Here is a 127,942-nt window from a genome sequence, read left to right on the forward strand (position 1 = left end):
CCATGTATCTACAAAGTCTCCTCATTTCAGGGGCTCAAAGGTAATTGGACAAATTAACATTGCCATACATAAGATTTTTTTTAATACTTTGTTGATAATCCTTTGCAGGCAATGACTGCCTGAATTCTGGAACCTATGGGCATCAAATATTGGGTTGCCTCCTTCGTGATGCTTCAGCAGGCCTTCACTGCACCTGTCTTCAATTGCTGCTTGTTTGTGCGTCTTTCTGCCTTAAGAAAGTGAAACAAATGCTCTATCAGGGTTGAGATCTGGTGATAGACTCTGCCACTTCAGAATATTTCACTTTTCCTTAAAAACCTCCTGGGCTGCTTTCATAATATGTTTTGGGTCATTGTCCATCTGTACTGTGAAGTGCCATCCAATCAACTTTGGTGCATTTGGCTGAATCTAAGCAGAAGGTGTAACCCTGCACACTCCAGAATTCAACCAGCTGCTTGCGTCACATCAATAAACTGTAGTGACCCAGTGCCACTGGCAGCCATGCAATGCCCATGCCATCACACTGCCTCCTCCATGTTTTACAGAAGATGTGTGCTTTGGATCATGAGCAGTTCCACACCTTCATCATTCTGGTACAGGCTGATCTTCGTTTCATGTGTCTTATAGTTATAGCTTATAGTTAGGGCTGGATCAGGTGACCCTGAACCATCCCTTAGTTATGCTGCTATAGACGTAGACTGCTGTGGGGTTCCCATGATGCACTGTTTCTTTCTCTTTTTGCTCTGTATGCACCACTCTGCATTTAATCATTAGTGATCGATCTCTGCTCCCCTCCACAGCATGTCTTTTTCCTGGTTTTCTCCCTCAGCCCCAACCAGTCCCAGCAGAAGACTGCCCCTCCCTGAGCCTGGTTCTGCTGGAGGTTTCTTCCTGTTAAAAGGGAGTTTTTCCTTCCCACTGTAGCCAAGTGCTTGCTCACAGGGGGTCGTTTTGACCATTGGGGTTTTACATAATTATTGTATGGCCTTGCCTTACAATATAAAGCGCCTTGGGGCAACTGTTTGTTGTGATTTGGCGCTATATAAAAATTGATTGATTGATGTGTCTAAATAATGCTGTTCCAGAACTGGGCTGGCATCTTCAGCTGATTTTGGCAAAGTCTAATCTGGCCTTTCTATTTCCAAGACTGACTGACGGCTTGCACCTTGTGGTGAACCCTCTGGGGTTAGTGTTAGGGTTGTGAAAGGGTTTTTTTTTTCTTCACCAAGGAAAGGATCCTGCAATCATCCAACACTCTTGTCTTTCGTGGATGTCCAGGCCTTTTTGAGTTCCTGAGCTCACTATTGCGCTGTTTTTTTTTCTCAGAATGTTCTAAACTGTGGCTCCTAACATTTCCTCTATCTCTCTGATGGATTTCTTCTGGTCTGTTTCACTTCCACTGCATGCTCCTTTGACCGCATGTTGTGGGTTCACAGCAACAGCTTCCAAACATGAATGCCACACCTGGAATCAACATCAGAGCTTTTACCTGCTTAACTGATGATGGATTAATGAGGAAACAGCCCATGCAACTCCTGAAAGAGCTTTCGAGTTAATTGTCCAATTAGATTTGGTCCTTTGAAAAATAGGTGGCGACACATTAAACAGCCGTCATTACTAAACACTTCCTCCAATTTGGGCATCCTCAAATTAAAGCTGAGAGCACCCATATTGATTATAAAACTGTATCTTCAATATATTTTGGTAAACAGCTAAAACAAAACTTGTGTCAGTGTTCAAATACATATGGATCTAACTAAGTTTAACATTTAATCTTAAATCATCTTAATACAGTTTAACCCGATCAAACAGTTATTCTGTGCGTTTACCTTCCCACGTGAATTGGGAAATAAATATATGCTGTATTTTCATTCAGAAGTTGGTGGGTTTGTTTATTGTGAAAACATAACTGCAGCTTTGACATTTTCAAAGTAATGCAACAGAAAATTAAAAAAATAAATAAGTAAATCCACTAAGGGTTTTACAGCCAACCAGTGTCCAACAGAAAAAAAACATTCAACTTTAACAAAACAAAATGATGCTGTAATAAATAATGAACATGTACTTAATTTATAAATGTTCATTTACTGCTACATTCTTATGCTAATTCCTCATGTTTCTGGTCTGTATCCCACTAAGTGGGATTGGAGTTGGGCTGCTAACATGTAGACCTGGGTTTGATTCCCAGTCACTGTACCCATTTGTGCCCTTGAACAAAACTGGGTACTGGCCTTTGCTGGAGAAGTAAATTGTGGTGGCTGGCTCCCCTCCAGGGGGCATGTATAGGATTCACTAGAGTGCCATGATTAGAGAGAGCAGTGTCAACTCAGAACATGGTGCCACTTTGGGTTCAACTGCGCTGAACTACTGAATGGACCTTTAATTTTTTCAACATTTTTTGAAATTTTTTAACAACATACAGCAACACGTCCAGATACAGGTGCTATCAAAATAAATATAAAAATAGTTAAGCTATTAAATTTAAATAAATTAAAAATTTATGATTTATTAATTTAAAGCCTGATTTATACAGCTGTAACTCCGAGTCATGCAATGACGTGCGTGACAGTTCTAAAGTTCTCCGTCTCTGGATTATGCTTTATTCTGGACTAATTTGACCCTCAACAAGCTTTTTTTCTTTTACATTCATCACCTCCAAATCAAAGGTAAGCTGTATATTTTCCTCTTTTAACAACTTCGTTGTAAATGTGCAGACGTTTCTGATCCATTTATAATCAGCGCTCGCACTGTAAAAACTATTATAATATGATGGCAAACAAAGGCTTGAAAGCAGAAAATCTGTGTCTGATTTAACAGGTGCACGTCAGGCTTCAGTTTCCCAGTCTGAACACGGTTTGAAAACAATAAACGGTCTGATTTTTAATCACAGAAATGACTCCTCTCCCACTTTCCACAAATTGGCGAGTGTCAGAGCTGAACTTTAATTTGTACCTCTGCACATCCAGACTGCTCATGGTTTTTAATGGAAATACATTGTGATCGGACGGGACATTTTATCTGATGTGAGCGAAAAATCCGTTGAACAAAATCCGTTACATGTATAAAACAGACAAAATTAGTTATATGTATATAACAGATTAGTTACCGTTAGGAGGCGCCGAACATCTACAGGGAATCCTGAATTGGGACCTGCACCTCATTTAATGACCAGGTCAAAATTTCCTCTAAAATTTTTTTTTCTGCCAAATGTATTTGATCCATTATCAAAATGTAATCAGCGTGCACACTGTAAAAAACTATTAAAATATGATGAGAGATGAAGGACTGAAAGCAGTGAAGTGTGAAATCACAGCCTTTTGCTGTGTCCGATTTAACAGGTGCACGTCAGGCTGCAGGTCCGAGTCTGAGCACAGTGTGAAAAATAATTAACAGTCGGACTTTTAATCATGGAAATGACTCTAGTCCCACATGCGAGGGGTTTAATGGCAATACATTGCAATCGGACGGGACATTTTATCCGATGTGAGCAAAAAATCCAATGTACAAAATCAGTTATATAGTGTTTATTACATGGAAAACAATACAAAAACTTTGGGACTTTTTTGTGCGGTGACTGTGAATATCTGGTTTATACGATGACGGTTTAGGTGAGTTTTACTGCACATGGGACTGAACAATACATTTACCTGTCAAAGCTTTGATGATGAAATCGCTTCTCCCAAATTTGTCTTGTGTTCAGATCTGAAGGGAATCTGTACATCTTGAAGCCCTTGTTGTGTCTATTTGTGCCTCCAAATGCACAACAACCTGGCATTTTCAGTGAATAAATAAAAATATAGCTGCACTTACATGCAGACTCATTAACAGCAAACACTATTTTGAACCCAAGATGGCACATGACCAATTTTTTCGACTCATGTTGCCACTCTCTTTCTCTCAAGGCACACTGGGATTTACTCTGCAGTGCTGCCACCTAGTGGTAGACAACATAAATTTCTACCCAGTACTTAAAGGAAATCCTGCCAGTTCTTCAACATGATAGGACACAATCTCTGCCTGAAGTTGTGTGAATTTTAGATTGTGTTACATTCTGAGCTGGCTGCTACATCAGTGTGTAGCTTCTTATTTAAAAATACTAAATGTTCTTCCAAAAATACTGAGCTTCAGTAGCAGATTCAACCAAAGCTGCTTAAAAATAGCAATTCATAAAGTGCAGTGTGACTGTTTTCAAGAGCATAATTGTGTTAGTGGTGACTTAAGTACCTGGAGTGGTCCCAACAGCATCCCAGTTCATCAACGGACACTTAAACAAGTGAAGGTTTCAAACCCATCGATTGGTGGTCTTCACAAATCAGTGAGCAGAAAGTTGGGATTGTATGTAGATCAGAACTCAGGGGGACCCAATCTGAGGAGCATCATCTGGTTCACAGTCTGTTTGACCTCAGAGGACCTGGGTTTACCCTAATCCTCAGATGTAGACTGAGCTACAGCTTCTGAGGACATGAGGGAGGTTGCTCACAAACTCCCCTCTTATAACACAAAAGCAGTGACGCTAACAGAGTCATCTCAAAGCTCAAACTGCAGGTAAACCACTGAGCGGCCGTGTGCCGTCGTCTTGCTGACAGCCGGTGGCTGCCTCAGCTCGTACGTGGACGTTGGATCCACAGTTCGTCTGTAAGGACTGTAGCTTCTCAGGCAGCAGCACCTCCACAGTGAAGCTGATTCGTTTGGCCTGAAAGACGCTGTAAGTGTTGTCGAATCGCAGCACGTCTGCAGAACACAAAACACAAGACCTTAAAGAACTCCTTTCACCACATTACCGTCCGAAATTATTTGTGATTAATTACATTTCCTACAAGAGGACAAACAGATTTTGTGGTTATATTACCGCATCTTTGTGTGTCCTTCGTGTGGTTGTTGTGTTGGACTGATATGGTGCACGTATACACAAAGCTTCATATGCAGTATGTCAGCTGTACATTTGTTTATTCTGTGCACACTGTTAAAACCAACCCAGTAAAACAAACAGCCTGACTGTGACCATTTTTAATGTTTTTTTTGTGCACTGCAAAAATAAAAAATATAAAACACACACACAAAAAAAAAATCACCAAGTATATTTGCCAAATTTCTATTCAAAATATCTACTCAATACTTAGTAAGACACAGTCACTTTACAAGTAAAATTTCAAGATATAGTCATATCTGTACGGTGGCTAAGAAGTGCAAATTAAAATTACAAAATGCATAACATTTTTACAAACAGCAGAACGCTTTTACAAGACATCCCGAAACAAATTTACAAATGACAAACTCTGACGGAAGGGGAATGTACCAAATGACAGACATTCCCCTTCCGTCACACTCGGCGTGCGGTACATTCCCCCTTCCGTCACGCTCGCCGTTCGGTACACTCCCCTTCCGTCACGCTCGCCGTTCAGTACACTCCCCTTCCGTCACGCTCGCCGTTCAGTTCCCACCTACCGTATACATCTGTATTCTCATACTAGGAGAATAACTCACAAAATTACGGTGGTTGCTGCAAAATAAATTATGAAAATACACCCACATGCATCATCAATTAAACAGGTAGTTCTATCAACAACAACAACAAAAATCCTACAAATTGAGAAAAATAAATACAAAAACAACACATATGCTGCAAATACCATGCACCTACACAAACAGTAGAAACACTTTGCAAAGCTTCACAACACAATGAAAGTATGAACACACAGAGGATTCTGCCCAGAGCACTTTAACTGATGGAGAATTCTGCACATCACTCCGCTGTTCATCTCCGCCTGGCAGGCAGAGCGGAGTAAATTTAGTTTGTTTTAAACATTATTGATGATGTTAAGCTTATGCCACCTACATTTTTTACATTTCATTATTTAATTTGAAGAGCAGAAGTCAGTTAAAGTCTGTTAAGTCTTAAAGTCAGTTAAAATTTGAAAAGTTTGTTTGAATTTGCAGCACAGAATATGATTATTAATTACCAAATTAAACTGTTACATGTGCTGTAGATTATGTTAGTATTCTCAAGTGTTTTTTTCCAGTTTGCAAGATTTATTTCATGTTTTCATTTATAGTGTTTTCTGCATTTGTTCATGTTTTCTTAATTTGTAAATGTTTGGCCCCTATCAGTCAGATGATTCAGACGGCTTTCGGTGGCTTTTCAGTCGAGTGAGTATCCGAGAAATTGTGTAACAGCTAGACATGCCACATGTCCTGTGAGACTTCCAACATGGAGGTGTTTTGTTTTTTTGTTTTTTTTTGCGCGCCATGAGCGGCACTGTGCCGACGCGCGAAATCCTCCGCACGTCTTTCATTACAAAATCTCCTGTAACAGTGGAATGTACCGCAAAAGTGCTATGTCCAGCTCTCTTGCCATTTCTGTGGTAGTCACACGATGTCCCGGATCAACACAGCGTTCAGTTTAGAAATGATCTGGTCGTTCCAGCCTGTCGATGGCCGCTCGGTGCGCCGCGCGCCCTCCACCGCTGTGGGCCATGTTTAAAAAGGTTTTAACTCTCCTTAATCCGTGTGACGCTGACAGAATCTTCACCGAAATCCATCTGAATCTTTCGAATGGTTTCCAACTGGCTGTCTCTAACAGTTTTTGAAAAAAATTTCATGGAGCAAAGCGGCAGTCTCTCAGCCATTTCAGTGACAATAAAAATCCGACGAGGGGGGTGGACCAGTGCTCACTCAAAGCCTGCCCAAAAAACTCACGCATGCGCACGAAGGTTCAAGCTTGGCTGATGCAATCACACGTGATTCAAATCCATATAGTTTTTGAAAAAAATAAAAAGGTCCGTTACTTTTTGGACAGACCTCGTACACACACACACACACACACACACACATACAGATAGATAGATAGAGGTGGGCACACTTCCGCTAATCCGCTAACCGCTAATTATCTAAGATAATGTTTTCATTATCAGATTAGCTTTTCAGATAACTTCGAAAACCATCATCGTACCAATTATCTTCCGATAAATTGTGGTCCGATAATTTTTAGATCGCGAACAGGTTTTTGCAGGTGAAGTGAATAAAGCTTTAACAGTTAAAAACCATTGTTACCTGTTAAATGTTTTGTAGCAGATAAACAGCTCTATTCTCTGCAGTCAGAGGAGAACTGGTCACAAGATAATCGCTCTTGACACCATATTAACTTACCAGCAATATCACCTAAGTCATCCAGAGGCATACAGTTTTAACTTATGGTTAAAATTTAACCAAACTAATTTCGGACAAGTTATTTAAATTAATGTCACTTCTGAAGTTTTATAAAGTGAAAATATCAGCTATATGTTTTAGTTTTTTTATATGTTTTAGTTTTAAAGTATTGCACTAATTTTGAAGGTTTTAGTGTGGAAATGCCTCGGCAGTGCTAGTGCATTATGGGTAAAAATTCACGACAGGAGAAATGAATTTGAGATGCTCTGATCACACAGACAACAGCATTAAATCCTTTGTATGAATATATTCTCTGGGTTTATAGACATTGTTATTGTGTTTGTTTTATGTAAAAATGCCAGAAGAAGCTCAGGTTGCTTCTCCATTATTTTCAATTGGAATCACTGTGAGTTGCAATCGCTTCCTGTTTGCTCTATAATGTCCTGGTTATTGTCCTTTACAACACTGTTTGTCATCTTTGTTCCAGCATAATATATATATATAAGATGTCTGCATTTGCATTTATTAAATTCCACGCAGATTAAACGTAGCAGACACAGATTATTTGGAATATTTGTTTTGGCAAGTTTTCATGGTCTCTACGGCCATCTACTGGCCAGTAATGTTCGTGGCAGTATTCGCACCTGAGAGTTGTTGCAGCAACAGGCTGCAACAAAAGAAATAAAAATGTACATTTTGGTTGTATAATGTTCATTTTCAATTGTCGTTGTGGATTCTGTTGTTTAAACCGCAGCAAGTCTCTGGCGTGCAAAAAACAAAAAACTGGTACACAAAGGATTATGGGTAAGGGTCTGAGCATCTGGGCGCCAGTAGATGGCAGTGTTCTATGCATTATGACCCCGGTTATATCAGATGGTGGTCTAATAAACTTGACTTTTGGCTTTTGCAAATGGCTTTTTTTAAACATATGAATAAAATGGCATATTTTACAAAAGCACATTTATATGTAAATACCAACACACATCTCTCATCTCACCATCTCATCTTCAACCGCTTTTCTGGGTTTGGGTTGCGGGGGCAACAGCTCCAGCAGGGGACCCCAGACTTCCCTTTCCCGTGCCACATTGACCACCTCTGACTGGGGGATTCCGAGGCATTCCCAGGCCAGTGTGGAGATATAATCTCTCCACCTAGTCCTGGGTCTTCCCCGGGGTCTCCTCCCAGATGGATGTGCCTGGAACACCTCCCTTGGGAGGCGCCCAGGAGGCATCCTTACCAGATGCCTGAACCACCTCAGCTGGCTCCTTTCAACGCAAAGGAGCAGTGACTCCACTGCGAGCTCCCCACGGATGACCGACCTCTCACACTATCTCTAAGGGAGACACCAGCCACCCTCCTGAGGAAGCCCATTTCAGCCGCCTGTACCCGCGATCTAGTTCTTTCTTTCATGACCCACACACATGACCATAGGTGAGAGTAGGAACGAAGACTGACCAGTAGATCGAGAGCATTGCCTATTGGGTCAGCTCCCTTGTCACAACAGTACAGTAGAGCGAATGCAATACCGCCCCTGCTGCGCTACGCTCCATCGTCCCCCACTCGTGAACAAGACCCGGAGGTACTTGAACTCCTTCACTTGGGGCAAGGCCGTATTCCCTACCCGTAGGTAATCCATTGGTTTCCTGCTGAGAACCATGGCCTCAGATTTAGAGGTGCTGATCCTCATCCCAGCTGCTTCACACTCGGCTGCCAACCAATCCAGTGAGTGTTGGAGGTCACCGGCCGATGAAGCCAACAAGACCACATCATCTACAAAAAGCAGTGATGAGACCCTGAGCCCACCAAACTGGAAACCCTCCTCCCCTCAACTACACCTCGATATCCTGTCCATGAATATCACAAACAGGATTGGCGACAAGGCGCAGCCCTGGCGAAGGCCAACCTCCACCGGAAACAAGTCCGACCTACTGCCGAGCACCCGAACACAGCTCTTGCTTTGCGAGTACAGAGATTGCATGGCCCTGAAAAAGGACCCCCTCACTCCATACTCCCGCAGCACCTCCCACAGTATCTCCCAGGTTACCCAATCATATGCCTTCTCCAAGTCCACAAAACACATGTAGACTAGGTGGGCATACTCCCAGGCACCCTTCAGGATCCTTGTGAGAGTAAAGAGCTGGTAGGTTGTTCCACGACCAGGACGGAACCCCCATTGTTCCTCTTCAATCCGAGGTTCGGCTATCGGCCGAATCCTTTTTTCCAGCACCCTGGAGTAGACTTTACCAAGAAGGCTGAGTAGTGTGATGCCCCTGTAGTTGGCACACACTCTCTGGTCCCCCTTTTTAAATATGGGGACCACCACCCCAGTTTGCCACTCCTTAGGCACTGTCCCAGACCTCAACGCAATGTTGAAGCGACGTCTCATCCAAGATAATCCCTCCACACCCAGGGCCTTCAGCATTTCTGGACGGATCTCATCAACCCCTGGGCCCTTGCCACTGCGGAGCTGTTTGACTACCTCAGTGACTTCCACCAGGGAAATTGATGAAAATCCTCCATCAAATTCCAGCTCTGCCCCTACAATAGAGGGCAGAGCTGGAAGTTGGAAGTCCAGTCTGATGCAGGAGTTCCTCAAAGTGTTGCTTCCAGCGCCTGAATAAATCCTTAGTTGAGGTCAACAGAGTCCCAACCTTACTGTAGACAGCTTGGATGGCTCCCTGTTTTCCCCTCCTGAGGTGTCTCACGGTCCGCCAGAAGCACCTTGGTGCTGACCGAAAGTCCTTCTCCATGGTTACTCCGAACTCCTCCCACACCTACTGCTTTGCCTCCCCCCACAGCAGAGGCTGCTGCCCTTCGGGCCTGTCGGTACCTTGCGACTACCTCTGGAGTCCTCTGAGATAACATATCCCAGAAGATACAACACGTCACGTCACATTAACGTGTTGGTTTTTACATAGAATGAATGAGTCAACCACTCAGTGTGAGCAAAGGCTCATTTACCCATAATCCCTTTGGCATCTGTCTGTGTTTGTTACAAAACTTCAGAATTAGTGCATTATTTAAAATTAAAAGATATGTTATATTTTAACTTTGTACAAATGACAGAACTGACATTAACAGAGTTATTCTATCTGGATTCATTTGATTTTAAATCAAACCATAAGTCAAAACTGCTTTATTTTCCAAGACCCCTGCCTCACTGCAGCACTGCTGTATTCTGTTAAGGAATAATGGCTTGTTTGGTGTGTGTAGAGTTGAGCTTTGCCCCTCTCAATTGCTTCACTGCTGCAAAATATGTAGTAAACAGGAGCTTCCTGCAGTGGGCAGGGTGCACAAATACAGAAATGCTGACTCATTGTTTGGGTCTGTGGTTGCCTTCGATGTTCCCAGAAACGATCGTGGTGTTAAAACTCAAAATCAGCTTGTTAGTAGTTACAAGTGTACCGGAGGCAATCCTGAAAGTTATCGGTTATTGGTTAGCTGTAGCTTCTGATAAATTTTTGGGAGGTTTATTGGTTTAGCTTTACAAAAGATAACTTTTCAGTTAGCTGATTAGCTGTTATCGAAGCTAACGTTTTGGTTAGCTGTGCCCACCACTGTGTATGTGTGTGTGTGTGTATACGGTGAGGAAAATAAGTATTTGAACACCCTGTGATTTTGCAAGTTCTCCCACTTAGAAACTGTGAGAGACATAATCTAAAAAAAGAAATCCGGAAATCACAATGTATGATTTTTTAATAATTTATTTCTATGTTACTGCTGCAAATAAGTATTTGAACACCTGTGAAAATCAATGTTAATATTTGGTACAGTAGCCTTTGTTTGCAATTACAGAGGTCAAACGTTTCCTGTAGTTCTTCACCAGGTTTGCACACACTGGAGCAGAGATTTTGGTCCACTCCTCCATACAGATCTTCTCTAGATCTTTCAGGTTTGGAGTTTAAGCTCCCTCCAAAGATTTTCTGTTGAGTTCAGGTCTGGAGACTGGCCAGGCTACTCCAGGACCTTGAAATGCTTCTTACGGAGCCCCTCCTTAGTTGCCCTGGCTGTGTGTTTGGGGTCATTGTCATGCTGGAAGACCCAGCCATGACCCATCTTCAATGCTCTTACTGAGGGAAGGAGGTTGTTTGCCAAAATCTCACAATACATGACCCCATCCATCCTCCCTTCAATACGGTTCAGTCGTCCTGTCCCCTTTGCAGAAGAGCACCCCCAGAGCATGATGTTTCCACCCCCATGCTTCACGGTTGGGATGGTTTTCTTAGGGTTGTTCTCATCCTCTAAACATGGTAAGTGGAGTTGATTCCAAAAAGCTCTATTCTGGTCTCATCTGACCACATGACCTTCTCCCATGCCTCTTCTGGATCATCCAGATGGTCACTGGTGAACTTCAAACGGACCTGGACTTGTGCTGGCTTGAGCAGGGGGAGCTTGCTGCCCTGCAGGATTTTAAACTATGACAGCATCATGTGTTACTAATGTAATCTTTGTGACTGTGGTCCCAGCTCTCTTCAGGTCATTGACCAGGTCCTCCTGTGTAGTTCTGAGCTTTCTCAGAATCATCTTTACCCCACAAAGTGAGATCTTGCATGGAATCCCAGACCGAGGGAGATTGACAGTCATCTTGTGTTTCTTCCTCTTTCTAATAAATAATCATAACAGTTGTTGTCTTCTACCAAGCTGCTTGCCTGTAGTCCTGTAGTCCATCCCAGCCTTGTGCAGGTCTACAGTTTTGTCCCTGGTGTCCTTAGACAGCTCTTTGGTCTTGGCTATGGTGGACAGGTTGGAGTGTGATTGATTGAGTGTGTGAACAGGTGTCTTTTATACAGGTAACAAGTTCAAACAAGTGCAATTAATACAGGTAAAGAGTGCAGAATAAGAGGGCTTCTTAAAGAAAAATTAACAGGTCTGTGTGAGCCAGAATTCTTGCTGGTTGGTAGGTGTTTCATTTCATTTCATTTATTTGTGCAAGGACAGCATACAATTACATTATGAGCAGAGATGTTTGTACCAGATTATAGCTGCAACAGCTAATTTCCATCTGTAGTCCTTGAGGGTCAGGGTAAAAAAAAAAAAAAAAAAAAAAAAAAATCATACATTGTGATTTCCGGATTTGTTTTTTTTTTTTTTTTTTGATTATGTCTCTCACAGTGGACATGCACCTAAGATGAAAATTTCAGACCCCTCCATGATTTCTAAGTGGGAGAACTTGCAAAATCGCAGGGTGTTCAAATACTTATTTGTATATATATATATATATATATATATATATATACACTCAACAAAAATATAAACGCAACACTTTTGGTTTTGCTCCCATTTTGTACGAGATGAACTCAAAGATCTAAATCTTTTTCCACATACACAATATCACCATTTCCCTCAAATATTGTTCACAAACCAGTCTAAATCTGTGATAGTGAGCACTTCTCCTTTGCTGAGATAATCCATCCAACCTCACAGGTGTGCCATATCAAGATGCTGATTAGACACCATGATTAGTGCACAGGTGTGCCTTAGACTGCCCACAATAAAAAGCCACTCTGAAAGGTGCAGTTTTATCACACAGCACAATGCCACAGATCTTGCAAGATTTGAGAGTGCGTGCATTTCCCATGCTGACAGCAGGAATGTCAACCAGAGCTGTTGCTTGTGTATTGAATGTTCATTTCTCTACCATAAGCCGTCTCCAAAGCCATTTCAGAGAATTTGGCAGTACATCCAACCAGCCTCACAACCGCAGACCACGTGTAATCACACCAGCCCAGGACCTCCACATCCAGCATGTTCACCTCCAAGATCGTCTGAGACCAGCCACTCGGACAGCTGCTGAAACAATCGGTTTGCATAACCAAAGAATTTCTGCAAAAACTGTCAGAAACCGTCTCAGGGAAGCTCATCTGCATGCTCGTCGTCCTCATCGGGGTCTCGACCTGACTCCAGTTCGTCGTCGTAACCGACTTGAGTGGGCAAATGCTCACATTCGCTGGAATTTGGCACGTTGGAGAGGTGTTCTCTTCACGGCTGAATCCCGGTTCACACTGTCCAGGGCAGATGGCAGACAGCGTGTGTGGTGTCGTGTGGGTGTTCTGATGTCAATCTTGTGGATCGAGTGGCCCATGGTGGCGGTGGGGTTATGGTATGGGCAGGCGTCTGTTATGGACGAAGAACACAGGTGCATTTTATTGATGGCATTTTGAATGCACAGATACCGTGACGAGATCCTGAGGCCCATTGTTGTGCCATACATCCAAGAACATCACCTCATGTTGCAGCAGGATAATGCACGGCCCCATGTTGCAAGGATCTGTACACAATTCTTGGAAGCTGAAAATGTCCCAGTTCTTGCATGGCCGGCATACTCACCGGACATGTCACCCATTGAGCATGTTTGGGATGCTCTGGACCGGCGTATACGACAGCGTGTACCAGTTCCTGCCAATATCCAGCAACTTCGCACAACCATTGAAGAGGAGTGGACCAACATTCCACAGGCCACAATTGACAACCTGATCAACTCTATGCGATGGAGATGTGTTGCACTGCATGAGGCAAATGGTGGTCACACCAAATACTGACTGGTATCCCCCCCCCCAGTAAAACAAAACTGCACCTTTCAGAGTGGCCTTTTATTGTGGGCAGTCTAAGGCACACCTGTGCACTAATCATGGTGTCTAATCAGCATCTTGATATGGCACACCTGTGAGGTGGGATGGATTATCTCAGCAAAGGAGAAGTGCTCACTATCACAGATTTAGACTGGTTTGTGAACAATATTTGAGGGAAATGGTGATATTGTGTATGTGGAAAAAGTTTTAGATCTTTGAGTTAATCTCATACAAAATTGGAGCAAAACCAAAAGTGTTGCGTTTATATTTTTGTTGAGTGTACATACATACATACATACATATACACACACACACTAGATATCAGACAGATATATTTGGTAACATTCTGCACAGAAAATGCACTTTCCTGTATTTCTAGTATCACAGAAGGGTGTACTCACAGACTCCCGGCCGTTCACAAGTGAGTGAGCCGTCTTCGGGCACTAAGTGAGCGTTGTAGCGCTGACTGTGCACAACTTCCTGCATTTGACCCGCTTTCATCCATTCGCCTTTTTTCGCCTTCAGATAAACCCCGAAGCCGATATCTGCACCCTCGCTGGCAAACTGCCACCTAAAGGTGAAGAGTCATTTAAAGCTGTAAAATCTCATCCAGCTTTAACTTTTAAAACATTTACAAATTTGACTGAGTTCAAAATACATGATATTTAGCGCCTTGCACATCAGCTGAAAGAACAAGATCATCAAGCAAAATATTCATAAAAATGGTCAATTTTCTGCACAACCTAACTAAATTAAGTCAGCTAAGCATGTAGGTACATGACTGTTATTAATCCGTTAACCTTTATTTAACTGGGGTTGTCTCAGAAATGTACACTTATTTAAGATTTCAAAACTCAGACACACCAAAATTCTTTAATATTGTGATTAGGGACAAATGCCAATTGAATAAGTTAATTTAAGGTTTCACACATATTTTTACCACATATTTTAAAAGGTCAAAGTCCTGTTAGAAGTGGCTTTCTTAAGCTAAAATATAATACAAAATATCAAAAGGGCTTTTCAATGTTAAAATCAAATATCTGTTAAATCTGCAATACGGATCAGATGTGGATCTAATTTAGTGTATTCATTCACAGTGCCAGTTTGCACCTCAAAGCCATAAATGAGAGTGATTGAGGTACTTTTTTGACTGAGATATAATGCAAAATGTACACCAAATGGGCTTTAATATTCAATATTAAACTCAAATGTCCACAAAATCCACAATCCACATCAGATCCGGATCAAACTTCGTCGGGCGATAGTGATAGCCAGTCTGCACCTCACTTTCAAATATGAGTCATTTCAGCATGTTTGTTTAAGATATAATGTAACATATACAGTAAATGGGATTTTCAATGTTAAATTTAAATGGCCACAAAATGTGTAATCTGAATCAGATCAAACTTTGTCAGTCGATAAAGGATACCATCCTACATAATCTATGTATGTATGTAAGTATGAAAGAAATTTAATCTCTTTTTGACAGTTATGATTTTTTAAAATTCATTCAATGTTAAAGATAGGGATTTTTCCAATTTTCCAAGATTTTTTCCTGATTTTGCCCTTTGATCTATGAACCAGTTCTTGCCTATCAGGATATGAATCTCGGGTAAAAGTTCATAATGATATATGCAAAATTGTGGGCTGTTCACAAACAAACAGGGGTGAAAACATAACCTCCTCTAACTTCGATGGCGGAGGTAAAGATGGGCTAAATTAATGATCAGGCAGGCTAACCTTGGCTTCTTATTCAAATATGCTGTGCCACCTCAAGAGTGGAAGGGCACCTGTCAGTCATTTTAACACCCAATTACAGGAAACTGTTGGTCTAATGGGAAGCTTATGGATATGAAAACCAGTGCTGGGCACAGTTCAGCTAATCCGATAACTGATAATTATTGAAGCTAATGTTTTTGCTAGCGGATTAGCTTTTCAGATAACTTTTAAAACCATCAGCGGACCAATCATCTTCTGATAAATTTAGTTCCGATAACTTTAAGTCAGCTAACATTTTTTTTTGTTGGTAAAGTGAGCAAAGTTTAACGGTCCAAAATGTTTGTAAACCCTAAAATCAAACATTTTAGTCCGTCTGTTGTATGTTTGTGGCACCCTGCTCAGAGTGCTGTTCTCATTGGACCGACATATCTGCTATTTTGCCATTGTGGGATAGCTCGCCTACAGATTAAGCTCACCGGGCTACTTTCATCACCCTGCTCAGCGTGCCGCTCTCGTTGGAGCAACAACACACAGAATGTGTCTCTTCTCAGATAGATCTCTTCAGTGCAGCTTCTTGTTCTGACTTTAACATGACGTTAACACCCAACTCTTTCACTGCCAACTGTAAATGGTAATCAAACCATTCCAATTGTATCTTTCTGAACTCTTCCGCATCAAACTCCATCGTGTCAATGTTTGCAATGCTCATAAACTTTAAGTTTCTTAAATATTTATTATGGTCACTCTTAAAACTTCAGTTCTCTTTATAATTTTATTACTGGTAAATTTTAGAATTGATTTAGATGAGATATACTCATTATCTCACAGGAATATATCACAATTATCTGGGAACTACTTTTGTGCAGGAATTCATCAAGCACATCGGCCGCAGGCGCGTACTAACACAGAATCATCAGAAACTGGAAAGTTGTTCGGCCATAATGAGAGCGTCCACTTTTAGCTTGCCATAAGCTAAGCTCGTGGCACTCGTGAGAGTGTGTGTTTGTGGCTGTCGCTTGCTGATGACCTCATCATTAAGCACAAAACGTGATAGGCCGGTCGACGCAGGGAGCATTGTGGATCGTGTAGTTCAGGTTCACTTTGGACATTACAGTGAGTGTTACCATCTGCTCGACACAGAAACAAAACCGACTAATTTTAACATTATTTCATTTTATTTCTTTGTGGCTGACGGCATAATTTAATCGCCAAGACTTGGTGGGAAACATGAGATCTACGGCGCAGCTGTGTTACAGAGAGACTTTTCTTAGACACCGTTTTGGATAATCAGGATGCTTTATGTGGATTATTTCTTCAGAATTTAATGAACCTCACTGAAACTAACAGGTAAGCACTTATATTTACTACGTGTATTTTACTCTGCCAATCAATGCTTTAACGGACATATTTCAGGTGTTTAAGCCTCAGGGTTAAAATCGTGTGAAAAAAGCAGCAGCTTTTAGTTCGTAAATGACGGTGTATATACTGTAATACAGAGAAAAACTGTGACTCTAATACTGTGTTTTACTGCTTTTGAAAGATGATGACAGTGTTTGGCGTTTTATTTTTTAGTCATTCATTTTTTGTGCATTCTTTTTGTGTTTAGATCCTTGAATTTATCCAGCAGCCCCTGTGGCGCATAAAGTGAAACTGGTTTATCAGAAGCCAACAGCGTAATGTGATGTGGCCATGTCCAAATCAATACTGAAAGTTAGATACATAGATACATTTTTTTAGCAGTCTATCGGTTTAGCGTCATAAAAGATAACTTTTCAGTTATCAGATTAATGGTTATGGAAGTGAACTTTTTGGTTAGCTGTGTCCACCACTGGTGAAAACCAACATTTCTGGTTTATTGGACTGTTTGGCTGAACCGCCGAGGCAGACCAAGGCCAAATTTTCAATGTCCTCTCGAAGCTCTTCCAACACTTGAGTTTTTGTGTCAGCAACCAGTGATAAATGGTTTGATTTTGTACATTTTGCCAGTTTTGGCACCTTATCTGTCACAAATACAGAACTTCTGAGAAAAAAGTTTACTAAATGTTGTAACTTCGATATGAAGCTGTAACAGTGCTGCTACTGCTGACCTGAGAACACAGCCAGGGAACAGGATCTCATAGTCCAACTGCTGGGAAGAACCTCGACTGACTGTCAGACACTGCTCATAGTCCACCTTCACATGGTCACGCACGTAGTAAGAGGTGGGAACTGGACCAACATGATTTATCTGCAACACAGTCACATAAAAACAAGAGTTAAAACATGGGTGTCAAAGTCTTAAATATATAAATGTTGAAATAGTTTAAAACAAGAGAGAAAGCTCCACTTACTGTGACCTTGAGCCATTGTTTATTAAAGAATACTTGTATTTGTATTTTTACCTGTTTTAGACATTCAAACGCATCTCATAAAAACAGCCAGGGTTAATATATTTCATTTTTTTCTTTATTTAGATATAATTAATTTAAAAAAGTGTTCAGGTTGTGTGGTTTCCAAATACAGTACAAGAACTAACCACAAGGAGGCAGTGACATCCTTAATGTCATCTCAGAATACTAATTTCTAAAATAAATATCCCACAGATCAGTGGCTTCAATTTCAACTACCTGAGGGCTATTGGGCACGATAAGTCTATATCAATAAAACACTAATGTGTGCAAACAAACAAACAAAACAGATTTTGATCCCCACCACAAGTGTCTCCACATTCCATTCTTTGAGAACAAACTTTCCACAAAAATCACCCTGACCTTTTTTATTTTTGTAATGTTTAGCATATGTAAACAAACAGGGCTGACCACATAGCCTTCAGAATCCACTGTACATTTCAGAAAATCATAGCTGTTCAATGGTATCCCCGTACACGCCCACCATAATGTGCATGAGGATCTTACAACAAAAATGACAGCTTATCAAGCAAGTCATATTAAATTATACACGTTAGTGCACATCACAGGCCATAAAATGCTGTTCACAGGCCTTCTACAGCCCCCGGGCTACTAGTTTGAGACCCCCACACACTGCATTTTCTCCAACTTTTGGAATTTTGTGGTTTAAACAAAGTTAAGTCCTGGGCATGTTCAGAAAGTTTTCAGACCTGTATTCTGTTTGTGAATATCTGGGGACAAAATTACAAAACAGCCTCACAGAACAAGAGAAAATGTAGAAACAAAGGCATTAGTACACACAGAAAAAAACATATAATCAAACCATCTACTGTATTAGAGTGAAACATTAATAAGGTAATTTCTGATAAAAGGTCACATTGGAAGGAAAGTTTAAAAACTTTACATCATGCCTTACAGATGTACAGAAAATTGTGCAGAAAATTAAAAGTAACTGAAACTTAAGGAGCAAATGCGAGAGCGCTGCCTCAAATACAGAAGAAATAAGGTTCTCTATCTTCAGTTTGCAAGCATATTTATGAGTGGTTCTGAAAAAGAAGTAGATTAAGAAGAGTTGCTGTGGTTAAAAAGGCACACCACTGCAGGTCACAGTAAATATGCTCTTAAACTGCAGTGCTAGCACTCAAAAATTTATGTTTTTAAGTTTGAAATTAGCTATTTCAGAGTGATGTATCGGTTAAGTGCAGGGGGTTTTAACATGCACTGGCAGAGTTATGGGACTTTTGGAGATAATCAGCTGGAAACTTTTAAAGGGTGGATTAAGAGATTTTCACAACAGGACTCATTTAGAACCAGTTTAAATCCAGTTGAGTATAGCACGCGTTTTAACCAGCCTGACAACAGTTTGACTTGAATAAAAATGGCAAAATATCTCATCTTAGGAAAATCATGTCAAAGCTGAGCCTTTTACCAGCTTCTAATAAGTGGCAGTTAATCCATGTTTCTGTCAATTATTCATCCAGTTGTTTCACTCCACAACATTGGGGGGGGGGGGGATTCTACAATTTCATACAACAATGAGGACACACAGCTAGTCAACTATAAAAGTGCTAAGAAAACAACAGAACAAAGACAAAAACACTTCAGGCTTGTATCTTGAATTTCTCTCCTCGAGTTCCTCATGGGTCCTGGGCCCAATTATTGATCTACAAGAACAGTGACAAATGAGGAGTCAGTCTTCTCTTCCATAAAATCATTATTAGGGTGCGACTATTCAAGCTGCACATATCTAACACTAAGCCTTCTAGCTGTTCACCTAAAAGCAATGCGGTAGGAAAAATAAGTAAAGCCCTGGTCCCACCGAATAATGAAGGATGAATAATGAGCCACATAGCATGTTTTTTTGGTACGAGTCCAGTTATTCAACAATCGTGGGAGAATAGTGGCTCTGAGAGGCAGAATGTTCAGCTAACGAGGCTCATCTCTGAGCGTGCCGCTAATTTCAAGAAGTTCAAAATTTAGCAACAACAGCGTGGGGCAGTTTGTGTACGAGTTACTACAAGGACAAACAAGGATTTTAGAGGCATGTTTGTAGTGAAGAAAAGGCTGTTAAAAGCCCTTTATACAAGCACTTGGCAGCTACGAGGACAGGACAGGCTATTTTGGCTCAGCCCTCCTGCGCACTACAATTCTGCTTTGTGTGCCGGACGCTGTCTTCTTCTTTGTCTTTCGGCTGTTCCCGTTAGGGGTCACCACAGCAGATCAATCATTTCCATCTCACCCTGTCCTCTGTATCTTCCTCTGTCATACCAACCACCTGCATGTCCTCCTTCAACACATCCATAAACCTCCTCTTTGGCCTCCCTCTTATCCTCCTGCCTGGTGGCTCCATTCTCAGCATCCTTCTCCCTATATATCCTGGGTCCCTCCTCTGCACATGTCCAAACCATCTCAATCTCACTTCTCTGACTTTGTCTTCAAACCGTCCCACCTGAGCTGTCCCTCTGATATGTTCATTCCTAATCTTGTCCATTCTTGTCACTCCCAAAGAGAATCTCAACATCTTCAGCTCTGCCACCTCCAGCTCTGCCTCCTGTCTTTTTGTTAGTGCCACCGTCTCTAAGCCGTACAACATAGCTGGTCTCACTACTGTTTTGTAAACTTTCCCCTTCACTCTTGCTGATATTCTTTGGTCACAAATCACTCCTGCCACCTTTCTCCACCCACTCCACCCTGCCTGCACTCTCTTCTTCACCTCTCTACCACACTCTCCATTACTTTGAACAGCTGGCCCCAAATATTTAAACTCATCTACTTTCACCACTTCTATTCCTTGTAACTGCACTATTCCACTGGGCTCCCTCCCATTCACACACATGTACTCAGTCTTGCTTCTACTGACTTTCATTCCCCTTCTCTCCAAAGCATATCTCCACCTCTCCAGACTAGACTCAACTTGCTCTCTACTCTCACTACAGATCACAATGTCATCTGCAAACATCATAGTCCATGGGGACTCCTGTCTGATCTCATCCGTCAATCTGTCCATCACCACTGCAAACAAGAAAGGACTCAGAGCTGATCCTTGGTGTAATCCCACCTCCACCTTGAATAAGTCTGTCATTCCGCATCTCACCTTTGTCACACTATTCTTGTACATGTCCTGCATCACCCTAACATACTTCTCTGCCACTCCAGACTTCCTCATACGATACCACAGCTCTTCTTTTGGCACCCTATCATAAGCTTTTTCTAAGTCCACAAACACACAATGTAACTCTTTCTGGCCTTCTCTGTACTTCTCCAATAGTATTCTCAGAGCAAACATTGCATCTGTAGTGCTCTTTCTCGGCATGAAACCATATTGCTGCTCACAGATCTTCACCTGTTTTCTAAGCCTAGCTTCTACTACTCTTTCCCATAACTTCATGCTGTGGCTGATCAGCTTTATGCCTCTGTAGTTACTGCAGCTCTGCACATCACCCTTGTTCATGAAAACAGGAACCAGCACGCTTCATCTCCACTCCTCAGGCATCCTCTCACTTTCCAAGATTTTATTAAACAAACTCTACTGCACTGATGATATTCATCATCACCCCTTCAATTTCCAACTTCACACTCATCACCCTGTCAGACACTCGCTTAACCTCCAACACACTTTTAACATACTCTTCCTTTAAAATGACCCCAACACCATTTCTCTTCCTGTCCTCACCATGGTACAACAACTTGTACCCACCGCAGATGCTCCTGCCCTTACTTCCCTTCCACTTGGTCTCTTGCACACACAATATGTCTACCTTTCTCATCTCCATCATATCAGCCAGCTCTCTCCCTTTACCAGTCATACTACCAACATTCAAAATCCCCACTCTCATTTCCACCCTTCTAGTTTTCTTCTTCTTCCTCCTCTTCTTTGTTGTCTTCGCCTAGCAGTAGCCCAATTTCCACCGGCACCCTATTGGGCAACAGCACCGGTGGCAGACGTTGTTAACCCGGGCCGCAACCGTTCCGATATGGAAATTTGATTTTTAGTCTGCATAGTTGGGTTGGCTTGTTTTACCCTCCTCATTTATCCGGGCTTGGGACCGGCACTCAGAATGTACTGGCTGCACACCCCATGTGTGCCGGACGCTGTATATAAAATAATTATTTTGGAGCGGATTAATCATTTTCTGTCAGAGCTTGGAGGTTGAAAATGATGTCATTGTTGTTTGCCGTGCGGCTGGTCCCGTTGTATTCAGTGTTGCCACAACGGATCCAGCACTAGGATTTGGATCTGCATTGGGATTTGGCACAAGTTTTACGCTGGAAGCCCTTCCTGATTCAAGTCAAGTCCCCCCCCAATTTGGTCTTCCGAAGAGGTCACCCATCCAAATACTAACCAGGACCTACTGAACATAGCTCCTGAGAGCTAACAGGATCAGGGTTACACAAAACAAACTGGATACTATGAGTTTGAGATCATTAAAAATCAGTAAGAAGAAGAAGAAAAAAAGGCTGCTGCTAAACATTACATCATCTTCTCCATTTTTCCTCCAAGATCATAATGTGAAGTACAATGTGCAAAAAAAAAAAAAAAAAATCCCACATTATGTTGGAAACCTAGGAAATATATAGTGTCCACAGGTAAATAAGATTGATGATTTTGGTTGGACATCACCTTCTTCTCCATTTTTCAAAAAGATTATAATGTGTGTTCAATGTGCAGATTAACGCACAAAGCTTTTGGTTTATCACTCATTTAATTTGAGAAATATTAAATCATTCTATCGGGTACGGGGGCATGACTGCTTGTTGGATTCTAAAGGATCACATAAAAAAGTCTGAGAATACAGTTGTGCTCAAAGGTTTACATACCCTGGCAGAATTTTTGCTTTTTTGGCCATTTTTAAGAGAATATGAATAACAACACAAAAACGTTTTTTTCCACTCATGGTTAGTGGTTGGGTGAATCCATTTATTGTCAAACAACTGTTTCCTCTTTTTAAATCAAAATGACAAGAGAACTACCCAAATGACCCTGATCCAAAGTTTACATAAAATCTGCATGGAGTAGACAGTTCTCAAAAACTGAGTGACTGTGCAAGAAGAAGAGTGAGGAAAGCCACCAAGACACCCAGACAACCCAGAAGAAGTTATAGGCTTACGTGGCTGTGATTGGAGAAATTATGCACAGTGCAAACTTTGCATTTTGTATCACCAGTTATCCATCTTCATGATGAAGTGGTATAGAGGAGGATTTTCTTAAAAAGAAGACCTGAAAGTTTAGCTACAAATTGCCAGGAGGTACATCTGAGATGCAAGCCTAGATCTGATCTGTTTTGATGAAAGAAAATCCTTCTCTGCTCTACTCCACTATGAAGCTAAGAGTAGTGATGCAAAATGCAAAGCTTGCACTGTGCACAATTTCTCCAATCACAGCCACGTAAGCCTATAACTTCTTCTGGGTTGTCTGGGTGTCTTGATGGCTTTCCTCACTTTTCTGCTTCTTGTACATTCACTCAGTTTTTGAGAACTGTCTACTCCATGCAGATTTACCATAACGTGCCATACTGTTTGTATTTCTTTGTAATTGATGTAAATAAAGTCCAAGACACATTCAGTGGCAGCTTTACCATCAGAGAGCCTCGTCCACAACCACCACAAAAGACTCCAAGCTGTCACTGATGTTAAAGTGGGCAACACACAGTATTAAGAACAGGGGTATGTAAACTTTTGATCAGGGTCATTTGGGTAGTTCTCTTGTCATTTTGTTTTAAAAAGAGGAAACACAGTTGTTTGACAATAAATGGCTTCACCCAACCACTAACCATGAGTGAAAAAAACATTTTTGTGTTTTGTGCAGTCGGGAAAGCAGGCTGACTGGGTGACTGTGAGGAGGAAGCGTAGCCCTAAACAGAAGCCCCGTGTACACCGCCAACCCGTTCACATCTCTAACCGTTTTTCCCCACTCGACGATACACTCGCCGAGGATCAAACTCTGGTTATTGGCGACTCTGTTTTGAGAAATGTGAAGTTAGCGACACCAGCAACCATAGTCAATTGTCTTCCGGGGGCCAGAGCAGGCGACATCGAAGGACATTTGAAATTGCTGGCTAAGGCTAAGCGTAAATTTGGTAAGATTGTAGTTCACGTCGGCAGTAATGACACTCGGTTACGCCAATCGGAGGTCACTAAAATTAACATTAAATCGGTGTGTAATTTTGCAAAAACAATGTCGGACTCTGTTGTTTTCTCTGGGCCCCTCCCCAATCAGACCGGGAGTGACATGTTTAGCCGCATGTTCTCCTTGAATTGCTGGCTGTCTGAGTGGTGTCCAAAAAATGAGGTGGGCTTCATTGATAATTGGCAAAGCTTCTGGGGAAAACCTGGTCTTGTTAGGAGAGACGGCATCCATCCCACTTTAGAGGGAGCAGCTCTCATTTCTAGAAATCTGGCCAATTTTTTTGGATCCTCCAAACTGTGACTGTCTAGCGTTGGGACCAGGAGGCAGAGCTGTGGTCTTATACACCTCTCTGCAGCTTCTCTCCCCCTGCCATCCCCTCATTACCCCATCCCCGTGGAGACGGTGCCTGCTCCCAGACCACCAATAACCAGCAAAAATCTATTTAAGCATAAAAATTCAAAAAGAAAAAATAATATAGCACCTTCAATTGCACCACAGACTAAAACAGTTAAATGTGGTCTATTAAACATTAGGTCTCTCTCTTCTAAGTCCCTGTTGGTAAATGATATAATAATTGATCAACATATTGATTTATTCTGCCTAACAGAAACCTGGTTACAGCAGGATGAATATGTTAGTTTAAATGAGTCAACACCCCCGAGTCACACTAACTGTCAGAATGCTCGTAGCACGGGCCGGGGCGGAGGATTAGCAGCAATCTTCCATTCCAGCTTATTAATTAATCAAAAATCTAGACAGAGCTTTAATTCATTTGAAAGCTTGTCTCTTAGTCTTGTCCATCCAAATTGGAAGTCCCAAAAACCAGTTTTATTTGTTATTATCTATCGTCCACCTGGTCGTTACTGTGAGTTTCTCTGTGAATTTTCAGACCTTTTGTCTGACTTAGTGCTTAGCTCAGATAAGATAATTATAGTGGGCGATTTTAACATCCACACAGATGCTGAGAATGACAGCCTCAACACTGCATTTAATCTATTATTAGACTCTATCGGCTTTGCTCAAAAAGTAAATGAGTCCACCCACCACTCTAATCATATTTTAGATCTTGTTCTGACTTATGGTATGGAAATAGAAGACTTAACAGTATTCCCTGAAAACTCCCTTCTGTCTGATCATTTTTTAATAACATTTACATTTACCCTGATGGACTACCCTGCAGTGGGGAATAAGTTTCATTACACTAGAAGTCTTTCAGAAAGCGCTGTAACTAGGTTTAAGGATATGATTCCTTCTTTATGTTCTCTAATGTCATATACCAACACAGAGCAGAGTAGCTACCTAAACTCTGTAAGGGAGTTAGAGAATCTCATCAATAGTTTTACATCCTCATTGAAGACAACTTTGGATGCTGTAGCTCCTCTGAAAAAGAGAGCTTTAAATCAGAAGTGTCTGACTCCGTGGTATAACTCACAAACTCGTAGCTTAAAGCAGATAACCTGTAAGTTGGAGAGGAAATGGCGTCTCACTAATTTAGAAGATCTTCACTTAGCCTGGAAAAAGAGTTTGTTGCTCTATAAAAAAGCCCTCCGTAAAGCTAGGACATCTTTCTACTCATCACTAATTGAAGAAAATAAGAACAACCCCAGGTTTCTTTTCAGCACTGTAGCCAGGCTGACAAAGAGTCAGAGCTCTATTGAGCTGAGTATTCCATTAACTTTAACTAGTAATGACTTCATGACTTTCTTTGCTAACAAAATTTTGACTATTAGAGAAAAAATTACTCATAACCATCCCAAAGATGTATCATTATCTTTGGCTGCTTTCAGTGATGCCGGTATTTGGTTAGACTCTTTCTCTCCGATTGTTCTGTCTGAGTTATTTTCATTAGTTACTTCATCTAAACCATCAACATGTTTATTAGACCCCATTCCTGCCAGGCTGCTCAAGGAAGTCCTACCATTATTTAATGCTTCAATCTTAAATATGATCAATCTATCTTTGTTAGTTGGTTATGTACCACAGGCCTTTAAGGTGGCAGTAATTAAACCATTACTTAAAAAGCCATCACTTGACCCAGCTATCTTAGCTAATTATAGGCCAATCTCCAACCTTCCTTTTCTCTCAAAGATTCTTGAGAGGGTAGTTGTAAAACAGCTAACTGATCACCTGCAGAGGAATGGTCTATTTGAAGAGTTTCAGTCAGGTTTTAGAATTCATCATAGTACAGAAACAGCATTAGTGAAGGTTACAAATGATCTTCTTATGGCTTCGGACAGTGGACTTATCTCTGTGCTTGTTCTGTTGGACCTCAGTGCTGCTTTTGATACTGTTGACCATAAAATTTTATTACAGAGATTAGAGCATGTCATAGGTATTAAAGGCACTGCGCTGCGGTGGTTTGAATCATATTTGTCTAATAGATTACAGTTTGTTCATGTAAATGGGGAATCTTCTTCACAGACTAAAGTTAATTATGGAGTTCCACAAGGTTCTGTGCTAGGACCAATTTTATTCACTTTATACATGCTTCCCTTAGGCAGTATTATTAGACGGCATTGCTTAAATTTTCATTGTTACGCAGATGATACCCAGCTTTATTTATTCATGAAGCCAGAGGATACACACCAATTAGCTAAACTGCAGGATTGTCTTACAGACATAAAGACATGGATGACCTCTAATTTCCTGCTTTTAAACTCAGATAAAACTGAAGTTATTGTACTTGGCCCCACAAATCTTAGAAGCATGGTGTCTAACCAGATCGTTACTCTGGATGGCATTTCCCTGATCTCTAGTAATACTGTGAGAAATCTTGGAGTCATTTTTGATCAGGATATGTCATTCAAAGCGCATATTAAACAAATATGTAGGACTGCCTTTTTGCATTTACGCAATATCTCTAAAATCAGAAAGGTCTTGTCTCAGAGTGATGCTGAAAAACTAATTCATGCATTTATTTCCTCTAGGCTGGACTATTGTAATTCATTATTATCAGGTTGTCCTAAAAGTTCCCTAAAAAGCCTTCAGTTGGTTCAGAATGCTGCAGCTAGAGTACTGACGGGGACTAGCAGGAGAGAGCATATCTCACCCGTGTTGGCCTCTCTTCATTGGCTTCCTGTTAATTCTAGAATAGAATTTAAAATTCTTCTTCTTACTTATAAGGTTTTGAATAATCAGGTCCCATCTTATCTTAGGGACCTCGTAGTACCATATTACCCCATTAGAGCGCTTCGCTCTCAGACTGCAGGCTTACTTGTAGTTCCTAGGGTTTGTAAGAGTAGAATGGGAGGCAGAGCCTTCAGCTTTCAGGCTCCTCTCCTGTGGAACCAGCTCCCAATTCAGATCAGGGAGACAGATACCCTCTCTACTTTTAAGATTAGGCTTAAAATTTTCCTTTTCGCTAAGGCTTATAGTTAGGGCTGGATCGGGTGACCCTGGACCATCCCTTGGTTATGTTGCTTTAGACGTAGACTGTGGGGGGGTTCCCATGATGCACTGTTTCTTTTTGCTCCGTATGCATCACTCTGCATTTAATCATTAGTGATCGATCTCTGCCCCCCTTCTCGGCATGTCTTTTTTCTGGTTCTTTCCCTCAGCCCCAACCAGTCTCAGCAGAAGACTGCCCCTCCCTGAGCCTGGTTCTGCTGGAGGTTTCTTCCTGTTAAAAGGGAGTTTTTCCTTCCCACTGTGGCCAAGTGCTTGCTCATAGGGGGTCGTTTTGACCGTTGGGGTTTTTCATAATTATTGTATGGCCTTGCCTTACAATATGGAGCGCCTTGGGGCAACTGTTTGTTGTGATTTGGCGCTATATAAGAAAAAAGTTGATTGATTGATTGATCATTCATATTCTCTTAAAAATGGCCAAAAAAAGCAAAAATTCTGCCAGGGTACGTAAACGTTTGAGCACAACTGCAACTGCTTCAGATTCAACAAAACCCAACGGGTTTTTGTTGTTGTTTGTTTTTTTTACACTGATTTATACTCACTGTGCGCTTATTGATATTTAAATAATATTTTTAAATCCACTTCCGTGCATGATTTTAGCACAAACTCAGCCACCCTGTCTGGCTGCAGTACTAACTGCTTGCTGAAAGAAAAATGTACTTACAGGTACAAATAAAGTCACCTGAACCTAATGACACAGTAATTAACAGGTGTGGTGATAAGTATTTAACGCGGCTACTCTATCCTATTTGTACTCTTGTCTTTGTTAGTATTGTTAAAAAGACAGGCACAGAGAAAGTTGCCAGATTTGTAGCTTAACTGCAACTCTAAATTGCCATGATAGCAGCTTTATTGATTACTGATGTGCCTCAGTCATCCAGTTCAGAATCATTTATTTCTATTGTCACCGAGTGACTCCAGTCAAATATATAACAGGTGCAGGATCCACAACACCGCCAGTATAAAGGTCATTAATAACAAGTTGTAATCCAGTGTTTAAGCAGGAAAAACTGGTTTAACAGTAACAAAGTTTAGCAGTCAAAAATACGTGTGGGTTATGCATATTAGCCAAGCACAATCTCTGCAAAGCAAAGCCGCAGCTCTCCAGCTACTCAAACACGATGCAAACCAGCAAAAGAAAACTACTGTTCACTGCTACTTATTTTGAACAGACTTACAGGAGGACTGTAGCTGGAATCAGACGTTTATCCACAGCAGGATGTTCAGAGTGTGACTGCAGATAGTTAGAAAGCTCCAACTTTACACAGCTGACACATTAATAGTTACACATGTACACACCTTACTTAGCTCAAAGACAATCGCTGTTGACAAATCGTATTGCAAGAATGATAAAGCAGCATCTGCAGTGGATACTCGTCTGTTCCAACTCATCCTCAACACACCTGAGCATCAGAAAATGGCACCCATAGGTGCACGTAATGCTGATTCACTGACTCACCCTGGTCCGACAGCGGGGATCTCCATCAGGATCTGTCAGCTTTCCCCCATATATCACAGGCAGCTGCTCAGCATCGATATACTTCAGTAATATCTCCTGCCAGTTGGCTGTCCAACCAGAGAAAAAAAAAAAAAAGTTACATGCTGGTCAAAATGAAATATTTTGAGTTTTTGCATGGGCCTTGCATAGGGAGGTCAAAGGTCAGGCAAAGTAAACAAATTTTTCTATCATCATTTTGACTCCCTCCAGAGTTTGTGTGACATCCAACAGTTCCCACACATACTGTGAATACCAAAAGATACTGTTTAAAACCATCATCCAAAAAACACAAATAAGTAGTAAGTGTTTTCTGATTTGGAGCTCCTTGAGGAAACAAACTGTGCATTTTCTACAAGAAAATTATTTTATCTTCCACTTGAAGCAAAGCAGCACAAGTGTTACTTTCATGCCCAGTGCCCATGTTCTTTAATGAGCAGGAACATTTGCACTCATCTGTGTTTCTGTGGGTGCGTTGGTCTTAAAAATCATGTGTAGTCAGGTGCAGTGCTGCAAGTGTGTTGCAGTGTTAAAGATGCAATAATCAGATACACCTTACATAAACAGGTATGTGACATCTGTACATTCTGCATGCACACAAAATGGAAAACTGAATTGAAAACAGCAATTAAAGTAAATATAAGTAAACTCAAATGAAAAACTACAAAAATGTCACCTCACTGCTTCAGCTCAGGGAGCTCTGGTGGTTGCTCACCCCCCGAGTGCAGCTCCATTAACTCGGCAGAACCGCCCACTTGAGTCCACCATTTAAGTAACCAAGCAACAGGTTCCAGTGCACCCGAACTCTTAAAGTAGTCCATGGGCCAAGCAGGTTTTGGGTACCACTTAAGATAATGAAACAGCAATTAGAACCCAGCCTCAGTGTACCATGGCCTACACAAAAATGTATGATAACCCAAATTATTGGTTGGGTTAATAAGGTTCTAAGAAGGAATAGTTTACACCATGTGTGATGCTTAGTTATCATGTTACAGGGTAACATATGTCACATGTCATAGAATCCAATGTACATCGACCGTGTTTGACCTTTACTTTGGAGACAAAGCATTCAACACAGTCAAAACTATTTCATTTTTTTTAATCTTTATTTCAACCAATAATTTTTAATAAAATTGGAGCAACTTTAACTTTAGACACCTGTACAAACTGACCTTTCTCACCATTTTGCTGTTTTTACCCTGTAACTCCAGAACAGTCAGTCATAGATAGTCCAAACTATACCTTTTTGGAATTGTTATGATCAGACAAATGTGTTATAGTTTTCAACATGATTGGAGCATTTTTACATTTTGACCTCTGTGCAATTCTTCACTGACCCCAACCTGGCTATAACTACCACCCTAGTTATCATACATTTTTTGTGGGCCATGGTACACTGAGGCTGGATTCTAAGTATTGTTTTGTCACCTTACGTGAAACCGATTAGGTCAAAATTGATGACTGGCTCATAGACTAAAGGGTTTAATTTATGTAATGCCAAAAACATACAATCTCTTTACATCCTGCTCCTTACGATGTGTTCAGTTTACATCCAGTGCAAACAGCAAAGTGGATTTTGGACACAACCTAAATACACTTGCACTATGTGCTATACCCTGTGCGCTGTACATCAAGGCCCTAAAGCTTACCATGTTGAATCTTAGAAGCTTTGTAGTTCCTATTTGCTCTTTGTTCCAATATGAAATAGATTACATGAACTCATCTCAACTTCACATCTTTCTCTCCCCCAGCATGTGTGCCTCTTCTGTAACAGCTCTTTGCATCCCTAGAAAGGCATAACCTGTAGTTTGGGAACCGCGATGGAAACACAGGAAATATACTGTGTCGATGGGTAACTACAGTGCATCCAGAAAGTATTTATGGTGCTTCACTTTTTCCACATTTTGTTATGTTACAGCCTTATTCCAATTTCAATTTATTTTCATTTATATAGCTCCAAATCACAACAAGGTAGCCTCAAGGCGCTTCACACAAGTAAGGTCTAACTTTACTAACCCCCAGAGCAGCAGTGGTAAGGAAAAACTCCCTCTGAGGAAGAAACCTCAAGCAGACCAGACTCACTAGCCCTAAGCTTCACTAAAAGACCCAGACTTTAGATAAAGTTGAGGCCGCGGCCCACTCCGTTTACTAATAAAATGAATTAAAAGAGTAAAAATCATAGAAACATACTATGCCAGTATGCTAACCATACGAAAGGGAAAATAAGTGCACCTTAAGTCTGGACTTGAAAGTCTGTACAGAATCTGACTGTTTTATTGATGCAGGGCGATCATTCCACAGAACAGGAGCACGATAAGAGAAAGCTCTGTGACCCGCAGACTTTTTATTTACTCTAGGGACACTAAGTAGTCCTGCATCCTGAGAACGCAAAACCCGGGTCGGTATGTAGGGTTTAATTAGGTCAGCTAGGTAGGGAAGTGCCAGTCTGAACAATTTTATAGATTAGTAGCAGAACCTTAAAACCTGATCTCACTGGCACAGTCGGCCCAAGAGTGGGCCACAGATCCTTAAACAGTTTTGTTGGTATAGGATCAAATAAACAGGTTGTGCTTTTTGTTGACGTTACGAGTTTTATCAGCTTGTCTAGTGAGATACTATCAAATGTCGGTAATGCCTCAGTAATGGCGCCCACCTCAATAGTAGGGTGTAGTGGCTGGGTTAAGGCATGCTGGGATATGCTCAACCTAATGTCTTCTATTTTCTTCTCAAAATAATCCACAAAATCTTGTGCTGTAAAAGGAGAGTGAACTACAGGTGGTTGCCCATGTATAAGTGTTGCCACCATATCGAACAAGAACTTTGAGTTATGCTTGTTTTTGCTGATCAAATCAGAGTAATAGGTCCACTTTGTAGCCAGTAGTGCATGCTTATAGTCTAAGATAGCATCACACCACGCAAGGTGGAATACTTCTAATTTTGAACTACGTCATTTCTGTTGGTGGTTGGCGTGGTTTTAACAAAGGTGGTGCAATCATGTCGAGTGTAGTTTTGAGCACTGAGTTTAAAGTTTAAACTATCCACAAGACTGTCAACTGATTGGGCATTTTCCAAACGTGAATCTAAGATATCAGGCAGTCTAGCTTCGAGTTCAGTTGTAGTTGAGGAGCTGATGGATTGCTGCAGTGATAAATAAGATTGTTGTTCCACTAAACACGGCAGCGAAACTTTAAACCTAATGAGTGAGTGATCAGAGACCACCGAAGCAAGAGGCATGATGTCAATATTGGTGACATCAACATCATGTTTGAGAACCAAATCCAGGGTATTGACACTAATGTGCGTCGAATCCCAAATGCATTGCCAAAATCCTAATGCATCCACAATTTCCATAAATGATTTGCAGAGGGGATCAGAAGGCTTATTTATATGAATGTTAAAGTCACCAATAATCAGAATTCCAAAATGGAGTTAAGTCATTTTCCCTCAGAATTCTACTCACAACACCCCATAATGTCAACATGAAAAAGATTTTTTTTTAATTTTGCAAATGTATTAAAAATAAAAACTAAGAAATCATGGGTACATAAGTATTCACACCCTTTGTTCAACACTTTGTTGATGCACCTTTGGCAGCAATTACAGCTTCAAGTCTTCTTGAATATGATGCCACAAGCTTGGTGCACCTATCTTTGGGCAGTTAGGTCCATTCCTCTATGCAGCACCTCTCAAGCTCCATCAGGTTGGATGGGTAATGTCAGTGCACACACATTTTCAGATCTCTCCAGAGATGTTCGATAGGATTCAGGTCTGGGCTCCGACTGGGTCACTCAAGGACATTCACAGAGTTGTCCTGGAGCACCTCCTTTGATATCTTGGCTGTGTGCTTAGGGTCATTGTCCTGCTGAAAGATGAACTGTCACCCCAGTCTGAGGTCAAGAGCGCTCTGGAGCAGGTTTTCATCCAGGATGTCTCTGTACATGTCTGGATGCTCTGACATGAACTGTCAGTTGTAGGACCTTATATGTAGACAGGTGTGTGACTTTCCAAATCTTGTGCAGTAAAATGAATTTACCCCTCCAATTAAGATGCAGAAACATCTCAAGGATTATCAGTGAAAACAGGATGCACCTGAGCTCAATTTTGAGCTTCATGGAAAAGACTGTGAATACTTATGTACATAAGTTTTTTAATTTTTAATAAATTTGCAAAAATCTATTTAAAAAAAATCACATTGTCATTATAGAGTATTGTGTGTAGAATTTTGAGGAAAAAAAATGAATTTCATCCGTTTTAGAATAAGGCTGCAACATAAAGACTATGTGGAAAGAGTGCAGTGCTGTGAATACTTTCTGGGTGCACAGTAACATTGGTGATTTTGGTTGGACTCCACAGAAAAAAAAAACTGCAGTGTTTGGTGAAGTCGTACATGTTGTGGGATGTCACTCAACTGTGAAAAAGGTCAGTCGTTCTTTGATTCACTTGCCTGTTAATAAAACATTTATTGTATTATTGATATAACAGATTAGTGTTGCTATGATTATTCTGGTAAATGATACGAAGTGGAGGAACACATCGCAAAATGCAGTTTACGCTGACATCTGTTACTTATCTTCTTGCCCTTTTTTTTTTCAATAACAACTCAAACTTTTTGCTTTTTAAAGATGTTGCACCTAAATGTGAAAACAAGAGAAGAAATGAGTCATTAATATAGCCATTAAAATGCAACGTAATCATGTACGTAGCTTCTCACCTCCCAGAACAAAGATCTTTTGTCGTGTGTTCTCACTCAGAAAGTGCTTTACAAGGTTGTAGGCTACAGGGAAAAGTGTCGGAGCTGCAAGAAGAAACAACTGTATCAGCCAAATTAATTTGCTCATCTTTAACAAGGACCAACATAGATTATGTGCTCACAGCCTGAGGAGGCATAATTACCTTTAATGACAAACAGCCGTTTCAGGCCCTCTGGGTAATTGTCTTCAAACATCTGGAGAATCTGGAGATACAGAAAATGATATCAGAGGGTTTCTGACCAGTCTGTGAGGGGGCAGTCTGAAATTTTGCATGTTAGGTTGGTGAACATTATGTGGGTGATTTAACAGAAAGTGCTATTAATGGAACATTTAGAGTCAAAAATGAATGTGCCTTGAAAACAGTTTGTCTGCTATTTCACGGGCGGTACTGCGCTTCGTGTGGCACAAGTCCATATTCTGCACCGCTGCTGTTGCTGTGGAAATCCCCCCCCCAATACACAGCTTCAGGACTCCCTACCAGCTTGGGAATGTGGACGAATGTCATGCACATCACCCGATTCTGTCCTCCATACAGAACAGAAGATACACTTCACCCCAACTCTTAATTTTTTTTTTTTTACCACAATTGTATTGAAATTAACACTGTTATCACTTTAAAAACAAGTCATCAAGACAACATCACACCTATGTGAATTCTGCAATTAATCCACGGCTCCATTCTTAATGTCTGCAGAAGCTCATCTACATTCCACTCAACAGCACGCTGGGACGTTTGCTCAGAGTGACACAAACACTGCTGGAAAGACTCAGAAAAATGAGTACTAACAAGTATTTTGTGTACGGCAGTCTCTGTAGCGCTTTGATTTGATCAGTGTATGTTTACAGACTGTTCATGGACATGCACAAATGAATACAGGTACATCGTCACGTGACCGCTAACAGCCAAAATCTGTGTTATAAATTCTGAGCAACATGTCCTTTAAACTGTCAGTTTAAGGTGACAATCTTCAAATGCGCGTTCCCACGATGAAGGTGCTTTTCATGGCACAGGTACTGACTCTGGTCTTAATATAGTCTCTTCACGTTAAGTTTTATTTGTAGGTGAAGGTGTCCACAACATGGGGAGTGGGACAGCAACTTCTGGTGTGTGTGTGTGTGTGTACTTCTCCATAGGTTTCAATGGCAGGCTTCCATAAGTGTTTCAGGCCAAGACCTTCAACGTCATAAACCATGGTGATCGACTCTACATTCTTGGTCAGCTAAAAGAAAACATACAAACAGGCACAGTAATAAACTAAACATTTGATTCTGAAAAATAATAACGAAAGATAGAGTGGCAAACTCTCGCGTGAGTTCATAAAAGGAAAAACAGACCAGTCTCTACAACTGAGAACTCATCTCCCTAAGAGCAAATTAAATATTTTGAGAGAAAATTTAAAAACATGGTAATTCTCATGAGATCACCACATCATTAATGTGCTGTTGTGAATTAACTGATCTAAAAAAAAAAAAAAGTTTAAAATAAATGAAGAAATTTGGAAAAAGAAGTTGACTGGGGGAGCTGCAGAAGAATCCATTTATATGATATTGATCAAAATATGGAAACACCAGACTTTATTCTCATATCTACAACTACATACACACACATCTTCAACCACTTAGTCCAACTGAGGGTGGGGGGGATGTAGCCTAATCAAATGGTCATAGACCGTGAGGCGGGGTACACCCTGAACAGGATGCCAGTCTGTCGCAGGGTCACATATACATAAACAAACACATTCACACCCACACACACACACACACACCTACAAACAATTTAAAGTTTCCAATCCACCTAACCTGCATGTCTTTGGATGTGGGAGGAAGCCAGAGCACCTGGAGGGAACCCACACAACCACGGGGAGAACATGCAAACTCCACACAGAAAGGCCACAGGTGGGAATCAAACCCATGACCTTCTTGCTGAGAGGCAACAGTGCTAACCACGTACCCACCATGCTGCCCCATATCTACAACTGCTACATTTTAAAACTAAAACACCCCTTGGGCAGTGCATACCTCTGCCAACAAACCACCATCACCTCTTCACAGATATAAGCACCGTGCATATTTTTTCCTTTAGTCTATTAAATCAATTTTCTTGAAACTTGGTGGAAGGGTGGGGTATGGGCCAAGGAGGAAACTATTAACTTCTGCAGCAGATCTAATTAAGGGAGCAAATCCAGGAATCCCCTCCAACACACACACTCTTTCTTTAAGCTTGCAAGACAGTGTATTTATATCATTTTTTTTTAATCCAGGATCTGGCCCATGCTCAGATCTGCTTCTCTGCTCTTACCCTTTCTGACTGAAGGTTGCATTCTTTCTGCAGCATTTCACAGTCTCTGATCTTCGACTTAATGAAGTCTTGCTTGGAGGCAGACAGAAACAGGCCTTTGGGATCCACAGGACCAATTACATCGTACCAGATTGGACTGCCATCCCGGTCGTAGCCACACATCCCTCCCGACAGATATTTCTCGATCACCTGGAAATGTTTTAAAAGTCACACAACTGCTTGATCAGGCATGTAGTGGATTCTTTGTCTCATATTTGTAGAATTCCTTAAGTTTTTAAAGTACAGATCTCCAGTGAAACCATGGTAACCATGATGATGCCTAAACTCTTGTTTATAAAGGTTTAGGCATTTACCTCTGGGGGGCGCCATTCTGTGATTATTGTGTCGACTTTCATGTGTTTCCTGAACTCCAAGTGCTGGAAGAAAAGTTGGATGTATGTTAATGTCAATAATAATCACAGGATTCATGAGTTTGCTGAAACATTACAGTGAACAGTAAAGTGATCCTTCAGTTTGTTTGTTTCTGGATATTACATGGGGCAGCACAGTGTCTAAGTGGGGACATGGGTCTAGTGGGGAGGTGGGTCTTAGTGGGAGGCGATGGTCTCGTGGTTAAGCGTTGGGCTTGAGACCAGAGGATCCTCCGTTCAAACCCCAGCCTGACCGGAAAATCACTAAGGGCCCTTGGGCAAGGTCCTTAATCCACTAGTTGCTCCTGCCTATGTAGTGGGTGCCTTGCATGGCAGCAGCCTGACATCGGGGTGAATGTGAGGCATTATTTGTAAAGCGCTTTGAGCATCTCGCGCAGATGGAAAAGCGCTATATAAATGCAGTCCATTTACCATTTAGTGGTTATCACTGTCGCCTCACAGCGAGAAGATCCAGATCTGTGTGGCGTTTGCATGTTCTCCCCATGTTTGTACGGGTTCCTGCCAGGTGATCTAGGTTCTGTGAATTTGAAACTCTGAAACTGAACGTAGGTGTGTGCGAGAGTATGAATGAGTTTGTTCGTCTACGTTTGTTGGCCTTGTGATAGAGGGGCAGCCTGTCCAGGGTGTAATCCGCCTCTTACCCAGTGACTGCTGGGATAGGCTCCAGCTCCCCTCTGTGACCCTTAACAAAACTAAGCGGGTTCAGAATGATGATGAATGAATGATGTTAAATAGTGAATGCATGATATTATAGCAGATCTACACAGGCAGCCACTTTCTCATATCATCCTCATATTCATGTTGTGTGGGCCGCTGAAGAGGAGGTACTGCTGGCCCACCACCACCAGAGGGCGCCCTGCCTGGAGTGCGGGCTCCAGGCACCAGAGGGCGCTGCCGCCTCACAGGAGCAGCCGGGGTGACAGTTGTCACTTATCACCTACGACAGCTGTCACCAATCATCTGATCTTCAGTGGTATATCAGCAAGACGACATCTCCACCTCTTTGCCGAGATATCGCTCTACCAAGGAGGTAAAGTGCTCAGCCGACTGTGTTGTCTTCCTGACATTAATACTTTGTTACTTTGTGCGTTGGATAGCAGACATTTCTTCCGACGAGAGGTGGAGGTGGTTTTCCCACCATACGTGTTGCTGGGTGCAAACGCACCCACATTTAACTGTTTTTGTTCCTCGCCAGCAGTAGCAGATCCGACAAGCGGAGGCAGTGGCCACCTGGGTGTTCGGGACTTGGCGGCTCCAGTATTCCCGGGGCTCGGTGGCAGAGGAAATCGTGTGGTTCCGGTTCTGCTTTGGACAGACGTCTCTTATCTTCGAGCCTGCCCACGTGCCACATTTTGTGAATTGACTTCTTTGTCTACTATTGTAAATCTGCTGTGTTTGTTGTGCTTATTCACAACAGTAAAGTGTTGTTATTTGACTTCCTCCATTGTCCGTTCATTTGCGCCCCCCTGTTGTGGGTCCGTGTTCCTACACTTTCACAACAATTCAAATGTGTTTGACTGTGGATCTACTCCTCAACATAACTTAATTCATATAATAAAAGTTCGCAGTAGTTTCAAATCTTCCTTTACCAGTTTAGCGTTATCACAGGTAACTTTTCAGTCAGTGGATTTGTGCCTATTAAAACTAGCTTTTCAGTTAGCTTTGCCCATCACTGATGTTAGATTGCTTGTAGAAATCATCCTGAGCAGAATGCAGTGATGTAAGTGGCTTACAGCGTTTATGAGGTCACTAGGTGACCGTAAAACCTGCCTGATCAGCAGGAAGGGGATCAGTTATGCGTTGCAGTGAACAGCGGTGAAGGAAATTATTCCAATTATTCCTGAAAACCCAAATGTATTTAACTGTTAATTCTAGATTCTAAAAAAAGTGATGTTGAACAATATGCAAATTTAAATTGCATTACTAAATATGTTGTGATGTGTCACTTCAAATGCACCTTCAAAACAAATCAGTCACTCAAAAAAAAAAAAAAAAAAAAAAAAACTGCCTGAACCCACATGAAGACATTATGTGTCCTCAGCTGTACTTTTGTGAGAACTCTGCTCACGTTTGTCTCAACAGATCTGAATCTTACCTTCCTCAGCATGGCCTCAGACTTCTGCACATTGAAGTTTCTGGCTGAAAAAGATTGAAGAGAAATGTCTCTGAGTAATGCCAAAGGCTAAATGGAATTGAACCAAAATTAACAGTGTGGCAAATTAAATTAGAATTCAAGCAAAACACATTTATCATTAGTAAAATTCCTGCTCACAGTAGAAAGGATCTGAAACCTGACATATTTGTTGACTTGGAAATGTTCATGTATCCTTGAAGCAAAGTCAAGAACACGAATGAATGAGGGTTTACGACAACTTGCAAGAAGATGGAGGTCAGATTAGACTTTGCCAGAAAAGATTTTTAAAAATCTGCCCAATTCTGGAACAAGATTGTTTGGACAAATGAAACCAAAATTAACTTGTAAGATAGGAAGCGTATCTTATTGGAAAGGAAGCAGACCACGTCAGGTGTCAAATAAAGGAGTTTGTGGCTCTGTGGGATAGGAGTTGGACTAGCTATATATACACACACACAGTGCTCAGATTCGATTCCAGGTGTTACATGCTCTCCGTTTGTGTCCTTGGACAAGACATTTTATCTGCATCGATCCAGTCTACCAATCTGTAAAATCAGTGCCTGTGCAGGACTTACTTAGTACAGGACTTGCTTTCACTGGAGGACAGCAGTCAGTGTGTAAAGAATAATGCTCTCAGGAACACCATGCTTTGAACAGCACAAAACCATCAGAGTAATAAGGGTCACTCCCCTTGAGGGTGGTGAGTGATGTCATCTCCAGCACAGTGAGGTTCAGGACAAAAGGAATGTCTTCTCTATTCTAGACTATTTGATGGACACAATTCGTATTAATATGGTTCAGTACAACTGATATGGCAATGTTGAAGTGTCAGACTGAGTGGAAATCCACGTGGGCTTTTGTCCGAGCCTTTTTTAGTTCACCCGAGGCTAAATCATTGATTAAACTCATCGTGGGGGTGATATTACATGCAGAGAACATCCAAGCATAACAGGATGTAAATGTGCTGTATTTTTTGAAGAAAAATGGATTCTTCAGCAACACTGTCTGCCTGACTGACCTTGAGTCAAAAATCGACCACTGTACCAAAGGTAAATTGAAAGCCAGCCCTTGTTTTTGTGTCTCACACACACAGACAGAGAGTCCATCAGACTGTTAATATAAAGATGAGTTATCGACAGGTTAATAGAAACTGAGTCTCGGTTTCTTCTTGATTTGGAGAACATGACTTTTTTGATCATCTCTCATCAAACATGATTGTGTTTTCATTGCTAATGAAAATATAAGTTGTCAGACAAATTTCAGGCCCAATTTAGTCACTCAGATATACACACACCAGACGAAATAATGCACATGATCTGAATTTTATTGGGATAATTACAGTTAATTGTCACTGTAGAAAATGTCATTTATTGGTTTCAAAAATCACTGATGTGGCCTGTGGTTTCCACAGTTCTTGCACTGGTTGGCATGCACTCAAGTACATATACACTCTAAAAAAGGAACTGCTGTCTCAATGAGAAAAATTGATGTAAAAATTACAAACTTGACAAAACTCAAAATTTCAGAAGGCACTTACTCCAGCAGATATTTAAATTTAAGGTGAAACTCAAATTAATCAATTTTAGAACACTTTTTGCCAACTAATAATTGTCGTTCAAATAAAATCACCTTCTTCTTTCGACAAATTTTGTTAGATATACTAAGTAAGATGTCTACATATGTTAAAATATATATATATATACACACACACACGAGGTCTGTTAGAAAAGTATCGGACCTTTTTATTTTTTGCAAAAACCATATGGATTTGAATCACGTGTGATTGCATCAGCCAAGCTTGAACCTTCGTGCGCATGCGTGAGTTTTTTCACGCCTGTCGGTTGCATCATTCGCCTGTGAGCAGGCTTTGTGTGAGCAGTGGTCCACCCCTCTCATCGGATTTTTATTGCGAATAAATGTCTGAACGATTTGGAGCTTTGCTGCATCAATTTTTTCCAGAAACTGTGAGAGACCTCCAGGTGGACACCATTCGGAAAATTCAGATGGCTTTCAGGGACCATTTTATGAGGATTACACAGATTAAGGAGTGCTCCAGCCGGTTTAAAGACCGCCCACAGCGTCTGAGAGCGCGGCGCACTCCGAGCGCCGATCGACAGGCTGACACCCCGCTGAAACAACCAGATCATTTCCAACGTGAAGGCTTTGTTGATCCGGGACGTCGTCTGACTTCCACAAAAATGGCAGAAGACGTGGATATCAAGACTTTTTTGGCACCTTCCACTGTTACAGGAGTTTTTTGTCCTGTGAGGCTTCATCACAGCATTGCTTTGCGCCATGCGGCTCCACTGTGACGCGCAAAATTCCTCCGCTCCTCTTTCCATGACAAAAACTCCTGTAACAGTGAAATGTGCCGTTCATTTCCACACTGGACGCTGTGCTGATCCGGGACGTCGTCTGACTTCCACAGGAATTGCGGAAGACGTGGACATCTGCACTTTTTCGGCACATTGAGACAGACGTGCGGAGGAATTCCACGCGTCGCGGTGGAGCCGCATGGCGCAAAGCAACGCCGTGATGAAGCCTCACAGGACATGTCCTGGCATGTCCAGCTCATTCACAATTTCTTGGATAGTCACACGACTGAAAAGACACCGAAAGCCGTCTAAAAGCCGTCCTGTGAGACCAACACAGAGGTGATTTTGTCCCGCGCCATTCGCGGCTCCGTGGCGCATCCCTCCGCTTCTCTTTCCATGAAAAAAACTCCTGTAACAGTGGATTGTGCCGAAAAAGTCTTGATGTCCACGTCTTCTGCCATTTTTGTGGAAGTCAGACGACGTCCCGGATCAACAAAGCCTTCACGTTGGAAATGATCTGGTTGTTTCAGCGGGGTGTCAGCCTGTCGATCGGCGCTCGGAGTGCGCCGCGCTCTCAGACGCTGTGGGCGGTCTTTAAACCAACTGGAGCACTCTTTAATCTGTGTAATCCCCATAAAATTATCTCTGAAAGCCATCTGAATTTTCTGAATGGTGTCCACCTGGAGGTCTCTCTCAGTTTCTGGAAAAATTTGATGCAGCAAAGCTCCAAATCGTTCAGACATTTATTCGCAATAAAAATCTGATGAGAGGGGTGGACCACTGCTCACACAAAGCCTGCTCACAGGCGAATGACGCAACCGACAGGTGTGAAAAAACTCATGCATGCGCACGAAGGTTCAAGCTTGGCTGATGCAATCACACGTGATTCAAATCCATATGGTTTTTGCAAAAAAATGAAAAGGTCGGATACTTTTCTAACAGACCTCGTATATTATATATATATATATATATATATATATATATATATATATATATATATATATATATAATTAAGTTATGGTTATTAATTTAAAGGACAAGTTCAGCTTTTTTAAGCAAGCCTATTCGTGGGGGGGGGGGGGGGGGGGGCAGGGGGTCATCTCTTCACTTGGGATAAATTTAATTTAATCAGTGCATTATTTATGAATGCAAACACTGAATTCATTCCCTAGTCAGTCAGGGTCAACACAGCAGATCCGGTACAGATGCATATGGAAGTAAATCTGTGCCATCAGAGTGTGAATTTGAATTTTGTCAGCATCAAAATCATAGTTTGAAGTTGAATTTCTAAGGTTGAATTTGTTTAGCATCAAAATATTCAGCCTTAAAAACTTCAACCTAAGGAAAAGAAATTCAACCTCAAAAAAATAGAAAAGCAGGGAGAATCAATCGATCCCTGTCTCAATCATCCAACCATCAGCAATGTAGTCTTGTTGTCTTCTTATTTCGATCTGATCTCTGTGTCACATGACCAATGGAGCAAAACGGCATTGGCTGAATGTATTACATCTTCTTCTTTCGATTTGGTCTTTGTGTCACATGACCAGTGGAGCAAAACGTGATCGGCTGAACATCGGATGACTGAGACAGGGGTCAATTGCTTCTTGCTGCTTTTCTATTTTTTGAGGTTGAATTTTTTTTTTTAGGTTGATTTTTTTTTTTTTAGATTGAAGTTTATAAGGCTGAATATTTTGATGCTAAACAAATTCAACCTTAGAAATTCAAATTCAAACTCTGATTTTGATGCTAAAAAAAAAAAAATTCACCCTTATAAACTAAAATTCAAACTGTTGCACTACCACTCTCCTGTTGCACCCAAGACGTCAAAATGTGCATGTGCAGCGTTGTTGGTCAGGTCAATGAGAGGGTACTAAGTTGTAGTCAGCCCTAAAAATCAAAAAGCATTTGTTGGAGCAAAGAACATGACATAATTTGCATGACCAGTTTATATTTTTGTTCAGTTTATCCAACATCATAGTAAAACCAGCAGTTTCAAGTTTTCAGGTTTACAATGCACACACTCACAATGAAACAGAAATTACTTGAAATGTTCTTCTTAGAGGCCTAACAAAAGAGCACTTGCACAACTTTTACAGTTATTAATGTAGACAACAATATGCAAAATGAGATGAAAGCCGTTTTCACTTCCACTCTGAATTCCTGTCATGAAATCTCTGGGAATTGCTCAGATTCATGGAACTTGTTTCTGGAGAGGCAAAGAAACAGTGCAGTACACAGTCTGCTGGCAGACAGGCTGTCGGCAGCCACAGCGCTCCTTTAATAAGATTAGACGTGGATTAAGCAGACGCACAGCGTGCTAGACCTGTTCTCCATAATGAAAGACAACAATGCCTCAGTGCATAATCTCAACAGGCACCAGGGAAATGACAGCCTGTGGAATACTAAAATGATTTCTGAGCAGAGAGAGAGGAAAAAACAAGCACAGAAGTTGTATGCTGTATTCTGTTTCATTATAAGTCTGACAACAGTTTGGTTGTATTCATTTGTGGTTTGAACTTCATGATTTGAGATGAAATCATGTCAGCTTTCTTTCACAATCTCACTGCATCTTTATAGAAGGTTTACAAGTGTTGCATCACGTCCTGTCATGTAATAAACCACAACTGCTTCTGCCATGCTCGAATCACACAGCACTGGCAGAATTTGCCTGTTAAATAAGTGCAAATGGAATATGCAAACGTTTCCAAACTCACAACAAGAACAGGAACTGTGTGAAAACAGTTTTCTTTTGTAGGGCTAGTGTGTTGTGTGTGCGTGTGTGAGTGCATGGCAGGTTCTTCATTGATTTTTCTGCTCACCTCTGAGCCACCGTAACAAGAAGTGGTCGTGCTGTGCAGGAAGTTGAGGAAAAATGTCTTGAATCCTCTCTTTAAACTAACCAGAGACACACATAAACATGACCAGCAAACATTGCATATTGGAGCAAATTAACTGGGGAACACATTAATATTTTGAAGCAATCCTCAAGGAAATATTTAACTGTTAGAATATGGCTGCAGTTATGACTTTGAAAATTAAATATAACAGTCACGATGAATACAGTACTTCTTTGTTGCTTTTTAATCCACTGTGGAGCTGTTCTATTCAGGTTACACAATTTTGTTTTGTAATACAGCTTGTGACTTGGTGGCTTAATTACACACAGTTCTGCACAAATTGGTCGTGGTCATCAACAATGCCCGGCTGCTCACAGGCAATAAAACGGGTCTCATCATAACATGGAACTGTTTATGCTATCTCACAAAATCAAAATGTTTACACGAATCTGTCAATTCGTTTTTCACTTCATGATTTAGTCCAATGGCATTCTGTCACACCTCCTTTAAAAAAAGGAAAAAAAAACTTGCCCCAAACTCCCCAAGGTCCCTTCCCTGATAATTTGGTCTAATTTTTTTGTAATTCATGTTTTTAATGGGAATTTTCACTTGGTGCAGGACAATCACACAACGCTTTCCAGCATCAACAAGCAGGGCTCCCATGCGCAAATGAAAAGCATCAATAGCTCTACAAGGCATGGAAGCTCTTAGAAAGAAAAAAAAACATAATTAAATACAGAATGAATAAAATAAAATAAAATACCAGAGGCAAGAAAATCAGCTGTCGTCCCGCTGACGGGCAGCAACAGCAATGCAAGACCAAAATGACAACCAATTTGGTGCTGTGGTACCATCCTTTGTTATAATGCAAACATTTGCATGAAGCTGTCTTTATCATCATATTTATCCGTTCTTTAATCTGTGGAGCTTTGGGGTTTTCCAGTGTTTCAGAATAATCCTAGCTGCCACTGAAACCCCAACCACGATAAAAGAGAATTTTCCTTGTCCTTTATCACCCAGTAAACAGTCTGGTACAGAATAGTAAAGTTCTTTGTAAGCAAAAACAAAACAAAACCTACTGAGAGGGAAACCCAAAAGGCAAGATTCATCCTTTAGTTTTGACTGTACTTGTTTGAACCGGTTTCACTTCTTTACACTACTGCCACAAACCCGGTGATTTATCGAGCTATGACTACTACTGGGGGTGGCTCTAGTCTGACATCCTCTTCTTTAAGCTCTAAAATATAAGTAGTTTAACAAAACTCAAAAGTTTCCCAGAGAAACCTGTTTAAATCAACCAGCAAGTGAAATCCCCCAAATATTCAACTTCTGTGATACGACACTAAAAAGCAATAAATATTCACAAAAACCATAACAAAGTAATTTTCAATTTTTTGGACAACGAAACAAAGACCCAATAAGTAAAGTTTCCCCTTATATAAAAAAAAAAAATTAACCCTATCATTGAAATGACACTTTTAAACGGGTTTTAAAAACGGTTTTTTGAAGCGCACCATTTAATTAAGGAACTGTTTTCTTCTGCTTCTTTTTCTTCTCAATATGATGATGTTGCTGTAAATCGTACCTGCTGTAGCGCCTCGGCTTGTTTCGGACTCAGATCTCCGACTCTTCCGCTCATGTCGGCGTCCGAACGACGACAAATAAGTGATAAAACACCCCTAATATAATTACATTCAACCCGAGAGAGAGACGCTGCTGTTGCTGTTGCTGTTGCTAACCGTGACTGGAGGATTTCTGCTTCCCCATGATGCTCCACGGCAGCTTGTCTCGGGAGCGCGCGCCACCTTCCTCACAATAAACTTAAACGCAGGCTAAAAAAATAAACAAATAAATAAATATATACCTTGACTAAATCAACCTTAATATAAATATACCTAAACTAAATCAAAACACTTCGTCCCATTCATAGGCTCATGTACCTCCCCCCTGCCAACATGTAACAGCATGTCATCTGTGCTGCAAGACTGGTTTGAAATGAATTTCAGACATAAATAAGACACTACACTGGATTAGCCAAGTAAACATTATTATTATTTTTGCAAACTATGCCTCTGTAATTTGTCAGTGAGTCTCCAGCTTCTGCAGCATGAGAAGTAGCTCATTTTATTGTTTTACATTGTTAATTCTAGACTTTGAACTACATAGTGCGAGGATGTTGCCTCTCCAAAATGTGGTGGATTTTATTCTTTACATTTTTCCATATGTTTTTACACGAATCACTCAACAAAAATATAAACGCAACACTTTTGGTTTTGCTCCCATTTTGTATGAGATGAACTCAAACATCTAAAACTTTTTCCACATACCCAATATCACCATTTCCCTCAAATATTGTTCACAAATCAGTCTAAATTTGTGATAGTGAGCACTTCTCCTTTGCTGAGATAATCCATCCCACCTCACAGGTGTGCCATACCAAGATGCTGATTAGACACCATGATTAGTGCACAGGTGTGCCTTAGACTGCCCACAATAAAAGGCCACTCTGAAAGGTGCAGTTTTATCACACAGCACAATGCCACAGATGTCGCAAGATTTGAGGGAGCGTGCAATTGGCATGCTGACAGCAGGAATGTCAACCAGAGCTGTTGCTCGTGTATTGAATGTTCATTTCTCTACCATAAGCCGTCTCCAAAGTCGTTTCAGAGAATTTGGCAGTACATCCAACCAGCCTCACAACCGCAGACCACGTGTAACCACACCAGCCCAGGACCTCCACATCCAGCATGTTCACCTCCAAGATCATCTGAGACCAGCCACTTGGTCAGCTGCTGGAACAATCGGTTTGCATAACCAAAGAATTTCTGCACAAACTGTCAGAAACCGTCTCAGGGAAGCTCATCTGCATGCTCCTCGTCCTCATCGGGGTCTCGACCTGACTCCAGTTCATCGTCGTAACCGACTTGAGTGGGCAAATGCTCACATTCGCTGGCATTTGGCACGTTGGAGAGGTGTTCTCTTCACGGATGATGCGAAGGAGATGTGTTGCACTGCATGAGGCAAATGGTGGTCACACCAGATACTGACTGGTATCCCCCCCAATAAAACAAAACTGCACCTTTCAGAGTGGCCTTTTATTGTGGGCAGTCTAAGGCACACCTGTGCACTAATCATGGTGTCTAATCAGCATCTTGATATGGCACACCTGTGAGGTGGGATGGATTATCTCAGCAAAGGAGAAGTGCTCACTATCACAGATTTAGACTGGTTTGTGAACAATATTTGAGGGAAATGGTGATATTGTGTATGTGGAAAAAGTTTTAGATCTTTGAGTTCATCTCATACAAAATGGGAGCAAAACCAAAAGTGTTGCGTTTATATTTTTGTTGAGTATAAAATACACGCAATTAAAAAAAATTGAGAATAAAAACAGCAGGTGGCAGTAATATAACACTAAGGCCGGCAATAGTCGCTAAAACACGAATGAAGAAGACAGCAGGATTTACATTCTTTGGCGAACCAACGAAGAAGAAGTTAGCGGCAGCTTTTTGTGAACGATGGCTGACAGTTGACTGTTTTCACAGTTTTGTGCTTTTTGTCGTCAGTTGTTGTTTGGGACATGAGACATCTCGTTGTGTGTGTGCCGTTAGCGCTGCTCCTGCTGCTGGGCCCGGTGTCAGCTGAGCAAGTCGCTCTACTGGAGGTTTTCCTAGAGCGGAGGCCCGAAGCTAGCGCGCTGCTACATGGAGATGTGGTGGAGTCCAGTCGGGCTGCCGCCGCCGCCTCCGACCAGCACCTGCAGGGAGACCTGGTCCTGGTGAGGTCTTACAGCTTCGCATTACCTCCGCCAACGAAGTTAGAGAAGGTTATATTTTCAGCCTGTTTCTCTGAACAACCTGGAGCCCACACTTTTTCATACATCGTTATTAAAGTTTTACAGAAGATAGACAAGAAGTAATTCAGTTTGCCAGGTCAAAGTCAGGAAAAATCTTGAAAATGGGAAAAATCCCTATCCATCCTTTTACATTGAACGAATTTTAAAAAATTCATAACTGTCAAAAAAGACCACATTTCTTTAATATTGGAGAGCGTTATGTAAAACCACAATTCCAATGAAGTTGGGACATTGTGTGAAATATAAATAACAGAATACAATGATTAGCAAATCCTCTTCAACCTATATTCAAGTGAATACACCACAAAGACAAGATATTTAATGTTCAAATTGATAGATTTTTTTGTTTTTGTGAAAATATTTGTTCATTTTGAAATAGATGGTTGAAACACATTTCCAAAAAAGCTGGGACAGTGGCAACAAAAGACTGGGAAAGTTGATGAATGCTCAAAGAACACCTGTTTAGAACATTCCACAGGTGAATAGGTTAATTGGAAACAGGTGAGTGTCATGATTGGGTATAAAAGGAACATCCCCAAAAGGCTCAGCCATTCACAAGCAAAGATGGGGTGAGGTCACCACTTTCAATTTAAATTTTCAATTTATTTTCCTTTATACAACCCCTGGCAAAAATTATGGAATCACCGGCCTCGGAGGATGTTCATTCAGTTGTTTAATTTTGTAGAAAAAAGCAGCTCACAGACATGACACAAAACTAAAGTCATTTCAAATGGCAACTTTCTGGCTTTAAGAAGCACTATAAGAAATCAAGAAAAAAAAATTGTGGCAGTCAGAAACGGTTAGTTTTTTATACCAAGCAGAGGGAAAAAAATATGGAATCACTCAGTTCTGAGGAAAAAATTATGGAATCATGAAAAACAAAAGAACGCTCCAACACATCACTAGTATTTTGTTGCACCACCTCTGGCTTTTATAACAGCTTGCAGTCTCTGGGGCATGGACTTAATGAGTGACAAACAGTACTCTTCATCAATCCGGCTCCAACTTTCTCTGATTGCTGTTGCCAGATCAGCTTTGCAGGTTGGAGCCTTGTCATGGACCATTTTCTTCAACTTCCACCAAAGATTTTCAGTTGGATTAAGATCCGGACTATTTGCAGGCCATGACATTGACCCTATGTGTCTTTTTGCAAGGAATGTTTTCACAGTTTTTGCTCTATGGCAAGATGCATTATCATCTTGAAAAATGATTTCATCATCACCAAACATCCTTTCAATTGATGGGATAAGAAAAGTGTCCAAAATATCAACGTAAACTTGTGCATTTATTGATGTAATGACAGCCATCTCCCCAGTGCCTTTACCTGACATGCAGCCGCATATCATCAATGACTGTGGATATTTACATGTTCTCTTCAGGCAGTCATCTTTATAAATCTCATTGGAACGGCACCAAACAAAAGTTCCAGCATCATCACCTTGCCCAATGCAGATTCGAGATTCATCAATCAATCAATCAATTTTATTTATATAGCGCCAAATCACAACAAACAGTTGCTCCAAGGCGTTTTATATTGTAAGGCAAGGCCATACAATAATTACGTAAAAACCCCAACGGTCAAAACGACCCCCTGTGAGCAAGCACTTGGCGACAGTGGGAAGGAAAAACTCCCTTTTAACAGGAAGAAACCTCATCCTGGGCACGCTGCTGGTCATTCGAAGTTTATTTGACTCAATTTGCTATGATCTGTATCTTAATATGAATAATGGTGATTAATGAGTGTGACGTGTTTTGTGTCAGTGTCTGCGAGTGCTGCCGTGTCACCACGAGTACCACAGAGACTGTGTGGACCCCTGGCTGCTGCTGCAGCACACTTGCCCTCTGTGCAAACGCAGCATCCTCAGTAAGTTCACCGGCACCGCGTCAATCAATCAATCAATCAATCAATTTTTTTATATAGCGCCAAATCACAACAAACAGTTGCCCCAAGGCGCTTTATATTGTAAGGCAAGGCCATACAATAATTATGTAAAACCCCAACGGTCAAAATGACCCCCTGTGAGCAAGCACTTGGCTACAGTGGGAAGGAAAAACTCCCTTTTAACAGGAAGAAACCTCCAGCAGAACCAGGCTCAGGGAGGGGCAGTCTTCTGCTGGGACTGGTTGGGGCTGAGGGAGAGAACCAGGAAAAAGACATGCTGTGGAGGGGAGCAGAGATCAATCACTAATGATTAAATGCAGAGTGGTGCATACAGAGCAAAAAGAGAAAGAAACACTCAGTGCATCATGGGAACCCCCCAGCAGTCTAAGTCTATAGCAGCATAACTAAGGGATGGTTCAGGGTCACCTGATCCAGCCCTAACTATAAGCTTTAGCAAAAAGGAAAGTTTTAAGCCTAATCTTAAAAGTAGAGAGGGTGTCTGTCTCCCTGATCTGAATTGGGAGCTGGTTCCACAGGAGAGGAGCCTGAAAGCTAAAGGCTCTGCCTCCCATTCTACTCTTACAAACCCTAGGAACTACAAGTAAGCCTGCAGTCTGAGAGCGAAGCGCTCTATTGGGGTGATATGGTACTATGAGATCCCTAAGATAAGATGGGACCTGATTATTCAAAACCTTATAAGCAAGAAGAAGAATTTTAAATTCTATTCTAGAATTAACAGGAAGCCAATGAAGAGAGGCCAATATGGGTGTGATATGCTCTCTCCTTCTAGTCCCCGTTAGTACTCTAGCTGCAGCATTTTGAATTAACTGAAGGCTTTTCAGGGAACTTTTAGGACAACCTGATAATAATGAATTACAGTAGTCCAGTCTAGAGGAAATAAATGCATGAATTAGTTTTTCAGCATCACTCTGAGACAAGACCTTTCTAATTTTAGAGCTATTGCGTAAATGCAAAAAAAGCAGTCCTACATATTTGTTTAATATGCACTTTGAATGACATATCCTGATCAAAAATGACTCCAAGATTTCTCACAGTATTACTAGAGGTCAGGGTAATGCCATCCAGAGTAAGGATCTGGTTAGACACCATGTTTCTAAGATTTGTGTGGCCAAGTACAATAACTTCAGTTTTATCTGAGTTTAAAAGCAGGAAATTAGAGGTCATCCATGTCTTTATGTCTGTAAGACAATCCTGCAGTTTAGCTAATCGGTGTGTGCCCTCTGGCTTCATGGATAGATAAAGCTGGGTATCATCTGCGTAACAATGAAAATTTAAGCAATGCTGTCTAATAATACTGCCTAAGGGAAGCATGTATAAAGTGAATAAAATTGGTCCTAGCACAGAACCTTGTGGAACTCCATAATTAACCTTAGTCTGTGAAGAACATTCCCCATTTACATGAACAAATTGTAATCTATTAGATAAATATGATTCAAACCACCGCAGTGCAGTGTCTTTAATACCTATGGCATGCTCTAATCTCTGTAATAAAATTTTATGGTCAACAGTATCAAAAGCAGCACTGAGGTCTAACAGAACAAGCACAGAGATGAGTCCACTGTCTGCGGCCATAAGAAGATCATTTGTAACCTTCACTAATGCTGTTTCTGTACTATGATGAATTCTAAAACCTGACTGAAACTCTTCAAATAGACCATTCCTCTGCAGATGATCAGTTAGCTGTTTTACAACTACCCTTTCAAGAATTTTTGAGAGAAAAGGAAGGTTGGAGATTGGTCTATAATTAGCTAAGATAGCTGGGTCAAGTGATGGCTTTTTAAGTAATGGTTTAATTACTGCCACCTTAAAAGCCTGTGGTACATAGCCAACTAATAAAGATAGATTGATCATATTTAAGATCGAAGCATTAAATAATGGTAGGGCTTCCTTGAGCAGCCTGGTAGGAATGGGGTCTAATAGACATGTTGATGGTTTGGATGAAGTAACTAATGAAAATAACTCAGACAGAACAATCTGAGAGAAAGAGTCTAACCAAATACCGGCATCACTGAAAGCAGCCAAAGATAACGATACGTCTTTGGGATGGTTATGAGTAATTTTTTCTCTAATAGTTAAAATTTTATTAGCAAAGAAAGTCATGAAGTCATTACTAGTTAAAGTTAAAGGAATACTCGGCTCAATAGAGCTCTGACTCTTTGTCAGCCTGGCTACAGTGCTGAAAAGAAACCTGGGGTTGTTCTTATTTTCTTCAATTAGTGATGAGTAGTAAGATGTCCTAGCTTTACGGAGGGCTTTTTTATAGAGCAACAGACTCTTTTTCCAGGCTAAGTGAAGATCTTCTAAATTAGTGAGACGCCATTTCCTCTCCAACTTACGGGTTATCTGCTTTAAGCTGCGAGTTTGAGAGTTATACCACAGAGTCAGGCACTTCTGATTTAAAGCTCTCTTTTTCAGAGGAGCTACAGCATCCAAAGTTGTCTTCAGTAAGGATGTAAAACTATTGATGAGATACTCTATCTCACTTACAGAGTTTAGGTAGCTACTCTGCACTGTGTTGGTATATGGCATTAGAGAACATAAAGAACTTTTCACTGAATATGACTTTCATCCAGTCATCCACAGTCCACGATTGCTTTTCCTTAGCCAATTGTAACCTTGTTTTTTTTCTGTTTAGGTGTTAATGATGGCTTTCGTTTAGCTTTTCTGTATGTAAATCCCATTTCCTTTAGGCGGTTTCTTACAGTTAGGTCACAGATGTTGACTCCAGGTTCCTCCCATTCATTCCTCATTTATTTTGTTGTGCATTTTCGATTTTTGAGACATATTGCTTTAAGTTTTCTGTCTTGACGCTTTGACGTCTTCCTTGGTCTACCAGTATGTTTGCCTTTTACAACCTTCCCATATTGTTTGTATTTGGTCCAGAGTTTAGACACAGCTGACTGTGAACAACCAACATCTTTTGCAACATTGCATGATGATTTATCCTCTTTTAAGAGTTTGATAATCCTCTCCTTTGTTTCAATTGACATCTCTTGTGTTGGAGCCATGATTCATGTCAGTCCACTTGGTCCAACAGCTCTCCAAGGTGTGATCACTCCTTTTTAGATGCAGACTAATGAGCAGATCTGACTTGATGCAGGTGTTAATTTTGGGGATGAAAATTTACAGGGTGATTCCATAATTTATTCCTCAGAATTGAGTGATTCCATATTTTTTTTTCCCCCTGCTTGGTCTAAAAAAGTAACCGTTACTGACTGCCACAATTTTTTTTCCCTGATTTCTTATAGTGTTAAAGCCAGAAAGTTGCCATTTGAAATGACTTTAGTTTTGTGTCATGTCTGTGATCTTTTTTCTACAAAATTAAACAACTGAATGAACATCCTCTGAGGCCGGTGATTCCATAATTTTTGCCAGGGGTTGTATAGCACCAAATCACAACAGAGTTGCCTCAAGGCGCTTCACACAGGTGAGGTCTAACCTTACCAACCCCCAGAGCAACAGTGGTAAGGAAAAACTCCCTCTGAGGAAGAAACCTCAAGCAGACCAGACTCAAAGGGGTGACCCTCTGCTTGGGCCATGCTACAAACATAAATTACAGAACAATTCACGGACGAATATACAAGAATTGCTGTTGGTGCACAGGACAGGAGGGTCGCCAACACAAATACAACTCCCATCTCTGGATGGAGCTGCACCTTAAACAGAGAAAAAACAGAATCAGGCATCAGAAAGACAAAAAATACTGTATAATTTGCCAGCATTAATCGACAAGAAAAACAGAAGAAATACTAAGGTGATCGTCGGCCGCTGGCCCTAAGCTTCACTAAAAGACCCAGAATTTAGGTAAAGTTGAGGCCGCGGCCCGCTCCAATTACTAATAATATGAATTAAGAGTAAAAAATGTAAAACAAAACTGTACCAGTATGCTAGCCATATGAAAGGGAAAAGAAGTGCGTCTTAAGTCTGGGCTTGAAAGTCTCCACGGAATCTGATTGTTTTATTGACGCAGGGAAACCATTCCACAGAACAGGGGCACAATAAGAGAAAGCTCTGTGACCCGCAGACTTCTTATTCACCCTAGGGACACAAAGTAGTCCTGCACCCTGAGAACGTAAAGCCTGGGCCGGTACATAAGGTTTAATTAGGTCAGCTAGGTAGGGAGGTGCCAGTCCATGAATATTTTTATAGGTTAGTAGCAGAACCTTACAATCTGATCTCACTGGGACAGGAAGCCAGCGATGAGATGCCAAAATGGGTGTAATGTGGTCAGACTTTCTGCTTTGTGTCAAAAGTCTGGCTGCAGCATTTTGAACCAATTGGAGAGCCTTAATGCTAGACTGCAATAAACCCAAAAATAGAACATTGCAGTAGTCCAATCTAGAAGTGATAAATGCATGGATCAGGGTCTCAGCATCAGCCATAGACAGGATGGGATGAATCTTCGCTATATTTCACAGGTGGAAGAAAGCAGTCCTAGTAATATTTCTAATATGGAGGCCAAAGGACAATGAAGGATCAAAAATTACCCCAAGGTTCCTCACTTTGTCAGTGTGATGTATGACACATGAGTGTTAACTGATCAAATTGATGCCGATGTCTCACTGGACCAAGAACCATCATTTCAGTCTTATCAGAGTTTAAAAGTAGGAAGTTTCTAGACATCCAACTTCTCACTGCTGCAAGGCAATCGTCTAAGGATTTTATGTGAACGAGATTACCAGCAGTTATCGACATATTTAACAGTATCATCTGCATAGCAGTGAAAGGTAATCCCAAAACGCCGCAATATGTGCCCAAGGGGTGCTATATAAAGGGAGAAAAGCAGGGGGCCTAAGACAGACCTCTGTGGAACCCCAAATTTCATGTCACAAAGGTTAGAGGTTGTGTTACTGTACAAAACACAGTGAGAACAACTGGTCAAGTATGACGTCAAGGGCATTCCTAGTAATCCCAAAATGATTTTCCAGCCTATCAAGTAGAATATGATGATCCACTGTATCAAATGCAGCACTGAGATCTAACAGCAACAGAACCATAGTGGTGTCCGAATCCATTGTAAGCAGATCATTCACCACTTTAGTGAGAGCCGTCTCTGTTGAATGATATTTTCTAAAAGCAGACTGCAGTGGCTCAAAGAGATTATTCTCAGTAAGATAGTCTACGAGCTGCTGTGACACCACTTTTTCCAGAATTTTAGAGCAAAATGATAGATTTGATATCGGCCGATAGTTTTTCAGTACACTAGGGTCAAGATTAGGTTTCTTAAGGAATGGTTTAATCACTGCAGATTTGAAACATTTAGGAACAGATCCAGAAGTTAAAGAAAGATGAATAATTTCCAGCACAATCGGCCCAAGAGTGGGCCACATGTCCTTAAACAGTTTTGTTGGTATAGGATCAAATAAATAGGTTGTGCTTTTTGTTGACATTACGAGTTTCGTCAGCATGCATAGAGATACTATCAAATTCTGTAAATCTAGGTAATACCTCAGTAGTAGCACCCACCTCAATAGCGGGGTGTAGTGGCTGGGTTAAGGCATGCTGGGATATGTTCAACCTAATGTCATGTATTTTCTTCTCAAAGTAATCAAGGAAATCTTGTGCTGTAAAAGGAGAGCGAGCTACAGGTGGTTGTCCATGAATAAGAGTTGCCACCGTGTCGAACAAGAACTTTGAGTTATGCTTGTTTTTGTTGAGCAAATCAGAGTAGTAGGTCCACTTTGTAGCCAATAATGCATGCTTGTAGTCTAAGATAGCATCACGCCACGCAAGGTGGAGTACTTCTAATTTTGAACGATGCCATTTCCATTCTAGACTGCGAGTGTGATTTAGGGGAGCGCGGTTTCAACACAGGTGGTGCAGTCATGTCGAGTGTAGTTTTGAGCACTGAGTTTAAACTGTCCACAAGTCTGTCTACTGACTGTGTATTTGTCAAAAATGAGGCTAAGACATCAGGCAGTCTAGCTTCTAGTTCAGTCTTAGTTGAGGAGTTGATGCATTGCTGCAGTGATAAATAAGGTTGTTGTTCCACTAAACACGGCAGCAAAACTGTAAACTTGAGTGATCAGAGACCACTGATGTAAGAGGCATGATGTCAATATTCATGACAGCAATACCACGTGTGAGAACCAGATCCAGGGTATTTCCACTAATGTGCGTCGAATCTCGAATGCATTGCCGAAATCCTAATGCATCACAATTTCCATAAATGATTTACAGAGGGGATCAGAAGGCTTATTTATATGAACGTTAAAGTCACCAATGATCAGAATGTTATCTGCACTAGTTGACAAGTTAGAGATGAATGCACCAAATTCATCTAAGAATTCAGAATATGGGCCAGGAGGCCTATATACAGTGACAAAGTAATACGGCTGATTTTTTTTTTTTTTTTTCTTCTGACCTTGGCAATGCGTAATATCCTGAGCAGAGCGGAGAATCAGATGCTCAAACGAGTTATATTTGTGACCCCCAACAGCTAATAAGCTAAACCTAGATTTATAAATAAGAGCAACACCCCCGCCTTGCTTTGCATCACGAGGGACGTGACTAAATGTATATGCTGGTGGGCAGGTTTCATTTAAGGGGAGGACAGCTGTAGGTTTAAGCCAGGTTTCACATAACCCAATCATATCTAAGTGATGATCAATAATTAAATCATTAATCAACAATGATTTTGAGGACAGTGACCTTATGTTAATGAGACCCACTTTAAGGATCTCAGTGGGGTTGACAGTTGAACTGTTTGGGTTTAGGGGTGATTCCAGAGTGGCATATATAAGATGCCTAGAAGTAGGTTTAGGTTTGAGACATTCCACGCGCGTTGTAGGTAGCAGACACGAAATCTTTATTGCTGGAACAACCATTGGGCCATCCACAATTTCAACATCATCCAATATAGTAATGGGTATTAAGTTCGCAAAGCATATCCCTCTATGATTTTTATGGACACGTTTACGGAAGCAGGCCACAGTCTCAACTTGTTGAATTTCCCTCCCTAGCAGATAAACTGCACTATCACAATAGTGGATTTTCTGCACTAATTTCCCAGCTAAGCTAATGGATTCCATACCCACATTTGTCTTAAGCCTTGCAGGGTCTCTAATCACCTGCTCTGTGGCCTGCTGTAGATTCCTAATGTTACCCTCCCTGTAGAGCTCTATCTATGTTCGCAGACAAGATGGTGGTGCCTTCCCCAGTAGGGTGGAGGCCGTCCGGCTTCAGCAGGCCACGGCGGCCCCAGAACGAAGGCCAGTTATCAATAAAGCTAAAGCCTTGCTGTTGACAAAACTGTGCCAGCCACCTATTTAATGATGTCAGCCTGCTAAACACCTCATCAGTACCCCGGGAGGGGAGGAGACCAGAGACTATTAATTGATGCCGACACATCTTTCTGGCAAGGTCACAAGTCCTCTCTATGTCCATTTTTGTGACATCTTAGTGCTTCATCCTGATATCATTGGTGCCGACGTGAATAGCTATGTGACTATATCTCATGTCATGTTCCTTTGTCTGTTTTCCCTTCTGCAGCGTCAGCACCCTAAGGGATGCAGTGTCGGGAGCTCTGGCCCCAGGAATACATTTAACGTCAGCCGGTGTCTGTAACCTGACTTTGCGGGTGATAGAATCCCCTATCACTAAAGTCCGGTGTTTTGGCCTGGAGATAGCAGTGGAAGTCACTTGTGGGCTCGGCGAATTCACATCAGGTAAATCCAAGGGGGAGAACCGATTAACAGTTCGCAGTGGCGAGTGTGATCGGGGTGCCACAACCGGGCACCAAGCCCTATGGGGCTTCCTCCGCCTAGCCACAGTCCGAAAACCGTCCTCCACAGCCACCGTTTCTAGGCTGATGCTAATGGCCTGTAACTATCTAACTCCACTGCACTAAGAAGCTGCTCTAACTTATGGACACGGTTCTCTAAGAGAGCCACTCTATCTTTCAGCATCACACAGGATTTATGGAGGGTGTAAAGTAGTGTACTTTGTGCACTAGGAAATTCAAGAGTATAGCCAAGCAAGCTGCATGCGTTAACTTTTTCACGCCTGTTGATTGCATCATTTCCTGGTAAGCAGCCTTTGTGTGAGGACATGTGCTGCGCGCTCAGCGGATTTTCATTTCAAGCAAAAAGACGCAACGACTGGAGCAGCGCCGCATCAAATTTTGTCAGAAACTGGGCGACAGCCAGGTGGAAACCATTCGGATGATTCAGACGGCTTTCGGTGACGATGCTTTGGGCATCACACAGATTAAGGAGCGGTACAACCGGTTTAAAAACGTCCGCACAATGGTGGAGAGCGAGCACCGCTCCGGTCGGCCATCAACATGCTGGAATGACCAGATCATTTCCAGAGTGAATGCTGTGGTGATGCGGGACCGTCGTGTGACTATCCGAGAAATTGCGGAAGAGGTGGACATCAGCACTTTTTCGGTACATTCCACTGTGACAGAAGATTTGGCCATGAAAAGAGTGGTGGTGAAATTCATGCTGCTGCTGACGGCGGCACAAAAGTGCCTCCGTGTTGGAAGTCTCACAGCAGCATGCTGTGACATGCCCACCTCTTCCACAATTTCTCAGATTGTCACACGACTGAAAAGTCGTTTGACACAACAGTAAAGTACTAAGCTAAAGTTCACAACAGTTACACTAACAGTTAACTAACAGAAGTATATAAAAAAATGAAATGAAAAAATGAAAGCGAGGGTCTGAAGTAGCTAACGCAAGCTAACTGCTAGTGGAAATGATAGCCGGAGTAAAATAATTACAGGAGTAAAATAATTACTAATAATTAATAATTACTTAAAATTCACAGCAGTTCGACTGAAAAACTAACAGAAGTATTAACCAGGTAAAAAAAGAAACAGCTATAAAAAATAATGACGGGTGGGAAGGGAAGAGTCGACCTAGCTAGCGAAAGCTAACCGCTAGTGAATGCTAACTGCTAGCGAATTACAACAGGACTATAGTTAAATAACGTTCAGAGTAGATACAATTAATAACCATAAGAGTGCTAAACAGAAATAAAAGAAACGTATACAACCATGTGAAGTTCAGAATAGCGTCACAACAAACAATCCGTCGGAAACAAGTTGCCAGATCTGTTCATTTTTTTCCCCACAGTTGTTCACAAAGTGAACAGCTGTTAAAAAAATAGTCTAACAGTTTAAGAACAATGTTTTTCAACGTTCAATTGCAAGGAATTTAGGGATTCCATCATCTACAGTCCATAATATAATCAGAAGATTCAGAGAATCTGGAGAACTTTCTACACATTAGCGGCAAGGCCAAAAACCATCATTGAATGCCCGTGACCTTCTATCCCTCAGGCAGCACTGCATTAAAAACCGACGTGTAAAGGATCTTACCGCGTGGGCTCAGGAACACTTCAGAAAACCATTGTCAGTTAACACAGTTCGTCGCTACATTTACAAGTGCAAGTTAAAACTCTACCATGCAAAGCAAAAGCCATACATCAACAACATCCAGAAATGCCACCGCCTTCTCTGGGCCCGAGCTCATTTGAAATGGACAGATGCAAAGTGGAAAAGTGTGCTGTGGTCTGATGAGTCCACATTTCAAATTGCTTTTGGAAATCATGGACGTTGTGTCCATCGGAAAGGAAAAAGACCATCCAGATTGTTACCAGCGCGAAGTTCAAAAGCCAGCATCTGTGATGTATGATGGTGTGTTAGTGCCCATGGCATGGGCAACTTACACATCTGTAATGGCACCATCAATACTGAAAGGTACATCCAGGTTTTTGGAGCAACACATGCTGACATCCAAGCAACGTCTTTTTCAGGGACGTCCCTGCTTATTTCAGCAAGACAATGCCAAGCCACATTCTGCACGTGTTACAACAGTGTGACTTTGTAGTAAACGAGTGCGGGTACTAGACTGGCCTGCCTGATTGATCCGCATCTGATCTGTGTTGCAGATTTAGAGGATATTTGATTGTTTTTAATTTTGAAAAGCCCTTTTGATCTATAAATAATAAAAAAATATATAATTTTTAACAAGGTTAGAATTTGTGGAATTGGAAACTACTGTTGGCGGAGGTTTGCGCTCTGAGCGCGGTGCTCTAGTTAGCTATTAGTTTAATAGGCTGTTCTCTTAAGCTGACGTTTGGTTGTTGTTGACCAGGAGATAAAGCTTCTACATTTTCCAAAATAATCTTCTTTTGGTTGTTTCCGTTTGTGGTCTCCACAGCAGATCATTTGTGTCCATTTCAGCCTGTCCACAGCATGTTGTTCTGTCACACCATCCACCTGCATGTCCTCCCTCACCACCTCCATGTAACCTCTTTGATCATCTTCAGCATCCTTCTCTCCATATCCCGCACACCCCTCCTCTGTATCTGTTTGTACAGTCTGTCTCACCGCTCTCACTGTCTCCAATCCTACCTGTGCCGTTATTCTGGTATACTTATTTCCAATCCTGTACATCCTCATTTAGTGTCGAGAAAAATCACAGTATTTTAAGTTCTGCAACCTCCAGTACCACTTCCTGTCTCGTGTCACTGCCTTTAAGCCCTACAGTATACCTAAGGCCTCATTTATAAACACTGTCTATCTTCATGCAGTTTGACCATCAGAAATATCATGAAATTCAATGTGGATCATGTCCGGAATAGATGTATTGTTCAAATGTCCAAACTTTAGGCTTAATAATGACAGTTTGGGGAAACTGTTACAAGTGTGTGCGTGTGTGTGTGTGTATATATATATATATATATATATATATATATATATAGCCCCAATTTGTGCCCTGATTTCAGAAATGAGGAAATTGGGCCCATTTTCTTAACATAGCAGGCAAACTTTGCATAGGAGGCATGCTTTTCATGCGATTTGTGTTATGGCTTTATATTGCAGAGGAAAATCAGGAGGTTTCTACTCACAGAAAGATGGGTCCCTATCACTGCATGTTGTACTGGCATGTCCACAGTCACATAGAGAAGAAACTGATGAATCCACAATGCAAGTTATAGAACACTGTCATGTGGCAAATGTTTAGCTGCCTTGCTGTCAGTAGGTTCGTGATGAGGAGCCAGAGGTGAGAGGAGAAAAATATGATGATGACACCAAAGAAAAGGAGCCATGGATTGGGGTGGTGCCTGTGGAGATGGATGAAATCAAAGCCTCTACTGGGAACCAAGAGTCCTTTGCAGATACGATGGTCAACAGAGTGAGTAGTTCATCACAAATCTGTCACAGTGTCAACATTGCAAGGTAGCATTCCCCTAAACCTGAACACTTTGGGAAAATCTTACAGCTTTTCCTGTCCTGTGCACCAACTGCATTTCCTGTACAGTAGTGTTCAGAATAATAGTAGTGCGATGTGACTAAAAAGATTAATCCAGGTTTTGAGTATATTTCTTATTGTTACATGGGAAACAAGGTACCAGTAGATTCAGTAGATTCTCACAAATCCAACAAGACCAAGCATTCATGATATGCACACTCCTAAGGCTATGAAATTGGGCTATTAGTAAAAAAAAAAGTAGAAAAGGGGGTGTTCACAATAATAGTAGTGTGGCATTCAGTCAGTGAGTTTGTCAATTGTGTGGAACAAACAGGTGTGAATCAGGTGTCCCCTATTTAAGGATGAAGCCAGCACCTGTTGAACATTCTTTTCTCTTTGAAAGCCTGAGGAAAATGGGACGTTCAAGACATTGTTCAGAAGAACAGTGTAGTTTGATTAAAAAGTTGATTGGAGAGGGGAAAACCTATACGCAGGTGCAAAACATTATAGGCTGTTCATCTACAATGATCTCCAATGCTTTAAAATGGACAAAAAAAAAAGACGTGTGGAAGAAAATGGAAAACAACCATCAAAATGCATAGAAGAATAACCAGAATGGCAAAGGCTCACCCATTGATCAGCTCCAGGATGATCAAAGACAGTATGGAGTTACCTGTAAGTGCTGTGACAGTTAGAAGATGCCTGTATGAAGCTAATTTATTTGCAAGAATCCCCCGCAAAGTCCCTCTGTCAAATAAAAGACGTGCAGAAGAGGTTACAATTTGCCAAAGAACACATCAACTGGCCTAAAGAGAAATAGAGGAATATGTTGTGGACTGATGAGAGTAAAATTATTCTTTTTGGGTCCAAGGGCCACAGACAGTTTGTGAGACGACCCCCAAACTCTGAATTCAAGCCACAGTTCACAGTAAAGACAGTGAAGCATGGTGGTGCAAGCATCATTATATGGGCATGTTTCTCCTACTATGGTGTTGGGCCTATATATCACATACCAGGTATCATGGATCAGTTTGGATATGTCAAAATACTTGAAGAGGTCATGTTGCCTTATGCTGAAGAGGACATGCCCTTGAAATGGGTGTTTAAACAAGACAATGACCCCAAGCACACTAGTAAACTAGCAAAATCTTGGTTTCAAATCAACAAAATGAATGCCTTGCAGATGTGAAGAAATCATGAAAAACTGGTTATCCAACTAAATACTAGTTTAGTGATTCACAGGATTGCTAAAAAAGCAGTTTGAACATAATAGTTTTGAGTTTGTAGTGTCAACAGCAGATGCTACTATTATTGTGAACACCCCCTTTACAATCAATCAACCTTTATTTCAGACACCAAGGGGTCCATATAAAAAATACATAAAAATACATACAACACACAGACAATACAGACAACACAATGATATGAGTCTATAGTCCATACAGGCAGTTCCTCCAGTGCCTCCAGAGCTCAGAGGTAAACCGGACACTGCTATATCCAGGCATTGTCAAAACCTTTATAATTTCATTCTTTGAGACCTCAAGGCGCTTCATGAATGAATATGCAAAGTCTCTAATTGCAGCATTCAGGGTAACAACATTATTTTGCACAAACAACAAGCTGGTACTTGTCCATCAAGGCTCCTTCAGTAGTATGCGAAGAGCATCATTATAAGCAACCTGCAGTCTTTTAAATTTACTCTTACTATACCTGCACCACAAGTGGGCAGTGTAGAGCGGTGTGCAATATGCCTTAAAGAGGGCAATCTTAACAATGTTCGTGCACCGATGAAATTTTCGTGCTAAAGTGTTAGCCTGTGCGTACAGTTTGCAATACTGCCTTTGTATGTCATCATCATCTCTGAGGTCACTCCTGATGATGTGACCGAGGTATTTGACCCTCTCAACAACCTCAAGCTCCCCTCCTGCAAGATGAAACGCAGGGAACACAGTTTTCACGTGCTGTTTGGCCCTTATCACCATCACCACACTCTTTTTGGAGTTAAACTTGATGTCATATTGCGCTCCATAAACAGAGCAGACCCCTAATAACTGCTGCAGACCTGCAGAGTAAGGTGACATAATTACCAAGTCATCTGCATAGAGTAGGTGGTTCAGAAGCCTCTCGCCCACCATGCAGCCTGTCTTACATTGGCTTAGTCTTTCAGAAAGATTGTCCATATACAAATTAAAGAGAACTGGGGACAGAATCCCACCTTGTCTCACTCCATTCGACACAGGAAAAGGATCTGAAATCCCAGTTCCCCATCTGACTCTCAGTCTGATGTCTATACCAGAAATGCAAAGTCCTGATTAAATAGAGAGGAACCCCCTTTTGTTTTAGTTTTTCATAGTTTGCCATGGTTGACACTATCAAAGGCTTTAGAGGCATCTAGAAAGCACAAAAACATGGTGGAGCTCTGACTCCTGTACTTACTTACAGCCTCAATTAAAGAAAAAATACACAGATCAGTCCCATGATTATTTTTAAATCCAAACTGCTCATCAGTGCTGCCAATATATTTCTGGAAATGCTCAAAAAGTACTATTTCAAGAACCTTTGAGAGCACACTGGCTAATGCTATTGGCCTATAATTGTCAATGCTGGAAATTTTGCCTGTTTTATCTTTAATTACAGGCACGAGGAGGACAGACAACATAGAACAGGGCAATGTACCATGCATTAGCATTGTGGTAAAACATAGTGAGAGCAAAACTTGAAGTCTGTGTGGCTTGCATATTTCAGATGTTCTGCAGTGATCTTATCAAGTCCACATGATTTACCCAAAGTGAGTTTCTTAATTGCAACAGCAACCTGTTCAACAATGACAGACACATTTTTACAAGGTACAAAATCAATTTCAAAATCTGTACTCTTAACACAATTGAATAATTCACTATAATGTCCTTTCCAGAGTTCAACAATATTATCCAGTCCAGCAACCCCTTCAATTGTCGAGGGCAGAGGTATTTTACACACATTCATGTTGTGCACTTCCTTCCAAAACTCTCACATCATTATGCATTAGCTTTTGGGCTAGAGAATTAGCACTAAGGGTTTCCTCATTCCTCTTTATGAATCGCACAGCATATTTAAATTTTCTACCAGCTTGCTTCTTCATTTCACATAAAGGGCCCCTCCTTGGCCTACCAGCAGAGACCCAGAGACGAAAGGCCTCTCTGGCTTCCTGATGGGCCTTCCTCACATGCTCGTTCCATCCAGATCTACTAAACTGATGCTTGGCCCTTCTGTTACAATATGGTTTACTTGCATTATGTAGCTCACATACAGTTTCATCATACATGCAACAAAGAGCTTCTTTATGATTCAGGTCTGCACAATTAATATTACCACAGTTTAAAACGTCAATTGGAATTTTAACTTTTTGAAGGTTACTCTCTGTAGAATGATAATAGTTCTGTAGATCATACTCTGAGTTTTGCCCACTCAAGTTTCCCACTGAGGGTATGGTCCTCTTTAATACTGAGCTCAGGCAGACTCTGTACATTTAATGTGAAGGACATGGGTATGTGGTCTGCAGTAGCCATCCCATACCAGATCTCAGTCTTCACTATACTTCCATGAGCATCTGAAGTGCATATGCAGTGATCCAGCCAGGATGTGGTGTTCCAGGCCTCACTCACATATGTGTAGCTGTCATCTGGTAAAAGAGCCTTACTTGACAAGCTCAGTTTATTACTCTGACAAAACTGGAGTAAATGCTGACCAAACGGGGACTTTACATCGGATATATCTGCATTGTAATCCCCCAAATATATAAATGCAAGTACATTCACTTTCCTCAATAAAAGAATTTATATAAGCCAGCTTTTGGAAATATGAGGTCTGTCAATAAAGTGTTGGTCCTTTTTATTTTTTTCAAAAACTATGGATTTCATTCATATGTTTTTACATCAGACATGCTTGAACCCTCATGCGCATGTGTGAGTTTTTCCACGCCTGTCGGTGACGTCATTTGCCTGTGAGCACTCCTTGTGGGAGGAGTCGTCCAGCCCCTCGTCGGAATTCCTTTGTCTGAGAAGTTGCTGAGAGACTGGCGCTTTGTTTGATCAAAATTTTTTCTAAACCCGTGAGGCACATCGAAGTGGACACGGTTCGAAAAATTAAGCTGGTTTTCGGTGAAAATTTTAACGTCTGAGAGATTTTGAGGTGATACTGTCGCTTTAGGTATTAAAGGCACTGCGCTGCGGTGGTTTGAATCATATTTGTCTAATAGATTACAATTTGTTCATGTAAATGGGGAATCTTCTTCACAGACTAAAGTTAATTATGGAGTTCCTCAAGGTTCTGTGCTAGGACCAATTTTATTCACTTTATACATGCTTCCCTTAGGCAGTATTATTAGACGGTATTGCTTAAATTTTCATTGTTACGCAGATGATACCCAGCTTTATCTATCCATGAAGCCAGAGGACACACACCAATTAGCTAAACTGCAGGATTGTCTTACAGACATAAAGACATGGATGACCTCTAATTTCCTGCTTTTAAACTCAGATAAAACTGAAGTTATTGTACTTGGCCCCACAAATCTTAGAAACATGGTGTCTAACCAGATCCTTACTCTGGATGGCATTACCCTGACCTCTAGTAATACTGTGAGAAATCTTGGAGTCATTTTTGATCAGGATATGTCATTCAAAGCGCATATTAAACAAATATGTAGGACTGCTTTTTTGCATTTACGCAATATCTCTAAAATCAGAAAGGTCTTGTCTCAGAGTGATGCTGAAAAACTAATTCATGCATTTATTTCCTCTAGGCTGGACTATTGTAATTCATTATTATCAGGTTGTCCTAAAAGTTCCCTAAAAAGCCTTCAGTTAATTCAAAATGCTGCAGCTAGAGTACTGACGGGGACTAGAAGGAGAGAGCATATCTCACCCATATTGGCCTCTCTTCATTGGCTTCCTGTTAATTCTAGAATAGAATTTAAAATTCTTCTTCTTACTTATAAGGTTTTGAATAATCAGGTCCCATCTTATCTTAGGGACCTCGTAGTACCATATCACCCCAATAGAGCGCTTCGCTCTCAGACTGCAGGCTTACTTGTAGTTCCTAGGGTTTGTAAGAGTAGAATGGGAGGCAGAGCCTTCAGCTTTCAGGCTCCTCTCCTGTGGAACCAGCTCCCAGTTCAGATCAGGGAGACAGACACCCTCTCTACTTTTAAGATTAGGCTTAAAACTTTCCTTTTTGCTAAAGCTTATAGTTAGGGCTGGATCAGGTGACCCTGAACCATCCCTTAGTTATGCTGCTATAGACGTAGACTGCTGGGGGGTTCCCATGATGCACTGAGTGTTTCTTTCTCTTTTTGCTCTGTATGCACCACTCTGCATTTAATCATTAGTGATTGATCTCTGCTCCCCTCCACAGCATGTCTTTTTCCTGGTTCTCTCCCTCAGCCCCAACCAGTCCCAGCAGAAGACTGCCCCTCCCTGAGCCTGGCTCTGCTGGAGGTTTCTTCCTGTTAAAAGGAGTTTTTCCTTCCCACTGTAGCCAAGTGCTTGCTCACAGGGGGTCATTTTGACCGTTGGGGTTTTACATAATTATTGTATGGCCTTGCCTTACAATATAAAGCGCCTTGGGGCAACTGTTTGTTGTGATTTGGCGCTATATAAAAAAAATTGATTTATTGATTGATTAAGGACTTCCCACAGAGCGGGACGTCGTCAGCCTGTTTCAAGCTGAAAACCTCCACATTTCAGGCTCTATTGATCCAGGACTTCGTGAGAGAACAGAGAAGTTTCAAAAGAAGTCGGTTTCAGCATTTTATCCGGATATTCCACTGTTAAAGGAGATTTTTTTTAATGAAAGACATGCAGGCGGATTGCAGAGTCGGCTCGCAGCCGCTGTGACGCTCCGCCACAGGAAAAACACCTCTGTTGGAAGCCTTAAGGACAAGTTGGAACATGTCCAGCTGTTAAACAATTTCACATATACTCACTCCACTGAAAGCCATCAAAAGCCGCCTGGATTTTACAAATGGTTATCAACACGGAGGTGTTTTTCCTGTGGCGCCGCACCGCGCCGGCTGCGTCCCGACGCGCGCACCCGTCCGCACGTCTTTCATTAAAAAAATCTCCTTTAACAGTGGAATATCCGGATAAAATGCTGAAACCGACTTCTTCTGAAACTTCTCTGTTCTCTCATGACGTCCTGGATCAATAGAGCCTGAAATGTGGATGTTTTCAGCTTGAAATAGGCTGATGACGGCGCCTGGGAGTGCTGCGCGACGTCCCGCTGCATGGGAAGTCCTTAAAGCGACAGTATCACCTCAAAATCTCTCATCAGCCGTTAAAATTTTCACCGAAAACCAGCTTAATTTTTCGAACCGTGTCCACTTCGATGTGCCTCACAGGTTTAGAAAAAATTTTGATCAAACAAAGCTCCAGTCTCTCAGCAACTTCTCAGACAAAGAAGGAAGAGGGGCTGGACGACTCCTCCCACAAGGAGTGCTCACAGGCAAATGACGTCACAGACAGGCGTGGAAAAACTCACGCACGCGCACAAGGGTTCAAGCATGTCTGACGTAAAAACATATGAATGAAATCCATATAGTTTTTGAAAAAAATAAAAAGGACCTATACTTTATTGACAGCCCTCGTATTCTGCTTCATTCTCATAACATTCATATGGCAGGTAAACATTTAGGACTATGAACACACTATTATTAATGGCAAATTTGATTCCAATACACCAATCAACACCCAGCCTAATCACTGTGGTAACAGGGTCATATTTCTTGCTCCACAGTATAGCCACACCACCAGGTATTCTGCCGTGCACAATTCCCTGGCTCAAGTCTGTCGTGGACTCTCCTGCCCCATGAAAGTCCACATGTACAGAGTTAAGTCTGTTTAGCTCCTGTGTGGGCAAAAAAGTCTCTTGTATAAACAAAATATCCATGATCTCAAACAGTTGGTCAACAACGAGACGTCGCGCTTTATCCACTGCAGTTTGTCCTAGACGCAGTCCTCGAGTGTTATATGACATGACTCTCATCATAAACAGTATATCTAATGTGTGACAGCCACACCGTGCGTAACAGCGACTCCTGGACCAGCACTAGCCTTAGTTTTCCGCATTTCATAAAAGCGTTGCACAAATGCTCCTTCTGGCCACAAAGCAGGGTCATACATTTCATTAACTTCATTGCACTCTGCAGTCACTTTAAATGAACTATATCAACTTTGCACAGAGTCAATCTTTACGCAAGTAGCTTTTCGGCCAAATTTCTCCTCCAAGTAGCAAGACGGAGTGTCAGCATCTAGGTCAGGTGTAAACTTTGTGGCAAACACACTCACCGATTTAGTCTGTACAGTCTGGATACTATTACCCGAGCACGTCCCAACAACACCACTTCTTTTATCCCGCTGGTTTGGTCGATTGACCCAGGTCTTGGATCTCTGACGCCATAGCAGCTAGTAGCCGCGGCCCTCCACGCTTAGCCACTGTGCTCCAAACTGTTGTTGTAAAAGCCGGCACAGTGTTAGTGCTCGCCTTCTCGGCTGCACTTTCCACCGGGAGCTGACAACTTTCCACACTGACCCCATGGGCCTGCGATGCCGGTAGAGCATGTCCCCAGCCCGCACAGTCATCCTTTTCAGTAGCGTTTAGAGCATGCAGCGAATGTGCGCTGCCAAGTCCATGCTGCTCCACCATGCACAGCCGCCGGTATTGCGCCTGTGACACAGCATGTAGTTCCGCAGAAGCTTTGACTTGCGCATCCATCCCCTGCTTCAACACCGAAATGTCCATACTGAGTCACTCAATTTTAGCGAGCAGACACAAGACATCAATGCTGTTAAAGGACACAGGCGGCAACTCATCCAGATGATGCGAAACAAAGCGAGGCGCTTTATCTCCAATCTCATTCAATAGCAAAATGCAGCTTTTAACATTATTCATGTCCTTCTGCTCCACTCGGTGCTGAATATAGCGCTGAGTTTGGCTCGGACAGAGTTCAAACAGCACTTTTCTTGAGCTTGCTATCCACTCGGAGGAGAAGTGGCACGTAGCCAACAGCACTAGCTCATCCTGAGCCATTGTTTTCATTTTCACAACCAAAAAGTTCAGAAACTCATCTTCCACAATTTATTTTACCATCAGAGGTGGTATAAATCTCAGGCCTTTGTCTAATCAGAGACACTGCAGACCCGCCAGCTGTCTGCCTCTCCTGATCAGCCGCCATTTTTCCCTCTTCTCCTTACCTTTTCTACTTTTTTTACTAATAGCCCAATTTCATAGCCTTAAGAGTGTGCATATCATGAATGCTTGGTCTTGCTGGATTTGTGAGAATCTACTGAATCTACTGGTACCTTGTTTCCCATGTAACAGTAAGAAATATACTCAAAACCTGGATTAATCTTTTTAGTCACATAACACTACTATTATTCTGAACACTACTGTATATTAATTTTGTGAATTGTTCTGTAATTGTCTGTAGCATGGCCCAAGCAGAGGGTCACCCCTTTGAGTCTGGTCTGCTTGAGGTTTCTTCCTGTCAGTTGTTGAGTTGGACCTGAAAAGAACAACTCAGTTCACACAGAAAATAATCACGCAGGAGACACTGAATTTCTTTTCCTGATCAGGAGAGAGCAAACGAGTGTGACCCTCGCCAACCACCGTCTCGTCCGCGCTGCCTCTCCTATTTATTGAATAAAGTTACATACAAGCATATAGGACAAAACAAGAAAAAGACAGAGTCTGGTCTCACGTTGATATGAAAACTGTTATGGCTTTAAACCTCCAGCCTCCTCGTCCTCCAATAACAACGTTCAGCCCTGAACCAGTGTGCCGGTCACATCGCTCTTCCCTCAAGGCTGACCTGTTAAAGACGCACATCTGCCCTCAGCAAAAACATGATCTCAGCAAAACAGTCTGCCCTCTCACTGAGTCAAAGATAATCTTGTGAGCAGTTTAATGATTATTTAAACAGTTAAGTGAATGTAGTGAATACAACTAATTTAGCAATTCAGCGATTAACAAGGAAAGCAATATTAATGAAACACATGTATATAAATGTGTATATGGAGAATGAGATCAAAGACAAAATCAAAGACAGCAAATCAAAGTAAAGACAATATTTGATAATCATATTGCTGATATATAGAAAACCCTGTCACTTACTCAGAGGGAGTTCTTCCTTACCACTGCTGTTCTGGGGGTTAGTAAGGTTAGACCTTACTTGTATGATGCACCTTGAGGCAACTCTGTTGTGATTTGACGCTATATAAATGAAAATAAATTGAAATTGAACTTTTCACTCATCATAGACAACTCCATAGTACACCCACCCCACCCCAAGTCAGACGTCTGGGTGTTATCCATGATAGCACAATTTCATTTGAAGCACACATCAGTAATGTCACTCAGTCAGCATATTTCCACTTGTACGCAGCATCAGTTGTCTCTGCCCGTCACTCACATCTAGTAGTCAATGCCCTGTTTACAACACGCATTGACTATTGCAACTCTCTCCTTTTTGTTATACCACTGAAACTCCCCGGTAAACTTTAAATGGTCCAGAACTTCACTGCCCGCATCATGACCGGAATCCCCTCCATTGAATACATCGCCCCTGTCCTTCAGGAACTCCCTGTCAAATGCCATATTGATAAGATTCCCCTTCTCTCTTGTAAATGTCTGCATAACCTCTCACCTTTGTACCTCTCTGCCCTCCTTCATTCCTACACACCCTCCAGTACTCTTTGGACTTCATCCTCCATGTTTCTGACTATACCTCCTGCCCTTCTTTGAACTACGTGGTTGAGAGCTTTTAGCTGTTTGCCCGCTTGTCTATCGAACGTTCTCCCACAATCTGTCTGCGATATGGACTCTCTTCACCTTCAAGACTCACCTTTTAAAACCTTCTTATTCTGAATGTTCATTGTAGTAGATTTTATTTTATTTATTTTGCTTGTGCTTTTGTTGTAATTTTTTTATCAGTCTTATATTGTGTTCTTTGAAATATCTGTAAGGTGAGCTTGACTGTCTAGAAAGGCGCCCACAAGTAAAATGTATTATTATCATCATCATCATCAAGAAGCCACATCTTGATGGGATGATAATGATTTGGTTATGAGTTTAGCAGCTAAATACATAATAATTTTTTAAAGATGGGCAGGCAGTACAAAAAAAGAATGTACAAAATGGAATTTAAAATTTTGTTTCTGGATTAAATTCATACTGCAGTGGAAATTACCTACAGACTACAGTCCTTGTGGAACAACTGAAAAAGGGTAACAAAGTTATTTAAAGAGGTGACTTAAAAAAAAAAGTGATAGTCATTTTGCTTTTGGACTGTAATGTCAGTCTGGAAAATCTGCATAAATGTAACTGCTGTCTTCTGTGTTTAAGATGAAGCGAGCGTTGGTCTTGGGAGCGTCTGCGCTGATCATTCTGGCTCTCAACCAAAACACTGTCAGTGAGGTAAATAAACAAACACGATGTGCAACATTAAGAAGAAATGTTTGTGATATTGTTTCTTTTCAGTAACTGCAGGAATGGGTATAATTAAAGGTGTACAGCCTTTGGATTTTTTTCAGATTTAAGTCATTAAAAAAGTTCTTTGGCATCACTATAATAAAGGATTATTAACTGAGTGTGAGGTCTGTACGGGGAAATATCAGACCGATGTGTTGTCAGTACGGACCGAGCATCCATACGAAAAACATGGAGGTCTGATATCCCCGTACAGACCGAGCAAGTGAGGTTAATATTTTGTTTATTATATAGCTGTTATACATATAAACACGCAGACTTACTACCCCAATTCCAGTGAAGTTGGGACGTTGTGTGAAATGTAAATAAAAACAGAACACAATGATTTGCAAATCCTCTTCAACCTATATTCAGTTGAATACATCACAAAGACAAGATATTTAGTGTTCAAACTGATAAACGTTATTGTTTTTGTGCAAATATTTGCTCATTTTAAAATGGATGCCTGCAACACATTTCAAAAAAGCTGGGACAGTGGTAACAAAAGACTGGGAAAGTTGATGAATGCTCAAAGAACACCTGTTTGGAACATTCCACAGGTGAACAGGTTAATTAGAAACACATGAGTGTCGTGACTGGGTATAAAATGAGCATCCCCGAAAGGCTCAGCCATTCACAAGCAAAGATGGGGTGAGGATCACCACATTGTGAACAACTGGATGAAAAAATTGTTCAACAGTTTAAAAACAATGTTTCTCAACATTCAGTTCCAAGGAATTTAGGGATTCCATCATCTACAGTCCATAAAATAACCAGAAGATTCAGAGAATCTGGAGAACTTTCTACACTTAAGTGGCAAGGCCGAAAACCAACATTGAATGCCCGTGACCTTCGATCCCTCAGGTGGCACTGCATTAAAAAGTGACATCATTGTGTAAAGGATCTTACCGCGTGGGCTCAGGAACACTTCAGAAAACCATTGTCACTTAACACAGTTCGTCACTACATCTACAAGTTAAAACTCTATCATTTCCAACATGATCAAAACCTACGTTGTCTGGAAAAAATGAATAATTATTTCCCATGAAGGGAAAAAAATTCAGAGAGCCAGGAACTACATTGGGCAGCGACCCATACAGTCTATGATAGCGATCATAGGTCAGGTGGGAGCTCCCCCCGACTTGCGTGAGGGATGTTGAGAAGCACACGGTGAGAGCCAATCAGAGTAGAGATGCACGGTGACATCAGATGGTTTCTCGCTTGAATACTAATCCAACATGGTGGAAAATGCTCTAAAACAGCTTCTTTCTGTATAAATATAATACATTTCTCATATTTTGAAAATGTTGGTGAGAAAGAAACACTTCTAAATCTAAAAATGCTATTTTTGTAACCAGATAACACCTCTGAAGTGATTCACATGACATCTTATGAATGTTAGCATGCACACCCCGTGTACAGAAGTTCAAAGATAACTTGCAGTAATTTCAAAGCCTCATGCATATGCACACGCACTTCCTCCTGCAGACAGCGTTAAACCTAAAAATATTCATTATGGAATTCCCTCCAGGTAAATATGTAATTTTGCAAGACATTTTAAAAATAAACTAATATTATAATGCTTGAATTTCAGTAGAAATGAAATTGTCATTTTTGTGAAATTTGAAAGGCCATACAGCTTTAAGTGGGGCAGATCCAGGATTCCCTTACGACTCTCAGCTTTCTTTATAACATTGAGATCGTGCGATTTAGCAGATTTTCATCAGTTTTCTCAGAAGTTTATAGATCATCATGGAAAAAATAAAATCCCATAAATGTTTAATCATTTTGTTGCGTTCATGTCATCAAAAATAAATACAGTATTACACAATATGTGTTTAAAAAAAAATGAGAGTTGCGGGTTTCTAGCACAGTTTGTTATCTTCCACTCAGGCAGTATCATTGAGGAAACCGGCTTTCAGATTGGTGTTCTTCGTACACAGAGGGAAGTACAGCATGTTGTTGTTCTCTCAGATTTCTCTTTATGGAACCTGTGGTTGAAACATGTGGTTAAGTCTTTGTAGAGGTGTGTCCTCGTGAAGCACTTCTTGTTAACTGTAAATTTAAAAAATGAGTTGGAATTCAAACGAGCACTGATCAGCTACATTTGCCACTAAAAAAGAGTTCTTGAACTGGTGTCTTAACACACACATTGTTTGATAAAGTGGAATCTGCACAGTAGTGCGAGTTTGAAAGGTTTTAGTCAAGATTATGTAAAAGAAATTTATGTCCACAGCTGTAATCTGAGTGAGCGCTGTCTGACTATTAGAACTGTATCTACAGATTTTAAATGTAAGTTGGGGTTTTATGCTCCATTTTGCTGTTTTTCTGTGTGTACCTTTTTAGGTAAATCTTTAACAATCGGTAGCTTGTCAAAGTGCGAACATTTTCACAAACTGATGCAGTGATCCATTTTCACCCAACATAACGCAGGAGGGCATTGTTTCACATTTGATAAGCTGTGCAGAGTGTTATACATTTTGGTAGACTTTGTGGCCTGAATGTGAGCGTTACTTTTAACAGATGGATCTGTCTCAAGTTCTGTCCAAACCGATCATCATCATCCAGACGTCTGAAAATGTCACCAAGCTGATCGGAGCTCTGCTCAGGTACGGAGCATTCCGCTACTGCCCCCAATGTGGAAATATCATCACGAGGCTGTGTGTGTGGGGGGGAATCACAAATTCACCTTTGTCCTGATTGTTTTAATTATTTTTTTGGTAAGAAAACAAAATATAATGCAATGTTAAAATCCCCTCGCCCGTATGAGCACTGTGTTCTTTACAATTTGTAATTGTTTAATTATTAAGATCCTGTTGTCTTATGTACAATTTGTACATGATTAAATCATCATTTGTTCATGTTGTGCAAATCAAGGAATATTTGTAGACAGGGTTTGAAATAGTACGTGTATGTGCTAGTTTGTGCACGTATTATTCGAGCGGTGCACATAATTTTATACTGCACTTGCACTGGTGCAAGTAACTTTATCCAAGTTTTATCAACTATAAGCACCAGTAGAATGAACCAATAAAGGAATAAATAAGAAAAAAAAAAAAAAAAACAATTTCCAGTGTGTTGTCTTCGTCTTCCCTGCGTTTTAAGACTCACACATGGAGCAAGTTGCTGTGCTCTATTTGTTGTGTTCCCGCGCGCACATGTAAACATAGAAAAGAAGAAAAAAAACTGGCGGCTGCTGCGGTTTCTCTCTCTCTCTCTCTCAAACTCTGTCATCTTTGTTATAAACCAGTCACCATTTGTTTTATTATACATCTGTGTACTTGATAAAATTATCTTCATGGACGATTAGTTCGCGCACGCACATGGACAAAAAAAACTGGCTGCCGCTGCGGTTCCTTACGGAACCCAGGAGAGGTCACTTACAGTGATATATTTTTCTGGCCGTGATAATTCGTGCGCGTTTTTCTTTAATTGAGCCCACGAATTAATAAAACGTGCACATTTTCCTTTCGTTCAAAATGAACTCCATAATATGACCTAAATTGTCATCCTTATAACGGGGAGACGCTTTGCCCTCAGCATCCTTTTTAATGTGCTTAAACTCCAGATGATGCCTTGCTGGGCAGCTGGAGTTCTCTGTATGTCCTTGTGTGCCCAAACCATGATGATGCACCCTGACCAGATCCATTTCTAATGGGGAAATGTATTACACTGTCTGCTGGTTTATTGGCTAATAGCCAACATTTATGTTGTCAAGACAATACTGAGTGCACGTTTTACAAATTGTGGCCACGTTTAAGTAGATCATGCCCTTGTTTTACTCAGACGATGCTTAAAACATGTCCACAATATAATAAAACATGCGCACATTCTCTCCCCATGCAAAACATTTTGCGATGACACTTCCATGGCTCCGTAGTTCCTCGCTCTCTCTCCCCTGAAACTCTGTCATAATTGTGTTATAAACCAGTCGCCATTTGTTTTATTATACATCTGTGTAGTTAATAAATAAAATAATCTTCACGGACGAGTCATTCGCACGCGCACGTGAAGAAAAAAAAAAAAAAAAAAAAACTGTCTGCTGCTGCTCTCCCCTCAAACTCTCCCTGGAGAGGAAGAATCTGACACATCAGAGGAGGAGTTTTAAGGTTGATATAAGACTGACTTTTGGTTGTGCAAGTAACTTTTTTTGGTGCAAGTAATTTTTTTGTTACTAGCACTAGTGCAAGTAGGTTAAAAAATGTATTTCGACCCCTGGTAGATCAAATCTGTGGATTTGCAGTTAGTTAATGAGACAACTTTAACTCCATAGGAAGTTAGCTTTGAGTTAGCAAAAGTTAGCGTGCAAGCTATACACACACACACACACACACACACACACACACACTCATCTTCAACCGTTTAGGCCAATTAAGGGTCGCAGGGGTCTGGAGCCTATGCCAGCAGTCATAGAGCGCAAGGCGGGGTACACCCAGGACAGGACGCCAGTCTGTCACAGGGCCACAAACAAACACATTCACACCCACTCGCACACCTATGGACAATTTAAAGGTTATAGATTCCAATCCACCTAACCCGCATGTCTTTGGATGTGGGAGTAAACCGGAGCACCCGGAGGAAACCCACGCAAACATGGGGAGAACTTGCAAACTCCATGCAGAAAGGCCACAGGTGGGAATTGAACCCATGACTTTCTTGCTGTGAGGCAACAGTGCTAATAGGACTAGTAGTAATAGGACTGGACTTATGCTGAGCACAGATGGACGGACAGATGAAAAGCCTTCACAATACCTGCTGACCATATTTGATGGCCTCGGCTAAAAATGTCATTTCATTTGTGTTACATAAAGTGTCATTTTCTATGTTTTCTTACACACTGAATCACTCCAGCCACAATTACATTGATTTAAAAAAAATAATAATCATTGAGATCTGCATGATAACTTTTTTTATTTATTTATTTTTTTATACATCAAACATTGTCTGCAAAATCTGGCACTTATGTTTCATATCTACCCCACTATGTAATTGTATGGTTAAAAAGTTGTGAAATCTGATGCACTTCTTGGGGGGATGTCCTGTCATTCTTTTCACTAAATTTCATGTCTGTGCCTCCAGTTATCTGACTCCACCAGCAGGTCAGATTTGGAAGTGTGTTTACACATGCAACTTTTAAAATGTATGCCCGAGTGGAGACACGAGAGACAAAAGTGGAGACGTGTTTGACTTATTTATATGCATGGGATATTTTTTTTTTTTTTAATGTTTTGGGCACAAACCTTTGCACAGCACTGAAAATGTTCCTTGCTGTTGTCAACAGGGGCTTGCAGGTGACTGCAAAAATCACCTATAAGAGTTTTCTGCAGGACAGTTTGGTGAGTCCTTGGCTCAGGTTTTAGCACCTCTTAGTTGGCGAAAGAGCAGACGGCAGGCTGAGCTGAGTGTGTTTGCACAGGGAGCCACGCTCACGCTGTGGTCCAGCTGTGGCCGGTCGAGAGGCGGGCGCTATGGAGAGTGGCAGGGGGTCATTTGCACGGGAGAGACCAACTCTCAAGTCCAGGTGGGGGTCCATTGTACACGTCACACTAAACTAGAGGTGGGAGAAAAGTGATATGTGTGTGTGTAATTACAGAGATGGGATAAGAAAAGTATCTTTGCTGCTTCTGCAGAAGTACCTGCAGCAGTTGTGGGACACGGTCCTCCTGGTGTCTCTCATCCTCAGCACCGGAGTCATTGTGCAGGCGCGCTGGCAGTACCAGGACCACCAGCTGAACAACGAGCTGCAGGTATGCAGACTTTGCCATGTGTTCTGTGGTGAATGTTTCCACTGATGTTTGTGGAGCGCTTCACCGTCTCCCCGCCTCTGCCTCATGTTTCTCAGTTGCTTCCTAAACAAGATGTTCTGAAGAGGATGTCCTCCTTGAAGACCAAAACCTACCGTCGACCTAAACCTTGGCGGGGCTCATCTCAGCCGGCAGAGACGGACAACTGTGCAGTGTGTCTGGAGCCTTTCAACAACAACCAGGTGAGCCGTTATTCCCGTCCCATGATGCCATTTTGACCTGCTAGTGCGAAGCCACACCCGCACATTTGGACAGAGCCGGTGCCTGTTCCCTGTACGTAGCTAACCTTCATTCTCACTTTCACGGAAATGTATTTCGGAAGGTCACAGGTCATAACTGGGGGAAAAACAGAGTGTGAAGATCACAGTTAGGGATGATCCGGTATCTGGTTCCTCGTGAGCGTTAATGATGATGCATTTATTTTACAGTTGAAAGGCTTCGTGTTTCCCTGAGTGAGAGACACAGAGAGAGAGAGAGAAAATCTTTTCTCTTTAAGTCTATAAAAATAAGGCTATAAAAAAGAAAAGTACTTCTTCAAATCAAACATCAAATCCAGGCTTTCATCTTAGATGCACCTTCAGGCAAATTGTAGCTCAACTTTCAGGTCTCCTTTTTTAAAAAAAAAAAACAAACAATAAAATCCTAATAAAATCAACAATAATGATGATAATAATATTAAAGCAAACAGAGGTCTGGTATCGGATCGGAAAAGTATCTATCAGCAAAGATCCAAATTCAGTTATCGGAATCAGATCGGAAGTGGAAAAATTGTGGATCGGTGCATCCCTAATCACAGTTAGCCATGAATGTGCTCAAGCTTGTAGTCTGATAATGTAATGACATGCCTGTAGTATAACATAAGGTTGGCACTTCAGAAAGCCTCCCAGTTATTCCACATCGTGTACGACACCATGGGATTCCAAGAGATGCCCAAAGTATGTCAAAATTCACGAGAGTAGAAAGGGATTTTCAAACATCTTGAAAATCCTGTCACCATTTTAAAACAACAAACTCACACAAAAACAAACCAAGTATAAGGCACTTAGAGTCCATACCTTTGCCAAGGCCACATCTGGCTTAAAATGTCTTCTGGATCCAAAGTATGTCCCAGATCAAATTTAGTGATACTACTCTGGGTCCCACTGCACTGCAAGGTGTATTTTGAAGACATTGTCCATCTGTTCCCTAAATTTTATCAACATCCTTTCTGAACTTTCTGACTTAAATGCTGCTGGTGCCAAACATTCCTCAGCATCTCAGGTCCAGAATCCATTCAAGATCACCTCTGAAGTTGAGTCACTTATTTCAGGGAACATTATCTGTCTGCTCACGAAAATTCATTAATTGCGTAGTTATAAACATTCCTTCCTTGGCGGGCCTTCGAGGAGGCATATCCACGAAAGTGAGAATCTGACATCCTGGGCACGCTGCTGGTCATTCGAAGTTTATTTGACTCAATTTGCTATGATCTGTATCTTAATATGAATAATGGTGATTAATGAGTGTGACGTGTTTTGTTGCAGTGTCTGCGAGTGCTGCCGTGTCACCACGAGTACCACAGAGACTGTGTGGACCCCTGGCTGCTGCTGCAGCACACTTGCCCTCTGTGCAAACGCAGCATCCTCAGTAAGTTCACCGGCACCGCGTCAATCAATCAATCAATCAATTTTTTTATATAGCGCCAAATCACAACAAACAGTTGCCCCAAGGCGCTTTATATTGTAAGGCAAGGCCATACAATAATTATGTAAAACCCCAACGGTCAAAACGACCCCCTGTGAGCAAGCACTTGGCTACAGTGGGAAGGAAAAACTCCCTTTTAACAGGAAGAAACCTCCAGCAGAACCAGGCTCAGGGAGGGGCAGTCTTCTGCTGGGACTGGTTGGGGCTGAGGGAGAGAACCAGGAAAAAGACATGCTGTGGAGGGGAGCAGAGATCAATCACTAATGATTAAATGCAGAGTGGTGCATACAGAGCAAAAAGAGAAAGAAACACTCTGTGCATCATGGGAACCCCCCAGCAGTCTACGTCTATAGCAGCATAACTAAGGGATGGTTCAGGGTCACCTGATCCAGCCCTAACTATAAGCTTTAGCATAAAGGAAAGTTTTAAGCCTAATCTTAAAAGTAGAGAGGGTGTCTTGTCTCCCTGATCTGAATTGGGAGCTGGTTCCACAGGAGAGGAGCCTGAAAGCTGAAGGCTCTGCCTCCCATTCTACTCTTACAAATCCTAGGAACTACAAGTAAGCCTGCAGTCTGAGAGCGAAGCGCTCTATTGGGGTGATATGGTACTACGAGGTCCCTAAGATAAGATGGGACCTGATTATTCAAAACCTTATAAGTAAGAAGAAGAATTTTAAATTCTATTCTAGAATTAACAGGAAGCCAATGAAGAGAGGCCAATATGGGTGAGATATGCTCTCTCCTTCTAGTCCCCATTACTCATTCTGTCAACAACAGAATGAGTAATGGTTACCAGCGGTTATCAAGAGAGGTTAATGAGAACAGTCGCTCCAGTGTTACTGTGTCTTGGTACTCATCTAACAGCAGTTAAATCTGGCTTCAGACCCAGAATAAAGAATTTTTAACATTGAGAGTACATTTTTGCAAACCTCATCTTTGAATTAAATAAGTGCGATTGAGTGATTGACCTGGCTGGTTTGACCTATCATGGTTTCTCCAACTCTCACTAGGCAGCTTCTGCAAAGACAGCTAGCAGTCGACACGGGTCAGCGGCTACCTGTCCTGTCCTCTGCGCTCACCTCATCTCTCCGCTGCGACCTCAGCGACAGAGAATCACGTCTGCTAATTGTTGACACTCTCGTAGCCATTTACACTGACCTCAACGCTTCCTCCATCCATCGGGAGCAACTCCAGTCTTATCGCCGCAGCTGTCAGGACTGGAGCAGTTGTACTTTAACCTTTGCAGTCTTCGGGTGGGTACACTGAACTCAGAAGCAGCTCTCAGATACACAGTGGGAGTACAAACAATACTATGTGTACTGTAGTGGTACTGTTATGTGTAAACAGTACTTTTTCCCAGGATCATGATACTGTACTGTTGACGTGCGTGACTTATTGTGCACATGCACACTGATGCGAGGGAACAGAGTGAATTATCTTCTAGAATGCAAGTGAAACCACTTCACTATTTTTTTTTTTTTGTTACTGTTTTAAGTACTCATATGCTATAAAAGGTCATGCTCTTAAAACTTAGTTTAATCAAACCAACAGTCTAAAATCCAAAGATAGTCCGTTTGTTTTAGACATCCAGGTTCACATGGTGTGAAGCCTGTTTTAATCGACTTTGCAGTCATGTAAATTATTTCAGACATGGCTAATATCTTGTTTAAAATCTCTTAAATGCACTTAAAATTAGTCTAGTGCTTGTGTCAAAAAAGAGACCATCACTCATTTAACAACAAAAATGTCAGTTTAAGATATTTCACCTGTTCATACGAGGGTAGGCTGAAAAGTTCTACGGCTCACTATAATGCAGTTAATGCATTACTCCTTCAGGGGGAGCCTTAGAACTTTTCATACACATACAGTCTACCCTCGTAGACTATGTGGAGAACGTGTTCAGAACCAGTTTAAAATAAGCTATTACACAGGTTAAACCTACCATTATGACCTTCACGAAGTTTAAAACCTTTTTTTTTATTCCAAATGGGAAAACCAGTAATTGCAAGATCTCATTACATTTATTATTTGGGTATTTTAGTGTATGAGGAATGATCATGGACGGGTCATCCAAAAAGTATTCACAGCGCTTCACTTTTTCTACATGTAATGTTACAGGCTTATTCCAAAATGTAATAAATTAAATTTGCCCCTCAAAACAACATGAAAAAATTGAAATTTTTATAAATTTATTAAAAATAAAAACTAAGAAATCACATGTACATAAGTATTCACATCCTTTGGTCAGTACTTTGTTGATGCACCTTTGGGCAGTTTTGTCCATTCCTCTATGCAGCACCTCTCAAGCTTCATCAGGTTGGATGGGGAGCGTCAGTGCACAGCCATTTTCATATCTCTCCAGAGATGTTCAATCGGATTCAGGTCTCTGGCTGGGCTACTCAAGGACATTCCCAGAGTTGTCCTGGAGCCACTCCTTTGATATCTTGGCTGTGTGTTTAGGGTCATTGTCCTACTGAAAGATGAACAGTCACCCCAGTCTGAGGTCAAGAGCGCTCTGGAGCAGGTTTTCATCCAGGATGTCTCTGTACATTGCTGCATTCATCTTTCCCTCAATCCTGACTAGTCTCCCAGTTCCTCCTGCTTAAAAACATCCCTACAGCATGATGCTGTCACCACCATGCTTCACTGTAGGGATGGTGCCTGGTTTCCTCCAAACATGATGCCTGGCATTCACCAAAGAGTTCAATCTTTGTCTCATCAGACAAGAGAATTTTGTTTCCCATGGTCTGACAGTCCTTCAGGTGCCTTTTGACAAACTCCAGGTGGGCTGCCATGTGCCTTTTACTAAGGAGTGGCTTCTGTCTGGCCACTCTACCACACAGGCCTGATTGGTGGATTGCTGCAGAGATGGTTGTCCTTCTGGAAGATTCTCCTTTCTCCACAGAGGAATGCTGGAGCTCTGACAGAGTGACCATCTGGTTCTTGGTCACCTCCCTGACTAAGGCCCTTCTCCCCTGATCACTCAGTTTAGACGGGCAGCCAACCCTAGGAAGAGTCCTGGTGGATCAGAACTTCATCCATTTATGGATGATGTAGGCCACTGTGCTCAATGGGACCTTCAAAGCAGCAGAAATGTTTCTGTACCCTTCCTCAGATTTATGCCTCAAGACAATCCTGTCTCAGAGGTCTATAGACAATTCCTTTGACTTCATGCTTGGTTTGTGCTCTGACATGCAGTCAACTGTGGGACCTTATATGTAGACAGGTGTGTGTCTTTCCAAATCATGTCCAATCAACTGAATTTACCCCAGGTGGACTCCAGTTAATCTGTAGAAACATCAAGGTTGATGGAAACAGGATGCACCTGAGCTCAATTTTGAGATTCATGCCAAAGGCTGAGAATACATCTAATTTCTTAGTTTAAGATTTTTGCAAATTTATACATATATAAATTTTTTCACATTGTCATTAATGGGGTATTGTGTGTAGAATTTTGAGGGAGAGAGAGGAAAAAAAAAAGTTTCATCCATTTAGGAATAAGGCTGTAACATTAAACAATGTGGAAAAATTAAATGCTATAAGGCTACAGGTTCCTCTAAACTTAACAAAATAGGTATTTGGGCTTTTAATGAGTTGAATTCTAATTTGACTGCACTCAACTAGATATTTATCAGCGAGTATGAATATGTCATTGTGATTGTACAGTTTTTATCAGTATTGTCGTTTTAGTTTTGGAACAGTCAGTAACAAGTTTACAAGCTGGAATTTAAACATTAATAATGTCCAGTGTCAGAACTCATATTTGCAGTTTATTGTTGTAGTTGTCCAGCACTGTGTGTGCCAGAAGTTGTAGATATAGAGAAACAGTTTGCACTTGTTCAAAACTTGCCTTATAACAGTTATGAAAACAACATGGGTGGTGAATGTTCCACCCCATTCTCACGGTTACGGATATGCATTGGGAAGTTCAGTTTGAAAACTCCTCCATACTTTGGAAAACTTTATAGAGGGTCCAAGAGACACTCCATCGTGTTATGGTCCTGTGTCAACTGTGGTGTAACTTTCAAGATATTAAGAAACAAGCATGGATTTTTTTTTTTTTTTTTTTTTTTTTTGAAGTTTCAGTTTTGTGCTGTAGTTGTGCTACAGGCGTGTTTTTGCACATCACATGGTACACGTCCGACATGTTACAGTCAAACTGCACTCTTCACTAGATGATAATTCTTGGAAGTTCTTTCAGTTCATTCTAATCCTCACTAGTGCCCCCTTAAGTTCGAGTCATGAATGACGATATCTGGTCTCTCGTAACTATATGTAGCCACTCCCACAGTGAATGAAGGAACAAGACAGGAGTGAAACAGAGAGAGAGAGAGATTGGGTCTGGCATTGCTGCTGGTTGTTGTTAGCAACTTCCCTAACAAATGAAGGAAAGCGGGTTTCTCGTTGACGAATGTGCTGCTGCGGAGTGCCTCGTTAGCATCGTGAGCCACTCCCACAGTGAATGAAAGGATGAGCAGCAGGGTTCCTACTGCTCGAGGCAAGATGCCAGGTGGGATGAAATGTAAGACCAGAATTACAGTAACTAAAAATGAATTTGGAGACAAATGGTTGAGGGTTCGTGACAAATTTGTCCAAATTATTTGGCATACAGAAATAATTACTGGTTTCAGCCACGCTACATAATCTTCACTGAAAAGTCCGTTTTCATTCAATTTATACTTCCCTGTCTCCATTAGGTTTAGCGAGCTGAAAGCATCTTTTGAGTGCTTCTGCAGCAAATGAGTTTTTCGTTTCATTGTCTCGCTGTGTGTGGCGTAATGAGACCCTCACTAAATATTTTATATATAAAAAAAATATAAATCATGAATAAGTCAAACTTGCCCTGTTTAAAGTATTCTGAAGGACTGATTTAAGACATTTTATTAATGTCATTTTTCAATTAATTCATTGTCTTAAACTTAGTTTTTTATTTTTAAGGATCTGTGTGAACCCTGAGCAGGAATGAATCATTCTTTGACTGAAAATATTGATTTGAAGTTAAACCATGAGTTTTCACGATGCATGTGTTTGACAGTGAGAATGCAGCTTTACAGTTCTGTAGTTTCTCCTGCACAGTTTGAAGTCTTACTGACGGAAGTGCTTAAAAGGTGAGAGATTTTCTTCACTCAGTTGAATTTGTAATGTTTTATTTTTAATCTGCTCTCAAACAGTAGATTTGGTTTTTTTGTTTTTTTTCTCCAAACAGTTGGTCATCTCAGACAAATGTTAAATATGACGTCCACTGAAGTACAGCTGCACAGTTAATCCTAATAATCGTGATCACGAGTTCAGAAATGGTCACTTTAGTTTCTTGAAAGATTACTGAAAAACTATTGAGCCATGGGTGTGAGAAGGTTGAGTCTTATGGAATTATGTCATGCATCAGATAATCTTTCAAATGGTGAGGGGAAAAAAGCAAATGTGGCACACATACACAGACATCACACTTTTGAAAGAACTGATTGGCCACTTGAATTTTCAATAGGCACGCTGGTAGGGGTCAATTGAACACAGATGTCAAAAAAAAAACACTGCTCCATTCATATTTAAAACTACACAGTATTTGATCAATATTACAAAAATGTATAGTTTGGATTATCTATGACTGAGTGTTATGGAGTAAAAATAGCAACAATGGTGACAAAGGTCAATTTCAGTTTGTCAAAAGTTAAAGTTGCTCCAATTTTACCAAAATTGGAGCAACTTTAACTTTTGACCCCTGTACAAACTGAAATTGACCTTTGTCACCATTGTTGCTGTTTTTACCCCATACCAGTCAGTCAGATAATCCAAACTATAACTTTCTGTAATATTTATGATCAGACAAATATGATATAGTTTTCAATATGATTGGAGCATCTTTTAATTTTGGCCCCTGTGTAATTATTCAGTTAACCCCCACCTGGCTGCCTATTGAAAATTCAGGAGTATTTGTGGCAAATTTGGTGCTTCTGTCACCATTTGCAGGATTCTTCTGTAAAGATTCCGTTATCTGCAGCACTGATCCTGCTGTCAACACCAGTTAAAAAAAAAAATGAAATTTGTAGGTCATTATAATGTGTAAAGATCCCATTCATTCAAAATGATACTGGTGTGGTTGCAATACTTCTGTGGCATCTAATGTGGAATACAAACTCATTTTGGGAGGAACCAAAAAGAAGGGCAGATCCTGAAGATAAAATCCATTTCAAAATAAAAATGGGTAGGAAATTGTCTCCAAAGAAGTATGTGTGAAAAGGTTAGCCCCATTCTGGAACCGATTACCTAAAATATCCATATATTTGCAGAAATTTTTATAATACAGAAGGGTTAAAATCCTGTATCTCTTTACTGACATGGGGAATGATCATGATAAGCCTGTGTAGTCGTGACACAGAAGTGTTACCGTGCGGCTGTACCTTTCAGTATTTTAGCAAAACACTAATGCAAAAGTTAAACAGCATTTACATTAACTTTGAAGAGTTTCACTTGTCATGTCAAATCCAAAAAGCAGTTAGGTTTGTTTCTTCATAGAAAATAGTCTGTGTATGGCAACACATAGGTTTGTCCACAGCTACTTCAGGAACATGAGGCTTCCAAACACATTCATGTGATGATCAAGCAGACGTCACATGTCCAAACGTCTCCACCAGGTTTTTGTTGTTCCAGCTACAAAATTAACCAGTTTCTCCAAAACCTAGTTGTCATTATTCCTTTTACTCCGATGTTACTTCATGATGATGTCAAAGAAACTTACGGTTGATCTCTCTGGATCTTAACAACTGGATTTGTTACTTGGGAAAAATAAAGACATTTTCTTTACCTCCAGTCTCTGGCTACACACTCAGAACTTTGGCTTTTGATGAACTATAAAAGTAAGTCATTTGGGCCAAAAATAAGAGCTCCAGCTCAAACTTTATAATTAATGTTTAGTCTTAAACATTTCGACAAGCTGCATGGCAGCCTTTGATAACAAAAATATGACTTTGCCAAAAGAAAGTTATAATCCAAATGCAAGTTTTCAACAAGCATGAAGGCTTTTCCTTATGTAAAGGACAAAAAACTGTGACCTTAGGTCAGTAAAGTCATAATATTCAACCTGAAAAGCTGAGTCCAGTTCTTTCCCGTCACTTTCCTGTCTGCTCACGCGGCACTTTAGGACGGGATCATGCCTTTGTTCCTCTTGCGGTCTGCCATGGTGCGACGGTTGTGGTTGGCAACGCGGCTCTTGTTGGCCTCCTTCCTGGGTCGGTCCTGGACAGTCTCTGTGGTTTGGCCTTGGCCTCGCGGCTGGCCAACCACATTGGTGGTACGCTCCGGACGAAAACTGAAAAAGAATGGCAGGAAGTCAGAGATCTGCATATGGACACCAGAATAATGTATATTTGAACTGATATCCTTCTGTCTGCTGAGGACTCCGAAGGTGACAAATATATTAAAACAAAAGGTTATGGTCAAAGTGCTTTACTTTGACGCCTCACATACACTGCTGCCAGGGTGCTGCCAAGAAAGGCACTCACTACACACTGGGAACAATGTGTGGATTAAGGACTGTGCCCAGGGGCCCTGTAGTAATTTTCCAGTCTGACGGGGACTTGAGCCAAGCATCCTCTAGTCACAAGCCCATTACCTCCCGTGATGAGGATCAACTAACTGTCTTTAGTGTTTATCCATCTTTATTTTCAAAAAACCCTATCCATGTCTCCCCAGCGATCTTGTCCTTCTTGCGATATGGAAACTGCACGCACTGAATGTAAATTACGTCTTATTGGTAAAAGTGCGCCGCATTGCCATAATGAGAGTAACATTACTGCCATATCGCGGGACTTTGTAGCATGAAGCAGAAGAGAGTCTTATGCTACAGTCACATTAGCTACAAATGACAGTGACAGAGTTGTCTTTGTCGCTTGATGGGAGTCCCCAAACTAGACTTTGGGTCTAGTTTGGCCCTGCTTAGCTGGCGGCAGAACGACTGTCATCTCTTGCCGCTGCAAGACAGATATTGAAAATAAAAAGGCAAATCACTGCTTTGCCTCTGTCGGTTGCGGCTAATGTGACCACGGCTTAAAGCCCCTTTCACACCGGGGATGCTCCCGGTTGCGCTGTGTGTCATTATGATGACGCCGCGTGGAAGCAACTCAGTGCCAAAATGATGCAGCTCGGTGCCACAACAGCGCGAGGGTGGTAAAGGAGGAAGCAAGTCGGGCGCCAAAAAATTAAACCTGTTTAATTTTTTTTTTTTTGGCATCCTGTGCTCGACAGGAAGAACTTGCAGAAAGAAAGTGGTTCCAGTGCAAGTCAGGGCAAAGAGGCGTAACTCGGCGTGACTCAAAGCCAATTTATGATTCCTGCTGTGTTCCATTGTTCCCACAGTATAAATCACGCAGGATTGTTTTTATATCAATCAATCAATCAATTTTATATAGCGCCAAATCACAACAAACAGTTGCCCCAAGGCGCTTTATATTGTAAGGCAAGGCCATACAATAATTACGTAAAAACCCCAACTGTCAAAACGACCCCCTGTGAGCAAGCACTTGGCAACAGTGGGAAGGAAAAACTCCCTTTTAACAGGAAGAAACCTCCAGCAGAACCAGGCTCAGGGAGGGGCAGTGTTCTGCGGTGACTTGTTGGGGCTGAGGGAGAGAACCAGGAAAAAGACATGCTGTGGAGGGGAGCAGAGATCAATCACTAATGATTAAATGCAGAGTGGTGCATACAGAGCAAAAAGAGAAAAACACTCAGTGCATCATGGGAACCCCCCAGCAGTCTAAGTCTATAGCAGCATAACTAAGGGATGGTTCAGGGTCACCTGATCCAGCCCTAACTATAAGCTTTAGCAAAAAGGAAAGTTTTAAGCCTAATCTTAAAAGTAGAGTGTCTGTCTCCCTGATCTGAATTGGGAGCTGGTTCCACAGGAGAGGAGCCTGAAAGCTGAAGGCTCTGCCTCCCATTCTACTCTTACAAACCCTAGGAACTACAAGTAAGCCTGCAGTCTGAGAGCGAAGCGCTCTATTGGGGTTATACCGTGTACTTAATGCAGTAAAAACTACACGTTGGGAAAAAAATGCAGACTGACTGCCAGAAATATCCAGTAAGAAGTCCGGACATCTCTAGTCCACTCATGGACGTTCGTTCATGCGCGCGCATGTGAACAATTAAAAGAAAAAAAAAAAAGTCTGGCTGCAGGCATTAGTTCCTTGTTCTCTGCTCAAACTCTCACATCAGTTAAAAAAAAAAGACAAAAAGGACATTAGTCCTGAGACAGGACATGTCAACATCAAGTAGAACTCCAGACATCTCCACATTTGCTTGACGGTTCGTTCGCGCGGTCTCGCGGTCGAAGGAGGAAAGAAAAAAAAAAAAAAATTTGTCTGCAGGCAGTTAGTTCCTTTCTCTCCTCAGACTCTCTCATCACAGTTAAAAAAGGACATAAGTCCAAGACATGTCAACATGTCCTGGACAAGCGTCTCGCAGTCAAGGGAGGAAAGATAAATTATAACAGAACTCAGAGCGCAGCCCTGCAGCTCAGCACAAGTAGAAGAGAAGTCAGAGTGCACAGTCTGTCTGCAGCCAAACTGTGCACTCTGACTTCTCTGTGCAGAGAACCTGCAGGTTGCGTTCTCACCTCCTCTCTGCCCCCTACTGCGCGCACCTGACGCAGATATTCCTGCGTCGTCATGACACCACAGGAAGCAACTGGGAGCAGCCCCGGTGTGAAAGGGGCTTAAGACTCCAGCTGGGAGACACCAGTTCAACAGGTTACTTCACCAGCCAAGGCTGGAACCCATTCACAGCTGGGTGGACTGGGACAACGCAAATAAATTGTCATCCAAGGACAGATGGGCAGCATGGCTGGGAATCGATCCCAGCCCTACATTTTGGTAGTCTAACTCCTTGTCCCACCTACCCTGTTAAAGTCTATGTATTTTGATTTTTTTTTTTCCCTCTCATTTTGTTCAATATAATTTCTGATTTGCAAACTCGCAGCTAAAGCTAGCGTTTGCAGCGTGAGAATCACTTTTACCTTTTCCTTTGCTGCATGGCGGCTCTTCTCGCTTCAGCTTTCTCTCTCAGCAGGGCCGGGTCCTGCACAAACTGGTCCCTGTTTACATTGTTCTGAAATGGAAATAATACACATGCAGCTGTAGTAACCACACCTCTGTTTGTTCCACACACTATTTCAACAACTATGCTAAAATGTTTGTTACATCCTCCATGTATCCAGCTGTGAGTTTAAAAGATTCCAGTCTTTTTAACAGAAAACTTTCATATCTTTTTCAGGTATGTTTAAAAGAATATGTCCTTGTGGAAAAATCATTTGTACCTGTAAAGCATCTTGCTCTTCCTCATCTTCATCCTCATCTGGCTTGTTATCTTTTTGTAGCACCCGTGGGACTGTAAAAGGCCTGTGCAAAAGCCAAAACATGGTGACAACAAATGCAAGAATCCCACAACAAGCAAACAGACAACATCCAACCACAAAAGGAAAAAAAAAAAAAAAAACAGAGCTGTGACTTACCTACGGTTCAGCAAACTGTCACCATCCAGGTCATTGGCTCCCACTTGGTTCATGTCATAAGTGTCATCATACTCATCGTCATAGTCATCCAGACCGTAGGTGGCGGCGGTTTGCCCGGGTTCGATAATGACCTCATCCACTACGGTTTCATAAGCCTGATAACGAGCCTTTTGCTCAGCGATGTGTTGCTTGTCGTTGAGCATCTGTCGAACACTCTCATCTTTCCTGAAAGAGTTTGGAAACATTTTAACTTGCCCATTGTCCACTGAAGCGCGGGCATTTAGCAAATTAGCACAGTGACAAAATGACCTCAGTAGGCTTAGGCTTATATCCAGCCGTATGAGGACTTCAGTATGAAATGAGACAATGCAGTCTCAGAAAAGTTAGTGGCCCAACATGTCTTTCAGTTTATACAAAACCAGTCCATGGCATCTGTGAGCATCCTCTATGCTTTAGTTTTTTTTACCTCCTGCCCTTCCAGATACGGCTCATGTCTACTTGGTCCCTGCGGAAGACGTCAAACTCATCATCATCAAACACGTTGGACCTCTCACATAAGACGCCTGGTAGCTCCTCCTTCACTGGCCTGAGATAACAAGAACGATGTACAGTCACACATGGCGGCATGTGGTAGAACAAACAAGCCAAAAAATTGACATTTTAATTTATGACCAACTTTGACAGCATCCAGCTCAAATCATCAACACAAAAAGGGTTGTAGAGAAGCTTGAATCTTCAACTGGACTGGGTTGCTTGACGCGAGGAAAATTCTTGCTCTGGGTGCTCTGACTTCTGTCTGGAGTCCAGTTGAAGATTCAAGCATCTCTACTATGGAAACCACCTGGACAACTGAGAGCCTTCACAGAAACAAAAAGGGTTGGTGGTACAGAAAGGAAACAAAGGAGGTAAGAACCAAGGAAACCAGAGAGCACATGACAGACGTGGTAGAAAATTTAGAAGAGCACAAATCAAAAGTACAAATAGCAAAACACAAATGTGAGTGGCGACGTACAAATGTAATAAACAACAAAATTATATACAACTGCTTATATTGCAGGAAATGCTTCAGATGTTTTTGTACAACTATTTACAAAATAAGATGTCAAATTATTTGTGCCACTCAAAAAACAATTCCTGTCCAAAACAAGAGAATGGATACAGGCCTCACCCACAGGAGTGCCACTTCTGCTGTTGTCCACCTGGAGGCAATGTTGGTACTTTAGTCTGCCACTAATGACATTTTGACCAGAATGTCCTCAGCAACCCATCCCACATGGTTTAGTGATCAATGCAAGTGGGGTCGACGATTTTGATTGGTTGAGGTTGTGTGTTTTTCCACTAATGATAAGGGGGAAGTTGTGGTTTTTGAGACGGAGCTGGCTCAAGCTCAACCAGGAAATGAGAGTCCCATTTGGTGTGCGTTTCAGCAAATGCACACTCCAAAAATGATCATAATATTAAGGAAAAAGCAGTACGTATATTATTAATCATGATTCAAGTTATATTAGGCCTATCAACAGAATTTAAAAACTGGTATATAGTTTGAAGACCGCACTTTCAACACATTCAAACAGAGACTCAGACTGTTGTAGATCGGATGTTGCATCTGCTAGATGTGTCGGACAACTCCAGAGGGTTAAAAGATAAATTATTTAATGTCTGTGCTGCTGCCCACACTAGCAGCACACTACTGAACATAGTATGGGAGGAGAATGTGCCATGGACAGCATGTGGCCTTACCTGGGCATGGCTCGATCCAGTTTGTCCAGGCTGGGGGCTAGGTGGTCCTCCAGGATGTTGTTGATGACCAGCTCAGAGTTGTAGTCATACTCCTGCAGGCAGGCCAGCAGGAAGCCCTCTCCCAAATCAGGCAGCAGGTCCCTGATACACGATAGCAGAGACTCCAGCTCGGCTGCACTCACCGGACACACCGCACCCTGACAGCACAGAAAGAACCGTGTTACGAGTCAACCTCAGCCGCTGCTAATGGCTCATCTGAGGCAACTGTAGCTCAACATAAATAATAAACTCTGAGATAGGACTGACGTTTCCTTTTTTGGGAACATCTAAAATGGCTTCTGCTCCCCTCAGGTCTTCAGTCTCTGGAGCTTTGTGGCCATCAGCCTTGTCTGCTGCTTCCTGGCTGGCCAGCACCTCTGGAGTAAATTTGTGTTGAATGCGGCTTTGTGCTCTTTGATGGTGCCCCAAACTATCCCAGGCACTTTCCACCCCCTGCAGCAGGTACGACGTCCTGGTCTCATCACTGAGAGAAGCAGCAATTAAGGAAAATGCAAAGTAAAAGGACGTGAACAGAGGATCCACAACATTCACCCTGTCAATTAGTTCCTTGTTTCTTCAGGTACTTTTGGAGACGGCACTTTCTGGAACACAAGGAAAGACTTTTTGTTCATTAGATTGAGACCACATGAGGCCCACAAGCAAAAATGTAAAAAAAAAAAATGTTCATGTTTTACTTGCAGTAAAGGGCCTGTTTTGTTGCCACAAGCAAAAATGTAAAAAAAAAAAATGTTCATGTTTTACTTGCAGTAAAGGGCCTGTTTTGTTGCCACCTTTAACAGAGGCCATAGTTCAACCACAGCTGGGTTTAGATTTAATGGGGGAAAAAAAAGTCCTGAAAATACTAGAATTGTTGAGGATACATGATGGGGAAGGCTTGTTGAAGCAGGCTGATATCATCAGCAACAGGGTACTGCTCATCATAGTCTGTCAGGAATCTGAAAGGGAAAAACAAAATCTAAAACTCCCAAAAGTTGACCGCTGCAGTACAAAACAATCGACATATCCAGACTCTTTGTTCAAGCAAATCCAAACATCATCAAAATTAACTGGTACAACGACAGTGGCTGTCAGCTTCATTTATCTGTGCACATTCACATAAGAGGGCATATAAATACTTCATTAGAATTTTCTTCTGTATAAACAGTGGTCACATGCAGCATATTTATTATTATTTATTTATTGATGATCGTGGAAACTTGCTAATTATTTTACCACTGCTCTTAATTAAGTTTAATTATTAAAAGATGAGATCACTTCACTTTCTGGACAAACCAAAGTGAAAATAATTTTACAGATCAAATATTTGTGATACATACAAAGTTCATTTGTTTCATTTACTGTATTTGCATTACTTTATATCTATTTTAAAAACTGTAAGAGCCACAACAGCAGGGGAAAAAAATTAGGAAGATTTTGTTAATTTTGCATTTTGAGAATAAAGTCACAATACCAAGAATAAAGTTGAAATAACATTTTGACAATATGTAGAGAATAAAACTTGACATTTCAAGATTAAAGTCCACGTTTGGGAATTAGTGAAAGTGCTAACACGTATGGCTTCCTCTACAAAATGTGGTGTACACAAATTATGAACTTATTTCACAAACGCTTTAGTAACAAGAAAATTACATTATAATTTTTATTTATTATTTACAATACAGTGTGAAGTATTCTAAATCTAAGGATTGAATAGATTGTGATGAAAACTGTCTATTTAGGAGAAACCACACAAATTTTGAAACAGTGGCTACATTTGTGCCAAGTTGTCACTGGTAATGGACAGAGGGTATCGATGGTTCCACCTGCATGAAGTACAGAGAGGATGTGCCATTTGATCCTGAAATGTGGTTGCCAGCAGGACACAAAGTCACTGCTAAAAAAGAAATCTACTCTTTATTTTTCCCCTTTAATGTGAACCCAATATCATATACACAATACTCGTGTGTAAATCTGTACAGAGTGAGGTTTTATGAGATGCCGTCATTTGCGCAAAAGTAAAACAAATGTAAACTGATGAAGTTTTAAAGGTAGTCTGGCTCCACACGTCACGCGACAAAAACAAACCAGTGTGATGCACAGTAAATTCAAAAGAGATGGAATCCCATTTCTAATCAGTTAATGAACAAACTAAGTTTGCATTTACAGTTGGCAGCTCTCAAGCTGCTCACTGATTAAAGCTACTGTATGTAAAAACTTAACTCCTACCGAACCGTGATGTCTAACCACAAATATGAACCAAACCGGGAATAAAATTGTTTGACTTATTATTAGGGCTGCCACAATTAGTCAACTTGTCACGATTACATCAACTATCAAAATAGTCGGTGACTAATTTAATCACAAACGTTATGCTTTGTTTTTCTCTCAAAACTGCTGCTATACCTTCCGCTGCCTTTCTGTCCTTGACGCACATGCACAGTAGTGGTATTTGGGTCAACCGTGATGTCACCGGAAAAGTTAAGCCCAAACAATACCATGGCTAGCTGGCAACGAAGCTCAAACGTTTGGCAACATTTTAACCAAATTAAAGAGAAAAATGTGCAATGCAAAATCTGCAAGGCAGAACTTTCCTTCTACAGCAGTACAACAGCGATGCAGGAGCATCTGAGAAGGAAACACTCTGTGGCTGATTCTGACGAAGCGAGAGTCGTCTTGGTAAACTAATTGGCTAGTTAGGTGCTAACATTACCGTCTATAGCAGTGGTGTCTAAACTATTCCAGAAAGGGCAGAGAGGGTGCAGGTTTTCTTTGCAGCCACTGACTACAGCAGGTGATTTCACTGATGAACTCGTCACACCTGCTCAAAGGGATGTTAATCAGTCCTCTGGTTCAGGCTGAGAAGCACACCCAGAGTAGAAAAACTACTGAGGGACTTATTTTAAAACACTACATTTCTTCAGCTACAAGGAACTAAAATATTTTCAGATGTCATTTTCCAAAATCAGGACGTTTTATGTGGATATGTTTTTGTCAGGCTGTGATGATGAATACAACTGAAACAAACAGGTAATATTAAGACTTTCAGTTGTTGAGCCAATCAATGGACAGCATTAATGGATGTATTTCGGCTTATGAGTAACACACAAGAAATGTGTGTCAACTTATGGCCCGCATATGTGGGACGTATGAGCTATACATTGAAAATATTGTGCATGCCCACAGTTTTTTGACAAACTCGCTGTATTACAACATATACCAGCGTGCTTCAACATGCTCTTAGCTTAAACAAAACTTACCCATAACTTATTAAATATATGCCAGTGTATTCGGCGTATTTTTCACGTCAGCATGCGCTGGCTAAATTGTCAAGGTGTGACAGTCCTGTTACATTTGTGTGTAACCCTCTACAAAGGGAGTCTTGTACAGTTCAATTGAGTTTTTTTTTTCTTTTTTTTTTTTTTTTAAATGCACAGTTGCTTACCTTTTTTCATGTAAAAAAGATGTGAAATATTGTAGGAGTTTCTCTGCATAGGTTTGACTGTTTTCTCCCCTATAAAGGTCAGGAAAAGCAGCGTTACACTATATACATTTTAAACAATCCTTTCAAGATAATCCTGGTCACAGGTGAGTATTTGAGGATCTCACCCCTCCAGAATGGGCTGGAAGCAGCTGTGGTGCAGCAGCACATGAACCGTCTCTACCATCTTGTGACAGGAATGGGACAGCCTGTTCCACAAATCCTCCTGAAGACTGAAGAATTTGGAAGTGATGATTCATTATCATTCAGAGTCCTGGACTCTGATGAAGATGTAACCGTATATGTACTCTACTATGCACCTTAAATAAATAATTTAATTATGCAGACATCTGTGTTGCACAGATGTTCTCCTTTTCATAACATAAACAGTATGTCAAATCCATGAAAAATATGAACGAGAGAAAAGGCGCAAAACTGATAGTTCATTCAGGTCAGTGGTCTTGGAGAGCAGATGTTCTGCAACAGTTGAGAATACTTGTCATTTTCAGGAACTGTGCTGCAGTTTGGCTGCAACGGCCAGTTCAATGGGCTTAAAGCTGCATAGCAATGAGACAATGGACACTGTCTTTAACGGAGTCCTAAACAGCAACACTTATTCAATGACAACCACCTGTTAAGTCGCTCTCCATTTACACCACAAGATTTCTTATGCCCAGTTTACACCGGCCTGAGACCCATTATAAGACCTACAAGATCATGAAATTTTGTCAACTGTCAAGTCTTGGCTGGCCTCTGTTGTGATCTGTTATTTGCGTTTACACCAAGCTTGCATTGCGACTGAATTGAGCGAGTGGAAAAAAAAGTTAATATCTGCGATCATTGATGCAACCCTATGCAGAGTCAATTCAGAGTCTGTTACGACCCACAGGATCACAGAGTGAGTTGAGACAAGTGAGAATTTATCAAGACCGATTGTCAGACTCATGTATCTGTTAACTGGTCGCACAAGTTGTGCGAGTGTTTTAAACAGTTCAATACACTCCCACACCTGTTGGAGACCGAGGTGGAGTGATGGAGAGTGATGCCGACTTCAGAAAGAAAATAGATGACATTAGGTTAAATATATCCCAGCATGCCTTAGTCTCACCACTACACACTGTTACTGGTGTGTGTGCCATCACCTAGATTTTCTGAATTGAATCAAATTATTTCACTGGGCATGTTGACAAAACTTGTAGCTTCTGCTCAATGCACAACATGTCTTTTTGACCATAGACCAACAAAACTGTTTAAGGACCTGTGGCCCACTCTTGGGCCTACTGTACTACAAATTATTAATCTGTCACTAACCTCAGGATCTGTTACTAAATGTTTCAAATCCACAGTGATTGAACCATTGCTTAAGAAAGGCTGATATCAAACCACCCATTTTGTTCAAAAACCCTTGAAAAAGTGGTTTCACAGCAGCTCGTGGACCAGCTTTCTGAGAATAATCTCTTTGAGCCACTGCAGTCTGCTTTTAGAATGCACAGAGACAGCTCTCACTACAACGGTAAATGATATTGTGCTTGCAATTCTGACACCAATACGGTTCTTGTGCTGTTAGATCTCAGTGCTGCATTTGATATCGTGGATCATTGTATTCTACTTGACAGGATGGAGAATCATTTTGGGATTACTGGGAAAGTCCTTGCATGTTTGGCATCATACGTAACCAGTCACTCTCACTGTGTCCTGTACAATAACACTACCTCTAACTTTGTTGCCATGAAATATGGGGTTTCACAGAGATCCATCTTAGGCCCCCTGCTTTTCTCCCTTTATGTAGCACCCCTTGGGCACATACTGCAGCATTATGGTATTACCTTTCATTGCTATGCTGATGACACTCAGTTGTACATGCCGATAACTGCTCATAATTTCATAGATATAAAGTGCTTAGAGGACTGACTAGTGCCAGTGAAAAGCTGGAAATCTCGTGATTTCTTACTTTTAAACTCAGACAAGATCGAAATGATGGTTCTTGGTCCAGTAAGACATCAATATTGGTTTGACCAGCTAATGCTTAACCGAGGCTTGTAAGTCATACATCACATTGACAAAGTGAAGAACCTTGGGGTGACTTGAGCGTACGAGGTCTGTTAGAAAAGTATCCGACCTTTTTATTTTTTTCAAAAACCTGATGGATTCGAATCACGTGTACTTGCATGAGCCTCATAGGACATGTTGTGACATGCCGAGCTCGTCCACAATTTCTCGGATAGTCACACGACTGAAAAGCCACCGAAAGCCGTCTGAATCTTCTGAATGGTGGAAGAGGTGGGCATCATTTTTCGGAGTCCAGCATGTCCTGTGAGAATTCAACACGGTGGCGCGTTTGCTCCGTCAGCTTCGTGCCGAAGCCATCGCACCAATTTCGCTGCAACTCTTTCTTTTCATGGCCAAATCTTCTGTCACAGTGGAATGTGCCGAAAAAGTGCTGATGTCCACCTCTTCCGCAATTTCTCGGATAGTCACACGATGGTCCCACATCACCACAGCGTTCACTTTGGAAATGATCCGGTCATTTCAGCCTGATGATGGCCGACCGGAATTGGCTCGCTCTCTACTGTTGTGCGGACGTCTTTAAACTGGTTGTTCCGCTTCTTAATCTGTGTGATGCCCATAGGATCGTCACCGAAAGCCGTCTGAATAATCCGAATGATTTCCACCTGTCTGTCGCCCAGTTTCTGGCAAAATATGATGCAGTCGCGCTGCTGCAGTTGTTCCACCATTTTCCTTGCAAAGAAAAAACGACGAGAGACTACACCCATCCTCACACAAAGGCTGCTTACAAGCAAATGACGTAATCGACAGGCGTGAAAAAACTCACGCGTGCGCACGAAGGTTCAAGGTTGGCTCATGCAAGCACACGTGATTCAAATCCATCAGGTTTTTGAAAAAAATAAAAAGGTCGGATACTTTTCTAACAGACCTCGTACACTGTCCTTTGACCTCCACATTAGAGATATCACAAGGACTGCTTTCTTTCACTTTCAAAACATAGCCAAGATTCGTCCCATCCTGTATACCGCTGATGCAGAGACTCTGATCCATGCATTTGTATGTTCTAGATTGAACTACTCAATGTCCTTTTTTCTGGTTTACCGCAGTCCAGTATTAGGGGTCTCCAACTGGCTTAAAATGCTGCTGCCAGAATTTTGACAAGAAGCAGAATGTTTGACCACTTTACACCGATGTTGGGCTCTCTTCGTTGGCTTCTTGTCTCTGTGAGGTCGGACTTTAAGGTTCTGTTACTAACCTATAAAATTATTCACGGACTAGCGCCTCCCTACTTACCTGACCTAATTACACCCTATGTACCACCCCGGGCTCTGCGTTCCCAGGACGCAGGACTAAGTTGTGTCCCTAGGGTGAATAAAAGTCTGCAGGCCACAGAGCTTTCTCTTATCATGCACCTGTTTTGTGGAATGATCTCCCTACAGAGATATAACAGTCAGATTCCGTAGAGACATTCAACCCCAGACTAAAGATGGACCTGTTCTCCCTCTCATATGGCTAGAATACTGGCATAGTATGGAACTATGCTTCCGATCCCCTTAATTCATCTTATTGGCAATGGAGCAGTTCTCGGATGTGCACACTACAGCAGGAGCTCATCTCTCTGTGAGGCTTTTCTTCCACTTGGACTGTGATTTTTACTACAACTGCATCAAAATTAATGCAGTCTTCACTTTATAATCAAGTCACTATGACATTAAACCACAGTTATGTAAATGCTGCAATTAATCCGCGGTTCACATGTATGCTGTCCTCTGATGGGGGGCGGTTCATACAGATCAACCCATCACACCACTGAACTGCGGAAATCTGCGATTTCCCAGAAATTTCACATTCCTGACAGTGAGAAATACTTTTCACATCATCACTGCTACTGCCAACCAATCGCACACTTTTGTGTTGCTGGGGACAGGCTGAGCATATTACCTTATTTATAATAGTCTGTCACAGAAAAGTTACAGAGGAACATTTTTTAACTGGATCTGCAACCAAAACCAAATCAAAAGTGACAAGTTTAAACATTAAAGAAGCTGTGACTGTAATCACAAACATGTTACGGCTGTGCTGTAATTGTTTTTGTATTTTAGTATTAAAGCAGATATTTACCTTTTGTCCTCAAAGTTTCTTTTCCTCACAGCATTTTCAAGGTCGGGCACAGTGATTTCATAAAATGAGGTCAGTCTGCCAGGAGAAAAAATAAGTAAAATAATATGATCACAAACAGCTCTGAGCCAGGGGCCCATTTTACCAACTTTCTAGCAATCACAACGCAAATGGTAATTAATGCAATCATTTCCCTTTCTATATTTCATCCTGCTTGAAATGGAAAAAAAAAAAAAAAAAAAAAAAACCCACGTGTGCATCATATTCAAATTAGTTTGCAGAGGTAGTGACCGGGTAGCTTTTGATTATTTTCTTGACTACTAGCACAATCCCCATGGATAAAAACACTATAACCGAAGTTGCCCAATTGCAAGTACACGGATGCTAATGTTAGCATGAAAACTCCCTAGCATCACATTTATTAATGTGTGAGAGACTCAAGGGAGTTTATATTTTCAAATGGTGAAACAAAAACACAGACCTCCCTATTCTTCAAAATATATGCTGTAACTGTGATGCAACATTTGTGAGTTACAGTCGTATGAAATGTGGCTCTGATGTACGCGCACAAATTACTTTTGTCAAACAAGTGAAGATCGACTGCGTACCTGCTGAGGAAGCCGTGTGATTGGAAGCTGAAGCAGGCAGCGGGAAAGATGTCTAGGAAAGCGTGGATAGTTGTGGTTGAGTCACACAGGTAGAGAATAATATCTACAAATTCCTAGGATTAAAAGAAAAAAAGAAAACATTGTTATAGAGTGTTTCTTCACATGAACAAACGATTCCAGTGTCACAATACAACTGGTGTGTGTTGCATTCCCTAAAATGATTACATTTCTGGAATAAAATCTTTGTTTGCATTCACATATTGTAAATTATAAACAATGCTGGTATCACGACGACTTTGACGGATACAATAAACTATAGATAGGTGGGTTTTTTTGTTAAGGCAGGTAATTTTCAGAGGTTTCAAATCTTACTATAGAGCCCTGCCTCTCCTTTATTTTGGGGAGGTGATGGTCTCATGGTTAAGCGTTGGGCTTGAGACCAGCAGATCCTCGGTTCAAACTCCCATCTGGCCGGATAATCACTCAGGGCCCTTGGGCAAGGTCCTTAAACCCCAAGTTGCTCCCGGTGTGGCAGCACCCTGACATCAGTGTGTGTGTGCGTGTGTGAATGCAAAGGATTACAGCAAAGTGCTTTGAGCTTCTGGAAATGCAGTCTATTTGCCATATATTTAATTTTTCTATGGTGATGAATGAAGATGTATATTTTTGTCTTACCTCCTGGCTCATGGTCATGGCAGTGGGTTGTTTGTGTTCACTCAGCTTCAGTGGTTCTATTGCAGACGCCCCTTCACACCGAACACCACACTTGCCCGTGATGGTGTCAAACACCTGAACACAAAGGACAATATAACAAACAGGAAACAAGAGAAGACAGCAGACATATTCTAAATATTGCTGAATTCCATATGGGGGTGGGGGCAGCACGGTGAATTAATGGTTAGCATGGTTGGAGTTGACTGTGCCGTGGGAGGAGGGCTGTGAGGAGGCTGCAGAGAGGAAAAAAGCCAAATATCAGCAACTTGTCCAAGACTGCTGGGATAAGGAGTGGACAACATGGCTGATGAAAGTAGGATGTTGAGGATTCCCAGCTCAGTTTGTATGGAACCTGATGACAAAGGTGGGATTGAGAGGCCACTTGAGCAAGGCAGCCATTTGTAGGCTGGGGGAAGTATCTGAGAGAGCCTCCTGTTGGCTCTGGCACAAGAGAGAGGAAATAAGCTGGAAGCCTGGAGGAGAGGAGCAGTGACCTGGCTCGTCACTACAGACACGCCAACTGGAGGGTGTTGTGGTTAAGGGCTGAAACACCCAAGCAGGTTGGAGACCACCTGATGATGTCTCTTCCAAGCCACAGCTTCACCCATGGGAAATGGGTGTACGTGAGCACTGTTGATGTATCATGCAACCTCACAGCAAGAAGGTCGTGGGATTGTTTCCTGTCTGGTCTTTTCTGTGTGGAATTCCTCTCTGTGTCTGCATGGGTTTCCTAAAAGTGTTCCCGCTTCTTCCCACTTCCAAAGAAGGGATTAAAGAAAAAAAAATTACACCCAAATCATAAGCTGTTCACCATCTACCTTTTTAAAGAAACACTTTTGCAATCGTGTCCAAGAGTTTAAGGTAAAACAAGGTGGAGACAACTAAGAAAACAGAAAACTGTTCTCCTGCTGAACACGATTCTATTTCACTCACTAACCATTGCTGGTCTTTTCTAAAGCAGCATCATATTACAGAAAGACTTTAACATATACATTATTTAAATACTTCAATACTTTTACTTCATTCAATACCAATTAAAATCTCAGGCTTGTAGCCAGGATCTGAAATGGGGGGGTGACCTTTTTTGGTGAAAGTGGACCTTTGCCAACAGGAAATTTTTGGTTTTTGATGTCCAGGGATGTATTCTGGAGGTTTTTTTGATGACTATTTCTCACCACGGTCCCTCTAAATTTAGTTGTACAACTTAATGTGTGTTGTATTTGTATTTTCATTTGCACATTTTCACCTTTTCTTTGTCTTTAACCAAGACTGATAACACAACCTACATGTTTGTTTGATAAGATTACAAGACCTGTAATCCTTTTCATATTTTTGGCTTCCCTCATCCTAACTGACCTGATTTTAAAGTTAGAACCCCAAAAAGACCCCGTAATGCTCAAGCTTTGACATAAAAAAAAAAAAAAAAAAAAAAAAAAAAAAAGATATTGCTTCACATCCCACTTTACTTACGCAGAAACGTTAAACTAAGTAAACATATTTTTATATGGCTTATCAATTAAACAGACAGAGCAATACTGATTTAAACATTTTAGTTGTTAAAATTATTATAATTATAAGCAGTAGTAGTGGTATGAAAAATATCTTCAAAGGTGGACCTTTAGTCAATTTGTCTGGCTGTGCCCCTGAGCAGTAACAATCAAGAATTTGTGTATTTATGTAAAGCGCGACCTGATTGAGAGGTAAGGTTTTACAAGCTCATTTATATCATGCCATCCTCAAAGATATTTGAGGCGTATTTTGAAGAAAAACAAAACAAAAAAAAAAACAAAAAAACACAAAAATAAAAAAGCATTAGTGTTTGTTGTTAATGCGTCACTGGTCTGCAGCTGTGTTTTTAGTTTAACCACAGCGACGACACTCACAGAGACACTCAGAGCAGACTTTGAAAGAAAAGTGTAAAAATATGTTTGTAAAACTCTGTGCTTTGCTTGCTGTCATCACCACAGCACTGTGAGACATGAAAACACACCACCCCCTCCTGCACACAGAATGCAGAGGAACAGACACAGAAACTCACTGCACCGGGGGTGGGGGGTGGGGGTGGGGGTGGGGGGGAGACATTCTAAAAATTGATTTTTGAATGTTTTGAAGGCGGCAAATTTTATATTTTGCATCCAGCCTTGATTGTGCATCAGGACGGCGTCAGCGTGAAACCTGCTTTTTGGCAGCACAATTGACGGAAATCTGTTGTAGCAACGTTAATCCCTGCCAAAGACATGCAGCTAAGGCCTGGTTCACATGGCAGGATAATTAGGCCGATATCGGACCCGATCTCCCCCTTCCAACAATCTTAAGGACGCCCCAACAATCGTGATGACGCTAAAGATAATCTTATCAGATATTCCTGCTGTGTGTGGTGTTATGAGTGCTCTGATCTGCTTGGAAGGACGTCAGGAGCGCTCCAATTGCAAATCTAGGATATTCAACATGTTGGATTTTTTTTGCCCGATATCGCAGCATGTTGTGTGTCCTCTAACCAAAACAAGCATGCAGCCTGCTGAATGTGATGTGTAGCCAATCAGAAAGCGATGTGATGGACGCACAGAGCGGAAAATAAAATCAAATCAGCTGTTCTGACTTACCAGAAAGTCCCGTGGTCGTGCTGTCTCCACTCCTTTAAAGAACGCCTTTTCTTTTTGTAGTTTTTTCCCCTCTGTTTTAAATAGTCCACAAAGTATCTCCATTTGTTTATTCTGAAGTCACGTTTAATCTCGAGAGATTTTGCGAGATTTCCTGTCTGAGCTGGGAATGTTCGTGTGTGAAATCTGTGTGGTGTGTGGTGGTGGTGTTTTTACCATGTGGCTGAACACCACACACTGTACAACCAAACCTGTTAGAGCTATGATTTTTTAATCTTCATGTGTGTGGTCTCAGGTTTTGGAAACCAAAAGATAATTTTAAAATCCTGTCGTGTGAACCAGGCTTAAGTTAAACTGGAAACCTTAAACTCACCACAGGTGCGAGTGTGAATGTGTTTGTTTACTCCACTCCGAGCAAATAAAGGCTTTTAACTATTTTCAACACAGAATGCCTTGGAGTTTTTCTTGGTTTTGTACATGTATTCATACTTGGGCCATTTCAGACAAAGACCAGTTAAGCCAAGGTTACTTCCAAACTCAGTTTGTGTTTTTTTTTTTAATGTGCTAAATGCATGGTCATCGTGGTTTTCAGGAGGCCTCTTGGAGGACCTCTGCACCTGGGAAGACATCTACTGTGGAGTGCTGAGAATGCATCAGAGTACTAAACACAATCTTGCCATCCACAGGACTCAGCGTCTCCAGTCACACCAAATTCTCAGACAAGTTGACTTACTTTCAAGACAGTAAGTGTGGAACCGTACATATGCAATGACGTTCTTGTGTTTAAAAAATAAAAATTAAAAAATGCATGGGTGCAACTAAGACAGATGCACAGATAAAATCATCTTTGATTCCAAAGGATAAATATCTTACTAAAACACCCAGCTGAGGAAGTGTTTCCTTTGAGTGAATAAATCAACTGCTTCTTATCCTCTCTGTTTTTCTGGTCATCTGACTGAATTATTATTATTATATTCATCTCACCTGTAACACAGTGGGCACAGTCTCATCCAGGTCACTGTAGTAGGCTGGCTGCTGGGTAAAGATGTTCTCTATGAGGACAAATATGTGGAAAACAGAACATACCAAATAAAATTGTGTATTTTTGCACAAGCAAATGCATTTCTGTTCAAGTTGCCCTAATGTTATTTGAATACAGCCTTCATGAACTTACCTATCATTTTATGCAGCAGCTGGCTGTTGCCCTTCCCGAAGAGCACACACAGATCCAAAATTTTTGGAATGTCAAACAGGAAATTCTCATAGATTATTTCACCAAAAACAGCTGGGGAGAGGAAGTTTTCCTGAGACAAGAAGATCACACACACAGAGCGTCTGCTTATGCTATGTGACTTATAAAGTGAAACACGACAGCACACCCAGCTCCCACTATGTTTATGTTTTGTAGTAGAATATACATTAAAGACAGGCAAAATAAAAGCCTTGGATGCAGACAGTTGGTATGCTGTCACATTAGTGTAAGTCCTAGTGATGAACATTACAAATAAAGTTTTAAATCATGATGTGCAATTTCAGTTTGATTAAAAACTGTTTTTAGAACAATGTCAATTTATTCACTGTCTTGCTTAAGCACACTGAAAAACAATAAAGCCTCGAGCCCATCGAATAATAAGCCATGAATGATCCACGCATGGGTGTTTAGTGATATTTGAAGAATAACCCACGTTTTCATCTATCACATATCCACTACTAAGGTGCCTCTATGTGCCTCTCAGTACCCCGCATGTGCAACGTAGCAGCCTCTAGTGAGTCATGACCAACCGGACATTATAGCCTCGAATGGCTCGTATCAGCCACGCTAAGCCAGTTATGAGCCACACAGTGCTGTGTAGCGCAACATCGGTGCACGAATGCACGTTTAGTCCTACCCTCCCCCTCTCCCACACCCTTCCTACACTTGTTTCCTCATGGAGCAGGAAAGAGAGGAAAAAAACATCCAGATGAAACAGTCTTCTGTGATTCCAGAAGTGATTAGAGGTGTTTTCAGCATCCAAGTTTGGGCAGAAAATGATTATAATCCTCTACAAAATAATTATTTTATATACAGCGTCCAGTACACAGAGCAGGTGGAATCGTGTGTGCAAGAGTGCAGCTGCTCCAAAAATAGCCTCTCAGGTCCTGCGTAGCTGCCAGGTGCTAGGATAATGGGCTTTTAGCAGCCTCGGAAGCACCACACACACCTCTATAATTCTCATTAGTCGTCGTAGTAACTCGTACACAAACTGCCCCGCGCTGTTGTTGCTAAATTTTGAACATCTTGAAAATAGCGCCACACTCAGAGATGAGCCTTGTTAACTGAAGATAATGCCTCTAAGAGCCACTATTCTCCCACGATAGTTCAATAAACCCTCTCGTAGCAAAAAAACATGCTGCATGGCTCATAATTCATCCTTCAATATTTGGTGGGACCAGGGCTTACAGGCCTACTGACAAGCATGCCTTTGCTTCATGTAATAGAACAACCTGTGTCATGCTGGAGAGTAAATTTGTCTTTAACGGGTGCAGACAAGATGCCAGAGGAGCGCTAGTGCGTGTTATTGCGCACAGAGAATTTTGAAATGTTCAATAAAATCTTTCACGCACAAATGTCGTGCTATGTGGCGGGATCTAATCTCCAAGAGCGACATGCAGCTCGTCAAGTGGAGTAAACAAGAACAGTGCAAGTGGTGACGTCAGCGGATCACATCAGAGTGCAGCTCGTCTGAATGATTATAACAAGAAGTTAAGTCTGTTATAAACACACTTTAACAGCTGCACACAAGAAAGAAAGAACACACCACTGTTTTACCAAGCCATGACAATGTAAACATGACAAATAATTATATTTTAGAAAGCATTTTGAGCCGGGGGGCAGGGGGAGATCATCACGACGTAGTAGTTCATGCTATTGCATGAAGCAAAGGCATGCTCGTGTCAGTGCACCATAACACTAAAGGTGCACTGACACGAGCATGCCTTTGCTTCACGTGCGCCTAACAAGCTGCAGAAAGCATTTTGAGCCATCTAAAAATGTAATTATTTGTCTTGTTTACATTGTTATGACTTGATAAAACAGTTGCGTGTTCCTTCCTTCTTGTCTGTAGCCGTTAAAGTATATTTATAACAGATTTAACTTCTTGTTATAATCATTCAGACGAGCTGCATTCTGATGCAATCTGCTGACGTCACCACTCGCTCTGTTCACTTCTTGTTTACTCCACTTGACGAGCTGCACATTGTGTTGGAGAGTAGATCGCACCACGTAGCACGACATTTGTGTGTGAAAGATTTTTTTGAACATTTCAAAATTCTCTGTGCGCAATAGCATGCATTGGCGTCCTGTCTCCACCAGTTAAAGACGAGTCTATGCTCCAGCACGACACATCATGACACAGGTCGTGATGCGTCGTGAAGCAAAGGCATGCTTGCGTAAGTGCACCTTAACGGGGATTTGACCATTTAGCCATGATTAGTCTTCTCACCTTGGACTCTTTATATGTAGCCATCCTGAGGAAGGTCAAAAAAACAAGCCTGTGAACTGAACGCTGCATGTTCGCTACCGCAGGGGACGAAGGCAGCGCGGCGAGATCAAGATCACGTGGAGCATGACGAAGGTACGAGTCTAAGGATCTCTGTAGTGACTCATCAAACACCACCTGGTGGAGAGGAAGACCATAACACAAAAAGGGGACAACAAAATGTGAGCTATTCTGGTACTGAGACTAACTAATTCTGGAAAACAGCTTTATCATGTTCTCGATTTAGTGGTCGCATTCGGTGCATCCAGAAAGTATTCACAGTGCTGGGTTAGTTCCCTCCATGTGCTCTGGCTTCCTCACAATTGCAAAGGCATGCAGGGTAAGAATTGGCAACTTTAAATTGACCGTAGGTGAGAGTGTGAGTGTCAATGTGCTTGTCTGTCTCTATGTGTCAGCCCTGTGATAGACTGGCAGCCTGGGCATGATGTACCCTGCCTCTTAACCAGTGACTGCTGAGACAAGCTGCAGCTCCCCAATGGCTCTTAACAGGAGCAAATAGGTTTTAAAAAAAATGAATGAATGATTTATTTCATAAAATATAATTTAGGCATTTATTTCTATTACACATTACATTATACCTAATATCCCTCATTTAAACAACTGAGGCAAAACAAAAATATTAACACATTAAAGTATCCAACCAAAGCATGTAACCATAAAAAAACAAGAAATAACCCCAAGTTAAATACCCAGAACTTCCTCATTATTAAATCTGTAATGGGTCAGACCTGTTTCTTTGACCCAACCTCAACATTTGCCGGTCATCTATAAAATCAAGAATAAAGGCGCCCTGACAATTGCACGACTTTGATCCATCCACTTGCATGCACATCGTCGGGACGATCCCACCCGCTGTGTTCCCAGCAGGATGCCGCGCTTTGTTCCACTGGATGCCACGGGTTGTGCACTGGATGCTTGCGTATATAAAATAATTATTTTGTCGCGGATTAATCATTTTCTGTCCGAGTGGGCTGTTGAAAACGCCTCTAATCGCTTCCAGAATCACAGAGGACCACTCCAGCTGTTGCTTTTCGCATGTGCACGCTTAATGAGGTGGAGAAAGCATTTGGAGCCGTCTATAAAGGTAATTATTTGTCATGTTTATACTGTAATAGCTTGGTAAAACAGTTGCATGTTCATCCCTTCTTGTGAGCAGCTGTAAAAATATGTTTATGATAGATTTAACATCTCATTATCGTTCAGATGAGCTGCGCTTTGATGTGGAGCACTGACGCAATCACTCACACGAAGTGTTTTTGAATTGTTTGCATAATGTTCATGTGAAGTTCACATAATTAATGCGTGATGGAGATTCTGAACATTTCAAAATTTTCTTTGCACATATGCAAGAAGCTGCACCCAATTTACGAGTTTGAGACAGGTTTACTCTCGTGCACGGCAGAGTGCATGCAAGTACGCAGATCAACGTCGTGCAAGTGTCAGGGGCCCTTAAGTTGTGTCTACATGGGTTAAGGTGCCCTGACACAAGCGTGTATTGAATCATGCAACAGCACAACCTGTGTCGTGACGATCCCACCCGCTGTGTTCCCAGCTGGACACTGTTCATTGTTCTACCGGCTGCCACACGCTCTGCGCTGGATGCTGAGTAGGTATTTATTTTGTGGCAGATTAATCATTTTTTTCTGAAAATTGGCCGTTGAAAATGGCTGTAATTACTTCCTGAATCACAGAGGAGGCTGCAGCCAGAGCCATTCGCACGCGCCTAACAAGCTGCAGAAAGCATTTTGAGCCATCTAAAAAGGCAATTATTTGGCTTGTTTACATTGTCGTGGCTTGATAAAACAGTTGCATGTTTTTTCCTTCTTGTCTGCAGCTGTTAAAGTATGTTTATAACAGACAACTTCTTGTTATAATCGTCCAGACGAGCTGTGCTCTGATGCGATCCACTGACGTCACCACGCACCCTGTTCACTGCTTGTTTCTTCCACTTGACGAGCTGCACGTCATGTTGGAGATTCAATCACGCCACATAGCACAACATTTGTGCATGAAAGATTTTTTTGAACATTTCGAAATTCTCTGTGCGCAATCAAATGCACTGGCGCCCCTCTGGCGTGCTGTCTGCACCAGTTAAGGATGAGTTTACTCTCCAGCTCAACACAGGTCATGATGTGTCGTGAAGCAAAGGCATGCTCGTGTCAGGGCACCTTTATTCACAGAGACACAGAACCTTACCTGGCACCAGAACTTGTCATGAGGCAGTGCAAGCAGCCAATCAAGATCCTCAGTGATGAACTTAGCACATTCCAAAAACTCCTCCACCTCAGCAGGGGAGCCATTATCCGGTGGGGGCTTATAGGGCACAAAGTAACGCTCTTCCTTCCTGTCAGGATGCTGAGAAAAAAATAAAAAATTAAAAAACAAGACTGAGGAATACAAAATCTAAACTTTCTGAAGATAAAATCATCTTTAGAAGTAGATCTCATTTTATGTTAGTTTCACACTTATTATATCTTCAACCACTTATCCAGGATCTCGTCGTGGGGGCAACCCGAGCTGATTAATGAGTTGGGCAAGGCGATGCATTCTCAGACTGCGTTAACCCTTGAACTCAGACGCAAATTGGATAACATCTTGGAGCAAATGCGTGCCTTGCAGGAGAAGGTGAAGATTTCAGAGGCCGGGGAATTTTCATAATTGGGATCTGGTTTGTTCATGTGAAGCTGGAAAAGTGTTTTTCACTGCTCAACCACAAACACAGCAGGCTTATCAGCCTCTCAAGGATAAATGCCCATTGTTTTTCCTCCAGAAGAATCTCTACGGCCTTGGGAAGATTGGCTGCCTCCTTATCTCTCTTACTCCAGTACACAAGGACAGACAGACTCACACATGGACAAAGACTGAAGCATGCTCCACTTTCCCTCCTACCTCCCCTCCTGCCCTCCATCACACACCCCATCCCAGCCACCGCTCACGCCACCCCTTCTCCCCTCTGGGGGCTGCGTGGTTTTAGCTGCGGCAGGTCCCCGTCCCCCCCAAGCTAGCGGCAGCGTGACTCCTGTTGCAGCGGCTACCACACACTCACATCGCCTCAATTTGGAAAACAGACTGTTTCAAGTTTAGTGCACATAAACAATGTCACATGTATATGTGTTGTCTTAATTCTGATGTGTGCCATTATTACGGTAAACAAGTAATAATTGTGGATTAATTGCTGTATCTTGTTTGTGGAATGTGAGTGTGGACGTAACTCGTTGTTGCACTTGTAATGACAATGACAATAAATCTCATCCATCCATCCATCCATCCAACAGCTCCAGCATGGGGCCACAAACTTCCCTTTCCCAGGCCACATTAACCACCTCTGACTGGGGGATACTGAGATGTTTCCAGGCCATTGTGGAGATACAATCTCTCCAACTAGTCCTGGGTCTTCCTCTGGGTCTCCTCCCAGATGGACGTGCCTGGAACACCTGCCTAGGAAGGCACCCAGGGAGCATCCTTACCAGATGCCCGTACCACCTCAGCTAGCTCCTTTCAACATGAAAGAGCAGCGGCTCTACTTCGAGCTCCTCATGGATGACCAAGCTTTTTACCTTATCTCTAAGGTAGACCCCAGCCACCCTCCTGAGAAACCCATTTTGGCCGTTTGTACCCACGATCTAGTTCTTTCGGCCATGACCCAACCCTCATGACCATAAGTGAGAGTAGGAACAAAGACTGACCAGTAGATCAAGACCTTCACCGTACTGTTACTGTTAGCAGTACTATGGTATTGTTGTCACACAAGATTGCGTGCCAGTGCGGTCATCAAATTCATGCAAGTGTCAAGGTGGCTTTACTTCTACTTCTGTACCATCAGGAGAGCAGACTCACCAATGAAGGCAGAGTGCGCTCCTTTCCCAGCGTGTCAGATATGGTCACCTCCTGCTGATCCAGCGGCACTCGAGCACAGGCCATGGCTTCCAGCTTTCTTTCTCTGTCAAATTATGCAATACAAATGATTACACCCCGACAGATCAAAAAAAAAAAAAAAAAAAAAAAAAACAGACACCAGTTTGAATATTTAATGATTCTAAAACCTTATATATATATATATATATATATATATATATATATATATATATATATATATATATATATATCTCAACAGACACTTCCCCCCCATAAACACAAAGCATAAATAAATATTATTATTATTATTATTTAATTATTTTGCGGCATTTTTGTAATGACTCTTCAAGATAACATAACAGTTTGAAATTAAACTTGTTTAACTGACACTGATTCAGAAGGGTAGGATGTGCTCATGGCCCTTCAGTGCCTGATGCAATGGGCTATTTTCTCCTAATGGTAGGCTCTTCTCAGACATCAATGGGCCGATGCAAAGTGGAATTAAATAAATATCAATGGACAGGACATCAGTCTGTCACAGGGCCACATGCAAACAGACACCCCCATGCACACCAACGGCCAACGTGTTTCCCATTCACCGAACCTGCATGTCTTTGGAAGTGGGAGGAAGCCAGAGCACCCACAGGGAACCCACACAAGCACAGAGAGAACATGCAAAACACCATACAGAAAGGCCCCAGATGGGAAGCGAAACCATGACCTTCTTGCTGAGAGGCAACAGTGCTAACTACTAAACCACTGTGCTGCCAATAAAGAATTCAAGAGTTGTAAATTTTTTTATCTATTGTAAAAGACACAACGTGAGAGTCAATTTCAGTTAGGTAAACTTCATTAGTGAAACCCTTCGGCTGCCCCCTTGTTTTCACTTGAGGTCACCACATGGACAAAACTGTGGATATTGCAGTGGCTGTGGATATAAGGCAGTTTTGAGTTTCTTAGTGCGCATGCACGGAGAGCTCCTAACACTTCCGGTTCACAGGTCAATGCATATAAACACACTGCCGACGCCATTCACACTGGTAAGACAGTGTTTTTGAAGCAACATAACAGCTTAAAGAGCCGAAAGAAGTCACAGTGTGGACAGAAAACGCTATGTAAACATTTCTAAAGTCAGTAATTGTATCACGTTGGCTCCACTCTATGACAAGCCACTTCCAGCATTTGTAAACAAAGTAGCAAAATGATCAGGCTGTGAACAGTTTACCGTGCAAGACCAGGGGTCCGTTCCATAAAACAGGGTTACTAAATAAGCCAAGTTTATTTCATTAGTCTGCCTTATTTTCCACTGGAAAATAAGACAAACGAAATAAGCCTGGTTATTTTGGTAATTCTGTTTTATGGAATGGACCTGGTCTTTGTTGTGAAAGTATGTAGTTCTCATACTCTCCTTAGAACATCTGAGCTGCTGAAACTGTTGTATATATTTAATGTTGATTATGTCATGGTTTTTTTTTCCCCTCTCTTTGTATGTATCAGCTTTTCATTTATTCAAACATCATACTAGGTTATCATAAATGTAGCTTTCTTATTTTAATATATTGGAAAAAAGCAGACAAGAAATAAAGAGCATTTTATTTTCAAAAAACTGAGTCACATTTGTAACATTGTGTCATTGAAATAAGAAGCTTCTTTCACCTTCAGACAAGAAAGGTCTAAAATTTTTATAATCCTGGTCTGTTTGCTGTAGTTACATTGCAATAAGATGCATTTTTTTTGGGGGGGGGGACTGATTGGCTGATTCAAAGAAAAGGGTTGGGTTGACCCATAGCCAGGTGGAATTTGTTTATCCCTTGAGGTTCGAGTTGATTATGGGGGAAGAAAAAAAAAAAAAAAAACCCTGAGAAGTTTGAAGATTTAGCAGATGAGAGACTTTGGTAATCCGAACACTGTCACTGTAATGTGTAATGTACATATTATTGAAATGAATGTTATAGTTGTACATGAGCATTTATAATACAGTTCTTAATCATTTGGCTGACAATCCAAGCAAAGCAAGTGCAGTAACCACTGACAACCTTCCCTGTCTTCTTTATGAAACACACCCAAACTGTGTGGAAGCTTGTGTATATTCATAGAAGTGGTGCAGTCTGCTTTTAAAAAGCAGTAAACAGAATTGAGATGGATGGTAATACACTTCCTTCAACCACTGTGAATCGAAGTAGGAGTAGGCTTTTCCTTCTTTGTAGTCTGTAAGGAGCCTGTCTGCAGGTCCGTCTCCTCTCCACTGATGAGATGTTCTGATATGTTGCAGGACATGCACAGTGGCCAGTGATGGATTCCTTTCTCCTCTCCTGAATAAGATAAAAGTATATACTATAATAAAGACATGATCTGACTTCATTCAGTCATTCATTGCATTTAGTCAGAAAGTGTGGCCAAATATACATAATTTGTAAATAAAAATGTAAATAGGAATAACAGATAAAAATATAATTGATAATCAAAATTAAAATATTGACACAGATGAACATAAATCTTATGAACTGCTGAGAACATTCATCACTCCTACATTTTTTTATGGAGCCACCAGCCAAGAAACTAACTTGAACTGGTCAAACAGCGCTGTCTGTTTACCGTTAAACTTCTCTTAATCACTTTGAATTAACTTTTTCAACCGGAGTGACGACTGTTCTAGGCGTGTCATGAACTTTATTTATATTTGTTTGCAAGTTGATGAGCTTCCTACCGGTGTGCAGTTTTGTGGGTGTGATAAGCTTAATCTATATATCTTATAAATGCAGTAACTTACCGAGTGAACCGCTCGGGAGGTCAGCGAATGGATCGGGTAAGACGACGCCGTCGACAAACTCCGATCTGCTCGGAGTTGGTTCTCCTCTTTTGTCATGGGTTTTACCGGTACACTGAAGAACTGAGCACCAGATGCTAATGCCTGAAGCTCCTCCACTCTCTCCGTCACTGGTAAACCCCTTGCACGAAGAAACTGCTGTAATCGTTCCCATTTCCACAGGCAGACTTGTCCGTAATTTGCAGCCATGAGCCTGTGTTTATATGCACTGACCTTTGAACTTACCCAGCAGCCACTGCGGTGCTGAAAACTCAAAACTGGCTTATTGCACATAAACATTGCAGTCATTTCAAGTGTGGCATGTGATATGACTATTTGGTTCCAGTGACATTCATAACTCCAACACCAGTTGGGCAGAAACTGTTTTTTTTTTTCCCCAATCTATTTGTACTTGCTTTAATGGCCTGAACCATCTGCAAAGCAGTCAGGGTGGGATGAGTCCTTTAGGATTGTGTTGGCTGTCCTGAGACAGTAAGAGTCATGAAGGTCCCCCAATGTGGGTAGAGGACACCCAGTGAGCTTTTCTGCCACTTTGGTAACCCTCTGGAGCTCTTTCCTGTTTTCCATTGTGCAGCTGGGAAACTTAAATTGATTGCATGCTTTATTGTACCGCTTTAGTCACTGGAGAAACAATATAGTAAAGAAAATGTATTTTTATGAGTACACAGTAACATTAAGGATTAATTTCTTCATGTAATGCAATTCCATGTGTCTTGAGTGAAAATGGCACCATATCTACATCAAGTTTTCAACTCTCCCAGGTGCCATACTAAGTACAGAATGCATTCAAGGAACCTCAAAAACACAATTTCATGTTTAATTTTGAGTGACTACCTTACTAGAATCAAAGATATTATGCTTTCTGCAAATGGCAGCCATATTGACTGCAATGTTGAATAGCTCTCATGCCATTCATGATACTGAAATGAGATTGCCATATTAGAATTCAGCACCCCAAAAGTACCCTAATATTGTGAATTTTGTAAGCTTTTACAATTACAAATGCTTATATGGTATGCCCCATGGCACACATGGACAAAACGTTGAGTCACAGGGGGCATCATTTAACCTTCCGCAGAAAAGATTTGCACCACTTTGGACAATTTCAGACACCACACTCACTATGTAACACAATTTTTGTTCCTGGCTTCTAAGTGTTATATTTCAACTGCTTATGTCTAAAGTCTATGGAAAAATGACTACATTCAGCACAAACTTTGATTTTATTTTATTTTTTAACATTCTAGAAAGTTATAAAAGTTTCTTGAAATTTCTAGGTAATTATGGAAACTTCTAGAAAAGTCTGGACAGTTCTAGGAGTTAAAGAATATTCTAGAACACTACTCAGTAGCAGTGAAGGCGAATCGAGAATATTCTTGAAAACAGACAAATTTCAAAATATCACTGTCCTGATCACAGAAGCAAAGTTTCTGTGGAATAACAGCTATTTTCTATTTATTTAAGGCATAACAGGTTAGGAAAACACACTGTGTACCCAAGAACAAAACAAAAATAAAAATTTGTTACACAGTGTTATATATGATGGTCAGGGAAATGTATGGTGGCAATGTTATGTTTCTGGGAGCCGGGATACACTTGACTCTTTTTTTTCCCCTGGCCCAGGGCCTGTACTATCTACTCCAGTTTTCATCCTGGTTTAGCAGCCTATGTGCAGAAAGCAGACAATAAAAAAAACTTTGATAAGATACAGTAATTAAAAAGACTTCCTTGAATCCATGCGTAGCGCCAACTACTACTGCTTCCCCCTCCATTTTTTGAGTCTTTCACCTTTTTGTACAACTAAGTAAAACAAACTTTACACAGCATATGCCTAATAATACTGACTAAAACACCTGCTGAACTGTGGCTCCGAGCTATCATTAGCAAGCAAAAAGTAACAATGTCCTCAGATACCAGCCACTAAAATTTGCTGCATAGACACATTAGTTAGTTACCGAGTGATTTAACGCAGTGTACCACGTCGCAGTAAAAGCAAAATTCACTGTGACGTGTTTAAGGCTAAAAGCTGGTTAACTGTGCAGCTAAACTGTTAGCTAATCGCTAATAACACGTTTAATGAATGGAAACAAACTAACAGAGACAAGCGTTGATTGTAAAACCACCATCTGTGATACACAGATAAAAACTGAGTAGAACAATAAACACAAAGGTCCTTACCTGCTATTTTACTTTCAAGCCATTACACCAACTTTATCAAAGGTTTCGACTTCAGCACATCCGCTTTCCTTTCGTCGCCGGTCACGAAGTGGGAATGCCTTTAGCGCCCCCTTGTGGTCGCCAAGGAGAGCAGAGTGACCCATGATCAATATTTAGTTTACGGTCACAGTGAACACGAACTCAAAGTTAAGCTTTCTTTTTATCCTCATATGTTTAATTTAAACAATTTTCACGTCTTCTTTTCAGAAAGTCCTTTTTGTCAAATGACTGTGATCCCAAAGCGACTACAGCTGGATTTTTGACAGGAGACAGATTTCTTTTCAGCCCACGAGGGGGCAGCATTTGACAGGTCTTTTTTAAAAATTAATATGCGAGGATGAATGAGAATCAATAAGATGAAGATGGTGATGATCAGTTGATCTGCTACAAACGTTCTTCATCTGAGCCTCCTTGTGTGTTTTGTCACAACAGACAAGATAATAATAATAATAACACCGATAAAAACAAAGGAGATCGAGAGTGTTTGAGCTCAGAATAAATGTGTTATTAATAAAGTTAGTTTAAATTACCTCAGACAGTGTTTTCAAATAATGGCTGCCATTTGTTTCATGTTACTCTGTAATAGTACCTGTCGGTATGAAGACAGTAAGGACGAGGGCAATCTGTCAGTTGACCCCAATGATCTTGAATTGACCCATATGGTTGACCTCTAGCTGACCTTAGCAGTGCAATTCTTGAATCCACCTAAATGAGTGCCACATTTAGCCTAAATCGAATTCCTTAACCTTTATTAAGATGATACCCTGATTCATGCGTTTGTTTCTTCTAGATTGGACTATTGTAATGTTCTGTTTTCTGAATTACCGCAGTCCAGCATGAGGGGTCTCCAATTGGTTTAAAATGCTGCTGCCAGACTTTTGGCACGAAGCAGAATGTTTGACCACATTACACCCATTTTGGCATCTCTTCACTGGCTTCCTGTCCCTGGGAGATCAGATTTTAAGGTTCTGCTACTAGCCTATAAAATTGTTCACAGACTGGCACCTCCCTACCTAGCTGACCTAAACCCTACATACCAGCCCAGGCTTTGCGTCCCTAGGGTGAATAAGAAGTCTGCGGGTCACAGAGCTTTCTCTTATTGTGCCCCTGTTCTGTGGAACGATCTCCCTGCATCAGTAAAACAGTCAGATTCTGTAGAGACTTTCAAGCCCAGACTTAAGACGCACTTATTTTCCCTTTGGTATGGCTAGCATACTGGTATAATATAGTTCTATAGTTTTTACTCTTTTAATTCATTTTATTAGGAAACAGAGCAGGCGCGGCCTCAACTTCATCTAAATTCTGGGTCTATAAGCTTAGGGCTAGTGGCCAGCGATCACCTTAATATTTCTTCTGTTTTTCTTGTTGCTTAATGTTGACAAATTGTACTGTATTTGTTGTCTTTCTGATGACTGATTCTGGTTTTTTTTTTCTCTCTTTCTCTCTGTTTGAGGTGCGGCTCCATCCAGAGATGGGTGTGGTTCTGCAATCCTACTGTCCTGCGCACTGGCAACATTTGCTGTATATTCATTTTGTGAATTGTTTTGTAATTTGTGCCTGTAGCTTGGCCCAAGCAGAGGGTCACCCCTTTCAGTCTGGTCTGCTTGACCATCTTGCTTGCTGGGCTGATAAACAGTGACAGAAGTGCCACTTTCATTTGATGCCAACAAAAAGGGAACTGGTCTTATCAAGTCAACCCTAACCATGTCAATATTCCTCTGATGGCATTTGTCAGAAAAAGCCAAAGTGCATATATAGTGATGGTAAGTGCCACACTGGCAGAACTATTTATGAACATTAATACACATATATGCAATTTATTCTTGCAAGACAGAATGTATGTAGTGTATGAGTGAATGTGGTGTGTGTGTGTGTGTGTGTGTGTGTGTGTGTGTGTGTGTGTGTGTGTGTGTGTGTGTGTGTGTGTGTGTGTGTGTGTGTGTGTGTGTGTGTGTGTGTGAGACCCCCATCCGCCCTTCCCGATCAGCCTTCAACATCCTACTAAAAGCCAACCAACAACTTCTATCAGGAAGGGCCGACCACCAAAACAACACGAAGACAGACAAGAACAAACGACAAGTGGTGAAGACAATAACTGTGAAATGAGACACAGAGGAGACGGGGCCCCAACCATACAACATACCATGACAAACAACCACACATGAACAAACAGTGACAGCAACAGTCTGTTGTCTAATTAGTGAGCATCCATACCCTAATCTAGGACACCAGAGTGTTAATCCCCTTGAGAGCACCCAAAACCAAATTGTAGTGACGGCCACAAACACGCAACCATCCACACATAGAGACCCAGATCACAGCTAAATATCCGATCACTACTGTGGCTGGTGTGTTGGGCCAAGACTAAAGTACAGAACCTTACCATATGACATGGACCACTCCGGTGCATCAAAGCCATATGGCCGGCTGCGAGCTACGACGGCAACAGGCCCAGGATGCGGGGCCCCAGGAGAAACCAGGAGAAAAGAGCAGCGGAAGGGCACAGGGGCCAGGAAGGGCAGCCCCCAGATACACCGGGGCAGACGACGAACCAACAGGGGAGCAGCCCAACGGCACCGGAACGCACCAACCCACCCCCCACCCCGGGCCCCACCCCAAACACCAAAGCCCAAGACCAGGAGACCGCTCGAGCGAGAGCGGGGCACCATCCCACGGAGACCACGGCCGCCAACCCCCCCAGCAGCTGTCACTCCCCAGCACATCCCTGCACCCCACTGCCATCACCCACCCCCCCAACGGGCCGCAGGACCCTGGGCCCTGCTCTGGGGCTGTGGGACCCAGGGACCACAGCAGAACCAGCGAGGCAGACCCCCACCCCAGAGCCCCAGACATCCACAGCCATTCGGGGCCAACCCCACATGCCACACTCACTTTACCTACCAACCCCACCATAGTTGTTATAATTAATTTCCCTTGCTGTGTGCGACCCCCTAAGTGAGCAAAGATAAAGTGCTGCAATAAAAGCAGGGCAGGAGACGGCAGGTGGCAGACTGCCGTGGGCGGTCGCGGCACACAGCTGCACCACAGCCAGCCCTGCAAACCCACCAACGTCTAGTGACCTCGACTCTAAATTAGTGAAGGTGTTTACTAAATGTGTAGAAAGAAAGTGTGCATTGAAATTGCAGGGCAGGAGTGGCAGATGGAGATTGCAGTGGAAGGCTGCAGCACACAGCTGCCCTGCAAACCCATCCCCAACACCCGACCGCAAAACTCTATGAACCCTATAATGTGCTTCTTACAACCCAATATGATGTGCGTGCAGGTACTAACCTGGTTAAGTGCATTAAAAGGGTGTGACATGTGAGGCCCAGCCCCAAGCAGCAGGCGGAAGGAGAGGTGTGGCGCAGGGAGCGGGCCACATACACCGGTCCCGCCGGGCCCCCAGCCCAACCCCAGATCTGGCGGAGGCACCAGGGAAACCACGAGACGGGGGGAGGCGGGCAGCCCCGGAGGCCCAGGGAGGAACAAACCAACAGGGGGACAGGGGGCCAGGGACCCGCAGATGGACGGGCCAACCTGCCCGAAGGTCCCCGAACCAGGGAAGGTGTGAGATGGGAGCCTGGAGTGGCAGGGGCAGCCGAGGAGCCAAAGGGAGACAGGCGAGCACCATAAACCCAGAGGGAGAAACCGGGGCACGCGGGGCCACATACACCTGAGCCCCGGGGAGAGGCACCACCCCCTGCCCAGGTATCGGACCCCAACCCATCAACGGCAGAGCAGACAGACCCAAATGAAAAGGAACGATGGCCACCCAATCCCCCCCGCCACCACCACCCCCACACCAATAGGAACGGAAGCCCCGTGGCATGGCAGTGGGGCCCCCCCGGCGGCCGGCCAGCCACCCAGCCCCCTCCAGGCACAGGGGCGCGCCCACACACTGCAAGGGAAGAGCCGAAGGGAACGCGGGCCAGCAGCCGACCCCCCCCCAGCAGCCCACGGAGCCAACAGGCAGCACCGGAAAGCAAACCCCCCGGACCCCCCAAGTTTCACCCCCAACCCCAATCCCCCAGCAAGTCCAGGACCCCACACCTGGACACCAGACCATCCCCGCACACCCGGGCCGCACAGCCCCGCCGCACCTGAGGGGCCAGCCACTCTAAAAAATTCAATCTCTCTCCTCCACCAATTCAATCATTTTCAAGAGAGAAAACACACACACACACACACACACACACACACACACACACACACACACACACACACACACACACACACACACACACACACACACACACATTTTATTTATATAGCGCCAAATCACAACAAACAGTCACCCCAAGGCGTTTTATATTGTAAGGCAAAAGCCATACAATAATTACAGAAAAACCCCAACGGTCAAAATGACCCCGATAAATAAGGGGTCGTTTCGGGGTGTTTCATTAAATTGTGGTAATTGTTTTTTAATGAAGCGGCTATTTTTTCCATTGATACATATTCAATAAGGAGGTTTGACCAGTGGTTAAAATATTGATTGTTTATTTTTCCAATTCAGCAAAATTGTTTTTTTTTTGGCAATAGTCAGTGCTACAAGTATAGTTTTAGATTGTTTAGTTGGCAGTTCAATAATTGTCCTGTCTCAAAGTAAACATAAATTAGGAGATAAGGGAATTCTATATCCCAAGACAGAGGACAATTTTTCAGTGACATTTGACCAAAAACACTGGACAGGTGAGCAGCCAAAGAGCATGATAATAGGTATCAGTGGTGTTTAGTTCACACTGTGAACAAACATCAGAGTCTGAGAAGCCCATTTTATACAACCCCTGGCAAAAATTATGGAATCACCGGCCTTGGAGGATGTTCATTCAGTTGTTTAATTTTGTAGAAAAAAAGCAGATCATAGACATGACACAAAACTAAAGTCATATCAAATGGCAACTTTCTGGCTTTAAGAAACACTATAAGAAATCAGGAAAAAGAATAATGGCATTCAGTAACGGTTACTTTTTTTAGACCAAACAGAAGAAAAAAATATGGAATCACTCAATTCTGAGGAAAAAATTATGGAATCACCCTGTAAATTTTCATCCCCAAAACTAACACTTGCATCCAATCAGATCTGCTCGTTAGTCTGCATCTAAAAAGGAGTGATCACACCTTGGAGAGCTGTTGCACCAAGTGGACTGACATGAATCATGGCTCCAACACGAGAGATGTCAATTGAAACAAGGGAGCAGATTATCAAACTCTTAAAAGAGGGTAAATCATCAAGCAGTGTTGCAAAAGATGTTGGTTGTTCACAGTCAGCTGTGTTTAATCTCTGGACCAAATACAAACAACATGGGAAGGTTGTTAAAGGCAAACATACTGGTAGACTAAGGAAGACATCAAAGCATCAAGAAGAAAACTTAAAGCAATATGTCTCAAAAATCGAAAACGCACAACAAAACAAATGAGGAACGAATGGGAGGAAACTGGAGTCAACGTCTGTGACCGAACTGTAAGAAACCGCCTGAAGGAAATGGGATTTACATACAGAAAAGCTAAACGAAAGTCATCATTAACACCTAAACAGAAAAAAACAAGGTTAGAATGGGCTAAGGAAAAGCAATCGTGGACTGTGGATGACTGGATGAAAGTCATATTCAGTGATGAATCTCGAATCTGCATTGGGCAAGGTGATGATGCTGGAACTTTTGTTTGGTGCCGTTCCAATGAGATTTATAAAGATGACTGCCTGAAGAGAACATGTAAATTTCCACAGTCATTGATGATATGGGGCTGCATGTCAGGTAAAGGCACTGGGGAGATGGCTGTCATTACATCATCAATAAATGCACAAGTTTACATTGATATTTTGGACACTTTTCTTATCCCATCAACTGAAAGGATGTTTGGGGATGATGAAATCATTTTTCAAGATGATAATGCATCTTGCCATAGAGCAAAACTGTGAAAACATTCCTTGCAAAAAGACACATAGGGTCAAAAAATAGTCCGGATCTTAATCCAATTGAAAATCTTTGGTGAAGTTGAAGAAAATGGTCCATGACAAGGCTCCAACCTGCAAAGCTGATCTGGCAACAGCAATCAGAGAAAGTTGGAGCCAGATTGATGAAGAGTACTGTTTGTCACTCATTAAGTCCATGCCTCAGACTGCAAGCTGTTATAAAAGCCAGAGGTGGTGCAACAAAATACTAGTGATGTGTTGGAGCGTTCTTTTGTTTTTCATGATTCCACAATTTTTTTCCTCAGAATTGAGTGATTCCATATTTTTTTCCCTCTGCTTGGTCTAAAAAAGTAACCGTTACTGACTGCCACAATTTTTTTTTTCCTGATTTCTTATAGTGTTTCTTAAAGCCAGAAAGTTGCCATTTGAAATGACTTTAGTTTTGTGTCATGTCTGTGATCTGCTTTTTTTCTACAAAATTAAACAACTGAATGAACATCCTCCGAGGCTGGTGATTCCATAATTTTTGCCAGGGGTTGTACATGTTATATTGTGTGATGTGTGATCTATGAAGAACTTTGTATTGGATGAGTTGTAAGTTGGTATTTTTTGTCATTGAAAATGTGTTTTTACAGATCTGTGTCCAGTGGTCAGGGTCAGAGGTAAGGAGGAAGTCCACCCCCCATTTTAAGCTGGGTAAATGTAAAGCAGTGTCCACGTATGATATTAACATATACCTTAGACAAGGTTTTCTTTATTGGGAGGAGGTTCTTGATGTCTGTCACTAATGTGGGTGGTTCTGGCGGGCACTGATGCGTCTGAATTTTTGACATCACAGCATACTTTACTTGATGGTAATGAATAAAGTTTCCTCCTATAATTCCAAACCTCTGCATCAAGTTATTAAATGGTATAAACCTGTTATTTTGAAAGAGGTGATGAAGGTGTGTGATTCCTTTCTGTTCCCATGTGCTGACATGAAGAGTTGCTTTATTGATCTTAAAGTCTGGGTTGTGCCAAATAGGAGGATCTATACAGATTTCCATTAGTGAGTCTGTTATTTCGAAGGTTTTCCACCAGGCAGTCAGAGTGGAAGAAATCAACGGATTTTTAAAACATTTATGGCATTTAATGGAAGTAGTAATAAAGGGTAAATCTGAGAGTTTGATGTTGTTACATTCTAACTGTTCTAATTCAATCCAGGAACTGTGGACTGGATTGGGATGAATCCATTTAATCAAATATTGTATCTGGTTAGCCAGATAATAATGTAGAAAATTTGGTGCTTCCAGACCCCCTTGAGATTTATTTTTCTGAAGAGTAGCGAGACTAAATTTAGCTTTTTTATTTTTCCAGTAAAACTGTGAAATGACCGAATCTAAAGTCTGAAACCATTTGACTGTGGGCTTGAATGGAATCATTGAAAAAAGGTAATTAATTTGTGGTAATATTTTCATTTTGATAGTTGCTATCCGTCCTAATAAGGAGATGAGGAGGTTGTTCCATCGTTTCAAATCATTACAGACTTTGTCAGTGAGTGGGGCCAAGTTCAAATGGGCCAGCTCTCCTAATTTAGAAGAGATGTTTATGCCTAGGTACTTAATATTGCCAGAAGGAAAGGTATAGTGTGGATCTTGGGGTGAAGGATTCCATGAATCCTCAGTTAAAGGAAGTATCATTGATTTTGACCAGTTAATAGAGCAATTTGATAGTTGTGAGAAAGTAGTGATCAGTTTAAATACTTCTTGTAGTGATTTTGAGGGTTCTTGGAGATATAGAATGATATCATCTACATGTAAATTTTGTGGTCAGACATTGAAGAGTTGGTATCCTTGATGTTGATGTTCTGACGTATTGCAACCGCAAGTGGTTCAATAAATATTGCGAATAATAGTGGTGAGAGTGGGCACCCTTGTCTAGTCCTTCTTTGCAAAGTGAAACTTTGAGAGGTAATCTCATTAGTTGTGACTGTGGCCTTTGGTGAGTTATATAGAGTTGTGATCCAATGAATAACTGATTCTCCAAAGCCAAATTTATGAAGTACGCTAATAAGAAAACTCCAACTGACTCTATCAAAGGCTTTTTCTGCATCCAATGACACTACTATTGCCTTTGTATTGTTACGCTGTGATTTGTCAATGAGACTGAGAATGTTTTTATTGTAGGGGAGGTGATGGTCTAGTGGTTAAGCGTTGGGCTTGAGACCAGAGGATCCTCGGTTCAAATCCCAGCCTGACCGGAAAATCAGTAAGGGCCCTTGGGCAAGGTCCTTAATCCCCTAGTTCCTCCCGGTGTGTAGTGAGAACCTTGTATGGCAACACCCTGACATTGGGGTGGATGTGAGGCATTATTTGTAAAGTGCTTTGAAAGCACTTTATAAATGCAGTCCATTTATTTTTGGACATTGCTGGGCAATTCATGAGCCCACCTCCATATGTGTGCCAAGTGTGGGGCAAAAAATAACTAGAGCACTGCGCACATAGAGCGCAAACCTCCACCAACATTAGTTTCCAATTCCTATGCTAAATTTGCAAGAGGTATCAGATCAGACTTAATCTATTCATTGAGAGTGTCAGTTTGCACCTCATTGTCACAAATGAGTGATTGAGGCACTTTTGATTGAGATATAATACAAAATGTACACCAAATGGGATTTTTCAAATTAATTCAAATCTACACAAAATCCACGATCTGGATCAGATCCAGATCAAACTTTGTCAGGCAATAGTGAGTGCCATTCTGCACCTCACTTCAAACATGAGAGTGATTGAGGCACATTTGATTAAGATATAATATAAAATAAACATTAAATGGGGTTCTCAATGTTAAATTTAAATGGCCAAAAAAATCTGTAATCCGGATTGGATCCGAATGAACCTTTGTCAGCCCATAAAGGATACCATCCTACATAATTCTCTCCAATATGAAAGAAATTTGATTTTCTTTGACAGAGTTATGAATTTTTGAAAATTCACTCAATGTTAAAGATAGGATTTTTTCCAATTTTCCAAGATTTTTCCTGATGTTGACCTTTGACCTATGGCTGCCTTAAAAATTTAATCAGTTCTTGCCTATCAGGATATGAAACTTCAGTAAAAATTTTATAACGATATATGAAAAAATGTGAGCTCCAGGCTGTTCACAAACAAACAGAGGTGCAAAAAAAAAAAAAAAAAAAAGAAAAAAAAAAGGTGGAGTTAATAATAATAATAAAAAAAAAAATCTAAATTTTAACCTTTGCCCCACACGTTTTGGGGGGAATCCACCAAAGCACCCGAACAGACAAACCTTTCTCATATTTTAATAAGATTTATACTTTGGTGAAATGGTGCCCCATCTGTAGTGTAACTGTTGGTCCTTGGCAGAGTTCTGCACTCTATGGATGCCCTGTAGTTTTCAAGGAAGCACATTCCAGAATGGTTCAGCAGGTGGTAACACAATATGTTTCATGAGGAATCCTGAGTGAAACATGGGCTTTTTCCAAAGTTTTGGAATCCCCCCCTTCTGTTCTGGGCCTCTTGATTTCACTGTTAGCTTTGTTATCAATATCCATAAAACCGCAGATCGGTCATCTGTGATGTAACTAGTTGCAATAGTTGAATCACAAAAATTACTTCAACTTATATTTTCAAGTCTAATCAACTTAAAATTTTAAGGCATCCCAAACACAGACTTTAAATGAACCGTTTATTTTGTATGGTAATCAACTCATTAGTGTCTGACAATAAGATATTGACATTGCTTGTAGTATTTGACTGGTTTATGTTTGTACTAAGTGCATGACTGACTCCATGTGAGTCACACCCGTCTAACAGGACACAGCCATTTGTTGGGTGTTGGTGATTCAAACCAACTCTAACCGCCCCCTCTTATGCTGATGACAACATGCTTGTTGTAAGGTTAGTTGCAGCATCTTAATGAAGACTTTGTGCTACGGCTCATTTCAGCCATGTGGCAGAGCTTTCTACACCTGCTTTAATCTTCAAACAAAAAGCACTACAACTTGTTAAAAGATAGTTGATAATACAATATGTGTTTAACAATAAAAGAAAAAAACATTTATGCTCCAGTTTCACTACATCATCTCTTCTTGGAGCTGTCACTGTTGCAACAATTACAGTAGTGTTCAAAATAATAGTGTGCTTTAAAAAAAGTGAGTAAAGCTCAAAATCCTTAAAATAGCTTTTATTTCCATGAACACAAATGCATTTGGAACACTGCACATTCCTTTCCAAATCAAAACATGAAGAAAAAATTTGAAAAAGCAGGTGTCAAACAAGTGGCCCTCATTTAAGAATGAAGTACAATCCCAATTCCAATGAAGTTGGGACGTTGTGTAAAACGTAAATAAAAACAGAAAATGATTTGCAAATCCTCTTCAACCTATATTCAACTGAATACACCACAAAGACAAGATATTTAATGTTCAAACCTATAAACTTTCTTGTTTTTGTGCAAATATTTGCTCATTTTGAAATGGATGCCTGCAGCATGTTTCAATAAAGCTGGGACAGTGGTATGTTTACCACTGTGTTACATCACCTTTCCTTCTAACAACACAACACTTTCCTTCTAAAGTTCTTGCCTTTGTGCTTTATTCAACTGAATATAGGTTGAACAGGATTTGCAAATCAATGTATTCTGTTTTTATTTACATTTTACACAATGTCCCAACTTCAATGGAATTGGGGCTGTACAACATCTGTTGTAATGCACTTCTGATGAAAGCAATATTGTTCCTCTCGGGGTCGGGTTTGTCAACTGACACCCCCCCCCCCCCCCCCCCAAAAAAAAACCAATAAAACAAAAACTGAATTCAAACCATAGTACATTGTGAAGACAGTGAAGCATGGTGGAGTAAGCATCACGATATGGTAATGAGAACTTTGTTTCTCATGGTCTGAGAGTCCTTGAGGTGTCTTTTGGCAAACTCCAGGTGGGCTGCCATGTGCCTTTTACTAAGGATGGGCTTGCGTCTGTTCACTCTACCATACAGGCCTGATTGGTAGATTGCTGCAGAGATGGTTATCCTCCTAGATGGTTCTCCTCTCTCCACAGAGGAATGCTAGAGTTCTGACAGGGTGACCATCAGGTTCTTGGTCACCTCCCTGACTAAGGCCCTTCTCCTGTTTGCTCAGGTTTGACAGGTGACCAGCTCTAAGAAGAGTCCTTGTGGATTTGAACTTTAGAGATGATTGAGGTCACTGTGCTCATTGGGACCTTCAAAGCAGCAGAAATATTTCTCTACCCTTCCCCAGATTTATGCCTTGAGACAACCTTATCTCAGAGGTCTACAGACAATTCCTTTGACTTCATGCTTGGTTTGTGCTGACATGGACTGTCAACTGTGGGACCTTATATGTAGACAGGTGTGTGTCTTCCAAATCATGTCCATTCAACTGAATTTACCCCAGGTGGACTCCAATTAAGCTGTAGAAACATCTCAAGGATGATCAATGGAAACATGATACACGAGATCAATTTTGAGCTTCATGGCAAAAGGTGTGAATACTTGTGTACATATGATTTATTGTTTTTATTAATAATTTCATTTTTGATTTATTTTCATTTATATAGCGTCAAATCACAACAAAGTTTCACATAAGTATGCATGCATTACACAATGGTGACATTTCTTGGAAAAGGATGTTTATTTAAAAACAAGAACCTCCATGATACACAAAGACAGCAGGGAAGGATTCGCACAGATACAACCTTTTTCTCCAAAATGACATTACAAGCCTGGAGGAGCATCAGTAAATATACTATGCACAAAGTCCACCTGTTTTTGTTGGTTGAGATTGATGATACAGTACTCTGGAACGTGTTCATTAAGCTGGTTCAACTCTCTCTGCTAAGGAGCTCATCACCAGGCTCATCTGCATTTTTGGACAATTACTCAACACCATGTCAGGCCATGTCAAAAACTTAATATGACCAAATTTGTCTAGAAGAATAATCTATAAGGTTTTGTTGTTGACCAGGATATTAATTTTGATTCAGCGTCATTCTTAATTTATTTGCATTAAAAAACTACATTTTCAACAGATGTGATGAAACGAGTGACAGACAAAAAGGCATTTGTACATCAGTGATGTCATTTGTGGCGTCCAAGTGGTTAGAGCGCTTGGTTTCAGTGCAGAAAGTTCCCGGTTCAAGCCCCATCCCTGCCACATTTTTTTCCATGTAAATGTGCATTTGCGTCAGAAAGGGCATCCGGTGTAAAACTTGTGCCAATTCAACGTGCAGATCCACTTTAGATCTGCTGTGGCGACCCGGAGTGAAAACAAGGGAGCGGCCGAAGCGGCTTACTTTTTTGCATGAGTGATGTTAATTTATGACAATGGCAAAATTTGGTGATTGTTCCTTGAAGGAAAGCTGGTACTTTTCTATTTGTCCATGTGCTGCTGAAAAAAATTCTTTTTTCTAACAGTTTTTTTAAAAATAATTTTTAGACATTTCAAGAGGTAAAGCTGTAAATTATTTCACAGACACATTTTCCAAACTGTACGCAAGGAACACTTGCAAATCTTTTTTTGCGTGCTTCATTTAATGACCGCTCATCGGACGTCCACTTTGGGAACAACTGCATGTACATTTTGATATGGTTTGATTAAAGAGAAAGAGTTTGGTATGTGTTCTGGCAGTGGTCCTATAACTTATATATATATATATGTGTGTGTGTGTGTGTGTGTGTGTGTGTGTGTGTGTGTGTGTGTGTGTGTGTGTGTGTGTGTGTGTGTGTGAGAACACTGCATTCTGCCCGAGTATATGGCTTGTGATGTAAAGCTACACTAAATAACTTAGATTGTGCATAAAATATAAAATAAATATTTTATGGCTCAAGCAATAATAAATTATCTCACGCACACATGAAGCAGCTGATAGTGAGCTAATAGTGCCTCTTTCACTGGCTTGCTGTACTTTCTCTAGCCAGGAGATGCAGTAGCTCTCAGTTTGAACAGTTTTTCCTTCCAGTTTCTATTACCGTATTTTCCGGACTATAAGTCGCACTTTTTTACATGTTTTGGCCGGGGGTGCGACCTATACTCCGGTGCGACTTATAAATGAAAAATATACCGGTAGGATCTCAATTAATTTACTGTAACAAAACAATTTTACGTGACAGAGTCGATCTATGTTTTAAAATGGCCACCAGAAAAGGAAATGCAATGCATCATGGACACTGTAGTATGGCGGCCGTCCTATAAGTCACGCTGG

At 41.4% G+C, this 127,942-nt stretch overlaps 3 protein-coding genes and 1 long non-coding RNA gene across 7 annotated transcripts; 2 read left to right on the plus strand and 2 right to left on the minus strand.

Annotated features, from left to right (window-relative positions):
* Positions 1–3,546: 3,546 nt before the first annotated feature.
* LOC117511160 (SEC14-like protein 2) lies at positions 3,547–45,441 on the minus strand. Its single transcript, XM_034171142.1, has 12 exons — positions 45,201–45,441; positions 43,598–43,673; positions 38,425–38,468; positions 36,252–36,314; positions 35,899–36,087; positions 34,724–34,819; positions 33,742–33,802; positions 33,560–33,643; positions 28,813–28,919; positions 17,522–17,661; positions 14,117–14,286; positions 3,547–4,731 (listed from the first exon to the last, which is right to left on the minus strand). The coding sequence occupies exons 1-12, from the start codon at positions 45,252–45,254 to the stop codon at positions 4,535–4,537; spliced, it is 1,281 nt and encodes a 426-aa protein (XP_034027033.1). The 5' UTR covers positions 45,255–45,441; the 3' UTR covers positions 3,547–4,534.
* Positions 45,442–47,092: 1,651 nt separating this feature from the next.
* Positions 47,093–79,948, plus strand: rnf215 (ring finger protein 215). Of its 2 annotated transcripts, none has more exons than XM_034171145.1 (10): positions 47,093–47,393; positions 60,369–60,521; positions 70,959–71,030; positions 73,605–73,690; positions 76,363–76,417; positions 76,498–76,602; positions 76,712–76,828; positions 76,924–77,067; positions 78,409–78,511; positions 79,578–79,948. In XM_034171145.1, the coding sequence occupies exons 1-10, from the start codon at positions 47,196–47,198 to the stop codon at positions 79,598–79,600; spliced, it is 1,056 nt and encodes a 351-aa protein (XP_034027036.1). In that variant the 5' UTR covers positions 47,093–47,195; the 3' UTR covers positions 79,601–79,948. The 2 variants fall into 2 exon arrangements, with proteins under 2 accessions (XP_034027036.1, XP_034027037.1); XM_034171146.1 differs by having other exon boundaries at positions 76,712–76,827; positions 76,929–77,067.
* On the minus strand, positions 74,279–114,881 carry ascc2 (activating signal cointegrator 1 complex subunit 2). Of its 2 annotated transcripts, XM_034171144.1 has the most exons (21): positions 114,772–114,881; positions 109,749–109,851; positions 108,108–108,266; positions 105,855–106,028; positions 103,547–103,676; positions 103,357–103,424; positions 99,734–99,847; positions 99,059–99,171; positions 98,454–98,528; positions 94,454–94,558; positions 94,290–94,358; positions 91,729–91,803; positions 91,115–91,331; positions 90,809–91,005; positions 89,535–89,654; positions 89,069–89,293; positions 88,874–88,955; positions 88,574–88,665; positions 85,677–85,873; positions 84,057–84,063; positions 74,279–74,308 (listed from the first exon to the last, which is right to left on the minus strand). In XM_034171144.1, the coding sequence occupies exons 2-19, from the start codon at positions 109,830–109,832 to the stop codon at positions 85,702–85,704; spliced, it is 2,271 nt and encodes a 756-aa protein (XP_034027035.1). In that variant the 5' UTR covers positions 109,833–109,851; positions 114,772–114,881; the 3' UTR covers positions 74,279–74,308; positions 84,057–84,063; positions 85,677–85,701. The 2 variants fall into 2 exon arrangements, with proteins under 2 accessions (XP_034027035.1, XP_034027034.1); XM_034171143.1 differs by lacking the exons at positions 74,279–74,308; positions 84,057–84,063 and having other exon boundaries at positions 85,443–85,873.
* On the plus strand, positions 81,820–105,396 carry LOC117511163. 2 transcript variants are annotated; one of them, XR_004560901.1, is made up of 3 exons: positions 81,820–83,873; positions 100,108–100,111; positions 105,380–105,396. It is a non-coding gene; the product is annotated as an uncharacterized LOC117511163 (long non-coding RNA). The 2 variants fall into 2 exon arrangements; XR_004560902.1 differs by lacking the exon at positions 105,380–105,396 and adding an exon at positions 105,224–105,236.
* Positions 114,882–127,942: the final 13,061 nt, after the last annotated feature.

Source organism: Thalassophryne amazonica, chromosome 5 (assembly GCF_902500255.1).
Source record: "Thalassophryne amazonica chromosome 5, fThaAma1.1, whole genome shotgun sequence".
Classification (NCBI taxonomy): Eukaryota; Metazoa; Chordata; class Actinopteri; order Batrachoidiformes; family Batrachoididae; genus Thalassophryne; species Thalassophryne amazonica.

What these genes read in the sequence shown, in the direction of transcription:
- rnf215 (XM_034171145.1), top strand. Translation starts at nt 47,196, where the DNA reads ATGAGACATCTCGTTGTGTGTGTGCCGTTAGCGCTGCTCCTGCTGCTG. An exon ending in AGCCTTTCAACAACAACCAG is followed by an intron (nt 77,068 to 78,408) that starts GTGAGCCGTTAT and finishes GTTTTGTTGCAG; the next exon opens with TGTCTGCGAGTGCTGCCGTG. An exon ending in GTGCAAACGCAGCATCCTCA is followed by an intron (nt 78,512 to 79,577) that starts GTAAGTTCACCG and finishes AACTCTCACTAG; the next exon opens with GCAGCTTCTGCAAAGACAGC.
- LOC117511160 (XM_034171142.1), bottom strand. Translation starts at nt 45,254, where the DNA reads ATGAGCGGAAGAGTCGGAGATCTGAGTCCGAAACAAGCCGAGGCGCTA. An exon ending in AAGCCGAGGCGCTACAGCAG is followed by an intron (nt 43,674 to 45,200) that starts GTACGATTTACA and finishes GTCTCTGGTTAG; the next exon opens with TTTAAAGAGAGGATTCAAGA. An exon ending in GCAACCTTCAGTCAGAAAGG is followed by an intron (nt 34,820 to 35,898) that starts GTAAGAGCAGAG and finishes GTTTTCTTTTAG; the next exon opens with CTGACCAAGAATGTAGAGTC.
- ascc2 (XM_034171144.1), bottom strand. Translation starts at nt 109,832, where the DNA reads ATGGCCTGTGCTCGAGTGCCGCTGGATCAGCAGGAGGTGACCATATCT. An exon ending in ATGACAAGTTCTGGTGCCAG is followed by an intron (nt 106,029 to 108,107) that starts GTAAGGTTCTGT and finishes CCTCTCCACCAG; the next exon opens with GTGGTGTTTGATGAGTCACT. An exon ending in GCCATGCAGCAAAGGAAAAG is followed by an intron (nt 85,874 to 88,573) that starts GTAAAAGTGATT and finishes ATTCTTTTTCAG; the next exon opens with TTTTCGTCCGGAGCGTACCA.